Source organism: Lynx rufus, unplaced genomic scaffold, assembly GCF_022079265.1.
Source record: "Lynx rufus isolate CCGP_SWC_20201006 ecotype Redwood Valley unplaced genomic scaffold, mLynRuf1.p SCAF_7, whole genome shotgun sequence".
In the NCBI taxonomy this organism is placed as follows: domain Eukaryota; kingdom Metazoa; phylum Chordata; class Mammalia; order Carnivora; family Felidae; genus Lynx; species Lynx rufus.
Genome location: NW_025814889.1, coordinates 76448225 through 76550658, shown reverse-complemented (window position 1 = coordinate 76550658; position 102434 = coordinate 76448225). Strand labels below are relative to the sequence as shown.

Here is a 102434-nt window from a genome sequence, read left to right as displayed (position 1 = left end):
ACCCTGGTTCAAACCACTAACATCTCTCACCTGTACTATTGTATTAGCCTCTTAACTGGTCTCCCTGTCCATGCCTCTATTCAGTTTATTTTCTTTTTTTTTTAATGTTTACTTATTTTTGAGAGAGAGAGAGTGAACAGGAGAGGGGCAGAGAGAGGGAGGACAGAGGACCTGAAGCAGGCTCTATGTTGACAACAGTGAGCTTGATGTGGGGCTTGAACCCACAAATCACAAGATCATGACCTGAGCCGAAGTCAGACACTCAACTGACTGAGCCACCCAGGCACCCCATTCGGTTTTTTTTCAATGCAACAGCTATTATAATCCTGTTAAAACATAAGCTAGGGGGTGCCTGGGTGGCTCAGTCAGTTAAGTGTCCAACTCTTGATCTTGGCTAAGGTCATGATCTCACAGTTTATGAGATCCAGCCCTGTGTGAGTCTCTGAGCTGACAAGTGTGGATCCTGCTTGGGATTCTCTCTCTCCCTCTCTCTCTGCCCCTCCCCTGCTCATGCACACACACACTCTCTCTCTCTTTCAAAATAAATAAATATTTAAAAAACCCACATAAGTTAGATAATATTATTCCTTTGCTCAAAGTCCTCCAATAGCTATCTATCCTACTTTGAGAAAAAACAAAGTCATTATGGTAGCCTACAATGGCCTGCACAGTATGATTTCTGGTTACTTTCTGACCTCATCTTTTACTCCTCTTTCTTCTGCTCATTGCACTCCAGCCACACTGGACTCCTTGCTGTTCTTCTAACACATGAGGCATAGTAGGCATTTACCATCCTCTCTGTCTGGATCATTCTCCCAGATATCTACATGGCTTACTCCCTTACTTTCTTCAGATATTTCTCCAAATCCAAATGTCATCTTATTAATGAGGCCTTCTCTGACCATCCTATTTAAAATTTTAACCTTTCTTCCACCTCTATCCCTTTTTTTTAAAATTTTTTCAACGTTTTTTTATTTATTTTTGGGACAGAGAGAGACAGAGCATGAACGGGGGAGGGGCAGAGAGAGAGGGAGACACAGAATCAGAAACAGGCTCCAGGCTCCGAGCCATCAGCCCAGAGCCCGACGCGGGGCTCGAACTCACGGACCGCGAGATCGTGACCTGGCTGAAGTCGGACGCTTAACCGACTGCGCCACCCAGGCGCCCACCTCTATCCCTTTTTAGTTTTATTTTTATTAACACTGATCCCTAACACCTGTACATTTTACTTCTTTAGTTGTAAATTTCAAAAGGGCCAGATATATGTTCTTTTTGTTCACAGATATATCTTCAATGTATAAAACAGTATCTAATATATAATAAGCCTTTCAATCAAAATTTGTTGAATAAATAAATGAAAAGTCAAGGTGATAACTTCAGGCATGGTTGGATTCAGGTTTTCAGCATGTTACTAGAACTATGTCTCTGTCTCTTAGCTTTGCTTTCCCCAGCAGGCGTGAGGTGTGATGGGTGATGGCATGATGGCCACCAGCAGCTCCAGATTTACATTCTAACAATCCAGTAGCCCTAATGGAGAGTATCTTTTTCCTGACTGTTCCAGTGAAAGCCTTGGAAATGAGCCTTATATTCTGGGTTTGGGTCAAGTCTAAAACAGTCTCTGACGATAGGGCAAGAAAATACTGTGGTAAGGCCTGGGTCATAGGGCCCCTTGGAAAGGGGGTGAAGTTCAGCTCTATTTGGACTGAGAACAGGGGACTGAGGGTTCCCTAAGAATAAAGGGGGTGCTTATTACTTGAAGAGGAGGGATGGAAGCTAGGCTAGCAGAAACAACAAATGTCCATCACATCATCAGTGATGACCGATCAGCAGACCTGGCCCAGAATAGCATTCTTCTGCACCTCCCTTTTCATGTCCAGTCAGATCAACCTCTGAACTTTTGTAAGACTCTCTCCTCCTAAATGCCTTTTCACCTGTCTCTGTCAGTTAAGGTCTTCCTCATCCCTCAGTGCCCAGTTCAAATAAGAGTCCCTGGAGATAACTCTTAACAGATGTGGTCTCTCCGTGTCCTGAGCATTCTAATTGTTTTAGCATCCTACTTCTCTTGTAGTTAGCTTTACACACTATGCCCTGTATTTTACTTATTTGTATACTTTACGAGCTCCTTGCGGGAAAGGGCCGGGTGCATTTCCCGGATGTCCAAGCAGGCGCCTCACACCTTCAGCAGCCACTGTGATTCGATTCGTACCGGGGCCGCCAGGGCGCGCTAGGCGCCAGGCGCGAGGCCGCCGGGGGGCGGGAGGCGCTGCGATTGGCAGGTACGGCCGTCAATCAGGCGCGGGCGGGGCGGGGCGGGACGCCCGGGAGGCCTGTGGGCGGGAGGCGGGCCCTGCATGAATGGGGCGCGCGGCGCGCGGGCTGCAGTCAGCGCACGGGGGGGAAGCCGGAGTCTCAGCCGGGAGTGGGTGGGAGGAAGCGAGGGGGGGTGCAGGGAAGGGAAAGAGCGCGAGGGGGCGGGGAGGGGCAGCGGCAGGAGCGGCGCGCCGAGAGCGGCGAGGCGGCGGGTGTGAGCGAGAGCGGTGGCCGCCGTACGGGTAGCTTCGGTGCCGCTGTCCGCTGCGCTGCCTCCGCCCTCGCCGCGCGCCACCGCCTGCGGGACCCTGTGGAGCTCCCAGCGCCCCTCACGGGGCAGAGGAGTCGAGACTAGGGGAGCCGGCGCAGAGGGAGGAGCCGGGTCGGAGCTGCCGAGCCCAAGGCCCCCGGGCGTGGAGGTGGGGGGCTGAGGCCCCCGAGGGGGCCCCGCCGCGATGGGCAACCTGGAGAGCGCCGAGGGGGGCCCGGGCGAGCCGCCTTCAGTCTCGCTGCTGCCGCCGCCCGGCAAGATGCCGATGCCTGAGCCCTGTGAACTGGAAGAGAGGTTCGCCCTGGTGCTGGTGAGAGCTGAGCCCAGTCCCTTCCCCCTCTTACTGTCTCCGAGGTCCCAGCGCCCAGGGTAGGACTTTGCCCGGGTTCCCCCATCCGGCCCACCCCTTAAGGGGGGCGCTTCCGACAGACTCAGTGCCTTCTTGGCAACCTCTGAGCAGCCGCTGGCCGCCCGACAGCCCTGTCGGGGACCTCTCGACCGCGGCCTCAACCGCTGGACACTTCGGAGGAGGGGTCCTCAGCCTGGGACCTCCCCAGGATCCACGCTTCTCCCTCCTCCCAGTCCCCTTCTCTGCAACCCTCTCACTTCTCCCCACTTCCCCGACAGCCTTCCCGGGTCCCTGGAATTCTCACTTCTAAGTCTCTGGCTGGTGCGGGGGAATTCAGAAACTTGGGGCCGGCCCCTTCCTCAGCTTAAGTCAGGGTTCTCGGACTGGGGAGACTGCCTCTCGTTAACATGGAGGCTTTCCAGGGAGTGGGTCCCACTTCTAGCCTAGACCAGATGTTTGGGGAGAGCGGTGGGGGGGACGGAGAGGGGGCTGGGAGCTCTTGAAGGGGGTGGAATAAAGAGTGATGCCATTCTACTTATTTTCAGAATGGCCTGCAGGCATCCTGCAAAGTTATAGTGGATTTGCCTAAAAGGCTGAACATGTGGATAAGCCATTTCACCAGTGTATTTTTCCAATTGAAACAATACACAAACTATCCCGCCTCCCTTTTTTTCTCCTTCTTTTTATGTTAAGCCCTGGTGGCTGGTTTGTGTTCTTTGCCTGTGCTTCTTTTTAGGCTTTATGTAGGTTCCCCAAAGACCTGTGTAGATGAATTTTAAGCTGACTTTGGGAATCTCCTTTGGTGTGGGAATTGGACATTGATGTCAATGGCCCTGTGGATAGAGAGGATCTGAGCTGGTATCACTGAGATGGAGCCAGAAAATATGTTGGAGGTAAAAATGAAGTTTTGGAGAAAGAAAGTGAACTAGGTGACAGAACATTTGCTAGGAGAGGTAAACCTTTGAGAAACTTGGGGAAATAGTTCCCAGTTCCTCAAAGAACTCTCTAAAGGGGTTAATGCTGCTGTTATTGTTGGTATGGCCTGAAGGGCCGACTTTGCCTTTGCCCATGCGGAGGGAATAGTTGTGGACTTAGCAGCCTTATTGGATTACATCTGCCTTGGAATAGAGAGATTAGATCTGTTGGCATCAGTGGGACTGTCTAGAGATCCTGGCCTCTCCGATGGTGGAGAGCCTGACATTAGCCCACTGGCACCACAGCCAGCTTAGAGGCATTCCAAGGGGAAGTGGTGTTACTGGCACCTCTCGGCCCATCAGGTCTGCAGAGGGCCAGAGGGATCTGGGCCACACATCCTGTGGCCCTCTGCATTTCCCCCAGCTTCCTCAAGGGGTTGGGTGAGTCAGTGATTACTAATATGCTGTGGCCAACTCAGAGGCTGAGGAGGAGAGATTGAGATTTGGTGCCCTTGAGAACAAGAGCTCAACTGTTGGGAGAACGAGTGGGAGGGAATCTGTACTCCAGTGGGGGTGTGAAACCCCCCCAGTGAGCTGACAGGAGGTAGTTACAGAAGTTGGAGAGAAAGGGATGGTTTGAGGTGGACTGGGTGGGGAGCTGCCTTAGATAGGGGCTGCCAGGCTACCTGCCAGGTTGTAAGAGCTCAGAACCAGAGTCAGTCATGTCCTCACTGGAGCTTGGTTGACAAGTTTGTTTAGTTAGTTGGCAAATTGATGGCTTAATATCTACAAAATGCACATGGTGTCTTGATTACTAACCAGAGCACCCAAAGAGCACAGGTCAAGCCAGAGACAGGACCACCCACTTGCAAGTTATACTATCTGTATAAAGTTTTGATTTGTTTCGTCTTGGCTTTTGTTTTGGTCTTGTTTCTGTGTGCCTGAGCTGCTGCTGTTGGGGGGTTGGGACAGGGCAGGCCAGGGCTAGTTAGCTGTCTTATGGGAGGAGGGGATTTTACCTCACTTTTCCAACACAGGAAAATCATGCTTTCTTGGGAATTTGAGTTCTTCTCTGGGGGCACTTAGAGAACTCTCTTTCCTCTGCTTCTGAAACATGCCCTTTTTTAGTATCCTTCTTTCTACTATCCTACTGTTTGGGAACAGTACTGGCTGTTGGATACTTGAACCTAGAGCAAGCTCAGGTGTATTTCTTGAATAGTCAGGAGAAGCATATTGTAGTAGAAAAAGCAAGGGCTGTCTTAGTAACTGTCTTCACCTCTCTGAGCCTCATTTGTAAATTTTATAGATTTCCTTATCTAGAAAATGGGGTAATAATCTCTGTCCTGGTAGGTTTATGAGAATTAGATGAACCATGTATATAAGGCCCTTGGTACCCAGTAGGTACTCAATATAGATTAGCTTTTTTTTCTTGATTGTGAGTCAGACAAGTTGCTGCTTTCTTACTTTTTTCTTTCCCAGATTGTTAGCATCACTATGATTGATTTGGTTTATGAAAAAGCTATTTGGGAGTTTGTTGAAGTGTCTTGGTTAAGCATATGGATGGATTTTCAAATCAAGGTAGGCTGAAATACTGGCCTCTCCACAGTCTCTAGTTAGAAAAGTGTTTGGACTTAAGCAAGTTGCTTAATATCTTTGAGTCCCAGTTTCTTATAAATGGAGATAGTAAGAGTAATTGCCACATGAAGTTGCTCTGTGCATATAATGAAACGGGAAGTCAAGTACTTAGATAGCAGAGTCTGGCATCTACTATATGCTCAGTAAGTGGTAGCTTTTAAATTTGTAGCTCCCAGCAGTGACTCAGATCTGAGATCACTGGTATTCCCAAAAAGGATTTTAAGTTTAGAAATCTGATGAAACCAATTACCCTGTTCTGTGTAGCTAGACTCAGGATATGCCTTCTGCTGTCAGATGGAGGGCTTCCCCCAATTCCACTGTATCTGTGGAAACGTATCTGTGGAAACTCCCCCCTGAAAAGAACACTGGCTGGGAAAGTTGTATCATTGTGAGTCAAGACCACAGGCTCCCAGCTTTCTGGTGTAGACACATGATCTGACCCACAGCCTGTCAGCCGAGGTTGGAGAGCTCAAGGTCTGAGGCCATGAGGTGATTTGTTCAGGACATTGATGGCAAGAGTCCTAACCCAGCCCAGTGCCCTAATGCAAGGCTTCCCTACTGCTACGCTGGGATACTAATTCCCTTATCCCTGGGGGCAGCTGAGGTCCCTGATTGGTCACCTCTGATTGGGATTAGTTCTACCATTTATCCCATGTGCTGTACAAATAGTATTATTTTCTAGGTGTGCCCTAATATGAAAAATTGTTGTGAGTCTGTGTTATGCTGTTTCTTTGGGTTCCTTCCTTACCCACCCTGTCTGAGCAGCAGCTCCTATTGAGTACTGACAAGTTTAGGGATGCTGCAGCTATTGGAGCTTCTCTATTAATACCAGAATGAGAACCTATCTCTGGTCTGATAAAGCCATAGTCTGTGTTTTGGTCCCAACTAGATTACTACCCAAGCTCAGTTTCGCACAAATTAGTATTCTGGCCAGTACTGGCCTTTGCTTAGATAGAGACGGGAGGCAGGGGGCTTTAAGAGCTTTGGAAGGATAGCCGTCTGCCCTTGTGTTTGTACCCTCATTTTTCTCTTTGCTGACTTATTACAAACTTGAAACAGAGTCCGAAGGTTCTGACGCCAGAAAAAACCCTGGATATCTCTTAGGAGGAGGCTCTCAGGGCCTAAGGGTGGGGTTGTATGACAGAGCCTGTCCCTACCATGGGTCCTCCTCTCACATTTCCCTGGTGATGACTGATGGCTTGGGGTTTTGCTGTAAGTGTAGCATTGATGTGGGAGCTAAGCTAAGCTGGGTGCTAGTTGACTAAGAGGCTTTGAGGGCCTCCTTTGACACAGAAAGGGGCTGGGAAAAACTTGGACTAAATATCAAGTTCCAAATGGCCATGGTGGAAATTTTTTTCCCAGCCCTGGGGATTGTGGTGAATTAGTTCGGGCTAGAATAGGACATGGGGGAGGGAAAGGACCCTTGACAGCAGCTGGTCAGAGGAACCCCTTGCTCAGAGACCCCACTGAGAAGACCTTAGGAGCCTCATTCCCTTGACCTTCCCATATGACCCTGCCTTAGACTGGGAGAAGTGTGTGGGGTGGGGGCATAGGACTGATGGAGTGGACTTCTTGTCATTTGGGAATGTTTTCTTTGCTCAGAGGGAGTTTCAGCTTTTTTTTCTTTTTTCTCTTAAAGTAGTACTCATTCCCTGAGAAAGGTATGGGTGATTTAGAAAGGAGAAAAGATTAGAGATTTATATTGAAGAAAAACATCCACATTTTCTCTAGTTCCTTTACCAAATGGAGCCAATGCATTTTAAAACTTTTCATATTTTTCTCTACAGTGTTGTAATATTGCTGTGTATATATTTTTAATCCAGTCTGGGGTGGTGTTTTGTTTGTTTGTTTTGGGGGGGGGTTGGCTTTGTTATTTCACTAGTTTTCCCAAGCTAGTCATTGTAAACATTTTTAAATGCTTGTACAGTGGTGCCTCAAGTGAATGTACCATTGTGTACTTAACTGTTCTATTGTTGGACATTTAAGTTGTTTGCTTCTGTTTGCCATCATAAACAATGCTGTGATGAACATCTTGGTGTACAAAACCTTTTCAATATTTAGAGTTTTCCTTAGGATAGAAATCCAAAATTGAACTCACTAGGTGGTAGGATATAAAATTTTTCAGGTCCTAAATACATATTGCCAAATGTTTTTTAGAAAGGGAGTAATGCATGTGAGTATCCTCAAAGGGAGGGAGGAACATTGAGAAAAGCTTCTTTTCTCCTGATTATGACAATAAGACATGTTTGTTAAGCAAATTTAGAAGTTAAAAACATAACAAGTATAAACTGTGTAGAAAAGAATAAAGAAAAGAATTAAGGGGCACCTGAGTGGCTCAGTCGGTTAAGCGTCCAACTTCGGCTCAGGTCATCATCTCACAGTCTGTGAGTTCGGGCCCTGCGACAGGCTCTGTGCTGACAGCTCAGAGCCTGGAGCCTGCTTCAGATTCTGTGTCTCCCTCTCTCTCTGCCCCTCCCCCACTCACACTCTGTCTCTGTCTCTCAAAAATGAATAAATGTTAAAAAAAATTTTTTTTAATAAAAAAAATTAAAATCACCTGTAATCTCACTGTCTACTATTAACATTGTGATGTACTTATATATATTTTAACAATTGGGATTATACTATGAAAATTGTTTTGTAAACTGATTTTTATTTTACTATCTTAGGCATTTTCTCCTTTGTTTAAACATTCTTTAGTATTAATAATTTCATGGCTGGATAGTGTTCCATAGTACAGTACTTTCTTACTGCTTTATCTTATATTTCGCTTTTTTGCTACTATAAATAACACCGTGAAGACTATCCTGTGCATAAATATTTGTGTGCATCTCTGATTATTTAGGATAAATTGCTAGAAGTGTAATTATTGGGTCAAAGGGAATATGCTTTTTAAGGTCCTTTGAGAAATATGCTTCTAAAAAAGTTGTACTAGTTAGCTTTTTCACTGATAGCGTGCATCTCTCCCTTTCTTTGTAAGCTAAACATTACTGGATGGTTAATATTTTTAAAACTTTGCCAATTTCATTCATGAGAAATGGTGTCTTGTTTTACTTTGCATTTTTCTTTCAACGTTTCGTCATAAGTGTTTTGGCCATCTTTTTGTGACCTTTGCTCTCTGTTGGGGATTTATTACATATACATATTTCTATGTAATAAATGTATACATTTCCACATTTTTATTATATAACTTTTTCACATATGAAAGAGCATATTATGTAAGATTAAAATAATAAAAAAAATGGACACTGGTGTATCTACTGTGGAGTTCTTGGAATTGCTTCCTGTCCCTTAATTTCTTCTCCCTGCTATTTTATCTGGGACGAAGAAACCCTTAGCTCGGGACTTGTTGGGTCTGGTACAAGTCTGCAGCTGGGACGGTCCAGGTGGCAGGCACACCAGTGTTTCAGAGCTCTGTCTGTGGGGAAACAGCCGCTACAGCTGGTGAGAACAGGAACTGGTCATGGTGGAAATAGCTAATCTTCAGTGAAGTGAAAAAAGAAGCCAAGGTGGAAAGGAAATGAGACCACGGATCCTCCCCTGCCCCTGAGGTCGCCTGGGAAGGCTGGTTGGAGCCAGGGCCCTGGTTCTGTGGTCAAGACCAGAGTTCCGCCCCAGAACTGACTGCGGCGGGCCCCGGGGACAGCAGCACTGGCTGCCTGAAGTCGGTGTGTTAACTGGTCGGCCAGGCTGGTCACCTCTTTTCTGGGGAAGCATTTTTCCCAAGTCTGAGCTGAGCTGAAGCAGTGCCAGGGAAAGGCCGGGGGTTCATTCCAGTTCGGAAATGCACTTCAGAGAAGAGGAAGGACCTTTTCCTTTGAAGATAAGAGAGGGTGCTGTCTCCACACAGCCCTCCCACCCCCAGCTCTTTGCTGGGTACTTTAGGGCTCCCCCTTTGGATAGCACCAGTTGGGAATTTGAGGGGTTTTTGTCATCCATGAAGAAGTGTGTTGCAGAATAGAGATGAGATGAACAGCTAGAATTCCTGGGTTCCCAGTTCCAGTCTCTCTTTTGCCTCCCTCAGCAAAGCCACATCTTTGTATGTTGTTTTCCTTCCACAAGGGAGAATGAATCACCCAAGAAAGATGTGGAGCTGTCAAGCTGCCTCTCTGTCCTTGAGATACTCTGGTTTTCTTTCCCTCCCACCCTGCTCTCTACTCTTTTTATCTTTCAGAATCCTCCTCTTTCCAGATTCTCTCACCTTTTCTGTCTTTCATCCCCTCGCAACAAAGTTGTGGGTTGGGAGTTTCTGTGTGGGGTAGGAGAGGAACTGGATAGGGGTTTTTGGAAGTACCTTTCCCCTCACCCCCAGATTTACTAATTTGCATATTTCTCTCAGTTTATGAAGTACTCTGAGATCCTTAATGTGTTGCAAATAATGTTCAGCACCACAAAGGGCTGGCAGAATTATTTACATGATGAATTTTGCCAGTAGAGGAAGGGTTTAGGCTGTTTACAATGTGATGGCTCAGTTCTTGTCCTTATCTCTTCCTCCTATCCCCTCCTCATCTCTTAACACCTTCCCAACCCCATCCAGAGTTGGGCTGGTAGCCTTGCCTCTGGTTCCCTAGAAGCATTAACAGAGCTGGTATACTCTTTTTTCCCTACTTGCTCATCGACCCAAGTCTAGACTAGAGAATGCCATACCCTCCTCCAGTCGCCCAGTGCTTCTTGAAGTAGGAGCTAGGGATGAGCCTTGTGTTTGGTACTTCAGGAGATGGTTATCTTGTTTTAAGAACTGCTTACCTGAAGCTTAGAGTAGAGTTAGTTTCTGCTCAGTTTTTACAGGCTTCCTAGCAGGGAGCTGGGAAGCCAATCCCTAGATCTTCCCAAGTGTTTCTCATGAAACTTTTTAAAAAGCATCTATTCTGGGTGGAAGTAGCTGGTTTGAGACTTTTGCTGGCTCTTGCTGATTATTGGAAAGGAAAAGCATCAGTTTTGGAATCAGAAAACTTTTTGTTTTTCAAGTTTTTATTTAAATTCCAGTCACTTAACATACGGTGTGGAGTCAGAAGACATAGGTTCTGATCCCACTTTATTTATTTTTTAAATGTTTATTTATTTTGAGAGAGAGGGAGTGCACTTGCATGCATGCAGAGTGGGGGAGAGCAGAGAGAGAGAGACAGAGAGAATCCCAAGCAGTCAGCACTGTCAGCACAGAGCCTGACTCTGGGCTTGATCCCATGAACTGTGAGATCATGACCTGAGCCAAGATCAAGAGTTGGACGCTTAGCCAACTGAGTCACCCAGGCACCCCTCTGATCCTACTTTATAGCTTTTTTCCCTCAGCTGAATGACCTGAAGCTGAAAGCCTATAACATTTCTGAGCAAATTTCATTCTTTATGAAATGGGTAATGATAATACCTACCTTACAGGGTTTGATGGATATTTACAGTAGAAAACATAGTAAAAATACTCTGTAACCTATAACAGTTCTACCAGGAAATGTTTGTGTCATATACATTGCCCACTACACCAACTTCTGTTCCCAATAAATAAAAGTGGTTGTCAAGTGTGGGAGGTGTGATCCCAGAAGGGAGTTTTTGGAAACAAGTGGGGATATTTTGGTTATCACACTAACTGGGTGGTGCTATTGGCACTTAGTGCCTGAGGGTCAGGGATGGTAACTATCCTACAGTGTTTGGGTCAGTCAAGCACAGTAAAGAATGATCCTGTCCACATGCTGATAGCACCCCCACTGAGAATCGTCATCTACTAATCTGTACCTCCATTGCCTTGTGTCTCAGTTGGGGATGAAGCTTCAGGTGCAGCGAAAGTGAAGGCACAACCATAGTTTTTGGTACTTTCTTGATTTTCCCTGTTATGCTCTCAGGCAAGAAGTGGACTTCTTTTGTGACTTCTGTCTTTAGGTTTAAGGCCTGATTCCCTGATGCCCTCTGTGCTTTGGGCCCTACCCTAAAACTTACCAAGGAGCCATGTGGGGTATGCATACTCCACTGCTGACCTTTACCCACCCCAGATAGCTCCTTAAGCCAGGGTAAAAATTCTTTTAGGTTGGGAATATGTATGAGAGATCTTTCAGCAATGCTTCTGAATCTTTTGGGTAACAGGCCCTGTTTCGAATCTGATTAGACGTGTGACCCCTGGTTCTCCCTGCCCTAATGCATATGTGCACACACAATATTTTGGGGGGTTAAAGCTTATTCTTGGATCTGCTTAGGAATCTCTGGCTTTGAGCCTAGAGTAATGGGAAGGTAGAGCTGAGTGAGTACAAGATACAAGTACTCTTGATGTTTTGTAAGGAGAAGCCCTGGTTATCAGGTCAGATGAAATGACGTCTCTTGGTGGTGGTTCCAAACAAGAGAGCTTGATCAAACTTGGCTGACTCCCATTCAGAGGGAGATATTCTGGCCCCTGGACATTTTGACTTAATTTTGATTAAGGACACTGTGTGGTGGGGTCTGCCCTTTTGAGCTACACCCTCAACCTCCAGGAACATCTAGGTAGGGATGACAGGATGCACTTTGATAAACCAGGGGAACCAGTGGCATCCTTGCAGGGAGACCCAAAGGTTAGCTCATATCCTGTGTTTGGAGGTAGTGCCATATAGGCCTAAATTCTCTGGGAATATCCAAGCAGTCGGCTTCCCAGGGTGTGCCTGAGAGGGAACTGTGAACAACCAGTCTCTAGCAGTTAAATCCTCTTGCTTTCTACCTTACAACAGCTATTGCTACTGCTACTACTAAAAGACTTTTAAATGACCTGTATGTTTTTTGGCTGCTTGGAATATTTCATAGTAAAATCTCTGAAGAAAAATTCAGATCTTTTAGGGGCCTTATTATGAAAAAAAGTTTTTTTTTTAAGACAGCATTAAAAACATTTTCTTCTGGGTAGAGTCTCCCATCTCATCCTTATAGGAATAGATCAGTTTCTGGTTTCCACCAAATGCCTCAATTTAACTTGCATAGGTTAAGGAAAGAGAATTAACATTTGTTGGGTATATGCCACATGTTTTACATGCGTTATGTCAGTTAACTTGTCAACAACTCTGTGGGGCATTTATTTCACTTCTATTTTACAGGTGATGAAACCAAGGCTCAGAGCGGTTAACTAACCTGGAGAAGGTCTCTACTTAAATGTCATTTACTTGGGCCTTCAGCAAAAATTTTTAGTTAGTTTTTTTTTTTGTTGTTGTTCATGTTGAAAGGACTGCTAGAAATACAACTTTTAAAAAATGCTTAATCTTTGATTGTATACATAGATTTGTTTAATGCATAGAAACATGTCTGGAAGGATACAAATAGAGCTAAGAAGAGTGGTTATCTCTGGGATGGAAGGGGGAACCATATTGGAAGGAACAGGAAAGTCAAAGGGAATTTAATTTACCTTTATCTACAGTGTTTACATTTTTTACAAGGAGAATGTACTTATGTGTTACTTATGTAATTAAAAGTTCAAGGAAAGGAAAAAAAAATTCTTAATCTCACTAGAAGTCAAGAAAATGAACATTTAAAATATACACTTTTTATACTAATCATCTAGCGAAATTTTAGAGATTGATAATGTCTGTGGTTGTCTTTAATAGTACAATAATACACTATTAATGGTAGGGTAACTTAGTAGAGGCATTTTAGAGGGCATTTTATAGTGTCTATCAATTTCAAATGTGCATACCCTTTAACCAGGCCATCTTCTAGGAAACCATCCTACAGAACTGTTTACACATGTACATGAAGGTACATGTAAAGAATCCTCAGGGCTGCATTGTTTAACAGTAAAAAACTGGGAACAACCTAATGGTCTATTTTGTGGTCAAATCTGTTTCTCTTCCATTCACCTAGTTACTTAAGGCAAATGCTGGGAGTCATCCTTAATTTTTTCCTTCTCCCTTTCCCATACCCTATCAGCAAGCCCTGCTGATTCCATTTCTAAAAATATGGCTCAGATCTACCCATTCTCTCTATCTCTACTGCCACTGCCTCAGTCCAAGCAATATCAGCTCTTACTTGTATCATATCCAACCAACTGGCCTCCCAACTTCCCCTATTGCCCCTTTCTCCATCCCCCTATTCATTCTTCATAAAGCAGCCAAATTTAAAGTCTAAATCACATAGCATCTTTCCCCTGCTTAAAACCTTTAATGGCTTCCTTTTGTACAATAGAAAAAAAGCAAACTTCTGGCATTGGCCCTTAAGATTTGTACATTGTTTGGTCCTGCTGACCTCTTTGACCTCACTCACCCTCCTGTTTACCAAGCTCCATGTTAGCCTTCTTTCATTTCAGTACAAGCGCCTTTCTGTCTCAGGGCCTTTGCACAAGCTGTTTCCTCTTCTGGACTGCCTCTGGATCTCCAAATGACTTGATCCAGCGTATACTTCAGGTCTCAGTTAAAAAGCAAAAATACTGCCTATTAAAAAATAAAAAGCCACCTCTCAGAGAGGCTTCCTTCACTTATTATTCTCTATCTTAGCATCTTACTAATTTTTTGTATTTTTTTATTTTTAAATTATTTGTTGATTACTTTTTATTATCTATCTCCTGAGCCTGTTGACTCCATGAGGGTGGAGACTTTATGTATGCTTATCACTGTACAGCCAAATAACTGGCCCTGGGTAGGCACTCAGTAAATGGCTGTGGCTGATGGGAATCTCCAAGCTGTGTGTGTTTGTGTGTAAATATAATCATCTAAAAGAGCAATTAAAGAAGACTGTGTATAATGCTTTATAAGTCGCATATGTTTATATGTAAACATATAGAAAAAAGGCCTGGAAGAGTCAACACCAAACTGTCAATTGTGGTGACCCTTGGAGGGGAATGGATAGAGTTGGAGGCTGAACAGTGACTTATTTTTTATTCTGTAAGCTTTTGATTTGATTGAAAAAAAAATTTTTTTTATAATATGTACTTGTGCATTTATTCCTCCTCTGAGGCAAAAGGGGGAAAAATAGGGGAGGAGTACTCAACTTTTATTGCAAAGTAGAAAGCTCCTCTTTCTTATTCTCTGCACTAAGGCAAAAGAAGAGCGTAAGAGAAAGGACACCCGAGGGGTCAGCAACTGGCCGCATCCCATTCCCTGCCCTGTGCTGAGCTGGCACTAGTTTTTAGAGTAGAAAGAATCCAGGAGATGCTCTTCTGCCCTGAGGCTGTATTTTAAATTCTTTAATGCCATCATGATCTTGGTCCCTAGATGTAGCCAGCTTGTGTATTTTTAGCCTCTTTTATTTCTAGGACAGTGAAAGCTGCAGCTCCAGCCTTAGCAGAGCTGTAGCAGGTGAAATCAGCAAAGAGAATAAATGTGAGCCCTGGACTTCACTGCAGCTAAGTTTCTCAAAGTCAAGTCAGTTTAGCAGCCCTGACCCCCAGGGAAGCCACATTCTCTAGATTCTTGTCTCCCAGGAATACAGATAGCTAATCATTTTCATAGCTAACATTTCCTGAGTGCTGATGGGGTGCCAGGCACGGTGCAAAGCTCTCCACACATCATCTCATTTAGTCATCACAATTGTATGAAATAGTTATTATTATCTCCATTTTATAGATGAGGAAGCTGAGGACCAGGGAGGCTCACTTAGGATCACACAGTTAGTAAGTGATAAAGTCAGGATTTGAATCCAAGCAGTCTGACTCCAAGCCCATGTTCTAAACTATGGTTTTCTTCTCTTTCCAGAGTCAGCCCCTTGTCCTCAGTGCTGCTTTGGAGGGGATTGTGTAGATTAAGGCAGAATATAAGGGAAATTCCAGAACAAGTTTTCCTCTGCTAAGAGGTGTGGTGGGAAGATTTGGACTTGGGAATCAGCTAGACTTATCCCACCAGGACATGGGCTATTCAAGTGTTTGGTTTTGGTTTTCGTTTTTGGGGGGATTTTTGCTTTGTTTTTTACTCACTATGTGCCAGAGATATCATTGGGTATACGCTGGTGGTGAAAAAACAAGTATCACCTCTGCCTTCGTGGAATTTAGAGGGAAAGACAGATATTAAGCAAATAAATACTTAATTGCAAATTATGATAATGTGCTTAGAGGCAAAGAACAAGTCGTTAGGAGAGTGCATAACAAAGACTCCCCCTAAATGAAGGCCAAAAATGACGTTGGAAGTTTAGGAGAGATTTTCTGCTTTCATTTCATTTTTCTGCCTTTCTTGACTTACTAAGAAAATGTGTCTTGGGTGCCTGCTATAAACATAGCACTTTCCTGAGTACTTCAGAGAATTCCAAAGAAATAGAAGACAATGATCACTATCCAAGTTGGAGAGACAAAATATATACTTAGAACTGTACTTTGAATAAGTGTGTGTCATCAGATTGTCTACAAGACTCTTTGTGTACCTCAGTTGTCTTATCCATAACATGTGCATCTGGTCACATGCATTTGTGAAGGCCAAATGAGATCGTGAGGTGATGGGGTCACACAGTTACAAGTACAGAAGGATTGGAGAGTTAGGGAAGGATCGGTGTGGCAGAGGATTGCTAACCAGGCAGTACTCTAAGGACAGGGACTTCCAGTCAGGTCAAAAGGTGACAGGTGTGGATCAGGAGTTAGGAGGCTGTTCTAGGCCAGAGCAGATGGGAGGAGATTAAAGAGATTAAAGAGGAAGAATGAGGCAGCCATGTGAGGGGCAGCCAGGAGCTCTGCTGCTGGGACAGAGGAGCCTAGTTACAGACAGAGGCTGAGCTTGGATCAGGATGGATGATGGGCAGTTCACAGAGTTTTGTCAGAAGAGTCCCTGATTGGTGGAAAAGGCTGTGGAGGCCTTCTTGCCTAGGCTTTCAGTGGGGAATAGAGATTAGTTGGTAAGTGGTTCATAGCCATTCATGGGTTTGCTCTTTAAACTGAACAATTGAAATATAGGAGAAATGAATGGTGACTCAGTCCTTATAGGTTACAAAATCAGAATAATTTCATGTAACTATCACTGGATAGAGGATGATCCATATGTTACCCCTGAACTGCAGAAGTCCAAAAATTTAGAAGATTCCATTTCTAGTCACCAGGTTTTGGGCATTCTTTCCTTTGCCATATCTCTCTTACCTTCTTTTAGTATGAAATCTTATCTTGCACTAAAGAATTTATATTATTAACAATGTCTTGTTCACAGTAAGTGCTCAATAAATGTAGCTCATTGTATAGTAACAGTATCTAGTGTTTGTGAGCCGCTTTCTACCTCCTAGTGTTTTCTTGCACACTATTGGGGTGGAAGGTAGAAGGATGGTACCATACCCTCTTCCAGCTAGTCATCCAGGCCAGATGCCTGGGAGTCACTCTAGGCTACTGTTCCTCTCACCTTCTCTCCATATGTACTGCCAGGCCATAGTTGGTCCTCATCAGTTACCTGGTCTGTTGTAACAGATTCCTTAGTGGTCTCTCAACCCTAGTCTTGCAGACCTACCTGCCCTGACCCCTCACATAGCCATATGTAAAGACCTCAGGAAAGGGTTTTCTAGGAAGAGAGAACAATCTGTGCAAAACCAGAGAGTGGGAAACAGTTCTGCACAGTTGAGGACCTGCAGGAACATCAGATTGGTTTACAAGAATGCTGGAGAGAGGTGAGCAGGGCCTAGGTCACGGGGGACCTTGTCAGCCTTGATAAGGAGTCTGGATATCAATTGTAGAGGGAGTGACCTGATCTGCTTTATAATGTTAAGAGTTCACTATGGCTGTTGTGTGGAGAGTCCCGGAATCTGGCTCCCCTCTGGGCAGTGTGGTGGCCTGAGTGATACCAGGCTCCTCACTCGACTTTGCCCAGCAGAGTGATCATGCCCTCTGTCCTTTCAGGTTTGACTGGTGCCCAGTCCTCACTCCTATACCCGCCCTCAGGCCAGAAAGGGCAGTGCCTGTGCTAAGCTGGCCTCAGTGTTTGGCGTGCCTGCCAGTGGCCTGAGCCTATAATTTGGCGGGTTGGCTGGTTACAAAAATAAAAAGTGCGACCTATAACTAAAGCTGAGTGGATTCAGTAAAGAGGGAGCTTTTAATTTGCAGAGGTCCTGGGCTGTATTTAAGTGGAGGAGAAATGTGTCTCCTCCCTAGGAGCTGCTCCATTTTCTCCCTTTAGTACCTGCTCTGGGGAGGGTTGGGGTTTGGGGGTCTGAGGGGGTGAGCTGTGCAAAACTTTAGGGGGATATTTGGAAGGGATGTAAGTGTCCAACAGCAGGTTTGATGGGGCTTCCTGCAAAGTCAATATTATTCAGTCTTCTTATGTAGCCCACTGGGATAGAAGTAGAGTTTTTAAATGCTTTATTTGTTTATTCATTCATTCATTCATTCATTCAGTCAGTCATTCAACAAAGTTTATTGAGTGCTCTGTATCTTAGACACTAGGGATACCATAGTAAATGAGAGAGACAAACTTGCCTGGCAGAGTTCATGCTGTTGGGGTGAACAATAAACAAATGTATAGGTATGCAGTGTAATGTTAGGTAGCAGTAAGTGCCATGGAGAAAAAGAAGGTAAGAAGAGTTATAGGGGCAATATTTTAGATAAGGTGGCAAGGCACTTTTGGGGGATGAGGTATAAGAGAAAGTGAAGAGTCTACTTTCTGTAGACTCTGGATCCCAGCTCCTGAGGGAGTGTGTCTCAAGAAGGGGGCTCCCTCTGGCAGCACAGCGAGTCTGGACAAGGGTCAGATTAGCATTCATCTGGAGGCACAGTTGGTTCCTAGCCCCAGGTGGGTCCCTGTCAGAGCCTGTGGTCGTCTCTTTCCCCAATCCACTTGTCAGAGCGGTTCGCAGGGCTGGGCAGGGTCTTCACTGATTATAAATAGTTACTTGTCTTTCAAGGGCTCCTCAGGCCTGATTCTCAAGATTTCCTCAAGTCATTCTATGTGTTCTTAGCCAATGGAAGAATAAGAAATCTGACCTAGGAAACTGAAGGGAGTTCAGGGGTTCCTTTTGCCTACTCAGCCAGGCCTTTTGCAAGACCTTTTGGGCTCAATGAATCTGGATTTGAACCCTGGTTCTGCCAGTTATTATCTCTGTGACCTTGGGCCAGGGCCTTAACTTCCTTGAGCCTTAGTTTCTTTATATAATCAGGATAATAATACTTAACTTCTAGGGATTTTGTGAGGATTAAATAACATATGTAAAGGATCCAGGGCAGTGTCTGGGATACTGGGTGCTTAATAAATTTTAAGTAGAAATATTCTAAGACCACTAACCTCATAAAGTAAGGGATTTAGTATTAAGGAACCCAATAAGAATATTCAAGAAGTATGAATTATTGTTGATGGGTAGGGATTGGTTTTATGTACCTCAAGTGGTAAAATCACTGAACTGCCCACCACACGGTAGCCACCTTGCTTTACCACTTCACGACGTTGGCCTTGTCATGACCTATCCAAAGGCCTTAGGATCTCTAGGAACTGGCATGGCCCTTGACCTGCCCTTTAGCACATTTCATTTCTTATACAGCCATGGAAGGATCAGACTTTAAGAGCCTTCTGGACTGGGGCATTTAGCAAGGCCAGAACAGTTAGCATAAGCCTGCCCAGGTCCAGACGTGTGCTCCTGGGACAGTACTGAACCCTGGGGTGGTAGGGGCCACTCTTATGTGGGTTCATTTGTAGATTGGAGATCACATACTCCCCTCCCCTCAGTGGCAGCCTTAGAGTGAGGCCCATACAATGTTCTAGAATGGATGGATGAGAGCTAACTGGGGAAGAGTGTCTTTGTTTAAACCTTCTGTGTCCAGAATATGCTTGAGCCCCTTACTTTGGACAGGCTTCTCGTTTGTGGTTGTGGTTATTTTGTTTTTACTCACTGCTCAGCGGAATCAGCATCACACAAGCACTCATTATCCTCAGGCCCTGGCAGTCAGGGCACTTGGTGAATCCCTTGTAAAGTGCTCACGTCTGCAGATTATTTTCCAATGCATCTGGCATGAGTTCCAGAATGATGGTCCAATAGCAGCTATTACTCGCTCCCTTTGGGTTGGCTAATTACTGCTGGCATCATGGGTGACTAAGGAAGTAAGAATCTGTGCTTTTATGGAACAACTGGTCCTGGTGAGCTCCCAAGGCATTTACTTGTCATTTCCCGAGAATGTTCTTGTTAAAAGTTTTGAGCATAAGCTCAGGAGGTGTGAGGGGTAGCCAGCTAGACAGTGTCTAGTGGCATTTGGCTTCTCCATTGATTCTTTCCAAGAATTGTAAAGGAATCATCTAGGACCTGTTGCTGCAGATGCCCAGGGAAATATCAAGATGGTGTCATAACATTATAAAAATACTACCAGCTGCTTCTGATTGTCTTGGAAGCAAGAGGGCAGGCAGCTTAGTCCATCCTTATTCTGTGGCAAGGCAGGCAAAGATTCCCGTCAGTGCTCTGGAGGGCCTCTGAGGCTGTGAACTGAGAATGGCTAAGGTGTCATCATCCCTGCCCGGAGAGGGGAGAAGGACACAATGCTAGCCCTCAGAGATTTGCTGAGTGCAGCCTAGCCTTCATTCACTCAGTAAGCATTTATTGAGCACTTAAAATTATGTTAAGTGTTAAGAAAAGTAAAGATGACTAAGACCATGTCTGCCCCCAGGAGTTCAGTCTAGAGGGGGAGACAAACACACTAAACATATAATTGCAGTATACGGCTTGGGAAGTGCAATGGTATAGATAATGCAGGAGCATCTGGGGAGCACAGAGGAGAGGTGGGGCTCAGGGAATGCTGCCTGTGGGAGGAAATCTATGCTGGCTAAAGGGATAATTAGGAGTTGGAGAGAAGTGTAGGAGAGAAAGCATTCTAGGTAGAGGAGACAGCATGAACAGAGGCAGCATAGTGAGGCAGAGCAGATAGGTTGAGAATCCTCATGCAGCCACTTGAAGTCATTGAATTGTAAGGTGTCGGGCAGAGTGGTGGGAAAGAAGACAAGAGTCGTAAGGAGGTTTTGAATGCCGTGCGGAAGGGACTATACTTCCTACTTTTTGTACAGAGTGGCATGGTCAGATTTTGAGTTGTGGGTAGGTCAGTCTGGCAGCCATGGGTGGGAATCAGAATTGGAGGTGGGCCGCCGAGTGGGAGGCCTTGGTAGTGGAGTGATGGCTGTGGGTCTGAACCAGGGCTGGTATGTGTGATGGAGACCGTGGGACAGACTCGATAGATAGTTACCAAAATTAAATTTGGGGGACTTGGGGTGCCTGGGTGGCTCAGTTGGTTGAGTGTCTGACTCTTGATTTTGGCCCAGGTCATGATCTTAGGGTTGTGGGATCAAGCCCCAGGTCAGGCTCTGTGTTGGGCATGGTGCCTGCTTGAGATTCTCTCCCTCCCTCTCTCCCTACCCACCCCCCTGCAAATTGAGGGGACTTGACAATTGATTAGATTTGACATTGGGAAGATGGAGATGAGGGACAAGGGAGGAATTCAGGATGACACCAGGTTTCTAGCTTGCTAGGTTAGCTAGATGGAGGTTCCACTGGTTAAGAACATAGGAGAGAAAATAACATAGAAGGAAAAGTGATAAGGCCAGTGTGAGACACATGAAGTTGAAGAGCCTGTGGAAGTCCAGGTGGAATGTCTAATGGACTGTTGGATATTTAAAGCTGAAACTCAAAGGAGAAGTCTAGGATGGAAATAAGTATTTGACAGTCATCTGTGTCTACTGGTCAAGTAAAATTGGGCCTGAAACATTTTCATGCCTTTCTCTGTATCCCCACAGACAGCACAGCCCTTTAAGTGACTGGGAGGGACAACAACTAGGACGTGTTCACTATCACAAGGAGAGGACAGACCCGCTAGGAAGAGTGGTTAGTTGAAGGGGCCAAAAATAGAGATTTGTGGTAGAAATCAGACCTCAGGTTTGCACACTACAGGTTTAACCTGAGGAAGTCAGGAGACAATGGGGAAGTGATTTGAGATAAGGTGGAACACTAAAGTCAGCTTAGCAAAATCTCCAGAAAGTTAGAGGAATCACTCAGCAGGGTGCCTTAGTCAGTGACGCATTTGTGTCTCCCTGAATTCTGGTCCCAGCTTTCCTGTGAATCCCCTGGGTGACCGATGGTGTCTCGGTCTTATCTTTCAAAGGGGAGTGTGTGCAACTGCTTTAACCTAGAGAATTAAGAAACGTATAAATAGATATATTAACCTATACTGTTCCACTCTACATAGTCTCACTTTTATGTATTTAAAAAAATTGTTTTAAATTTATTTTTTAATGTTTATTAATTTTTGAGAGGTAGAGAGATGGACAGAACACAAGCAGGGGAGGGGCAGAGAGAGAGAGAGAGACACAGAATCTGAAGCAGGCTCCAGGCTCCAAGCTGTCAGCACAGAGCCCGATGCAGGTCTCGAACCCACAAGCCATGAGATCATGACCTGAGCCGAAATTGGATACTCAACTGACTGAGCACCCCGGTGCCCCCCACTTTTATGTATTATAAAGCTATGAAATTGTATTTTGAATGAGTGCTTAGAAGTTAACTCCTGGAGCTGCTCATCCCAGTTACTGTTTACAGAGCTCTTCTCCCGTGCCAGGCACCATGCAAAATCCTTTTCATTTATTCATTCATCCCTTCATTTAATTCTTATAAGAAGTAGATACTATAATCTACATTTTATAGGTGAAGAAACTTAGGTTCAAAGAAATTTAATAACTTTTCCACTGTCTCATAAAAAGTACCAGGATTCCATCTAGGTCATCCCCGATTTCAAAGCCCACGCTGTTATCTGTAGCACTCTGAGTGTTTATTTATTTTTTAAATGTTCATGTATATATTTAGAGAGGGGGAAAGGGGCAGAGAGAGAGAGGGAGAGAGATCCCAAGCAGGCTCTGTGCTGCCAGGGTAGATAGAGCCTGATGCGGAGCTTGATCCCACGAACCGTGAGGTCGTGATCTGAGCTGAAATCAAGAGTCGGATGCTTAACTGACCGAGCCACCCAGGTGCTCCAATAGCACTCTGAATGTTTTAAATGCCATTCATATATGAGGGAACTGTCACCACGTGGTATCCAAGAAGGCAGTTCCCTTGTCTCTTTGCGCTGTGTGGTCTCCTTCTTACTCTGAGACAGAAGTCTTGAACTTTAGGCGTCTGGCACACGTACCTTGTTTAGCTGGTTTTACCCCAGTCACGCTGGCCAGGGAAGCAGTGTTTAATAATCAACCAAAGCCAGTCAGACAAATCCAGGTGGACCTTCCCAAGTTAGAATGGAGATTTATATTTATTCATTTTTTTGGTAAAGAGATGGCAAGACATGGTAGAAAAAGCCATCCTGGCAAAAGTTATGTTGGAGGCCACATATCTGGATTGGAATCTGAGTTTTGCCATGTTCTGTGTGATCTTCAGCCAGTTGGTTTCAGCTTCTTAATTCTCTCACCAATTAAACAGGCATAACATTTACCTCCAGTGGTTATTGAAGGCGGTAAGGGAGATTATGTGAGAAAAGTGCCTGGCATGCAAGAGGTGCTCAGTAACATTCTCCTCCCCATCTGTGGCCCTGAGTGAATATGGCAGTTAGGATGCCAGACATCGCAAGAAGCAGAGAAGATTCAGGATCTCTTTGGGTCATGGGGTGGGAACTTTCAGAAGGCTTCTGAGAGATGTTGTGTTTTGTTTTTGTGTGTGTGTGTGTGTGTGTGTGTGTGTGTGTGTGTGTGTGTGTTTCCTAGCTGGACAGTCAAATGAGATGTAAAAAATCTGGGGCACTCAAAGGTGCAATTGGGGTGTGGGCACCTACGGCACCTCTGTCAAGCTCTGGCCTTAAAGGCATTAGGGGGACAATGTTGGGAAGACAGCTTCGATCAAGAGCATACCGGAGTCATTATTGTTTCTCCCCCCCGAAGCACTGAGGACAGACTCCCATTTGAGAGCAATTGAGAAAGCAAGGAGAGACAGAAGACTTGTAGTGCCTCTCCCCAGCTCATAGGACTTGTGACAGATGTGTGCCCTTGTTGGGCCTCAGTTTATCCTTCCATAAAGCAGGAGTCATGCCCCTCCCACATACAGTCTGGAAGTAGGAAGGGATTCATTAAGTTTTACGGTTTGGTAATAAGCTCCTGGATTTATAATGAGACTCCTGGAAAGCCGGAGCCGGGTCCGTCGCCAGTGTACTGGGTGAGATGGAGTGCTGCCCCCAGCTGGCCTCCGCTGTCCACGTGGGTGGCCCACAGTACCTATTAAACTTGTTCTGGGTGCCACACATTTTTGTTTAGGAAAAGCGTGTTCAAAGCAAAGTCCATGCCCTCATGGAGCTTACAATGTAGTTTGGGAAATAACACAGAATGTGAAAGGTGAATAACAATATGAGAGAGAAGTGGTTTTTCCATGACATCTTGTAGTTGAAGGATCTAGTACAGTACCTGGCCTAGGGTAGATGTTTATCAATTGCAATTTCCCCTTTCTTTGTAAATATGTAGGAGTTATCACAAAGGAACACATGTCTTCCAGTTGGCACAGTGTGTGATAACATAGAGGACACTAGAGTTGTTGAAGGTGTGACTGAATATGATTGTCAATAGGAGGTGAAGGGCAAAAAACCTCAAGGAAGTTCAGACGAAGGAGTGTGAAATCTGGGTGGTTTGGGGGAGGTTCCATGAGGAAGGTTGATTGTATTGACCCTGAAGGATGCGTACAATTTGAAAAGGCACAGAGAAGGGCTAATGTAATTCATTGTCTCATTGTGTGAGGTTACAAACTCAGGCTTTGGAGTCAGACCTGGGTCCAGATCCCAGCCCCACCACATACTTGCTCTGTGAACTGGGGCAAGTTCCACAGCCCTTCCAAGCCTTTGCTAACTCGCCTATAAAATGGGAATAATGCAGGGTGCCTGGGTGGCTCATTTGGTTGAGGGTTGACTCTTGGTTTTGGCTCAGGTCATGATTTCATGTTTCGTGAGCCTGCATCGGGCTCCGTGCTGACAGTGTGGAGCCTGCTTGGGATTCTCTCTCTCTCTCTCTCTCTCTCTCTTGCTCACTTGCTCTCTGCCCCTCCCCTGCTCGCTCTCCTCTCAATATATATATATATATTTTTTAATGGGAAAAATGCTAGTCCCAACTTCATAGAGTTGTTGTGAGACTTAAGTGAGATAATTCATATATAGTTCTTACCACAGTTCTGTGAATCAGTGTTAGCTTGTTATTAGCTTATTATTACTGTTTTCATTTTAATAGTAGTATCATTATTATCCTATTCATAGCCACCTACTTACCTTAGCTCCTAAGACCCTTTATGTTCTGGCTGTTCCCTGCCTACTGTAATTTCTTCCTATACACCATCATTTCATTATGGCAAATCACTTAGGGACTTCTGGACTTTTTATGATGTTTTGTGCTTCCAGGTCATGGAGATGCTGTTTCCTTGCCTAGAATATCACCATCTTCCCCTCTTTCATTGCCTTTTCCTGAGTCCTTCCTGCTTGATGTTTAAGACTAAATCCTGGGGCGCCTGGGTGGCGCAGTCGGTTAAGCGTCCGACTTCAGCCAGGTCACGATCTCGCAGTCTGTGAGTTCGAGCCCCGCGTCGGGCTCTGGGCTGATGGCTCAGAGCCTGGAGCCTGTTTCCGATTCTGTGTCTCCTTCTCTCTCTGCCCCTCCCCCATTCATGCTCTGTCTCTCTCTGTCCCAAAAATAAATAAACGTTGAAAAAAAAAAATTAAAAAAAAAAAAAAGACTAAATCCTGTAGGATCTCTTCCAGGAAACCTTCCTTGGTCACCCTCTCCAGTTAGGTGTTGCCTCCCTGGGCTCCTACAGCCCATGTGCAGCTTTTCACAGTAGTGCTGCCTACACTCACCCTCGTTTGCTTATCTACCTTGCCCTTTGGATGTAAACTTCCTGAATATAGGGATCCTGCCCTATTTATTTTTATATTCCCAGCTCCTAGCTTAGTGCTTGGCATATAGTTGTTTTCCAGCTAAATGTTGAATAAAAAACCCAAACAAACAAACCAACCAACAAACAAAAAACGTAACTAGCATTATATGTAACATTTACTATCTAGGTTCTGATTTAAATGCTTTACATATGTTAACTTATTTAATCATCATAGCAACCCTATGAAGTAGATACTATTTTTACCTCCATTTTATAGATGAGGAATCTGCATCTCATAGAGATTAAATTCTCTCAAGGCTACATAACTGGTAAGTGGTAGAACCAGGATTCATGCCAGGACAGTGTGGCTCATCATTCACTGCTTTAACCACGCTCTGAGGTTGTGATAGGATATTTATTGGATGTCCAAGAAAGGGTGAGGAGACATTAGCCATAAATCACAGCTCTATGAATACATTTTTAAAGGCATTAGTAAATGTGTGGAGACACTGTTGGGGTGGTGGTGGGTAACCTTCCCACTTTCACTTATGAAAGATTTGCTAGAAAAGATGGGATTTCACCTGTTCTTAATAGAAGAAGAGGCTTGGCTGACAGTTTGGAATGATCTCTCTAGGGTGTCATGGAGCAGAACACTTAAATCTAGGAAGAAGAGGAGTATATGTATGGGGAAATTGAAGTTGCCCAGTCTTTATAGAGCACCTACTACAGTGGTAAACAACCTGGTAGTGATCCCTCTGGTGGTAATCCCTGTGCTCAGGAGCCTGTGGTCTAGCAGGCTGTAAGAAGATGAGTCTAATTATAGAGAAAGGCAGGGAAATGACTCAGATTTATGACATGAACTGAAAGACAGAGTTTAAACTCAGCATGAGGAGTGGGAGCTTGCTGAGAGAGCTGCAGCATCTAAAGAAAGTGATTTGTGTTACAGTAGATAAGGCAGATTATAGGAGAGAGAACCTGGAAGTAGAAAGGGCAGTAGTGAGAAGTTGGATAATCCCCTCCAAAAATTACCAAGGGCCAAAAAAGAAGTTGGTGGTAGAGAGGTAGTAGCAGGATCAGTTACTTATTAAGCACCTGCACATGATTCAAAAAAGGAAAAGGCAGGGTGCCTGGGTGGCTCAGTTGGTTAAGCATCGGACTCTTGATCTCGGCTCAGGTCGTGATCTCATGGTCATGGGATGGGGCGCTGCACTGGGCTTTGCACTGAATGTGGAACCTGCTTGGAATTCTCTCTCTGGCTCTCCCTTGCTCATGCTCTCTCTCTCTTAAAATAAATAAATAAACATTTTAAAAAAAAAACAGAAAAGGAAAAGGCATAATGCCTACCCTCAAGAAATTCATGTTCTAGTTGTGAGTAGAGGAAACACACACATGAAAGACACTATATGGAACACATTTAATTTGTGCTGAGGTCCATGATATCAGTGACCAGGTATTTTCTTTCTTGTTGCTTCACCCATCTGGACTTCATTTCCAAGGTCACGTCATGGTCCAGAGTAGTTGTTGCAGTTCTAACCATTACCTCTGCATTTCAACCAGCTGGAAGCAGAAAGGAGAAAAGAAGAGTATGCTCCCTCCTTTTAATGACAGCTCTCAGAAATCATACACACTACTTCTGTTTATGTCCCACAGGTCACATAGCTATACCTAAATGCAAAGGAAGATGAGAAATATATCAATGCTGGGCTGCCAACTGCTCAACTGAAATTTGGAGATTCATTACTAAGGAACATGAGGAGAAGAAGTTGGGGCATAGCAAGCAGGTCTCTGCCATATCGTTTTTCACATATGATTATGCTTTGGAGCTCAGAAGAGGGGCTGATTATTTTAGGCTGGGTGGTCACGGAGCTGATGGATTTTGAGTCAGTAAGAGGTAGGGATTCAGGAGATTGGGGAAGCATCAGTTACAAGCAACTCCAACTATAAGCAAGAGTGGCTGTTCCAGAAGAGGACAAGGCTGGTCAGAGATGCCAGAGCCAACCCAGGCAGAATCCCACCTCTGAATCTCTTTCTTATTTTAAGATGTTAAGAGCAGCATGCCAAAGTTCAGGTTTTCTTCTGTGAATGATAAGAAGTGAGAGAAGATATCTTGTTTGAGAAGAGACATGGTTTATCTTATGTTGCTGAGAAGTTGAGAAATTTCATCCATGTGCAGGTTGGAGGAGAAGGAGGGCTGAAAGTAGGGATGCTAGCTGGAAGTTTATCCCAGAGGGTCAGGAGTAAACAATAAGGGCCTATCTGATGGTGATAGTGGGAATGGAAGGGAAGGTATGGATGAGAGGCCCTGGGAGGGATGTGCGTTGAGTCTCGGTAAGTAACAGGCTGTGGTCTGGGGAGAGAGAGGAAAATGCCCTTTGTGGGATGTAAGTATTGTGTCCTCTGAGAGGTAGCGCTGCCTATCAGGGCTCCCCAGGCAGGAGGGCAGAATATCATGAGGAGAAGGGGGCACCTTGGCTGTCCACAGGAAGAATGTGAGGCTCTCTGTCTCAAGCCTCCTTAGCTTTGGAAATCTAGCTGCCCCCAGCAGAATAGTTTCCATTCTGCGTAACTGGGGAGTGTGTGGGTCTGGCTAACCGCGAGGAGGGGCTGAGGAGCCAGCAGACAGATCAGGTTGCTGTGGCGGTAGCTTTTTAGCTAGGGCCTGGGGGCTCTGTTGGGAAGAGCTAACATGAGTTCCCCTATGTGAGCTTGTGTGCTCCTTGACCGAATAGGCCATAAGGGATGTCCTCAGCTGGCGTCTGGAGGCCAGGTTACCTGACATCAGGTGTGAGGCCAACAGTGTGGCAGAGGTGGAATTGGGGATTTGCTGGCATTCGGGATGTGGCCAACTTCCTTTGCCTTCCAGGGTCGAATCTAAAGGTCCTCCAGGGTTAGGAAGAGGCCTTGGGGGTACGGTTATATTGGGAAAAAGCTACCTCTTTGATTGATGCTGGCCTTTTAGGGCCTCTCCTTCCTCTGACTTCCCTGGTGTGAGTTGCAGAGCTCAGCCTGAGACATCTGGTGAACCCATCTCTTTTTCCTCCAGGCTGCCCAGGGACTTGGCCCATAACTGCTCAGCAAGTCATTTCTGGTTATAGAGTCATCAGTGACCACAGAAGCACGTTCTCCAGTCAGGGCTCCAAGCCTGTGAAAGCTGGCCTTCCCCTGGCAGCTCATCCCCAGAGCGATAGCTCCAAGGAAACAAAACCAGAAAGCTACCCAGTACAAACATTTAGTACCTACCCAGTACAAACATTTAGTCGAGGAGCACCTACTTTTCTGATGTCCTCTGTCGTGAGGTGCCCCAGCAAATTTCCCCTAAGTGTGATAGGGCAGCTGGGGCCTAGAGGAAGCCGTGTGTGGCTAGAGATGTGTTGCATGTCTGCAGCCTGAGCTCCCTGCAGGAGCTTGCAGCCCGAGGGCAATGAGGAACAGAGGCGAACTGCACTCCTGAGGCAGCACCAGGGCTGGAGGCCTAGAATGCACCTCTTCTTATCCTCGAATTCTCCCATGTGCAGGGGGCTGAGTGAAGCGTTCACCCCCACCTCTCCCTGCAGCCAAGTGTCCTGAATCCATCTTGTGATTGCTTTTCTGCCACAGGACACGGTTCTTCTCCCAGAACCCTTTACAGTTGACTCCATTTCATTCCAGGCTGTCTCAAGTGTTATCTCCATACCTGAGTTCTGGAAAGAGGATGGGAGGGAGGCAAGGAGAGCAGTCTCCCACTTGACAGCAAAACCAGGCTCAAGTTTGTTTGGTCCGTAAGGGCTGCAGTGAGACCTGGCCTCCTATCCGTTTGTTTCCTCCCCTGCACTACTCCCACCAGTTACGGGACTGGGGAAAAGTGAGGGGATGTAGAGGGGCTGCTCCGGACCTTCTTCCCTTTAGCTCTTGGATCTTTGATCAAACTCTGAGTTTTAGTTTGACTTTTTATTTCTTTTTGACAGGATTGTAGTTTGGGGGTGGGGAGTTTAGGAGGAGCTGTCCTGAAAGAAGATAAACAGTGACGCAGAGGCGGCAGCAGCAGCAGCGTAGGCAGTGGGTTGGGCCACCGGCCTGCCTGCCTGCCTGCCGTCTGGGCGGGCTGGGTGGAGGGCTCCCGCCCTGCACACTGGCCAGCTGGCTTGTGTTAAAGCGCTGGCTGAAAATAACTCTCATTGTCTGGGAGCTGCTACTGCGGCAGGGCTGGCTGTGGCCGCCAAGGGGGCTGAGGCGGCAGAGCTGGTACCTCCCACCTCCTTGGGCTCTTGCCCTTTGGGATCGATGCCCAGCTGGCCACAGCTGTGGCTGCTGCCCACCAGTAGAGATACGTGGAGGGCAGGCTGGGCCACTCCTAGTGCTCTGTCCTTTTGGCAGCTGGGGTTGGGCCTTTGTGCCTGGTGTTGCTTGCTTTGCTGTTGGCTTGGGCAGAGTTGTTGGTTTGTGAGAGAATGCAGGGCGGGAACACAGGGCGGGAACGCAGTGCTCCAGCTCCTCCTACAGCAGTCTCCTGGGCTCCCAAACCTCATGCCTCCTTACCATATTCTATCTCTGCCCATCTGTACAATGGGCTGATCTGTGGGTGCCTAAGAGGACTTGTTGGCAGCTGTGGCCAGGGGCTCAGCAGCATGTGGTGCCCAGGATAGTGCTTCACTTAATCTCTGGGGAAGTTCTAGATTCAGCTTCTCAGACTCCCCATCCTCCATGGGCTGAGCACGGGGACTGGGGCTACCATACTTGGGAGAAGTGTCAGCCATAAGGCACTTGGTGGGAGGTGGTTCTGAGAGGGAAAACACTGAGAAAACCAGCCCACATTCTATATTTGCTCAGAATAAACAGTCCCTACCTGCCTTCCCTAAAGACTCCAGAATCCCCTTCACAGGAAAATTTCAGACATCTCTCTTCATGCCTCTCAGAGGAGCTGGGCCAGCGTTCGTCTCTGTTCCTAAGATTTATCATGATTGACGGACCAACAGAAACAGGAGTTTTTGGTCCTTCCTATTTCTGTTTGTTGGGTTTTCCCCAGACCCGGCCCAAGGAGACTGACAGAGTCAGGGGTGAGTCCCAGAGCAAGACCCACACCTTCAAAGGAAACTCCAACCCCACCGGCATTTCCCTTCCCCAGCTATGGGAAGGAAATGAGGAGGGGCTAACTGGCTAGGGGTACAGAGCAGGAAAGGGAAGGGAACCTCTGTGACCAGAGCCCCCTCATTCCTCCTTGGCTTCACTGGGGCTGACAGGGGGTGGGTGGGGAGTCAGGAAGCCTTGCTGGAGGGACTGAGCCCTTGCTCTCACAGAACCCAGGAGGGGGTTAGGCACTGATCAGGGCTCTGTGCCTGACCTCAAACTGGCAGTCAACCAGACCAGCCCTGCCGGAGAAGCATCAGACCCACCCCTTTCTGCTGCTTCCCGTTATAGGTTTTTATTATTAGATTTCTGGCTGGTTGCTCTGATTTAGGAATTAGTCTCAGAGTTGCTTTCGGTGTGAGTTCATCTTCCTCTTCTCCTTCCATCTCTCTGGGGTCTCCCCCTCCCTCCTCAAGGATGTTGGTATATAATTGTCTCCTAGTCTTAGGGATGGGAGGGCTGAGAGGGTGGGGGTAGGTATAAAGGATTACTCTGTCCCAAGCGTTGAGAAGCAGTGCTGAAGGAGGGACAGAGGCAGAGACAGAGACGACCGAGAAGCCAAGAGGGGTCCTTGGGATGTTAGAACATTACACCGGATTCTCAAGAGGAAGGGGAACAAAACTGTTGAACACCCACAGTGTTCCAGACACATATGGACATAAAATATTTATCATTTAATCCTCAGAAAATCCTGTGAAGTAGTGAGATTATCTCTGTTTTATGGATGAGCTTTGAAGAGCCCAAAGTTGATCTTGGGCTCTCTGACTCCACAATTGGTGCCTCTGTTCCAAGACAGCTGCACCCCCTTTCTGTTCAGCAAGGGTTTCAGTGAGGAGTTAGCAAGAATTTAGCCTAGCTGCTGCCTTAAGAGAGCCCACAGTCTCTGTGGAACCACTGAACAAAAATGTCAAGGAAACACACCTTTGAGACCGGAACATGTCAGGTTTGTTCCCTGGCTATCCCCGGAACTCAGGAAGTTGTCCTTCCTCAAGACGTCAGAAGCCTGCTGGACTCACACACGTTATTGATTAGAGTCAGAAGCCCTAATGCCTTTGTCTGGCAAGGAGAGAAACCCATGGTGGGTGGCTCCCACCCCACAGCCAGGGACTGATTTCTTGTGGGAGTGCTGGAGGCTGAGGGAATTCCCCCACCCACTTCCTTCCCCATCACACTTGGGCCCCACAGAAGCAGAGAAACAGAGACAGCATCACTGTCTAGAAAGTGCCACACAAAGCTCTAGACTGGAGGCTGTGGGCCTGTGGTCACAGCTGATTCATGCTTTTGCCACCAGTGTCCATACTCCGGAAGGCCATCTCTCCTGGGCATCTAAAGTTTTACCAGGTCCCTGAGGTGCCTTTTCCAGGCTCTTAGGCTAGGGTTCCCAAAGGGGGTGACTTTGTTCCGTCTCCGAAGCCCTGGGGGCACCAGACATTTCCTCCCCAGTTCACCTGGGGAGGTGGGGATGCGCGAGGCCACAGCAGCTGATAGTGGGTGGCTGAGGAAGTTGGTGTAGACAGGATGTGATGTCTGCCACAGTAGCGGCAACCCCACCCCGCACCGCCTTCTCCACCAGTCACTTTCTTCCAGGGGAGACAACTATTTTCTATTTCCATGGCATAGACTTAGGAGAAACAGGCAGAAGACAATGAAGTGCTCAAGATGTGCACAGAACCAGAACCAGGCCTGAGGTCTGTTTCTGCTCTGGTCTCACTTAGGCTTAGCTAGCAGCAGCCTGGCTGTGGTTAAGAGGGAGACATTGGTCTGAGCTCACCTTCAACCTTTGGGTCTCTGTTCTGTTGTGGCCTCTTGCCCCTGTCCTCTTCTCCACACAGACATGCTGATATTGGCCATTAGCCTAGGAGTTGCAGAGAGAACATTCGGGATTGTATTTGCCCAGCCAGCCATCCCTACTGCATCAGCAGTAGGGGGATTTGATTAGCCCCTCTTTCCTGCAGGAGTTCAGGCAGACTAGCAGGGCAGCAGAAACCATGAGGAGGGGTATGATGGGTGATCCTCTTCCCCTTCTTTCTTCTCTCCCCTGCCCCATTTTGATATTCCTAAACACTGAGCAAAAATCCCAACCGTACTCCTTTTTTTTTTTTTTTTAATTTTTTTTTCAACGTTTATTTATTTTTGCGACAGAGAGAGACAGAGCATGAACGGGGGAGGGGCAGAGAGAGAGGGAGACACAGAATCGGAAACAGGCTCCAGGCTCTGAGCCATCAGCCCAGAGCCCGACGCGGGGCTCGAACTCCCGGACCGCGAGATCGTGACCTGGCTGAAGTCGGACGCTTAACCGACTGCGCCACCCAGGCGCCCCTCAACCGTACTCCTTTTTTGAAGTGTAGTGGAGCTGGGCCCATTACTCAGAACCAGGATGTCTTAACCTTAGGTTTACCATCCACTTACTCTCCACTAGGTGCCTATCATGGTATTAGACATTATCAGGGGTTGGAGACCATATGAATAGACACAGTCCTTTAGGGGTTAAGAGAGTGTATAACTAGTTTAATAGTATGTGTGTAGATAAATACATAATAGATAAATCTAACAGAAATAAATGATATTTAAGGTTTTTCTTTCAGTTTCTTAGAATATGGAGGGCCGACTCCCAGGATACTCCCACTCTTCTGGAATAATGCAGGGCCTATGTGACTCCCGAGGATCGTGGGTGCACACATTTTGTGTCCCCGGGGATGAGGATGTCAAGGAGTGGGCAGATGTAACCCAGTGGTCACGCTTGGGTGACCAGGGAGTTAGAGCTGAACTTGGAGCAGTAAGTAAGGGAGAGAAAGATGAGAGGAAGGCCTTTCAGGTGGCCTGCAGTGTGCTGAGGGAAGAAGTCAGATTTGTGGGAAGTCCTGTGGGTTATCAAACAGCCATGGTACTTCAGGTAAGAGATCATATTTGATTCAGGAATATGGGGTGGGGGGCAGGTGCAATGATCTGCCTTTAGAGGCAAGGGCTATGACCTGCAACAAAGGCAGCCACACTGGTTAGAAGAGAAGCTTGACTGGATGGGGGTAAAGGAGGGGAAGGTAGGACTGTTAGCCTGTGTGGGGATAGATCATGGGTGCCTTGGGCTTCCCTCACTCTTTATTCTTTCTTTATTCATTTAGCAAACAGTAGTGAGCAAAAGAAAATGACTCCTGGTCCCTTCCATAGTCTAGGTTAGAGTGTCTTTCAGTAAGGGGGTGGGACATTTTATTGTGTCTTAATTAATTGGAAGGTACGTCACAAGTAATTTGCTATTAATGATTAAAGTACTGAAATTTTGTAAATTATTTCCTTAGAAAAATTAGCAGTTATCTTCACGCTAAGGTCCTTCTCATGCATTTGTATCCCAGTATGGGGAAAAGGGGTAGACTCGTAGCATCTACACGGGCTGTGGCTGGTCCAGGATTCACCCTCAGTTATGCACCATGCAGGAAGGCCACCCATCCCTCAGGCTGAGGGGGAAAAGCAGATTGAAAGTTGCTGCCTTAGGGGCGCCTGAGTGGCTCAGTCAGTTGAGCATCTGACTCTTGATTTTGGCTCCGGTCATGATTTCACAGTTCGTGAGTTTGAGCCCCATGCTGTGCCCTGTGCTGACAGTGTGGAGCCTACTTGGGATTCTCTCTCTCCCTCTCTTTCTGTGCTTCCACCACTTGTGTTCTCTCTCTCAAAATAAATACATAAACATTAAAAAAAAAAAAAAAGAAATGTGTTGCTTTAGACAGGTGGCTTTCAAACTTTTTTGCCTTGTCCCATGTTAAGAAACACATGTTATGGCCTGACTTCTATGTGTGCATATGTATATGAAATTACTTAAGACATAAAAGAAACAAAAGTTTCATGAAACATTGCAGTTAATTCTGGTATCTTCTAGCCTATTCTATTTTAATCTGTTTTCATTTTAAAATAAAGTTAATCTCGGCTCACTAAATTGGAAAACATTGCTCAACCAAACTGAATTAAATATGAAGGGGAGGCAGATGGACTGCCCTGCCTCTCTGAGCCTTCCTTATCAGCCACAGAGTGTGAGGGTGAAGCTGGGGGGTCCAGGAGGGAAAAGGCATGCATGCTCCAGCCTTTCTCTTCTCTGGGTGCAGGGAGCTTTCAGCCCATTGACTCAGGTTCTCTCCTCAGAGCTCCATGAACCTGCCTCCTGACAAGGCCCGGCTCCTGCGGCAGTATGACAATGAGAAGAAGTGGGATCTGATCTGTGACCAGGTACGAGGTTTGGGGCAGGTCCAGAAGCAGGGGTTGTGTCTTGGGCTGGACAGGGCAGCAGGGCCAAAGGCACTGACCATAGCCCTGGGGTCCCTCGAGAAACTCTGGCCTGGGCTTCACCTCGGTTCATGCTCGCTTTCTGTTCCAAGAGGATGCTCCCAACAGAGACCGGGCTGGTAGGCCAAGTTCCTCTCTAACTCCTACAAAGAGCTGTCTTGATTTCTTCCTGATGGGCAGGAGCCTGAGGAAGTTTGTGTAAGTCTGGCTGTCTGTCTGTCTGCAGAGGAGTGGAGTAGTTTTCCCCACAGACCCTGTTTCTGCCTCTCCTCAGGATGAGGGCTCTGCCTGGCAGGGTAGACCGAAGGACCATTTCTTTCTCACTCTGCCCTAGACCTGCCTTTTCTCATTATTTACAGGCCTCTAGGAATGAGAAGACTCAGCCCCCTAGTCTTGATGTTCCCAAATCTCAGAACATGAGGATGGAAAGCTCCCCAACATGAATGGTGTTTCAAGCTGGAAGAGAACATAGAGATTATCAGAACCAAGAACCAACACCCATGGCCTGGTTCTTTCCCTTGCACACATTTGGAGACCACAGGCCATGAGGTTCTGAACTCAGATGGGCCTGTCTGCACAGCCAGGAGAGTCCGCTTTTACTTCCTTACCTCCTGGGGTATGAAAGCACCTGGTGCAGGATGTAGGCCACGTGCTTGCCCAGCACTTTGTCTTCAGCTTTGTCACAAATTTATTATTTCTTTTCAAGCACTGAGCAGAGTCATAATAGCTAACATTTATTAAGTACTTCTTGTGGACCGAGGACTTTACATATACTGAAGTATCTCGTTTAGTCCTCACAAAAACCCTCAAGGAAGGCACTGTTATGTTTTACGGATGAAGAACCCCAAGGCTCAGTACCTTGCCTGTCACTTGGAGCCAACTCCATCTGTGCTATTATTATGCTCCACTGTCTCCCAAATCATCGACCTCTGGTAGAATTATGCTTCAGAGAGCCTAGCCCAAGTCCCCTCCTCTCCAGGGAAGGCCCATTTCCATGTGTTCTGCATTAAGCGGAGCTGGTGAGCACGGTCAGCTTGGGGATTGCAGAACAGTAGCCGGTTGGTACTGAGTTTCTTTAATTGATAATGTCTCCAGTCTTTTTTAGGTCACATAATTTCAGCATTTCTCAAACCTTTCTTTTTTCTTTCATTTTGTGTTTAGTTTCTATTTCCTAACATTATGTTCTCCTGGACCCTCTGCAGCTCCTCCCCCCTCCCGTCCCCCACTAACTCTTCAGATATCTCAGTTGTGAAGGCCCTAACAGGACCAGAATGCTTAAGAGTTTTCCCTGAGTTTTCTCTTGGGTCAGATGCGGGGGTTGGGCCAAAATGGGGAGGGTATGGTCCTGTGCCCTGTGTGGAAGGGGATTGGGGGATGACCTCACCAAAAGCAGGCTTCAGCGTTTGAGGTTGCCTGAATTGTCAGGGCCCGGGGCCTGGGCAAGGAGCAGAAAGTGTGTTTGCAGCCCTGAATGTGTTAGTACTGTGACGCCAGTCTGGTCCCAAGTCTGGGTTTCAGGGCTGAGGAAGCTGCATTCTACAAGGCCTAGCTCCTCTCTCCGTGGCCCTCCTAATCCCAGCCCATCAGTTAGCTAGGCAGTGGGCACCGTTTCTCAATTGTATCTTTATTTTGGGTGCTATTCTCAGCTCTGTAATCCCCACATCTTATCAAGCAGCAGGCTCTTAAAATAATTTTCAGCATAGAAAAATATTTTAGGCTCAGAGATCACTAATTGGAGAAGGGGAAGATGGCAATAGATGGGAAGCACCTGAAAATAAGGAAGAGAACCTATGGTTTAGGTGATATTAAGGGCCAGGTGACGACTTTAGGAGGCTGGTCCCCTCACACTGGACACCATGAGTGTTCGACTTCCTCAGCGCTCTCCTCAGAACTCTGGGTGTCTGTGCACACACGTGTGTTTCCCTCACAGGAGCGGTTCCAGGTGAAGAATCCTCCCCACACTTACATCCAGAAACTCCAGAGCTTCTTGGACCCCAGCGTAACTCGGAAGGTGAAGTGTGAGGCAGGGAGGCCCCCCCCTTGCTGTCCCTTACACTCCTATGGGGTTTTGGGTGCAAACATTTTGACTCGGGGTGGGACATTTGCTTCTGAGCAATGGGACTTTGGTTGCTGGGTTTCGAGGCCATGGGTCCAGAGTGGCTGGCTAATAACAGAGGGAAGGCTTATAACCGCTCTCTTGTATCCCTTCCTTTTCCTTTTCTACCCCTTTTGTTTGTACTGCAAAGTTGGATTGGGGGCCTCCAATAGTGACAGGAAATTCCATGTTTACAGAAGTTCAGGAGGAGAGTTCAGGAGTCAACCAAAGTACTGAGGGAGCTGGAGATCTCACTTCGTACCAACCACATTGGGTGAGTCCGAATCGGCCATCAGGATCTGGTGTCTTCTGAGGATGGTTTGCCTGTTTACTTCCCTGCCATCAGGCACAGTTGCCCCTTGAATGGCTTTGGTTCCCCAGAGCTTCAGACTGTTCTTTTTCTGGCTTTTCTTCTTTTCAGCTCTGCCAGCTGCTGACTGATGCTGCTGGCAAGCTTGGGGCCTCTCCTGGGGTCTTCAGCCTGTGGCTTTGAGTAGAAGACATTCCCATAGCAGCTGAGACTAGAGTCTGCCTGTGGCCTGGGGCTGGGCCAAGGGAAGCCCAGAGAATGCTAGGAATGGGGGAGCATATTACATCGGGTAGCTGAGACCTCGTTCCTGGACTGTTTGGTGCCCAGAAGATTATTTTCTTGATTATGAGACAATCTTAGTTCATAAGCAGAAGAAGCTTCCTAGTGCACCAAGGAAGAAGATCTAAGGCAGTGGGGGCGAGGAGTTGAACGTTTTCTGTATCTGCAGACCCTGGTACTGCCAACCTATTGATGGGGCCCCTGGGAACTGCGTGAGTCTTGTTTTCTAGTTTCTGAGTGGGGAACCAGAACTTGCTAAACAGGCAGAAGGCTAATGCCTGAGGGACAATGAAAGGTGGCAGTGGTCTCAGTTGTATAAAACCATAACCAATCAGAGTATATGTAGTGAAAGTGAGAGAGAGAGAGAGAGAGAGAGAGTGAGAGAAAGGTGTGTGTGTGTGTGTGTGTGTGTGTGTGTGTGTGTGTGTGTACACAAAGGATAGTGAGGGATACCTGATGTTGGACTGCAGGCAGGGCTACAATCCTGATCGAAGGGCCTGGCACAAATGTTGAGAGTTTGCATGAGTGAGAAGTTGAGCCTGGGGTGGGGGTGGGGTGGCTGGGCAGGTGCCATCTCCAGGGTCCTGGGCTTCCTGAGAGCAGAGGTAGAATGAGCCAGATGACATCATCTGCATTTCCCCCTCTGTCCGCAACAGCCGCCCACTTGTTCACCCCAGGCTGAGTCTGCCTGGGGCTCTTATAGAGGCTACCTGTTTGTAGCCAGCTGCTGCAGCCATCACAGGGGAAATGGCACAGGAGAGAACAGGAAAGGGATAGTTCCTGGCCTCGGAGCTGTGCCTGGTGGCCAGAATTGGCTCCTACACCTCATCCACGAACCAGAATGAAAGCTGACATGCTAGGAAACTAAACCTCCGGCTTTATTTGGTAAATCCTCGCACAGGGAAAGAGTGACAAGGCCTCGTCAGCTACCCTGTGTGTGAAGGCAAGAGTGAAACAGATGGCAGCTCCTGATCCCACCTACCACCCTGCACCCTACCACAGGGCCTTCTCCTCCTCTCCCCTCCCCTCCCTCTCAGGCCCTCCTTTCTTTCATAGTAAGTCTAGCTGCATGAGGATGGGGGCCCGTTCTTCTCGGGACAGGGCCACAGAGCAGTGTGCGACACTCCCTTCTGCTCACCCCTTCTACCTGGTGCCTGCCTCTCTGGCCCCTGGCCAGGGGCCGGGGCCAGAGCAGCACGGTTCCCAGGCCTGGGGCCTCTTGGCAGTTGGCACACAAGTCAGAGGTCTGGACCTGGCCCTTGGTTCCCAGGGAAGAGCATAGTGTCTGGCATTTTAGGAGCTCCTGTTGTCTGTGGGGACGGGCCAGGCTGTGGTAATCATGTGGGGAGGGCCAGGCTCCTTCCTGGATTTCTGGGCAGGAAGAGTTTGTCAGGCTGTCAGGCTGGGGTGTGAATGCTCCAGGGCAGTGGGAGCCCAGGGCAAGGTGGGGAGAGGAGGATCCTGCTTCTGTCATAGCCTGATCAGCCCGAGGGCCTGCTGAAGCTGGGTGTGCAGGGGCAGCCCAATGGGAACTCAGGCCCTGGAGCGGGGCAGGCTGGGAAGTGGGATTCCAGAGCCTCACCAGCTCCTCCTCTCTCTGGTTTGTATTGGTTTCTCTCCCTTGCCGAAGTGCCCTTTAACCTCTCCTCAAAGTGTCAAGATCCCGAAAATAGCAGTGTAGACTCAGACAGGAAATGAGAAGGGGGTGGGGAGCTGGAGAGCAGACAGACAGGAAACGGGAGGCCTGTCGGCCCCCAGAGAGGAAGCTAACTTCAGGCAGCTCCGGTGTCAGTCAGCCTCAGCTGAGCCTGGTGCTCTGGCCCAGCCTCTCACTGTAACCCAGGGTGTGGCCAGCAAACATGGCGCTGGTGTTCCAGCTGTGGGGGAGACGTGGCCTTGCAGGGCTGTGGGGTACAGCTGGCCAGTAAAGAGCCCCAGACATCCAAGGGAACAGAACGCTCAGGAGAGTCAGGGTTTTGTCCTGAGAGTTTTATATCTCTCTGTGCTGTGGAATGAACCTGTCCTGTAACAGTGTTCCTGGGATCGGCTCTTGAATTTCCTTCCAGGGGTATCTTAGGCCAAGAGGCCTGAAGGCAGAAAGATGGAAATGCCTGGTCCATTGTCTTTAGGATCTTTGTTGTCCTCATTCCGGCCTCTCTGGCTGAAGGGGCCCGAGTCCTCAGTCTGGCTCTGAGTGGTCATAGCCATTCTAGAGTTACTTGAGTCCCTGACTATTCCCCCATCCTTTTCCTATTCTGCCAAACTCACCCTAACTAAACACAGAATCCCCACATATCTCTCTTTGCTCACTATGGTCCCAAATATCTTTCCTTGAACTTGGTGGAAGGCCCCTTTGGCCCACCATGTCTCTGTTCCAGATTTCTCTTTGACCCCTCCCGCCTGTCTTTTGACTGAGACTTCAGTCAAACTGGGGACCTGCGAGATGTTATTAGGCATAGCTCTGCACAGCGGCCTGTGGTAAATGCTCTTGATAAACCTCCCCACCTCCCCATAATTCTGCCAATAAACATCAAGCAGGGACAGTGCACCCAGTGTTGTGCTAGACCTCAAGGACACAGAAAATGATTGAGCCAGGTCCCTGGCCATTTAGGAGAGGATTCCTGAAAGCTTGTTTGGCTGACATGGTATTGAAAGGCCTTGTACCTTTCCCCATTCCTGGCTCCCCAACCTAGCAGAGGTCTAGGCCAGTGATGTGACCGTAGATGAGTCTGCCATGGGTTTTGAACTTCAGCATTTTCCCAGCCTGGTGCTAAGTTCCAGAGGATTCAGGAGTGGGTGTTGGTTCAGAGGCCCCTCCTCACCCTCGACTCACTTTAGCAGACCCCTCCACTATGTTTCCTTTATCTGCAGGTGGGTGCGAGAGTTTCTGAATGATGAGAACAAAGGCCTGGATGTGCTGGTGGATTACCTGTCCTTTGCCCAATGTTCTGTCATGTGAGTACCACCCTGGGGCCAGGGCTCAGGACCAACAAGGGAGGACACAGTCCCATTCTGATTTGCTTAGGAGGGGTGAGGTTGCAGTAGTGAAGATGGGAATGGAGATCCCAGGCCAAGACGAAGAGCCCAGGCAATGGTGTGGGAATGGACAGGCAGCCAAGGGGATGTCTGGGATCTGCAAAGAATGCCAGGTGGGGAACAGAAGGAGAGCGATACGGAAAGGGCACTCGGGATCAGAACTCAAAGGATCCAGACTCCAGGCTGAGAGCAGTCAAAGGAAACGTCCTGGATTCTGGGAGAGATGCCTGGTGGGATTCATTCCTTTGGAAAATTGTCTTTAAGATTCTCCTTTGGGTCTCCAAATGTGAGATGCGAGAGGGTTACTCCAGGTCATTGCTGAAGGGCCCTAGGAGCAGTGGACATGACCTTTGACCCAAACTAAAAATGAAGTATTCAGGAGGCTTTTTCAAGCAGGTTGGGGGTTGGAGGTAGCCCTAAGCGAATTGGTACAGATGAGAAGGCAGCATGAGGTGGTGAAGAAAACGAGGGCTTTCAAGTATGACAACCACAAAGCTGGTTGTGGGTCTCGGTTATGTCCTTTACTATCCATGTGACCTCAAGCATATTTACGTCCTCTTCTATAAAAGGAGATCCATGTTCCAGGGTTGTTGTAAGGTTTAGACGATAATGTGTGTAAAGCAGTTAGTGGTGTTTGGAACGTAGTAAGTCCATATTGCCCTGGCCACTTTAGTGTTAATTATGATTATTTAAGGCAGTGTAACCTACCATAATTACCTGAATATATGGAAAGAGGGATTATAGTGATCATTCATGTGATGACCAATAAATACTTCAGACTTCTACCCAAGACTTAAGTCAGCCCTTGGCTGACTAATCATCGCAGTTTGCCCAGGGCTTTTCCCAGTGTTAGCACCAAAAGTCCCGAGTCCTGGGAAACTCCTCAGTTCTGAGACTCGGTCCTAGCCTAGACTTTCACTTTTGTTGTTACTGTCCTTGCCCATGGCCATTCTCCTTTGTCTAGCAGATCTTCAGTCTTCTCTCTTTAGGGGTTTGAACTAATGCCTCTCCTAGGTTTGACCTGTCACTTTTTCCAGGTCACCCCCTGTTAAAATCAAGAGTGGCCTAGTCCTCATTCCCATTCCTGCAGAACTCATGCCTCATGATCCTCCTATCCCTTTAAAAACCACTCTTTTTATAGAAAGAAATGAAAAACATTTGCTGAAGTGATTTTTTTTTTAAATTCAGAGCTTTTATAGTAAAAAGATGTAGATCATTTTTCCAAATAAGCCTATCTCATTTGAAAAGCAATCAAATCCCAGCTGCTCAAAACCAAAATACACTGGATCCTCAGTATAGTAGTGTCCACAGCAGTGCCTTTGACTCTGTTTTTGAAAGAAAGATTCAGGGCAGAGGGAAGAGGGTAGAGGGGAAAGAAAGTGTGTTTTGAGAAGGGTTGAAAGGAAAAGAGTGAAGCCGGATAGAGTTTGGGTGAAGGCATTTATTTGTAAACTGCATGTACCAGTGCTAGGGAATACTATTATTGATTGAGGGAAGCCACTGCCAAGCCACTGGCAAATTTCCCTGTCAGGGAGACTCCTCTGATGTTTACTTGAGAGCCCATCGAACATCTGATCGTCAAGACTCTGCAGCCTGCTCTGGCCCCTTTGGAATATTCAGATATCTGCAGATATCATTTCTCATTACAGAAAGCCTTGGCCTCTGTGCCTTTGACCCTGGGGCTATGCATGTCTGAGCAGAAGGTTCCTTGGGGGAAGAGCCTGTAGGAGATGCTTGTTCAGTCCTTAATGACCTGCTTGGGGGAGGAGGACAGGAAAGAAGAGTGGGGCTTGTTTCTCAGATGTGGGGATTTGTAAAAGACAGTGCCCCATGGGTTTGTGACCTCAAGCTGCCCTCCTTGCCCTGGTCACACTCCCAAACTGCTGATGGTGATCACAGAAGTAGAAAGTGACAGAGAAACTGTCCCAACTCCTGTAGGCACTAAGGACCCCAGTCCACACCCTCGACCTGTGATTTCTTCCCCCAGGGAAGCTGAAGCCCAAGGAGCCTCTATACCAGAAAACCTAGAAGTCTCAAGTAGAACCACAGAAAACCCAGTCACTAAAAACCAGTGCTGGGATGGGACCATGGTACTCTTGAACATAGAGGACTGTCCCACTCTAGGTTGGCTGGGACCCCCATTCCCTTCCATTCAGACCTGCCCTCGTGAACCCAATTCAGAACCAACTGGGCCACTGCAGGGCACCCCTTTGGCCGCTGCCGCTTGCCAGCCAGCAAGACCTGCAGTTGACCTGTTCCCCACCACCCTTCCACAGGGCAGCTTCTCCATGGGGAGCCACAGCTTCTCTGGGATGCCCTGTCTAAGGCCAGGAGTGCAGAAAGACTGCCAGCTCCCTGGGTCCCTTTGGGCCCAGGAAGAGGTCACTCCTGGAGTTGCCCGGCCAGTGGGGAGCAGCAGCTCACCTGCGTCAGCCTTCCCATGTCCTCCGGCCCTCCTCCTGGTTGCTGCCTGTGCCTGCACTGCCCTTGTCCTGTGTTGGTGGCTCTCCTGACCAGAGTTGGGTCTCTGCTGCCCAACTCTGCTTGCTCTTCTTGCCCTGTTTGCTTTTCATTGCCCTAGAGGTCTAAGGGGGGGGAGGTGGGCTTGCCAGGGGGCTTAGCACTGAATTTCTCCTGTACGTGCGCTTGTGTGTCCTTTCCTGCTCCAGGTTTGACTTTGAGGGTCTGGAGAGTGGTGACGATGGCGCATTTGACAAGCTCCGGTCCTGGAGCAGGTCTATCGAGGACCTGCAGCCACCCAGCGCCCTGTCAGCCCCCTTCACCAACAGCCTCGCTCGCTCTGCGCGCCAGTCTGTGCTCCGGTATGTGTGCTCTCGCTCTGCCCGCCTGCCTCCCATCCTAGCCCCCAGTCCAGGTCGTGGGTGACAGCGGTGAGTGCTCATTGCTCCTCCCTCCACTCTTGCTTCCAGGCTCAGCTCTCTTGCCCTCTGCCTGCCAGTCTGTCTCTGGTCTGTCCTCTCTGTCTCCTTGATTCTGCCCAGCAATCTGTCCTGGGTAAGTACATCACCCTCGGCTGTGCCCACCCCATCTGGGGTTCCAGCTCTCCCCTCTCCGCACTCCCCTCCTAGGGGCCCCCTCCATTCCTCTTTTTCACTCTGCCCTTCCTCCCAGCCTCTTGGGCAAGACTGTCCCTCACCCAGCTCCCTGGTCTTCACTGGGTGATCAGTTCCTGCCCTCATGTCTGTTTCCCTCTGGCTCTGCTTTCTGCCCCATCAGCTGCTCCAAGACCAGCTCCCAACCAACCTACCTGCTGCTCACCTTCCCTTCACTTCTTCCTTTAGGACTTTTGTCTCCAAGGCTGCCTTGTGTTCATTTTTTTTGCAGTATTTTAACAGACTTCCTGCCCAGAGGCAGGTGGATAGACCGGATGACTTTTCAGAGCCCCTCCTACACAGGGAGGCTTTCCTTTGGGCCCTGTGGCCCTTTCTGTGGTCTCTGTCCCTCTCGTGGCCATGCTTTTCTCCTGGTCTCCTTTGGGTTTTGTCCTTCTGACTCTGCTCATCATTCTAGTCCTGCGTGAGCAGCCACCATTTGTGCTTCCTCTTTCTTTCATGAAACATCATTGGGGCAAAGCCAGATGTAGCCCCCAGCCCTCCTATTGCCTTTGGGGTCTGCTCTGCCCTTTCGGGACGTAGAAGTGGGATGGGAGCCAAGATGCTCCTGCCCCAGGGAATTTGTGGAAGATGCAGTGACTGGAAGGAGGAGGAGGGAAGGCAGGGATAAACGTCTCCCTGGATCCATCTGGAGGACTAGGAAAGCCTGCACATCTACTGTTGTACTTTGGAGGGCCCCTGGGCTCAGGATGGTTTGGGCACTGATTATAAAGCTGGGATCCTGGATATTTACTCACAAAGGCCTATTGCAGAGAGATGAAAACAGCTGAACACCCTGTCCCCTTCCTCCGTCCCCCACTCTCTAGGCCGTTGGGTCAAGGTCTCCTGTCCCCCTTTTGTGCTGCTGCTGTCGGGGTGATGGTGAGCACTCCTAGACCCTTCACTAGCAGCCCCCTCTTCCCCAGGTATAGCACTCTCCCTGGGCGCAGGGCCCTGAAGAACTCCCGCCTGGTGAGCCAGAAGGATGACGTCCACGTCTGTATCCTCTGTCTCAGAGCCATCATGAACTATCAGGTAAAGGGGCAGCACTAGCCTTGGATGCCCCGCCTGTTCTGCCTCATCTGCCAAACTAGAAGAGCTAGGAGGGCACCAGCTTGTAAAAGATGATTTTGAAAAAAAGAAAGAAAAAAAAGACACATTTGCTGGCAGGCCTATAGTCCAGGAGATCCAGCCGGGATATACCTTCCTCAGCATCAAGGTTTTCCTTCCTCTGTCCTTTCCCCTTGTTATAGTACGGATTCAACCTGGTCATGTCCCACCCCCATGCTGTCAATGAGATTGCACTCAGTCTCAACAACAAGAATCCAAGGTAAGTTCCTTCACTCCCCTTTCCTCCCACTGTGCCCAGGGCTCTGGAGATTTGGGCTCCACTTATCCCTTGTAAGTCCTGCCTGGCTTTGGAGTCCTGTGGCCCTGGTCAGTGCCTTGGTTCGGCTCCCTCACTTCAGCTTAAGGAGGAGTGTCCCTGGCTTCCCTCTGGTCTGCACAGCTTAGTGAGGGGCAAACTTCCTTCCTCTGCTTCCTTTCCAAAACCCACTCCCCTCACTTCTGAGGCTGTTTCCACTCTCTGAAGGGACTCACCTAGTTGTAGAAGTGAACTGTATGGTGGCTAGGGTGGGGAGCTAGGGTGTTAATTGTTTTTCTTCATCCCTTAGGACCAAAGCCCTTGTCTTGGAGCTCTTGGCAGCCGTGTGTTTGGTGCGGGGAGGTCACGAAATCATTCTTGCTGCCTTTGACAATTTCAAAGAGGTCAGTCTCCTGCATCTGTGTGTGTGTGTGTGTGTGTGTGTGTGTGTGTGTTTGTGTGTGTGTGTGTTTGGTGAGGAGGTGGGGAGCCAGGTAGGTAAGCACCCTTTCCTGTGATCTCACACATCCCGATGATTCTAACATCTTGTGCTTAGCTAAGTAGCCAGTCCCACTGCTTCTTTCTTTTCTTTTCTTTTTCTTTTCTTTCCTTTTCTCTTCTCTTTTCTTTTCTCTTTTTGATTCCTTCTCTTTTCTTTTCCTGTTCTTTTTTCTTTTCTTTTTTTTCTTTTCTTTTCCTTGTCTTTCCTTCTTTTCTTTTCTTTTTACCAAAAACAGAACTTCAGTCTTAGCAGATATTAGGGCAGGACAGCTCCTGAATGGCCAGCTAAAGATGCCCTCATTTGAGGGCTGTAGTCCAGCGGCCCTAACCTGGCCATGCATCAGGATACCTGAAGAGCTTGTTAAACTTACAGACCCCTGGGAGGCCTGAGTACCTGTGCTTTAATAGGCTTCCCAGGTGGCTTTGAGGTGGTGAACCCACCGGTAGAACCCAAGGTAGATGTGTTTGTGGTGGGAGGAGAAGACAAGCAAGGATCTTCCTGAGTTATTGGCTGTTATTGGTGAGGGGAGAGGAAGCTCCTACTTGGAATTCCCCCCGCCTCTGGCCCTGGCTGTGAAACTCTCATCTGCTTGAACGTAGGATTCCTCGACATCCAGTTGCAGCTGCTGGCCCCACCCCTTCCTCCTCTCTGGACCTTTTCCCTAGCATCCATTGTTCAAGCCAGGAAATAGCTCTTCCTCCTAGAAGCCAGAGGCTCAGAGGAGTCTCTGGACCCCTCTTAGCACAGGGCTTTCCTGCACCCTGCCTCTCCTGTGTCCCTACTCGGACTTCAGCCTTCTGCCTCAGCCATGGCCTCCAACCTTCCTCCTGCCTCCCTGCTTCCTTCAATAACTGACCAACAGTGTTTCTTCTTGGCCTACCCCAGAGGCACCTAAAGTCCTGATTAATGGCACAGGCTTTACTGGGTTCCCTCAGCAAGTTGATGTGGGGATCAGGGACCCCGGGCAGATGCCAGGTCCTGGGCTTTCTTCTGCCTGACGAGTTTGTTAAACTTACGGGCTTTCTTCTAAGTGTCCCAATGGCCCCTTGCATAGAAAGAGTTGTAGTTCAGCTTAGTCTGACTGACTAACCAGTCAGTCCCTCTGCCATGATGTTCCTGGGAGCCAGGGCTCAAGGGCTTAAGTTCTGCATGGGATAGATCTTTTCACTGAGAAAGTTTGTTTGTTCAGGTATGCAAGGAGCTGCACCGCTTTGAGAAGCTGATGGAGTATTTCCGGAATGAGGATAGCAACATCGACTTCATGGTGAGGAACTGGGCCTGGGTCAGGCACATGCCCAGCAGGTCCCATGCTCCTGGAGAACGAGGCCAGGCCAACAGCATATCTTGATATTCTGTGTTGAACCTAGAAGGATTCTCTCTACTCAGTAAATGCTCCTTGTCCACTCACCTATGCTAGAGAGCTTTTAGAAACGTCAGGGCAATGTCATTTTTGTGTCTTGGGTCTACCTCCTTTGCCCCCTTTTGTGGCCTTACCGTCTCTAATTTGGATCCATTCAGAGCAGCTTCGCTTTACCGGAGCTTTTCCTTTGGCTTTTCTTCCCTTCAGCCTGGGGTCTTTAGTTAAGTAGTGTTGTCTCAAGAAATACCTGCTGATGTACAAAGGAAACAAGTTGCATCTTCATTTCCATCTATTTCTTGTGTAATTTACTTGTCTTCATAAACTGAATATTAAGTTTGATATTTTTTTTTCCAACGTGTTTTTTTTTTTTTTTTAATTTTTGGGACAGAGAGAGACAGAGCATGAACGGGGGAGGGGCAGAGAGAGAGGGAGACACAGAATCGGAAACAGGCTCCAGGCTCCGAGCCATCAGCCCAGAGCCTGATGTGGGGCTCGAACTCACGGACCGTGAGATCATGACCTGGCTGAAGTCGGACGCTTAACAGACTGCGCCACCCAGGCGCCCCAAGCTTGATATTTTTAAGTTAAAATACTCATTATTCCCAGAAAGACTCAATTTTTTTATTCATTCCTTTTTTTTTTAAGTTCGTTTACTTATTTTACGAGAGAGAGAGTGTGCATGAGTGGGGGAGGGGCAGAAAGAGAGGGAGAGAGAGAATCCCAATGTGGGGCTCAATCTCACGAACTGTGAGATCACGACCTGAGCCAAAACCAAGAGTTGGGAGCTTAACTGACTGAGCCACGCAGGTGCCCCTATTCACTCCTTTTGATTATCCACCAGATGATACTGATTCTAACACCCTGGCTCTTCCGTCTCTCCTTTCCCTTCCTGCCTCTGACCCTCTGGGCTGCTTCTCCAGGTGGCATGCATGCAGTTTATCAACATCGTGGTGCACTCAGTAGAGGATATGAACTTCCGGGTCCACCTGCAGTATGAATTTACCAAGCTGGGGCTGGAGGAGTTCCTGCAGGTGAGCTGGGCCAGAGTCCTCACAGGTGAGGAGCTGGGGGGGCAGAGGACCAGCTTAGTCACATCACAAAGGGTTTTTTCTTTTACAAGAGCCTAGTCACGGATGCTCCTGGAACCCTGCCTGTCTTCTGAGGCCTGGGTCTCAGGCCCTCCTGCACAGGGCTCTCCAATTAGGCAGCTCCACTGGGTGAGAATGTGACATGGGTACAGAGGAACTCCTTGGGTCTTATGCTCTAGAAAGTGGTCATAGAGGGTGGTAAGGACTGAGTCTCTCTCAGGAGGCTCCCCCAACTACTACTCTCTCTGCTTTTTCCAGAAGTCAAGGCACACAGAGAGTGAGAAGCTGCAGGTGCAGATCCAGGCATACCTGGACAATGTGTTTGATGTGGGAGGTTTGTTGGAGGATGCTGAGACCAAGAACGTGGCCCTGGAGAAGGTGGAGGAGCTGGAAGAACATGTTTCCCATGTAAGTAGTCTTTTTTTGTTGCCAGGACCACTGTTGAGGGAGGGGAGAGGAAGGGGACATCTCAGTTCCAGGAATCTTGACCTGACCCGCTTGCCTCCAGATTGAGTCCCAGGGAAGCCTTGGAACCCAGCATGCTCTGACTCAGGCCCTGGATCATCCACAGATTCGAACACACACTGACCTCCAGGACTGGGCATGGGGTGGCCTCAGTCTTGAGAGAGTCAGATGTGGTCTATTTCAGGTGGTCTCAGACCCTGGGCCCATGGGAGTGATGTAGGGAAGCCACTGGGCCACGCTGCCTTAGGAGTAGAGGGGTACAGGGGTTGAGCCCAGGTCCTGAGATAAAAAAGTACCCAGGCTTTAGGGTCAGCACCAAATCTACCCTTCCCATCCTGTAGCTCACGGAGAAGCTTCTGGACCTAGAGAACGAGAACATGATGCGTGTGGCAGAGCTAGAGAAGCAGCTGCTGCAGCGGGAAAAGGAACTAGAGAGCATCAAGGTACCAAGTAATCTGGAGAAGGGAGTCTCTGACGGGTACTGGGTGCCAGGGCCTGGGGATCTGGCTTTTCTTTCTCTCTCCTTCTCCCTTCCTTCCTTCCTTTCTTTTTTCTTTCTTTTTGATATTTTTCCTATCAATTTATTTTTTATCTCTTTGCTCTTTCATATAGCTAGCTGCATCCTATTATATGAAGTGCATCTGACAATTGTAATTTTTTTAAATTATTTTTTTGATGTTTATTTATTTTTGAGATCGAAAGACAGAGTGCCAGCAGGGTGGGGCAGAGAGAGAGGGAGACACAGAATCTGAAGGAGGCTCCAGGCTCTGAGCTGTCAGCACAGAACCTGATGCGGGGCTTGAACTCACAAACTGTGAGATCATGACCTGAGCCGAAGTCGGACGCTCAACTGACTGAGCCACCCAGGCACCCCTGAAAATTGTGGTTTTTTTATTTGGCTTTTCTTTCTTGAGATTTTCATGTCTTTGAAAATCCAGATCTTGATTCACACTTGAGGCATTCACATGAGGGTGGGCTAATGATTTCACCCTAATTTTTAGTTGGAGAGGGAAACTGAATCCAAAGTGGTCAGGACACACACAGAGGAGGGTGGGAGCAGGTGGGGCCCTGCGTGATGAGAGGGCCGAGTAGCCCATGTGCTATCCACCAGGTATCCTAAGTCAGGAGACCAGAGGCTTCACATATTTAAGCGCTTCTCTGCCCCTCACTTCACCTGTTGTTATAAAGTCATGCCCCAACCTACCTTTTCTTCCAGAGGGATACAATTATATTGGTTCTACTGAGCTTGGTCAACATCTGCCAAGCCCCTGCTAAGAGTCCAAAGTGCCGTCCTGGGGAATGCGGAGGATACAGAGATGGCTAGGGCAGGCTGTTGTCCACAGGGGGCTGCCACCTGAGTGGTTCTACAAGGCCAAGTACAATGAGAGCAGTATTGAGGAACAGAGCACTGAGGGCAGTGTGGCAGGAGGCTAGAGGTGGGCCTGGGAGGTTTACATAGGAGCAGCTTCTGACCCAGGCCTTGAGGAACCAGCAAGATTAAGGCTGGGTCCGGGAGGAAGCGCACTGGAAGGTGCCAGCTGGGCCAACGGCTCTTCTGCTCATCTCTTGTTCTGTGGAACAGCCTCCCCAGCCCCCACCTGGGTTTCCGCTGCTCTCTGCCTCTGGGCACCCTCCCAGAGACCCTAGCTGAGAGACCTGGGTAGGGGCAATGACTGCTGCGTGTGCCTTCCACTTACGCTTTCCTTAATGGTGCTGTCTCCCGATAGGAGACTTACGAGAACACGAGCCACCAGGTACACACCCTGAGGCGGCTCATTAAAGAGAAGGAGGAGGCCTTCCAGCGCAGATGCCACTTAGAGCCCGGGGCCCGGGGCCTGGAGTCAGTGGGCAGTGAGGCCCTGGCCCGGGTAGGCCCTGCAGAGCTGAGTGAGGGCATGCTGCCCTCCGACCTGGACCTCCTGGCTCCAGCCCCACCACCCGAGGAGTCCCTGCCTCTGCCTCCACCGCCAGCTCCTCCCCTGCCCCCTCCACCACCCCCATTACCAGGTGAGGAGAACCCTAGGAGTCCTGAAGGGCAGCCTCATCTTGGGGCCAGACCAAAACCTGGGCCCACAGTGCCTCCCTTAGGGAGAAGCCGGGGATGTGGGTAGAAGGACGTGAAGTCAAGTGGGGGAGGGTTGAGGGAGGGCAAGAATCTGAGGGAGGCTCAAGTTACTGGGCAGGGGGTGTCCAAGGGTGGACGTGGGTCTGTTTTAAGGATTATGAAGGTGCTGCTCCTGATTCCTCTGTGGAAAGCCGAAGAGAGGGCTTAGACCAGAGCAGAAGACAGGGAGCCAGAGGCTAGTGAGACCTGCCCTACCAGAGTTAGGACCCCTGGGAGCCGGAGGGGCAGGGAGTTCACGCATCCTCTTTCCCCAAGAGGCTTTGAAGACGGGTTGGGGAGCACTGGGGAGGGCGTCTCTAAAGAGGCTTTTGGACCATGGGTCACTGTGGCATTTGTTTTCCCCCAGACAAGTGTCCCCCAGCCCCACCTCTCCCTGGTGCTGCTCCCTCTGTGGTGTTGACAGTAGGCCTGTCAGGTGAGTGTCCCCAGGACTCTGGGCAGGGCTAGTGGGATGGAGAGAGAGTGTCCTTGGCCCCAGCCTCACTGAACCTCCTTCCAAATTAGCCATTCGTATCAAGAAACCTATCAAGACCAAGTTCCGGCTGCCTGTCTTCAACTGGACAGCACTGAAACCCAATCAGATCAGCGGCACTGTCTTCAGTGAACTTGATGACGAGAAGATCTTGGAGGTAGCAGGGCCTGGAGCCCTCAGGGGTGGGGTTGAGGGCTGGGGACTAGATCGTGCTGTTAGCCAGATCTCCTGGCCTTGGAAACCCCCTTAGAATCAGGCCTCCGTGAACCAGAGCTGAATGGACACTGGGCGTGCTGCCAGGGGCCCTTTAGTAGAATGAGGTGACCGCATTGTCCCTTCTTGTCCACTCCTGCCAGGATCTGGACCTGGACAAATTTGAAGAACTGTTCAAGACGAAAGCCCAGGGCCCTGCCCTTGATCTCATCTGCTCTAAGAACAAGACAGCGCAAAAGGCCGCCAGCAAGGTGACCCTGTTGGAAGCCAATCGTGCCAAGAACCTAGCCATCACCCTACGCAAGGCTGGCCGCTCAGCCGAGGAGATCTGCAGGGCCATCCACACGTGAGGCTCCCACTGACCTCGTCCTGGTCCCCAGCCAGTTGGCAATCCAGTTCTCCACCTACTATCCTGGCTTTCCCTGGATTCTAGGGCTTCGACAGATGTGTCTCCCATCTTTCAGTCATTCACTGGCTTGGCCAGAACTTAGTGTATTTGTGCTGTGTGCCAGGCACCATGTGAGGTGCTGGGCATTCAGCGCAAACCTTCACTCAAGTTGCTGCCAGTCTAGGCAGAACAGTTCAGTAGCGTGGGTGATAACCACCTAGGTGGCAGAGGTACAGGCAGCTTTGGGGGAACAGGGCAGGCCAGGTAGCTGAGCTTGGTGATTCAGGAAGGCTTCCCAGAGGAGGTGAGGAAGTATATGAAGTCCATTTCAGTGCCTGGAGGGAGAAGCTTGGTGCCCTAGGTACTGAAAATTCACCATGACTTCAGCATAGGAGGGGAGTTGAAGAGACAGGGTAGAGACAGGTGGGCAGAAGTCTTGCAGGCTGAGCCTCATAAGCCACACTCAGGTATTAAGATTTCTCCCTAAGGGTAGAGGGAGGGCGCTGAGGGGTTTTAAATCAGGCCATGGACTATTCACCTAGGATGTTACTCACGCTCTGATAGATGAGGCAATAGGCCCTCTAGGCCTCTGGCTGCATCCTGCTCACCGACCCCACCGGCAGTCCCTCTAGGAGCTGGAGAAAAAAAGGGATGATGGGTAATGGGCAAATGCAAGACCTGAACTAAACTCCTTCCTCCTGCACAGGTTTGACCTACAGACCCTACCAGTGGACTTCGTGGAGTGCCTGATGCGCTTCCTGCCCACAGAGGCTGAGGTGAAGCTTCTGAGGCAATACGAGCGGGAGCGGCAGCCCCTGGAGGAGCTGGCGGCCGAGGACCGCTTCATGCTGCTCTTCAGCAAGGTGGAGCGGCTAACCCAGAGGATGGCTGGCATGGCCTTCCTGGGCAACTTCCAAGACAACCTGCAGATGCTCACGCCGGTATATCCTCTGGCCCAGTCGGGGTCATCTGCGGCTACCCCTCCACCTGCCAGTCCCCTCCCGTGCCCTGTCAGTCCGTCCCTGCCAGCCCCTCTCAGACTTTGCCTACCCCCCCCCCCACCCCCCGGCCTAGGCTCACGCAGCTCTTCATCTTCCTTCCAGCAACTCAATGCCATCATTGCAGCCTCTGCCTCTGTCAAGTCCTCACAGAAGCTGAAGCAGATGTTGGAGGTGAGGAGAGGTTGTGGATGCAGGCACCGGTGGGCCTGGGGCCTGGGTGGAGGAAGGAGCCCGCAGGCCATGGCCTGACTTCCTCTCATGCATCTTTTGGATAGATCATACTTGCACTAGGGAACTACATGAACAGCAGCAAGCGAGGAGCTGTGTACGGCTTCAAGCTCCAGAGCTTGGATCTGGTAAGATGGTGGGGACAACCCAGGGCCAGGAAGCCTGAGGAGCCATGGTGCTCAGCCCTCTCTCACCACCCCCTGCCCCCCTCTCAGCTGCTGGATACCAAGTCCACTGACAGGAAGATGACACTGCTGCATTTCATCGCATTGACGGTGAAGGAGAAGTACCCAGACCTGGCCAACTTCTGGCATGAGCTACACTTTGTGGAGAAGGCTGCAGCAGGTAAGGGGAGCTTGGCCCAGCGAGCCTGCTCTCATGTCTAGGCCAGGACAATCCCAGGAAGCTTAGGAGAGGGAACGCTTGGGTCCTTCGTTTCTGGCCTTTGTTACCTCCCTTCTGGCCACTTCAAAGCTTTCCGCTGGGGCCATGGGTAGGGGCCACCCCCGAGGGAGCCTTCCTGCAGGCACCCGCCTAGCCCAGCCTTTCCCATTTGGGTGCCATGGGAGTAGGCAGAGGAAGGCAGAGGTGGCTCTTCATTCCCAGCTCCCTCGTGCTGGCCCTGGAGACTGCATTTTCTCCATTTATAGAAAAACTATAAAGCCCCACAGACATAAGGCAGCTGTCATTTCTGCCCCACTCATGAAAACTGAGGTGGGCTTGAGGCAGCTCCATCTTGGAGACCAGCAGTCTCTCTGGCTTGCTTTCCTGTGCTGCCTTGCTCTTTGGGGTCATGAGCTCATAGCCCCATTCCTTTTCCTTGCCTGTGAGAGCCCTGGTAGCTGGGTGTGCCCTTCTAACCTGGAAGCAGAGGCAGGAGAACCTGCTTGCTGCAGGGTGTAGGGTGGGGGTCGGGGGGTTGCGTGCACAGAGTTCTGTGTAGCCCTGGGCTGGGAGATGGGCATGTTGGCCCCTGGGTAGGCCTCAGCCCAGGCTCTGGTGACCACAGTGTCCCTGGAGAACGTGCTGCTAGATGTGAAGGAGCTGGGCCGTGGCATGGAGCTGATTCGGCGGGAGTGCAGCATACATGACAACAGTGTCCTTCGGAACTTCCTCAGCACCAACGAAGGCAAACTGGACAAGCTCCAGCGTGATGCCAAGACGGCTGAGGTGGGCAAAAGGTGGAGGCGGGTGGGAGCGGCCAGGGCCGAGGCACTGTGTCCCTCCAGGTGAACTTTGTTCTGGTTCTTGAACCAAAGAACTTTTACCACACAGTTGGGTGTCTGTATGTGGTGGAGAAGAGGCATGGCAGAGGCCGGGGTGCGGGGGCAGACAGCTGCCCCTGGGGACATATTCTAAGGAGCTTTGGGAGCCCTGAGTTCTCTTCCATCCCACAGGGCTGGGGGATGCTGGTTTTCCTCCTCTGGCCCTGAGCACTGCTTTCTGTGAGCCTCCTGTCCCCAGCGGGGAGCCGGGCTTCTCCTCTGCCAGGCTGATCCCTGCTGTCCACCCCTTCCCCAGGAGGCCTACAATGCAGTTGTGCGCTACTTCGGTGAGAGTCCCAAGACCACACCCCCTTCTGTATTCTTCCCGGTATTTGTCCGATTCATTCGTTCTTACAAGGTGAGCGGAAGAAAGGCTTTTAAAAAGGAGTTTGGCTGCAAGAAAACTGGTAGGGGGAGGGAAGGCTGGGATCCAAGTCCTCGGAGTCCTGGGAGGGAGCGATGGAAGCTGGCCACAGGCCTCTCAGCTGTGAACGGGTGGGCAGGGTGGGGGCCCAGGCCCTTCCTGTCATTGTTCAGGGCAGGAAGTGCCCCTCCAGAGGGTGGCCACCTGGGGTTGCTGGCCCCACTGCCACCCATTCTCCACCCTCGGTGTCAGCCCCTCCCCTCACAGCCTGTGTGAGCCTCACCACCACCCCCCAACCCCCCATGGTTCTTAGGAAGCAGAACAAGAGAACGAAGCTAGAAAGAAGCAGGAGGAGGTAATGCGGGAGAAGCAGCTGGCTCAGGAAGCCAAGAAACTGGATGCCAAGGTGGGTGGGACCAAGAGCTGGGGCCTGGAGAGCAGAGCAAAGGATTAGGAGGGGGTGGGGAGAGAGCTTGAGAGGTGGAAAACTGGAGCCCAGAGACCACCCAGAGGGTGTGAGGCTGAAGTCTGAAGGGATGGGGAGAGGGGCTTTGGGAGGGATTCCTAGGCAATGATGAGGAGTGGGCTGCTGTACACAAATCAAGGGCATCTTCAGGCTGCATCTAGGGGCAGGAACCAGCCCCATGGTAGGTTAGTGATGACTCCCTTCCCCTTCAAATGCTTGGCCCTAGACCCCCTCCCAGCGGAACAAGTGGCAACAGCAGGAGCTAATTGCAGAGTTGAGGAGGCGCCAGGCCAAGGAGCATCGGCCTGTTTACGAAGGGAAGGACGGTACCATTGAAGACATCATTACAGGTGGGGCCCTTGTCCTTCCCTTGGGTCTGGCCACTAGGCCCAGCTCCCAGACTCCAACCCTACCCTTTTGGGCCCTCCTCCCATCCCATCCCCATGAGGCCTGACCACTGTGTCTCTTTCCTGGGCCGCAGTGCTGAAGAGTGTCCCTTTCACGGCCCGTACTGCCAAGCGGGGCTCACGCTTCTTCTGCGATGCAGCCCACCATGATGAGTCAAACTGTTAACCCCCAAGGCTGGGGCCCTTGACAGGTACTGGGCACCGCAGCTGTCCCCTCTGCATGCCCACCTCCCAGGACTCCTGCTGGGCCCACAGGCACCTCCTCCCCTGCATGACTTGGAACCATCCTCTGGCAGCCTCATGGTGATGGGGGCACATACTTCTCTACTTGCATGCCCCATGCTCTGAGAACCATGGCTTATCCCTTGCATGTGCCCTCAGGGAAGTATTCTCTCCCCGACTAATGCTGTCCTGGCTTCTACTAAGACCCAAGGGGCAGGGAGTTTCCAGAGCAGGCAGGACCAGGCCACCACCTCTCATTGCTGAGGCTCCATTCCTGGGCCCTGGTATCCTTTGTGACCTGTGCCTCTCCATCCCCATCATAAAAGCTCTGGCAGTAGCTTCTGCCCAGGGCATATCAGATGTCCCTTGATCTGTTCCCCGATATTTGGTCTACCTGGGGTCTCTCCCCAGCTTCTGGCTATTGTTGAGTCTACTTTGTTTCTACCACTGCCCAGTGGCCTCTAGTCACCCCCACCTGGTCCTCTGAAAATGCAGAGCCCCAGCAGTGTCTCTGACCATCCTCTCTACCTTCCTTTAAGCTTCTCCCTCATCGGCCTCATGGCTGGCTCTTCTTTGGCCCTGCCTGTGGGGCTGCTCCTGAAGGGACTGTTCCTACAGACGGCGGGCCTGGCCCAGCCTCCCTGCCTGTTCACAGGCCTTCCTTTTCCCCACAGGCCTCCACCGCCAGCCCATCGTCGTTCGCCACCAAGCCAGGAGTGCCGCACCACCCAACGGCCCCCCTCGGGCTCCAGGCCCCCACTAAGGCCCTCTTGGTGGCAGAAGCACTTCAACTCCCAGAGTCCTGCAAGTCCAACCCGTGGACCTGGAGCCCTGGAATTGGCTGAGGGTGCAGCAGAGAGCTATGCTGCTTTCAACCCAGCGTCTACCCCAGCGCTCAGAGCTGCGCGTGCCTGATGTCAGGGGCACTGGGCCTGACACTCCCCTGGTGCCTCTAGTACTGCACTTTGCCCCCAGGGTCTTCTTTTCCTAAAAGGTCACCAATGGTCAGCTCAGGGCTGGGAAAAATCATTTCCAGCCTTAGCCGATACAGGGGCCCCTAGGCCAGAAGGACAAAAGGAGAACGCGACTATTCCTTCTGTTTTTCCCCTTCCATTTTGCAGCTCTGTGGTCAGCTGTGGTCTGGAAGTATCCACACTTAGGGAGCTCCAGTACCCTTCCAGTCACAGATCATATTTTACCAGGAGCAAGGCCCACCTAAGCCTGGGCCCCACCCAGCTGTGCCCTGGTGATAAGGGTAGAGGAGAGATGCCATGCCACGCTTACTGCCCTTGGCCCTTTCCACTCTAGGCTGACTCTGTTCTTGTCGAGGTGGGCAGAAGGGTAGAGGTTTTCCCAGCCCCAACCCCAGGATAGCTAGAGAAAGGGTGTGATATCAGCATCCTCACTTCCTTTCCATAGCAAGGGTTTTTTTTTTGTTTTTTGGGGTTTTTTTTTTGGTTTTTTTTTGTTTTTTTTTTGGCAGGGGACAGGGGGCATGGTGGTCTTAGCTATTTTCTCAGTCTCCTGCCAGTTTCTTCTCAGCCCCTGGAGGGGAATACAGGGAGCCACTTCTTTTTGTACATGTACCACCTCCCTTCTCCCGTGTACATAAATCCCAGACCTTCTTTCTCAACAAAGGCTTGAAGCACCAGGCCTGCCTCTGTCTCCTTTTTCTGAGTGTGGGGGACTAGGGTGGCCATTTGGCCTGACCTGAACCATGGAGATAGAAAGGAGGCTGCATGGAGATGCCCCCTGCTTGGGGGAGGTGAGGGCAAAAGCTTGGGGAAGGGGAACCGGGCTGGGTGGGCTCCAACCACACAAAGGGAGGCTGGCCTGTCATGAGACACTAGTGCTCTCTGCTGGCCACACGTGCACCTGCCCAGTACCCAGCCTACCCTGCAATATATGGAAAAGATAAAAGAGCCACTGTCCATGTTATAAATATTATTTAAAAAACAAAAACAAAACAAAACAAAACACACATACACTGGGTCCCGGGGCTGAAGGAAGGAGTGGTAGAGCCCGAGGGCCCGGGCAGGCAGGAGCAGGTACTGGTGCTAGAGGGTAAGGACCCCACCTGTCACCAACCTGTCATTCTTCCCTAGAGGCCCCTTCTCACATTTCTCTACTGGCACCACCCACCCCACACGGCATACCAATCTCTGGTCTGGGGCTGAGGGCAAGGACTGCACTAGTTGCCCGGGAAGTGGAGGACCCTTAAACACCACAAGCAACCTCGGGAGGTGCCAACAATGGTGTGTTGGGGGTGGGGTTACTTGAGGAAGAGTGGGCACAGACCAGACTAAGAAAGGAGTCTAGTGCAGATGGTGAGGGTGACCTAGGATCCACAGCCTCACACAGACCCGAGGCCGAGCAGCTCGTCGGGTCACTGGTGGTCATCCAGCTGCTGCAGGAGTGTCCGCCGCCGTCTTTCCAGCTCACCCTCGCTCAGCTCACTTTCCGACGTGTCCCAGCCCGTCTGGTGGAGCAAGGGCACAGCTCACCCACAGCCTCCCCCGAGGGCCACGGAGGTCTGGAGAGAGTGCTGACTGGGTTGGGGTCAGGTGCCTGCCTCTCACCTTCTCCTTCTTGATTCCAAAACCTGGGGAGCGGTTGGGGAGTTCTGCCCGCCGGAGCTCCCTGTCCTTGTCCTGTTCTGGTTCTTTCTCATCACTCTCCTTGCCAGCTTTCTCCTCAGGGTCTGTCTCGCTCTCAGGACTGTTCTGTAAGAGCCCAGAGCCCGCCTGCTCAGTTCCTGTGAAGGACAGCCCGGGAGGCGGCTGAAGAGCTCTCTCAACATGGCAGGGCCCTGGGTTGAAGTCCCTTCTCTACGCACCGACTTGTGTCTTCTCTTCTTAGTTTTCTTTTTTGGTTTCTTGGCTTTCCGAAGGCCATGATCTGGAGATAGAAAATGCCCAGTAAGTCTCACAGGAGGAGGGAGGGTTCATCCCTTTCTCTGCCATAGACCTCATTCTTTAGACAGGGAGCTATCTGAGGAAGTCTCTCAGTCCAGTTTTCCCTCCTTCTCCCAGTTCCTGCCTGGGCAGGGATGGGACATTCTTCCTACTCGGTCCACTCCACCTCCAACCTCAGAGCACTGGCTGGGCTCCCCAGGGGCCTTCTCTCATCTGAGTCAACTCTCCAGCTCTCAACTGCTTACCTGATCCAAGGAGAAGGCGAGAAGATGGGGAACCCCGTCCTCCAAGGGCAGCACCCCCACTTTCAACCGAATCAAGTGAGGAAGAGGGCTCAGAGCCTGACTCTGAGGGGTTCCGCCTTCTCCGTTTGGGGGGTCGGAGAGACGGCGGGGGCAACTCCTCCTCTTCCGACTCAGAACCCTGGGCAGATCAGCAGATACATGTCAGGGCACAGGTTCTCTGGCCTCCAGAAGCCCTCAAGTCTAGGAACTGGGGACACAGAGGTGGATCCAGGGCCAAAGGAATTTTCAAATCTCACTCGAGGGGGAGGTGATGTAGGGAAAAAACAAGAAACGTGGTTCCTATTTCCCTAAGACAGTCCAGCCTCCCTCCACGTCCCTTCGGCCCACCAACTCACTGATGGTGAATGGGAACGCTTTCGATGGTGCTTCTTGCCCTTTCTGCCATGTTTTCGGCCTTTGGTGTGGAGGTGCTGGCATTCAGTCTGGTAGAGGCAGAAGGAGCGGTGAAGGCGGCACCAGGGTTAGCCCCAGGAAGGACCCTGCACCCTAAAATCTGATTTTGCCTCCTCCTCTCAGGCTAGGGCCTCAGGCTTCTCCAGGACACTGTCAGACCTCCCCTGGTTGTTCAGGGAAAGGAAAGCCCCAGGGGAAGGAGGAGGCCACTGGAGTCTCTGTTGAGCTGGACTGGGTGTTCATAATAAGCCTTGGACAGGGGCAGGGGGCCAGAAGCTCTGCCTCACCTCCAGTACCTGCAGGAACTCCCGGAAGAGCCGGATCCGCTCCGACTCCAGGGTGATCTGCTCAAAGGCTGAGTCGCACACAAAGCGCTCACGGACCTTGAACGGGAGAGCACTGCTGATCAGACCAGCCCCGGCACGGCACGGACACCGCCATGAGCACAGGGCAGGGCTGGGGCAGAGGAAGGAAGGGAGCCGAAGCTGGCCGCGAGCTGTGCTATGACTGGGGTGGGCCCCCAGTGGTGGAGAAGCACCGCTGCCCTCAGGACTGAGGGGGTGGTGTTTGGTGCCAGGCTACAGCCCTGACCTCTTCCCAGGCAGTGCCCAGCTCCAGAGCAGGCACGGCCTGCCTCAGCATGCTTCGGAAGGCAGCTTCCCTGCGCCGCATCCTTCGCGCCTCCTCCTTCTCCCGCTCTCTCTCCCGTGCCTCTGCTTTCTCCAGCAGCTGAGGGCAGAAAGGACGTAGAACTGGGTCACCCAGGAGGGTGGGTGCCCAGGCCCCACTCAAGCACACCATAGGTCGAGGGAAGCTGGGGTCTGAGCTCCTGTAGCCATCCCCTGAACAGGGGGTACGGTCACATGGGGGCAGTGAATGAGAAGGAATGGAACGAGACAAAGGGATGAGTTTGAGAATGGAGCCCTGGCTACAGCCCCGCCCTGCCCGGCCCCTCACACTATTGAAGGTCAGCTTGATGTTGCCTGCGTCCAGCGCAGCAGCCCTCTTGTCAAAGCTTATGACGTGGGCGAAGTCCTCAAAGGCTGTGTTCACCTCCACGCAGAAGCCCCGGTCCTGTGGGCACAGTGGCACATGAAGCAGGGGCCAACACGGGCCTGAAGCCTGAAGCTGGCCTCCAGGGCTGGCAGAGGGTCAGACTACAGAATGCTCTAGAAGTCCCCCAGCCTCCAGAAGAGACCCGCAGGACTCAGATGCACTTCTGAAACCAAGCTGTCCAAGTTCTCACCATCTGATGATTAAGCCTCCCATGCCTACCCTTGGTTTGGATGTCCCAGGGAGCTGGACAGGGGCGGGGGGAGGGGGGGGGCGTTGGGTCACATGGGGAGGGGGAACAGGGTGTGTGTGTGCCATGTCTGCTGACTGATGCCTGGGTTTCTCACAATTAATTCTTTGTTCCTTGGGCCTAAGGCCAGGCCCCAGGGGGGCCCTCCGGCCGCTCAGTAACTTCCTTGAACTCTCAGTCAACACCTGCTGGCCCCATCCTCTGGCTCAGTTCTGGAGTGCTTACTATGTGCCAGGTACCATTCACTTCGCATACGTTATCACTTTTAATCCTCAGTATCGAAATTTAAGCATAGGTCCTGGCCTCCTAATTTTATGTGGAAGGAGAAACCAAGGTTTAGAGAAACTAGAGCGCTTGTCCACAGTCTCACAGCTAGTATGTGGCTGACAGAGAACTCCACCCCAAGTCCTTCTGACACCAAAGCCCACAGATTAAAGCACCACACCCACACAGACCCCTCAGTCCACGGGGGAAAGAGAGGCCATCGGGTGTGCATCTCCAGAACACTACTAAAAATACCTTCCCTTCTTGAAGCACCCTGGGCCAGGCTCAGGGCTTCACATCTCTGCCTCCCAACACCTTAATAAAGCAGAAGCTTAGGAAAGTTATCTCACTTGGCCCATGTCAACCTGGTGAAAAGCGGAGCCACTGGAGTTGGAGTCGGCTGGGGCACCAGCCCAGTTCCCTCCCCTTCCTTCCACACCGCACTCACTTGCTCTGGCTTTCGTGTCCATGCACAGCACGCTTTTCTTTTCTCTAAGTTCTTATTTGAATTCCAGTTAGTTCACATGCAGTGTTGTATTCGTTTTCAGGTGTACAGTATAGAGAGCATGCTCTTGTTTATTCCGAGGGCACTTCCTCAACCCATGCTCCAGCCCTTCTTAAACACACCAGTCTCTCTCTCAGGGAAATGAAAGCTCTGATCTCACCTCTCCACTGGCTCCTTCCATCAAGCTCATACCTCGCTTAACCGGGAACATCCTGTCCACCCTGCTCTGCCCTTCCTCAAGCTAACGACCTCTGCTTCTTTCCCTTTGACTCAAAATCTTTAAACGCAGCACAAAAGGAAATGAATACACATTTACTGGGCCTACTATAAGCAAGACACTTACAAATACTACCACTTCTCACAACTGTGCACAGAAATTATCTCTATTTTGCCGATGAAGAAACTGAGGCTCAGACATTCTATAACTTGCAGAGATCTCAACCAGTAAACAGGCAGGAGTCACCTGACCCTAAGGTCTGTGCCGTACCTACTACTCTACCCTCTTCACAGACACTACTTTCCTAAATGTGCTCATGTCCTCCTCATAGCCAACTCCAAGGGCCCCTTCTCAGTCCTCATTTGACTGATCAGTCCTTGCACCTCTGCTGCTCACTTCAACATTGTCTTCCTGTCTCTGACCTCTTTTAGTGCCTCTCTTGCATGTGGTGTTCCCCTGAGAATAGCATTTAGTCTTTTCAATCTACACCGTCTCTAGCAATCTCAACCCCTACCTCCCTCCTGATTTCAGACCCGTAATTGACCGGATATTTTATAGAAACTTCAAATTAAGCAGATCCCAAGAGGGTTCATTTCCTGTGAGCTACCCCCCCTCCCCACCCCTACTCCCATGGATGTCCCAGGCCCAAATCTTCTGGCTTCCAGCTGTTCCAAGTCCAAGGCTCTTTGCATTATCCTATTGGGTGAGAGGTGCCCTCCCAGTCTGCAGGGCTGGTGGATGGCCATAGAGACTCCTGGGCTCCTCAGCCTTCCATAGGCAGGAGCTCAAAAAGGGGCAACAGAAAGGGGAACTATCTAAAGCAGCTTCTTTCTCAGGAGATGTGGCCAGACAGGACTCAGCGAGGACCAGATTCCTACAGGCCTGTCAGCAAAGACCAGTCACTCCGTGGCTAAAATGTAAGCATCCAATAAAATTTAGCTCTCCCGAGATTAAATATTTATACTTTACATGATAATCCTATTTAAAATACAGTATTTGCTTTATTCCTCCCTGCCCCAGGTTACTTTTGAGACTAATTCCCCAAATGGAATTTCTATTTTCTCCAGCCTCTCTCTGTCCATCCTACTTCCGAGTGACTTTAACCTACTGATTTTAAACTTCCTTTTTTTTTCAACAGCAGAAACATTTTTTTCAACAAAAATCTTACGTAGAACCTCAATATATAAAAGAGAAGCTGCTGTACTTAGAAACAGTAGGAGCATAAAGTCCCTCCCCTCACTCAGCTCCCCTTCCCTGTCCCAAGGTGCCCCCAAGGAAACTCAGGGGGTCTCAGAAACACAGCTGGAGCACTACAGCTCTCCCTCATCTGTTTTCCCTGTGGAGCTTTAGCTTGTCTCCCACCTAGATTACCTCCGGACTAGTCTCCCTGCCACCTCCTACACCTCTAACCCTGCCTCCAGAGTCCCATGCTGCTCTAACCTTTCTACCAAAGGGCTCCAACAGCAGGGGAGAGAAGGCTGGGGTGAGTCAGAAGAGGATGGCTCGAGCTCAAGATGTGTTTAAACCACTTGCCACTAGGACTTTCAGTGTCCCAAAGCTTCAAATACTGTCTTATCACCATCAATCCCTAAGGACACAAGCACTGAGTCTGAGAGGTACTACTCTACACTCACCCGGTGGCTCTTCCAGGACATCATCTGACCCTGGCTCCCTGTAACTTATAAGATAAAAATCCAACTTTCTTATTTTAGCGTTCAAGGCATTTTATACATAGGGCTCTACTTCCAAACTGGGGTGTGTGGTTCCAGAGAAACAGAGGAAGCCACAAGACCATATGGTATGTCTTACCTAATGGTAAGTAACTTTAAAACATTAAGTTTATATTAAAGAGAGAAATAATGTGGCATTAAGATGCAACACCTGAATCTGTAAAGCAAAACACTGAATTTCAAAGAAATGTGTGTGCAGTGGGACATTCCTAGCTTTGGTCTCAGACCCTTTTCACCCCAGGTACCAAGTTATTCCCCTCGGTAATTAGGTGTATGTTGGTGGAAAACTCCCCCATTTTTTAGATGAGGAAACTGAGGCTGAGGAAGGTTAAAGAGCCTGCTGCAGGTCACACAACTAACAAGTGTCAGTTAAGCTAGACCTGTGCCCCAAGTAGTCTGCCTCCACGGTGCTGCTCCTAACTGCCGGGCATACTGCCTCCCCAGTGCATTTGCATGTTCTTGACTTCCACAAAGAAATATGCTTTCCTTAGGTTTTCTCCTTCTGAAACAAAAGGCTCTCTTGTAGTGTCTCTATCACTTCTCAACCTTTGATGGACACAGACATTGAGAACCCTCTCTCCAGTGTCAGACAAGCAATGTGCATGCAGAGCAGTAAATGGCAGCTGAACTCGCTGCCACGCCAGGGAGGTGATAAGGAGTGACAACGATAAGGATGACATGCATGGCGTCTCAGCCTGGGTCCACTGAATGCCTTGCAAAACCAGCCAGTGCTGCCAGATAATCCACATTTTGTTTTTTTGAGAGAGAGCGCGTGAGCTGGGGGCCGAGGGGCAGAGGGAGAGAGAATCTTAAGCAGGCTCCACACTCAGTGCACAGCCGATGCAGGGCTCAATCCCACAACCCTAGGATCGTGACCTCGGCCGAAATCAAGAGTCGGGTGCTTAACTGAGACCCCCAGGTGCCCCAATAATCCATATTTTTAAAAGAACTGAAGACTCAGATTTTTATGTGCAACCTCCCGGTTTTAAAATATTAGCAACAAATTTGAAAGTTTTCTAAAATACCGTACAGGCCAGAAGGAACACATCTGTGAGCTACCAGTTTATGATCAGCTGTGCCATGGCCTAACGTGCCGTGGCCTCTCCACTCCCTTGCCTCTGCTCCTGTAATATCCTATGCCCAGGACCTCCATCCTTCTCCACCTACTTGTTCTTAAACGTATAGTTCAAATGTCAATTCTTTGGGTTCCTGTCTCTGTAATAGCGCTTGCCCCTCTGTGTAATAGGTGTCATGTCTATCTTCTATGAGATAGGAAGGCCATGAGCTCCTTCTAGATAGAAATTGTACTTTACTTATTTCTGTGTCCCCAACGCACAGTAAGGGATCATAGTAGATATCTGCTGAACTGAGCTGCAATGCTCCTACAAAACAGGACTTATCAGGAAGTCCTGTCCAGAGAGTGTGCCCTGCACCCAGCTTGCATCCACCCACAACCCCAGGCCTCCCTCACCTTAAGAATGTCCTTAATGATCTTCTTCTCATCATGGAATCGTGCCTTCAACTCCTCCACATAGAACTTGAACAAGTCCAGAGGGGTGGAGCCTGCGGGGGAGGGAGGGAGGGGGGCCTGGCGGGCGGCAGCTTCCCAAGGCCTGGGGGTGGGGTCGAGGACAGGACGAGGGAGTGGGGGTGCAGACAGGCTGGCAGGGCAGGAAGCCAGGCTAGAGAAGGGGGAGCCTGGCTGCCTTACCCGGCTGGCCCAGCATGTTGGCAAAGCGGACATCAGTGCTGACCGCTGGGTACAGCTCCATCCAGGTGGACATGGAGTGCAGCTGCCCTGTCTCATGCAGCTCATCCAGGAAGGTCTGAGCAGAGAGAGGCCAGTTACAGGGAGAGTGAGACAGGGAGAGAGGCAGAACCAAAGACACGAGGAAGAGAGGAGATGGTAGGGAGAGGTAGGAACAATCCAGATTGAGGAAATGCAGGCAAAGGAGGCAGAGATGAGGAGATACAGATGGAGAGGCAGACAGCAATGCAAATGCAGAGAATGTAAATACAGACAGGAATGAACTAAAACTTGAGCAGAAGCTGGGCTAGAAGGCAGAGAAATAGAAACTTGTCTGGAGCATGTTCTTCCTGTAGTTTTTGCTTTCAGCTTCCCAAAGTGATACATCTCAGTAACCCGCCACCACCACCGCCACCTCCAAGCTGGGGGACAAGCTAGCTATGCCTATCTGGCTCCCTACCAAAAGGAAATGAACTTGGCTGAGTTGCCAAGCTATGCCTTTAGGGTGCTCTCTGCTGGCAGTTTCTGGGTGGTGCATACATCTAGTCTCTCTAGAGGAGCAAGGCCCAGAGTTGAGGGGACACAGCAGGAGCAGAACTGCAGGCACAGAGAGGCCTCGTGGAGGTGGGACAGGACGAGACACAGATGAAACAGTGGGCCTAGCTGAGAGGAGGCAGGGCATGGGCAAAGAGGTTATGGTCCAGAGCAGAGCAGAGTTCCAATCTAGTGGGCAACAAAGATACCTGGAAGGCCTCCCGGTTCTTGCGTTGCTGACGCCGCTCCCGAAGGCGGGCCCGCTCCCGCTCCTCCTCCTCCTCCCTCTCCAAAGCTCGGATGTGCTCCTCAAAGCAGATCAGTGCATCTTCCTTGTCCATGTCTAAGTGCGGGGGGGAGAGGCTCAGCCTGTACCGCACTAGTGGGACACCCTCACAGACCCCAGCACCCCCAGTGTTCAAGGATGCTGCCTTGGTAGATGCCAAGGTCACCCAGGGTGGTGGGCAAGAGGGCCAGAGGGCTATGTGGGAGAGCTGCTGGAATGGTGGTTCTGGGGGAGGGTTCATTCATGTAGTAGAAAAAAATTAGCATGTATTCAGCTCTTGTGAATTCAGTTACTGGAAGTAATCATATGAAACCAGTAATCTCAGGATCTGAGGTTTTCTACAACTGGGAATCAGTCAGACTCTGATGCAAGTTCAGAAGATAAATTTCTGATATTACCAGTGATTACAGGCCAACAACAGCTCACTGTAACACACGTGACCAGTTAAGGCCCACAGTGCCATGACAATTTAAGACCATATTCACATGAGTTATAAAAATCATCTCCTGGTCTTCTGACACTTATCCTAGAGCTCTTCCTCCAAGGACATACAATGTCTAGGTCAACAGTGGACACCAGAGGGGAGGAGGGAGTGACCCAGCATTCTCCATCTCCAGTCTGGAGAGTGGGGTCCCAGGTCTGTGAGGAAAGGGGAAGAGACAGGCAGGAACGGAGACCCGGGCTTACTCTGCAGCTGGTGGTCCTGAGCAAAGCTGGGGTTATCCATGAGGTACTGCTGGGCCTGGGACCATGTGGTTTGGAAGTTGACACTACTCATCCCATCCAGGATGCTCTTCAGGGCCTGGATGTTGCGGCGCCGGAGCTGCTTGGCCTGTTCCTGGGGAGCCACAGTGTCAGGGTCAGGGTAAGGTAGGATAGGTCGGAGCTACTCAAGTGGGCCTGGACAGAGGAGCATTCAGGGAAGGCAGGTAGCTAGGGAACCTAGGAGGGCCAGACTCCAGACTTTCATGCTCCCAGAAAGGGGAAGGGGCACAGGTTACAGACCAACCCCTCATAGATGCTTTCTTGCCCTCCCGTACCCAGGCTATAGGCCCAGACCAGAAACAGGGAGATGTGCAAGTGCCATACCAGCTTCTGAGTAAGGAGCTGGGACCCTGGGACAGTGGAGAAATGAATGGCCAGGGTCCATAAGGATGCAAAGACATGAACAATCTAAAGTGAGACAGGCTAATGGATCCAGCCAGTGACTGTTACCTTCTCCTTCTTGGCCAGGAAGAAGAGGACATCATCATAAACCTCTTTTCGATCCCTCTCAGGGACCACAGCCCATACCTCCAGCTCCCCAAAGGTCTGTTCTGCCCGCCTGTGGAGTATATGGCCCATGGGTAGGTAAGCAGGGAACAGAGACCCTGGGCCCGCATGTTCTCAGGGTTCCCAGGCCCCACCCCAGCCAGGCCCCCTGACCGGTAGCGGGTGGTAGAGGTCATGCGTTCGTGCTGCTCCAGGAAATGCTGCAAGGTCTGCTTGGCCTCCTTGGCCCTTAGCCGGGCCTCTTCCTTCTCCTCCTTCTCCCGCTGCGCCTTGTAGGCATTGAATGCCTGCTTTTTCTCACTCAGTTTGGGCAAGGCACTGGGGTGGAAGAGGGTGGGAGTGGGATGGGGACAGGGGAGTCAGCCTGAACCACCCTGCACAGCCACCAAGCAGGGTCATGGCAGACAGATCTGAGTGAGGGGTCCATGCATGGGCACAGCAGGCTGCAAGGAGGCAAAATGGGTCTCTGGGATGAGGGGAGGGGTGGGAGGCAGTCAGGGGAAGACTGGGCTCCAAGACACCGCTAACACTGGGCCCTTTTGCTCAAGGTGCAGTCAGGCCTCCACCCTTTCCAGCCCCCTCACCCCAATTAATTCAGTTCCAATCAATTCAATTCAACAAGCATTTATTGAATATCTCATATCAGATACCTTTCCCCTCCTCCTCCAGGAGGCCCTCCAGCTTCTTTTCCCTACACCCTTGCCCTTCTATCGCTCTCCTGAGGGGGCCTGAGTATTGAGCTGGGCTTCTCAGGGAGGCCCTAGCCCAGCTGCTCTCACAAACATGGTCTGGAGGGCCTGGCTCCCTCTGCCCAGGCCTACCTGTAACGGGGGTCGGTGACCACCATCTTCATGGCCTGTTCCCACGAGGCGTTGGAGGGGACAGCCTAGAATGGAGCAGGCAGGGGTCACGGGGCCTGCCCACCTCCAGCCCCCTCCAGGCCTACCCTGGGAGCCCCACCCCCGCACCTTGTCCCTCAGCAGCTCCTTGAAGGCCTGCTTTGCTTTCTCCCGGTTGCTCCAACTGAGGCCAGACCTCTCTGGTTCTGGCTTTGATTCCTCTTCCTCCTGCTGCGGTGGCTGATGCTGTCCAGCAGCACTGGGGGGCAAAGGGGACTCAGCCACAGCCATCTCCCAGTCCCCACAGTTTCAGTGCCCTATGCGATCAGCAGCATACCACCCTCTCCTGGCTCCCCAGAGCAGCCCTTTTCTGCCCTTCAGAGGCCAAGCCCAGATCTTCACACCCTTCCCAAGAGGCCTGGCAGAATTCAAGGGTTGAACTAGGTTGGGAGCTCGAGGCCAGTATCTGGAATGTCTCAGGGGGCAGCCCTCACCTGCTGGGGCCCTCCTCCGGCTGCTGCAGAAACCCTTGCTCCACAGGCTGGGCAGCCTCTGACATATCGCAATCTTCACTGCCACCTGGCTCAGGCTCTAGAAGGCCCAGAGGCATAGGGGTGGGGCCGGGCGGCACAGGTGGGGGCTCAGGCTGGGGCTGAGGTGGCTGCGGCTGCTGCTTCCTACAGATGAGCCAGAAGGGCAGTGTCCACAAGTAGAGCAGAGACAGGGAGAGTCAGACCAGCTGGTCTCTATCCTGCGAAGGACTGGGGCCAGAGCAGACCACTCCACAAGGAGACTGACAGCTGGCTCTTCCACGGAGCAGGGACCATGGAGAGAGGGTTCACTCCCACCCCTCGGGTGGCCCCCAAATTTGGACGGATAGGTGGGCAAGTCACTCACCCTGCAGCCTCTTGTTGGACTAGAGCTGCAATGGGAAAAGATAACGTGGTCACAGGGTGGCAAGTGCCACCCCCCAGAACCACAGCCCAGGCCCACCCCCTCCTCACCCTCCAGGTCATCCAGGTCCTTGGGCCGGGTCCAGCGAGACTCCTTACTCTGGTTGTTATAGTAGTAAGGTTTGCCCGTGTCTGACTTGTACTCTTTCCAGGGACACTGAGACAGCAGCAACTGCAAGAGGATGGGCAGAGGACATCAGTGGACTGGGCATGCCCTCTAGCCACAATTGGGGGAGCTAAGGGGATCCAGTGAATAGAGGACGTAGGAGTTTTTAGTTACCACCTGGCCTGGCACAACATGGGGGAAGGTAGATTTCCTGAGATCCTAGGGAGGTTGGGGGGTGGTTAGGGATCTTGGGATCAGAGGAACCATGTGTATGGTTAAAGACTCAGGGGAAGCCAAGAACTTGGAGGGGTCAGGGCAGCTGAAAGGAAGGGCCAGAAAGCCCCGCTCAGGACCTCTGCCTTGGACTTGAGCACGCTGGGCTTCTCCCACACGGACTGCTTGTCGTCAGCATTGTAGTAGTAGATGCGCCCATCAGGGGCCACATGCTCACTCCACAGGGCCCTCTGGGGAGGGGGGGGGGCACAGAATGGTGGTCAAGGCTCCTTTCCCAAAGCTTCTCCTCCTCACCCCAAAGATTTAACCATCAGCCCCCCAACTTTCAGCCTTTCAACCCAGAGACCCCTGAGCTGGAAGAACTCACCGGAGGGCCTGTCCCAGCCACAGCAGCTAGAAAAGAAGCCAAAGGAAACATTAAGTCCTTGCTCCAATCCCCATCTTATCCCACCTATTCCTCCCTTACTCCAACCCCAATAAATATCCCCTGGTCCCATCAACATCCCAGGCCCCCTGGCATCCCAACAGGCATGATCCAGGGTGGGCTCTAGTCCATGTTCCCCTCTCCCCTGTACCCCCCAACCTCCGAGCCTGGGGTGAGCAGACCCCCAGAAGACTCACAGCTGGCTGTGTCCGCACCCGGAGCCGTCTGCCGAAGAAAGAGGAGGGGGAAGGGTTGGGGCCAAGCCCAGTGGCCCCCAGGACCCAGGCCATGGGGGATGAAGAAGCAGGCCAGGCCAGGATCCATGTGTCCTGCTCCCAGGGACCTCTGCTCCCTAATAGGCATCCCCCACCCTCTGGGGCCGTGGCTCTAGGACCCTAAGGGGAACTGCATAGCAGCTCTGTTGTCTTCCTCAGGTGACAGTATTTTGTTGAGTCAACCTCTGAGACCCCTCTTCCATAGTGGATGCCAAATGCCACATCCTACCCAGACTCTACTATACTGAGCAATGGCACAAGAAGGTACGGTGAGATCCCCAGGTGCCGTTTCTTCCTTCAGAGACAAAGAAGATGTGAAGAGGGGACTGTATTCGAGTGTCCACAGTGCTAGCTCTGCGACAGTAGTGTCAGCCATGAATGTGTTCCTTAAGGAAGCTGGGCACGGCGAGAAGTAACAAGAGAGAATGTACATGCCGCTGGGGATGAGCGAGAAACTAGAAGAGCAGAGTACATGGCTGGAGAGGAGGACTTGAGTGTGGGGAGTGCTGCCAGGACCAGGGTGGATCCGATGAGAAGAGGGAAAGAATGGAGGCCATATCCCTGTACTTCAAATCAGACCCACAGGGCTGCAGTGTGGCTGCTTCCTGCTGGTCCCCAGTGCTTACCGCTGCGGTGACAGGCACCGCTGGCATCAGCATTCCTGGCATCATGGGAGGTACCATTCCTGGTATCTAGGGATACAAAGAAGACAAAAACCAGCTACCAAGGTGAGGGCAGGCACAGGCTAGGCAGGCTCCTGAGAGATCCCATTTGGGGCCATGACCTTCACATGGGCACTCCCTCAGACAATCCCCGGCTTCTGGGCTCTCGGCCTAGCCGAAGAATGTTCTCCAGTCATTCAGCAGACAAATCCTCATGGGCCTAGCCAAAGCTCCCTCTCTTTTCCCCTTACTTTCTGAAGTCCAGATGCCCACTCTAACCCCTACCCCCAGCTAGGCTCACAGGTTTTCTGAGGCACTGGTGAGGAGAGAGGATTGATTACCTGTGTGAGTGGTGGTGGCGCCCCCATTGGTGGAAGCATTGGGGGCATGATGCCAGGTGGCATTGGGGGGATGGCTGGCGGTCTCTGACTCATGGGAGGTAGTCCCATCGGAGGAAAGGGTGGGGGGATTCCTGGAGGGGGCATCTGAAAATGAGGAAAGGAATGGATACTGAGCAGAGAAGGCACTGCCTTGACCTATCAGGGAATATCGACTTGTCTCCCACCCTTCTTGACCCTCCACCCCAGCTCTGAGGCAATTTCAAGGCTTTAGTTTGAGAAGCACAAAGCACGAAACTGCCTGCTCCTCACCACTGAGAAAGACTGATAACTGGGGGGGAGGGGGAGAGGGTCTTCTGGGTCTAACAAGCAAGCACACAACTTCTTCAGAGGTAGGGAAGGGAGAGGGAAAAGGGAAGTGTAACTGCCGCCAGACCGTGGCTGGAAGGCTCCACCTCCTCGCCAATTCTCCCCAAAGAGGCCTCTCAGAGTAAGGGCCATAAGGCAGGACTCCAGGTACCCAAATCCCCCAGTCCCCTGCCTCCCATCCCTTTTTCTCCAACTCTGTGTCCACCAGCCGCTATTTCAGTCTGCCTTCTGTGGCGTATTGAAAGAACAGAGATAAGGAGTAGTGAAAGAGAAAGGCAGCCCTGCCACGCCCTCACACTAACAGGGTCTTTTCCCTTCCACTTCTCCTACCCCAGCCCCACTGCATCCCAAGGACAAAAAGACAAAGGGGGAGCTGTCAGCTTTATGGACTGGATGCTTAACAGCAGCTCATCCCACCCCAATGCCCAAGCAACACCACCCCTTTACCAAGGGCAGCAGAGGGGGCATTACACAAAACCGTGCTGGCGAGGCAGCAGCGCTAGGGACTGGGGAGCTGAGGGTTGCAGGCTGGAAAAGCCAAGCCCAGGGAAAGACATGAAACTTACGAAGGGTGGTGGCATCATGGGGGGCCCCGGTGGGAAGGGGGCAGGCGCTGCTGGGGGCCGGGGACCAGAATCGGGAACCGACTGTTGAGGGAGAGAAAAGTCATAGGACCCAGGATGGGCAAAGAGATGGGCTTTTGCAGAAGGGAAGCAGAGCGGTGAGGATGAAAAAGGAGCACAAAGTTCAGAGAAAGGGTCTCCTGGCCCAGTTTCCTGCCCATGCCCAGCTCTGAGCCCTGGCTAGGTCTACTCTCTTCCACCAGCCAAGAGCCAGCGGGCCATGCCCCTTCAATAGTCATCTTTAGGGGCACCTGGGTGGCTCAGTCAGTTAAGCATCCGACTTCAGCTCAGGTCATGATCTCACAGCTCGTGAGTTCAAGCCCCGCATCAGACTCTGTGCTGACAGCTCAGAGCCTGGAGCCTGCTTCAGATTCTGTGTCTCCCTCTCTCTCTGCCCCTCCCCTGCTCATGCTCTGTCTCTCAAAAATAAATAAACGTTAAAAAAAAAAACTTTTAAAAAAAGTCATCTTTATTTTGCCAAAGCCACAGAAAAGATGGAGGCAGCTGTACCACAGGCACAGACTAGCTCTTCCCAAGGCTTTTCATCCATTCTCCCGTCTGTGGGCAAAGGCTGAGCCTCCCTCAAACCTTCAGCAGAGGCCTCTCATTCCCAAAGTATCCCGGGAGGAAGTGACCTCTTTTCCCATTCCCCTACCTGAATTCACCCAGTTAGATTCAAACCCAAAGCCCTGTGAACAGTCACTATGCCTTCATAAGCACTAGCCTCCTCTCTTCACTGCCAGCCTCCCACAACTGGCCTCATCTTTAGTCACTCGCTCACTCTGAGACCTCCCACTCCCAGTCACCCCCTCCTCTTTAGCTCTACTCCCCCTCCCCTATAGATCCCAAACCCATCTCCTGTGGCTGATACTCTGAACAGCCTAGGTTTCCCTGTCCTACACCTACTGGCTGCCACATCCCATCCTTCAGTGGTTGGCTTAAATATCACTTGCTCTAAAAAGACTTCCTGACTATTTAAAGCAGATCCCTTCCAATTTATTCTGATTCCCTTCTAAGTTTCTTGGTGTGTATAACAGTTTTGTAATTATTATTATTATCCCCTTATTAAAGTATAATAACATTCCATGAGAACAGGGATCATGTCTGACTTGTTGAAAGCTGGACTCCTGGTACCTGATAGTGTCTGGCACATAATGGGTACTCAATAAATATTGAATGAATGTAAGACAGAACAAATGAAGGAACAAACACCCCTAATTCTGAAAATTCATTCTATAAACATAGCCCCACATGGCCAAAATTACGTATGTGTTTCCATTCCATATTATTTGTAAAAACAGACTGGAATCAGCCCAAATATCCATCACTAGGTAACTATGAAATTATACGCAAACATACAATGGAATACTATATAGTCATAAAAAATGAAGATGCTCATTATCTTGATAGGAGCAATCTCTAAATACGTTAATAAGTGGGGAAAAAAAGCAAAGTACAGCAAAGTTGGATCATTTGTATGAAAACTGGAGAGAAAAGATGACATACAAGAAATCAGTAGAAGGGGGACAGAAGTGGGAAGGGAAATTTCTCACTGTATGTATACCCTTTGTAACCATGTGATTATACCCCCTATTCAAATATATATATATATATATTTTTTTTTTTTTCAAGTGAACTGAGGCTTGGAGATGCAGCCAACAGCCCTGCCCTTCCTCCTTTTTGCTTGAAGGTTAGAAGGTGTCAGGGAGGAAGGAGTTCTATGGAAAGGTGGTAGCTGGCTGAAGAGGAGACACCTCACTGCTGCCCAATTTCCCTACTTACCCAATGACCCCTATACCAAGAAGGCTCAGCATTTAAAGATGTTTTTTAATCTCTACCTCTAGCAATATCTGTCCTTCCTTTTTCCACTCATCTTGTCCTAAGGAGAAAAGGGCATAAGCCAAACTATTCCAACTTGAATCACCTCTTTCAGTGTTCACCTACTCTGGCCCTGTATTCAGACCTGCTCCTGCTCGCGACTGTCCTTAGCGTGAAAAATCAGAAACTAATCAATATGGGAGGAAATCCATTTCTCTGTGCCACACTGGCCCTGGGAGGTCTGACCTCCCAGATGCTGCATAACCATCTTTGGGCCCTCCTAGGCTCGAGTTGCCCATCTGAGATTGGCACCACCAACCATACAGTTGTCTAAGATAGAAACCAGTGAGTCATTCTCCACACCTCCCTCTTCCTTGTCACTATGTCATGGAGTCCTGCTAATTGTGCCTCATACACATTTCTTGAATCCATCCACTTCTTTCCATTTCCTCCTCCACCCTACCACCCCTTTTTTTCATCCAACCTCCTGTAGTAGTCTCCTCACATCCGCTCCAATCAGCAGCCATAACAAGCTCATCAAAATGCACCTCAGACCACGTTACTCCCTGCTTAAAATTCTTTGACGGCTCTCACTGTTCTCAGGGTGGAGACCAAAACCCCTACCCAAGGCCTGGAAGGCTGTGGGAGGTTTGCTGTGCCAGCCTCATCCACGCTGAGCTCCTGGGTTTGTGCTCCATCTGGCCACCCTCACCTCCTCTCAGTTCTCCCATGTCAGGCATGCATCTTTGCCAGGCACAACTTCCTGCCAACCCCATACACCTAGCCTGCAGGTCTCACATCTGTCAATCACCGCCTCCTCAGGAAAGGCTCCCTCCCAACCCAGTGGACCAGGCTAGTCAGAGCCCTCTTTTACATGTTCGTGTACCATGTACCCTCCCCCTTTAGCAATTACCCACTGGAATTTTACAGTTTTTTGCACAATGCTGATTGTAGGATTATTTTAGGTGGCACTAATAAAATCCAAATGCTGACACTTAAATTATGATACTTCATCGATTTTAAGATGTTATCTGTGGGGTGCCTGGGTGCCTCAGTCAGTTAAGGGTCCGACTCTTGATTTTGGCTCAGGTCATGATCTCATGGCAGGAGATCAAGCCCCATGTTGGATTCGGCACTGGGTGTGGAGCCCGCTTAAGGTTAAGACTCTCTCTCTCCCCCTCTCCCTCTCTCTTTGCCCCTCCCATACGCAGGCACACACGTAGTCTCTCAAAAAAAAATTAATAAAAAAGATGTATTTTGACAAGAAATGTTAAAATGTGAGTCTCAGAATCAATGAAATTATCTGCTGCCTCCACTAGACCTTAAACTTTAAGGGGCAGGGACTTTGCCTGTTTTTGCTCACTCTGATATCCTATCCCCACTGTATTTTCCTCACTGTCCCTGACTGGCACACAGTAGGTGTTTATGTTTGCTGACTGAATGGTCTTGGCAGGTCCCACAAAACACAGCCACTGGTAAGGCATGGTAGTTACTCAGGAACACAGAATGGCAGATCTGGAGGGTATTCTGGCAACCACCCAAGGTAGTCTCCTTTCTCAGATGAGAAAACTAAGGGGAATTATCAGTCCCATACCCCGCCTGTCAGGGACAGAGCCAGGACTGGATCCAACCTGCCCTCCAGTCCTATCTTCCGGGCACAGCCCTTGCCACAGGAAACAGGTCTGTTTTTTTCACTCTAGCATATTCCCCACTCCCCCTGTGGTTAAATCAGCAAGGATCCAACATTTCCTTGAGGACTAGTGATGACTCCCTATTGCTCACCCCACAGAATCCTACCTAACATTCAAAGCCTTTCAACAACGCTCTTCCACTCTTCTTGGTTCAGCCTGACTCCATGGCTGCCCTCCTCTTTGCACAGCAATTGTTAGGTTACGCCATGTGTTCCTCTTATTCCACGGTCTCTGTTCAAGATGATCCAATCTTCACCCCCTTCAGATTACCTTTATGATTATCCTCCACACATATACACACTCCTACCTACTTGCGTCCCCTCAGGATAAATGCTGCACTACTTGGCACCAATGACCTGCTACTCTGTGGACGTTTGCTGGGTGTTTCCCACGGGACTGCCCATCTCCCTATTCAGGAGATTTCTCTATATTCAGGGATTATGTTTTCTCCTTTTAAGCCTCCTCTTGAGTGTCTAGTCAGGGCCCTGCATACAAAGTACTGTGATCAAATGCAGGCTCATCCTTCACCTTATTAGATTTTTGCATACTGGAATATCCTAAACAGGCAAATGTGTGCATGTGTGTGCATATGCTCAGGTACATTTGTATAAATTCCCTGGGTAAAGGCAGCCTGTGATGAGAGGGACAGAGGTTGGCAGAGGCTGTCTGTATGGCTGGGGAAAGGGAACTGGAATCAAATACTAGCATGGGAAAATCTAAATAATAGAAAAATGAACTGTATATGACCATCTTTAACTTGGTATATGTGCTGCCGAAGCGAGCACTGACCATCTTTAACTTGGAATGGAGACCCCTGGCCGGGATCCAGATGCTGGACTGTTTTGGACAGTTCCCGCAGAGGACAGAGCAATGGAATGAACATAAATTACCATGGAAATTCCAAAGCCCTCCCTTTCTGAGCTTCCCCTGTGCAATGTGTACACTTTCTTTCCTGAAACACCCCTGCCCCTATCTCACTCAGTGCCTGTACAACTTTGGGTCTTATTACACTTTGGGGTGAGACTCTGAAGTAACTCGTGTGAGAGAGGGATATAGGAAATGGGGCTAAGAGATCGAGATCCTGTGTCTTCCTGGAACAAAAACAGATTTGTGGGCTGGAGAGATATGATGAAGAGACAATTGATCATCTGATCATCATATGTTCACCTGGGCCAGTGGAATCACCCCCCCCCCCACCTCAAGGTGCAATCAATTCTCAGACTTCACATCTAAGGGGCATCTCAGAACTAAAGATTCAGAAGAAAGAATAAAAAGAGAAAAGAGCAAGAATGGAGAGACAGAAGGAAGAGCATGGAAAGAGGGATTAATATCATCTAACAACTAATATTTATTGAGTGCTTATTACGAGCCAGATACCATGCCAAATACTCATTTAATCCTTGCAACCATCTAAGAGGTTATTATTATCCCCATTTTATAAATAAAGAAACTGAGGTTCAGAGAGATTAAGTAACTTGACCGAGGTTCTAAGAGATTAAGTGGCAGAGGCAGGTTTGGAATCCAAGCAGTCTGACCCCAAAGCCTGTGCTTTCAACTACTCCACCGAGCTGCCTCCCAGCAAGGATGGTGGTGCCACAGCTATTTCTTACAAACGGATTCTCCTGTTTTCTTTTCACCCCAGTTCACACACAATCCTGAAGGTTGGCCTGGTCTGACTCACTCCCTAACGGGATTTGTGTTGGAAAACGAAAGCTGGAAGGCACACCTCTCAGAAAGAGTAGCTATCATCAAAAAGAAAAATGCCATGGAGGCTGAGACCAGCTGACTACCCCGCAGTCTACCTGCCTCAGCTGCCCCAAACAGCACGGGCCCCTCCCTGTTTTCAAGACCATCCTAGTCCCCACTCCTCTATACCAGCCTTAGCATTTCCTACTCCCCAAAGAGACTGGCTGTCTCACTAGAAAACACCTTCCACTGCTTCTCTCTGATCTGCCATCCCCTCAGGATGAAGACCTCATTCTGGTCTTCATTTTCTTGGGTTAGGTCTCAACCTCCTCTGTGACTTCCAGAGTTCTTCCGTCTCTCCAATAGGATTCCAGAGGCGCTGCCTAGCCTGCTCCAGCCCTGCTCGCTTTGTGCCTACCATCCCCCCACATCCCAGGGGATTTTCTGCAGCCCCAGCTGAAGGCCTCGCCTCCATCTTCAGCCTTCTTTCCCTTGCTTCCCCACATCCTAGAACCCGTTCTCCTGAACTCTTCCCTCAAGAACCACCCCATTTTGAAGCTGGAAAAGATCTGGGGTATCATTCTCATGCATTTTCCTTGTTGCTTTTTTAAAAACCGATGGGAAATCTGAGGCCCAAAGAAAGGTAGTGACTTGCCCAAGGTCACACAGAGTTGTTACACAGTTTGTTGATGGCAGAGTCAGGGTTGGGACCAAGGGTCCTCTGCTTTCTCGTTTCTTGGACTATCCAGCACTGGATGGGGGCGGAAGCCTCTCTTTCCTCAGGAGACAATGCCCCCTCCTCATCTCAGGAGACAATGAGGGGGAAACGAAAGAGAGGGGGGTCTCCAAGTGGTCTTACGGGGTATCCTGGCCTCCAGAGGAAACAAGCACTGGGTCTGGGGAGGGGCGTGTTGCACGCCAAATATCCCAGGAGGGGAAAGTGTGGCCCCAGCTTTCCCCTTATTCCTCGGTTCCCACATTCCCACCCCCTCTCCGACCTTTCTCCAGAAACCCACCCTTCACTTCTTCCCTTCCCCCTCCTCACCCAGTACCGCAACTCACGTTTCACTCAACCCCCCTCTCCCCTCACCCCGCCATCCTCCATCATGGCCTCCCCGCCCCTTCTCCCCCAAATCCCTACTCCCCTCCCCCTCCCGGGCTCCCTTTCCTAACCCCTCATGCCCCTCGCCCTCCCCCGGGGTCCCGGGTACCCCCGGCGGCCTCCCCGCCCCCCCGGCCCTGGCCCGAGCCGCCGGGGGCGCTGTGGGACCGCCCCGGGCCCCTCCACCCCCGCGCGGGGACGTTACCATGCCAGAGCCTCCGAGCAGCTGGGCCGGCTCGGCCCACCCGCCAGTAAAAGCCGCTCTGATTGGTCGGGCCGCAGCCGGGAAGGCGGGGCCAATGGGGGGTCGCACCCCTTGGTGGCCGGGGCTCCGGTCGCGCCCGCGGACCAGCCGGCCCTGCACCGGCCCGGAGCGCCCGGCCCGGCCCCGCCCCCGGCACGGAGAGCCTGGCCCCGCCCCCGCGCCGCCAGGTCCGGGGGCCGCCCACGGGGGGCGGGGCGCGGGGCGCGCCTGCTCCGGGCTCTGACTGGCGGCTCCAGCCGCCCAAGTTCGGCTGCTCCGGAAGCCAGAGCGCGCGTCCCGGGCCAGCTCCGCGCGCGCCGGCAACTCTCCTGCCTTCTTGCCCTTCCCGCTCGGCCGCCTCCAGACCTGGGCGCGTCGCTTCCCGGCGTTAGCCGTTCGGCTGGCGCGTCCGTCCCGCACGGGCGCTCGGAGCGGCTGGATCCCGTGCGCTCGCTCCCAGGACCTGGGGGCTGGACCGACGTATTCATTCTGACTGTAGGGGTATCTTTGCACCTCACAAAAAAGTTTTTTTTATTCGTTGAGTACTTGTGTTTAGCACTTTTAAATTCATTCGTTGGGTAAGTATTTGTTGAGCATCTGTTATGTGCCAGGAACTGTTCTGGGCACTGGGCAAATGGCAGTTTAAAAAAAAAAGAGCAAACAGATCCGCTGAAATTCCTGCCCTCGTACGTGCTTCTCACGTGAGCCTGAACTTTTAAAGATTTGGTTCCCACCGAGCGATGAAAGGAGAGGGGGGCAATCATTTATAGGCGTTAAAGATGTGAGCTAAATACTGTGTTGCCCACGCGGATAAGGGAGTTACAACCCAAAGCTATTTAGTGAATATGCAGAAGGTCTCAGGGCTACTAACTGACAGGGCTCCTGCCCGAAAGGGAGATGCACCTTCTCTCCAAAGCCTAGATAGAGATGCTTCCATTTTCCTTTATTTGTCACACTTTGCTGAGCCTGTGCTCTGTACTTGGTGCTGTGCTAGGTGCTGGTGATTCAAAACTCTGAGCCGGGTCCCTGCTTGCAAGGGGCTTAGAGTCTACCGGGGAGAGGTAGAATACACTACCAACAGGAAGCAGAATTCCTAAATTAAAGGAGACAAATAGGAGGAAAGGAAGAAGGATTCATGGCGGGGGGGGGGGGGGGGGGTCATTGTAGAGAGGAACTTCATTGGGGGCCTAGTCCTGTGGTTTTCAAACCTTATTACTAAGACCTCTGTGCATAGCAGAAGTGGTCAGAGTTTCCATAAACTTATCAATCACATTTTATTTTAATTTTTTTTCTTTTTTTTAAATTAGGTATTTCTTAGAATACGTAGGCATCTATTTTAAAGGATCAAATAATTGTATGAGATTTGTTCATAAAAACCGCAGAGCCCTGCCTCCATCATCTCTCTCTGCCCGGAGGCAGCCATTTTTAGCTCTTTTAAGCTGTTTCTTTTGGCATTACCTTCATTACCCTGGCCCTCCTTCAGCTGCATCCCTCCCAGGGTGAGGAGTCCAAGGGGACATGCCTATCCAAAGCCCACTTACCCCCTTATAGGCCATATTCTGAATATCTGGAACCCTGGATTTCCCTGCCCAGCTTACTTCCTTGCTGATGATGTAGGCATCCCTAGTCCTGAAGGGTAGCCAAGGGTCAGTTACTTGAGCAAGAAGCAAGAGAGGCATGAGCACAAGCTGAGGTCTCCACGGGATCCCGTGTGAGGCTCTCTCAATGTAGGACAGAGGCAAGGGCAGAGGAAAAGAGTGAGGCAAGAGCTAGGGGCTGGGGGCTGCTGTTTTTTAGACTAGAACTCTGAGAATTCCAAAAATTCTAATTTAGAACATGTCTTTCCAGGTCCTTATGAAAGTACATTGGTAAAGTTAGGCATTTAAAAAAAAATTGTTTTAATGTTTATTTACTTTTTGGGAGAGAGAGAGCGTGAGCACGAGCTGGGGGGGGGGTGGCACAGAGAGAGGGAGACACAGAATCTGAAGCAGGCTCTAGGCTCTGAGCTGTCAGCACAGAGCCTGATGGCAGGGCTCGAACCCAGAAACCGTGAGATCATGACCTGAGCCAAAGTTGAACGTTTAACTGACTGAGCCACCCAGGTGCCCCCTAGAAGGTATTTTATTTAACAGTTTGTTAGCTTAATATGTAACATTAAAATATTTGAGTAATGTTCCCATTTGTACTCTTGTCCCAGCTCCCGCAAATAATAGAGGCAGATTGGAGGATTTAACTTTTTTCCCTTCAGATCTCCTCCCCTGCCCACTGATACCTCATTCTCCTCTCCCATCTGTCAAATTTAATTCAATAATTTTTGTTAGTTCAGTTTTCACCATACTGACTTCATATGCTACTTAGAGTTGAGTCATATAAAACACTTTGATTACTCTTCCTCTCTTGAACAACTTTTGATTTTTCCTGGGATTAATAATTATCTTGTTTTTTTCATTTGTTTATGTTTTCTTTTCTTTCTTTCTTTCTTTTTTTTTTTTTTTTTGAGAGAGAGAGAGAACATGTGAGCAGGGGAGAGGGGGAGAGAGAAAGAGAGAGAGAGAGGGAGAATCCCCAGCAGACTCCACACTCAGGGTGGAGACCAACGTGGGGCTTGATCCCACAACTATGAGATCATGACCTGAGCTGAAATCAAGAGTCAGTTGCTCAACTGCCTGGGCCACCCAGGCACCACTCATTTATTTATGTTTTCTATGTATTTATCACAAACTCTGCCCCCAAATCCTCACCTAGTTGCCTAAATCTCTTCTCAGACTATGTAAACACAGCAGAAATTCTATCAGCTTCATCTTCTTGAAGATATCTCTGCAGAGTCTTCTGACCTGCTCCAATCTGAGTGTTTATCATCAACCCTTGCTACACAGTGGGCAACCTGGCATCTCCTCTGTCATCTTCTTGGCCTTGTCTTTAAACTTTAAATATATTTTATCTGTTCTTAAAACAGTTTAAAAATATATACACTCACATGTCCTACGTGTTAAATTTTGGAGTTCATCAAAACAGCCTTGTTGAATTTGAATGATTTTATAACACCAAGATATCATGAAATTGAATCTATAGATGTACTCTAGTAAGATTTGCTTTTATCTGTTTTAGACAGTGAGGTCCTACAAAAGGCTTTGCTTGGAAAAGGAGGTTGATTAAAAAAAAATTTTTTTTTGAAGTTTATTTATTTTGAGAGAGCAAGCGGGGTAGGGTCAAAGAGAGAGGGGTGAGAGAGAATCTCAAGCAGGCTCCACACTGTCAGCACAGAGCCCGATGCAGGGCTCCAACTCATGAGCTGCCAGATCATGACCTGAGCTGAAATCAAGAGTCAGACGCTTAACAGACTGAGCCACCCAGGTGCCCCAGTTGGCTGTTTTTTAAAATAAAAAAAGTTTGCAAACATCTTTCCTGGACTAGTGATCACCTAAGTGTGGCTCTTAAACTATGGTGAAGGTGTTGCTGCTGGCTACAGAGCTGCACGGGAGAGGAACTTGGAAGAGGGGGCATCCTAGTGGGAATGAAAGTAGGGAAGACTCGTCATCTGAGAGAAGAGGAAGATTTATTTCCTCACACCCTCCAGTTCCCTCCTGACTAACTTCTAGCCCTTTTTACTACTGTCTGCCTACAGTCCCTCCACAAGTCTTGGGCATTAGAAAACATGACATTTTAAAAAATCAGCTTTATGAGGTATAATTTACATATAACAAAACTCACCAATTTGAAGTGTACAATACAGTAAATTTTCACACACGTACACAGTCATGTAACCACCACCATAATCCCAACATAAAACATTTCCTTCACTCAGAAACTTTCTTTGTGCCCCTTTGCATTCAATCTCTTCCCCCTTGTCTGGCTCCTGACCTCTCCTGATCTGGTATTTGTCACTATAGTTTTGTCTTTCTAGAATTTCGTATAAATGCAATCACAGTTTGTAGTAGTTTGTGTCTGCCTCTTTTCACTTAATACAGTGCTTCTGTGATCATCCATGTGGCTGCCTCTATCAGTAATTCATTCCTTTTCAATGTGAACTAGTATATTTCACTGCATAGGCAGACTACAATTTGTCCTTTCACAAGTTGGTAGCCATTTAGGTTGTTTGCAGGTTTACGCTTTAACAAATAGAGCTGCTTATGAATATTTGTGTATAGGTCTTTGTGGACATATGTTTTAACTTCTCTTGGGTAAATACTTAGGAGTGGGATTGGTGGATTGTATGGTAATGTGTATTTAACTTTTTAAATAACTGCCAAACTGTTTTCCAAAGAAGCTGTACCATTTTTCATTTTTCACCAGCAATATACAAGGGTTTCATTTTCTCAACATCCTCCTCAACACCTGGTATCGTCATACTTTTTATTATCTGGCTCATCCTTCTCAGATTTTACATCTGGTTCTGGTTTTAACTTGCATTTCCCTAACAACTGATGATATTGAGAATCTTCGCATATTTGTAACACCATTGTACATCTTAGCTAGTGACATGTCTACTTAAATCTTCTACCTGTTTTAAAAACTGGCATGTTCTTCTTCTTGTAATTATTGAGTTGTAGTGATTTTTTTATATATCCTGGGTACAAGTCTTTTATCAAATATATGTTTTGCAAATAATTTTTTTTCTAGTCAGTGGCTTCCATTTTATTTTCTCTTACGTCCATGTGTGTGGTGTATATTGGATATTTTTCTTGTAACATTTTTGTCTGGTTTTGGTAGCAATATAATGCTAACCTCAAAAAAATGATTTGAAGGGCTCCTGGGTGGCTTAGTGGGTTAAATATTCAACTCTAGATTTCAGCTCAGGTCATGATCTCACGGTTCGTGGGTTCGAGCCCTGCCTCGGTCTCTGCACTGACAGCAAGGAGCCTGCTTGGGATTTTCTCTCTTTCCCTTTCTCTCTGCCCCTCCCCAATGAGTGCGCATGCTCTCACTCTCCCTCTTGATAAATAAATAAACTAAAAAAAAATGAGAAGTGTTCCCTACTGTTCAGTTTTCTGGAAGCAGTTTTATAAAATTGTATTTTTATTCCCCTTGGCAAAAATTAAGCCATCCGGGGCTGGATTTTTCTGCAAGGGAAAGGTCTTTAATTACAAATCCAATTTCTTTGGTAGATACAGGGTTTTTCAGGTTTTTTATTCTTTTATGAACTTTGATAGGTTACATCTTACAAGGATTTGTCCATTTCATTCAACTTACCAACTTCCTTTCCATGAAGTTCTTTCATAATACTCATTATTCCCACGTAGAGTCTGTAGTGATGTCCCCTCTCTTATTCCTGTTATTGGTAACTGGTGTCCTTTTCTTTTTCCTGGTACAATCTGGTTAGCGTTTTATCTGTTTTATTAATATTTCAAAGAGCCAAGTTTTGGTTGCATTGATTTTTCTCCGTTTTTGTTTGTTTGTTTTCCATTTTATTGATTTCTACTCTTATCCTTATTATTTCCTTCCACTTATTTTGGGTTTCTCTTTTCTTCCTTTTCTAGTTTCACCCTCTAAGCACTGCTTTAGCAGCATCTCACAAATTTTGATTTTGATTTACCAAATTTTGTCATGTCATTTTCACTCAGTTCACAATATTTCATAATTTTCCTTGTGATTTCTTTTTTACTCATGTTGTTTAATTTACAAACATTTGGGAATTTTCTCAATTACTCATTTATAGTTTAATTCCATTGTGGTCAGAAAATATATTTTGTATGATTCTAATTTTTATAAATTTATTGATACTTGTTTTAAGGCCCAGATTATTGTTCCATATGCATTTGGAAATAACACGTGTCCTGCTGTTGTTGGATGGTGTGTTCTATAAATGTCAATTTAGTCAAGTTGGTTGATAGCATTTTTCAAAACCTCTTTATCTTTATTTATTGTTTTCTACTTCTACCAGATCCTACAAGAGAAATGTTGAAATCTCTAACTATAATTGTAGATTTGTCCATTTCTCCTTTCACTTCTATTTTTTTGCTTCATATATTTTGAAACTCTGTCATTAGATGCATGTACATCTAGGATTATATCCCCCTTTATTAATTGTCACCTTTATCGTTATGGAATGTCCCTCCCTTTTTATCTTTGCTAATATTTCTTTTTTTATGTTTGTTTTTGAGGGAGAATGAACAGAGTGAAGGAGAGGTAGAGAGAGAGGGAGACAGAGGATCTAAAGCAGGCTTTGTGCTGACAGCAGAGAGCCCAGTGTGGGGCTGGAACTCACGAACCACAAGATCATGACCTGAGCCAAAGTCGGATGCTTAACCGTCTGAGCCACGCAGGTGCCCCACTAATATTTCTTATTCTAGACTCTGATATTAATATAGCCACTCCAACTTTCTTTTTGATTAGTATTAGCATGCTTTACCTCTTTCCATCCTTTTACTTTTAACCTATGTATGTTTTTTTATTTAAGCGTGTGTTTTTTTTTTAAACATTTATTTATTTTTGAGAGAGAGACAGAATGTGAGCAGGGGAGGGGCAGAGAGAGAGAGAGAGAGAGGGAGACACAGAATCCAAAGCAGGCTTCAGGCTCTGAGCCGGCAGCTCAGAGCCCGACATGGGGCTCAAACTCACCAACTGTGAGATCATGACCTGAGCCGAAGTCGAACACTCAACCTACTGAGCCACCCAGGCGCCCCAGTTTCCTTCCTTTTTTTAAGTTTATTTTGAGAGAGAGAGAGAGAGGACGTGTGCACGAGCAGGGGAGGGGCAGAGAGAGAGGGAGAGCAAGAGAATCCCAAGCAGGCTCCGCACTGCCAGCAAGGAGCCGGATGCAGGGCTGAACTCATGAATGGTGAGATCATGACCTGAGCCCAAATCAAGGGTCCAACACCTAACCAACTGAGCCACCCCAGTGCCCCTAAAGTGTGTTTCCTATAGTTAGCACATAATTGAGTCTTGGGGTTTTCTTAATTGAACCTTATAATCTCTATCTTTTAATTGGCTTGTTTGGGTCATTTATATGTAATCTAATTATCAGTATGATTGGGTTTAAAAGAAAGAAGGAGAAAGGGGAAAGAAAAGAAAGGACCTCAGATTGGGAATCAGGAAATCAGAGTAAAGTCCTGACTCTGTACTTCTCAGCTCTGTAACTTTAGGTAAATCTCTTAAGTCCTCTGAGCCTTAGCTGACTCATACATGAATAAGTTGTTTGTAAATTACAACATGCTCTGAAATCATAAGGGATTAAAGGGCTATCCAGTTCAAGATGTATAGATAGAAAGGTATCCGTAAACCAGGGTATGAGTGCCTCAAAGACAAAACTAGATCTCCTTCATTTATGTATTTATAGCATCTAGGACCAGGCTTGGCATGTAGAATGTTACCAATAAGTGTTTGTTAAGTGAAAGAGGCAATAAAAGAATTAACTTTAAATATATGAATGAAGGATGGTATATGAAAGATGGGTGTCAGGTGACAAGTTATTAAGTGGCCATGGCACTGCTAAGAACTGAACTTACAATATTTAATTCCTTATCTGTTAAATGGGGATAATTAAAAAAAAATTTTTTTAATGGTTATTTTTTGGGAGAGAAAGAAAGAGAGAAAGAGTGTGAGCAAGGGAGGGACAGAGAGAAAGGGAGACACAGAATCTGAAGCAGGCTCCAGGCTCTGAGCTGTCAGCAGAGAGGGCTTGAACTCATGAACCATGAGATCATGACCTGAGCCAAAGTCGGATGCTCAACCAACTGAGCCACCCAAGCGCCCCTAAATGGGAATACTTTTAAATAGCATGGAAGAAAAATTTGCAGTATATGTACCTGTTCTTACATATGTGTTCATTCAGCAAGTGTTTATTAAGTGCCTACTGTGTGCCAGGCTTGGTTCTAGGTCCTGGGCATATAGCAATGTCCATTTTAAACATTTGTTTTTAAAAGCCATCTTGCAATAATGGTCACCTTCAGTAAGTAAAAGTGCAGATTGACCCTTGACCCCTGGTGCAAATGCAAACGTATTATCGTTAGTTATTGACTGGCTTTAATTTTTAAAAACTTCTCTTTGGGTAAAGAACATTTTCTAATTGCTTTTTCTTATTTTTAGCCATTAATATTTAGTTTGGTAGAAGAACATTTAATTACTTAAAGCAACAGGTCAACTTAATGTATATTAGCGATGGATAAAAAGCTAGATAGCCAAGCAGATAGATGACAAGGAGCCATTCTTCTAATCTAACTGATGATGTCACCGGAGAAAAGGTCAGTTGGAACCTGATGTCTGGCAGTTACAGGGAGCTGTGGCTAGGCAGGGTACTCAGGAACTGCCCTGGAGCCCTTAACCCCAAAGCAGCCAGTATCACGTGTCCAGGTCTGTGTACCAGAGACACAGGACATCTTTGCGACTGACCGGGTGATCCAAAATGGAGAAAAACAGGCCCCTACAGTTGGTGACCCCTGCGTCGGTCAAAGCCATCATCTCAAGGATTGAGGCTGCCCAGCTAACACGGGCTCAGGAGGTAACACCTGAGATAAGGGGGTCACCCTTCTATTGGGATCTGATGTGGAGACTGAGAACTGATCCCAGATTGGGACAAGATTCCAGCTCTGGGCCCTCAGGATTCCTGGCATCTTCAACAGGCTGGATTTGCAAACAGATTAATTCAAAATTCCAACTCTTTGACTTGGCCTCTGCAGGGCCGGCTGGAATCGAACCAGCCCTCTGAGGCAGGGCTGGGCACAGGAAGGGAACAGCCCATAAGGAAGCCCTAGGATGGTCCTACCACTATGTGGTAGGTCTTAGCAGGGCAAGAGGAAGGGCCCAGAGTTCTTGATTGAGGTCTGTTCAGGGCAACCTGTCAGAATCCTTCAAGCCAAGCCCTAGAAGCTTATAGAGAAATAGCCAAAGGCTGAAATCACCCTGCCCATGAGCCTCTAGTACCTTTGATCCTAAAGGTTTCTTAGGGCCTCATTTTTCCAGTCTGTTGCCTCTGGATCCTTGTGAGATGTCCAGAAGTCCCTAGAAAATTTTGAAATTCTGAAGGAATTGTTTGCCCTGGATATTTAGTATTCTTTCCCTTCCTGACTTGGTCTTAATCATCAAAGTGACATTAATAAGAGCTAACACTTATTTTATGTGCCAGGCACTGTCTTAAGAGCTTTACAAATATTAGTTCACTTAATCTTTAGAAGAAACTCTGTGACATTGATATATAATGATCCCCACTTTAGAAGTAAGAACGCTAGAGCCCCAATAGGTGAACTGACTTGTCTGAGATCACACTACCAGAACCTGGTATCTGGCTTTAGAGTTCACACCCCTAAACACTACAATCTGCTGCCTCCCATATAGGGTATTTCTTCCCAGCTCTCAGACATCTTGGACAACGTCAACTGTGTCATCAACAGCTTCCAGGAAGAATTAGGATATGATTTAAAAGAAAAGGCAAAACCTGACCAGATGGAGCAAAAGGGCAAGAACAGATTCATCTTACTGGAGAAAATTGCCTCCTTCTCTAAAGATGCTAATACTAAAGAGAAGCACTTGTATGAAATTCTCCGCTGGCTGGGTGACTGGGGTGAGTTTGCAGACTGGCTGCCTGAGGGCGGGCCGCTTCCCCACTGACTTGGTCCCACACTGGCTCTTGGCTCCTCCTTTCCCCACCCCAGGTCAACTCTCACTGGGAGGAAGAAGCAGGGCAGTTGGTGGGTTGCCAAGGGAGCAAAAGACACACTCCAGTGAGATATTCCCTTGCTTCTGTCACGGCAATCATCTCCACTCACCAGAGGGGCAAACATGTAATAGTCCAAAACCTAGTAGATTGTGACATTAGCTGCATGTATGATGAAGCCTGTCATAGGTCCATTCTGACATCTCATCTATCAGCAGGGTGGAAACTAAATTCAAATCCATGCTAGCTATATTTTTAAATTTTCCATACTTATTGAGATGTAATTGACAAATAACATTGTGTAACTTTAGAGTGTACAATGTGATGATTTGATGCATGTATATGTTATGAAATGATTATCACAATAAGGTTAATTAACACATCTGTCACCTTACAAGTTACCCCCCCTCTTTTTTTTTCTGGTGAAGACATTTAAGATCTACTCTCTTAGCAAATTCCAAGTATACAATACAGTATTGTTAGTATAGACACCACATTGTGTATTAGATCCCCAGAACATTTTAATTTTATAACTGAAACTTTGTACCCTTTGGCCAATAGCTCTCCATTTCCCCCACCCCCCCCCCCCCAGCCCTTGGCAACCACTGTACTCTCTGTTTCTGTGAATTCAACTTTGTGTGTGTGTGTGTGTGTGTGTGTGTGTGTGTGTGTGTGTGTCTGTGTTCAGCTTTTTAGATTCCACATATAAGTGAGATCATACAGTGTTTGTTTTTCTGCATCTGACTTATTCCACTTGGCATAATACCCTCAAGGTATATCCCCTTGGTCACAAATGGCAGGATTTCCTTCTTTATTGTGATTTACTAATATTTCATTGTATATACCACATTTTCTTTAACCATTCCTCCACTGACTGACACTTAGCGTGTTTCCACATCTTGGCTTTTGTGAATGATGCTCCAATGAACATGGCCATGTAGATATCTCTTGGAGACAGTGATTCCATTCCCTTTGGATATATACCCAGAAGTGGGATTGCTGTATCATATCACAATTGTATTTTTAATTTTTAGAAGAACCTTCATACTGTTTTCCAAAATGGTTGTACCAATTTATATTCCCACCAGAAGTGCACAGGGGTCCCCTTTACTCCGTGTTCTCATCAACACTTTTTATCTCTTGTCTTTTTCATAATAGCCATCCTATCAGGAATAAGGTAATATCTCATTGTGGTTTTAATTTGTGTTTCCCTGACAACTAGTGATGTTGATCTCCATTACCTGTTGGCTATTTGTACGTCTTCTTTAAAAAACAGATCCTTTGTCTTTTTTTTTTTTTTTTTGCACATACGTATTTAATCACCGTGTTGAAAAGAATTGTAAATATAATCTGGCTTAACGTCCTTAATGTTACAAATGAGAAAATTAAAAATAACAAAATAAGTGCTTCCAAATTGGTGTCATTTTAAATTCATCATCTCTAATGTTAGTGTGCCCTCAAAATATCTCAGGATATTTGTTTTAGTATTTGTCTGGTGCTGTCGGCCCCTGCCTCCTGCTCTCACTCTCTTCAGTGCCACTGACCGTTGTCACATTGACTGAACTTCCTTTCCAACTTCAGGAGACACCACACCCTTGTGGTTAAAATTACTGGCTGTGGAGGAGAGGTGTCTGTCTCCACCATTTAGTAGATGCGTAAAGTCAGGCAAATCATTTAATTTTTCTGGGCTGTCCTTTCCTCATCACTGGGGAGTTGGTCCTGCCCCAGCCAGGCCCACACTGACAGGTGTTTGGAAAAGTGCAGCGACCATGGACACATTTATCAGCACAGTGGGGGACACACATTTGCCTGCTTTCCTAAACTCCAGGGCGATGCTGAGATTTGCACCTTTCATAGGTTTCTCCCCAAGTCGATAGGCTGTCTGATAACTGATTCTGTGCCGTGTACATTTAAACCAGTTCAAAATGTGTCATAGCTAGCACAGTAAATTTGATCAAAGGGATGTGGATATGACTCTTGCACAGTTACAACTAGCTACAAAGTAGCTACAATTAGACAGTTAAATTGCTGTCACTTGTCATGGGACCACTTTCTGGAAGCTGTGTACTTGCATCAAGAAGGAAAAGATCTCTGAGACCAGGCCAGCTTCCTTTTGTCTTTATCACATCTTGTGTGGCCTTTGCCCATTTTTTAAATTGGATTGTTTGTTTTGTTTTGTTTCATTTGCTATTGAGTTGTATGAACTTCTTATTTTGGATATTAACCCTTTATCAGGTATACAGTTTGCAGATATTTTCTCCCATTCTGTAGATTGCCTTTTCATTTTATTGATCCTTTCTTTTACTGTGCAGAAACTATTTAGTTTGATATAGTCCCACTGGTTCATGTTTGCTTCTGTTACCTTTGCTTTTAGTGTCGTACCCAAAAAATCATTGCCAAGACCAATGTCAAGAAGCTTTTTCCCTATGTCTTCTTCTAGGAGTTTTATGGTTTCAGGTCTTACGTTTAAGTCTTTAATCCATTTTGAGTTAATTTTTGTGAGTGGTGTGAGATAGGGGTCCTATTGAAATAGTCTTTCGCATGTGTATGTCCAGGTTGACCAATATCACTGTGAAGAGCCATCCTTTACCCACTGTGTATTCTTGGCTCCCTTGTCAAATACTAATTGTCCATATATGCATAGGTTTATTTCTGGGTTCTCGATTCTGCTCCATTTGTCTACGTATCTGTTTTTATGCCGATATCATATTGTTTTGATTATTATAGCTATGTAATATAGTTTGAAATTGGGTAGTATGATGCCTCCAGCTTTGTTCTTTGTCTCAAGATTGCTCTGGCTATTTGGGGCCTTTTGTGGTTCTATATGAATTTTAGGATTTTTTTTTCTGGTTTTTTTTTTTCTGTGAAAAATGCCATTGGGATTTTGATAGAGATTTCATTGAATCTGTACATGGCTCTAAATGGTAGTATGGACATTTTAAACAATATTGATTCTTCCAATCCACGAAGGTGGAATATCTTTCCATTTATATGTGTCTTCAGTTTCTTCCATCAATGTCTTATAGCTTCCAGTGTAAAGATCCTTCCCTGGTTAAATTTATTGCTAAGTATATTATTGTTTTTGATGCTGTTGTAAATGGGACTGTTTTCTTTCTTTTTCAGATAGTTTATCGTTAGTTTATAGAAATGCAACTGATTTTTGTATGTTGATTTTGTATCCTGCAACTTTACTGAATTTGTTTATTAGCTCTAACAGTTTTTTGATGGACCACACCGGGTGTTTTATAGAAGAATCCATGGGTGATATTCATAGTACTTAATGACCCTTACTGCATGGGCCAAACAACCCTGATGCCAGCTGTAAACAACTGGTATAGCCATTTGAGTGTGGACCAACTATACCCAGTCCTGGACCAGGTGCTGCCCCTGTTAACATCACTGTTGCGCCATCGTGAGACCTTAGGCTGCTATGGGGTTGGGTGGACGCCGCAGTGTTGGAGTGAGATGGTATAGGGATGTGCCCTACCCCCTTCACCCTGCCCTGCCTCCAAGGAGCTCATAGTTCTATGATCCTTCAGCTGCCCCCAAGAACTAAGTAGGCTTTTCACTCCAGTTAATTCATTTAATTGTCCAGATACCAAACTAGGCAATGGGGATAGAGCAATAACAAGGCAGACACATCCCTAGCCTTATAGTTAAACAACAATACTGTTTAACGTCTATTGTACGTTTTTGACACAGCAGGCTTCACGGTAATCATTTCACGTGCATTATCTCATTTAATCCCCACCCAACCCTTTTACAGGCATGGATGCTGAGGCTCAGAGAAGTAAGTGATTTACCCAACATCATACAGTTATTAAGAGGTGAAACTAATCCAACCTCAAAGCTTCCTGCTGGAACCCCTGTGCTATAGGACTACTTGGGGCTCCCTAGAGGACAGATTGCACTCAGTCTGCATCTCCCACTCCCTCTCTAGGTGACAGTCTGACCTATGAGCTCAGGAACAGGAAGTGTAAGGAGGAAGAGGAAGCCCTGGATGAATGGATTGAGGTGATGGAGAAGGTATTACCTCTCTCTCTCATTGCCACCAAAGGAGGCATCGAATCTCTCACTTCCCTTTGTTCCACTCTCATTGAAGGACAAAAGCAAAGGACACAAAGTAGGTTCCAGGAACACCTGGGAGGGGGGGTTGAATGGGGTGGATGCCATCTCAGGAAAAGAGGTCACATGCCAGCACCTGTGGGGTCTTTCTGACTCTCCTCCATAACAAAAGCCTTATCTGAGATGGAGAGGCAATAGCGAAGGGTTGGGGTGTTTAACCCAAGCTGAGCACTGAGCAGTTCTAAGCAATCCCTTGGGGCTAGAGGGAGGGGTAATGGGGAGACAGGTCCCTGTTGGTACTCTCTGGAGCTGTAGCCTCATGCAGGTCCTGAGAATCAAGGCTAGTAGGCCAAAAAGGCTAGAATTTGTAGCTACAGCCCAAAGAACATCTTTTTCTTACTCCTAGCTGTAGAGCCTAGAAGTCTGGCGAGACTCAGCCAGATGCCCTTCCAGGATCTTCTTAATTGTGGCTGCTCCAGGAATGGTCAGTCAACAACATAGTTCAACCTTGAAATTTTACTCCTGTCAACACTAGAAGGAACCTGAGATTATCTAACTCCTCCTACGCTTTGTAGATGAGAACATTAAATCTCAGAGAAGAGAAAGGACTATAAAACAAAACAAAACAAAACAAAGCAAAAATCTGTGGTAAAACCAGACCCCACGCTTAGGTTTTCTGGCTTTTTAATCTTACTCAAGAATATGGGCTTCACAGTCAGATGGACCTGAGGTTGAATCCCATGTGCCAATTTCTGACTGTGTGACTTTGGACAAGTTACTTGATCTTTCTGAACCTCACTTTCCTCATATACAAAATGAGGAGCACCCGCCCACTTGCAGGGTTCCACTGGGTGTAAGTCATCTGGCACCATGCTTAGAACATGCTCAGAGCTTAATAAACAATATGTCACTTTTGTGTTTCACCATTGACTCTCAAGGCCAGACTCCTTATCAATCAAGCAAGATTGATAGTTGGGGAGGGATGAAGCAGGGAAAGGTGGATAAGGAGATAATCTCTCCTACAATCCTTACCATGTTATATCTTGAAGTATAGTAATTTGTATATATTTCATAGCTAGATTATAAACTCCTGGATGGCAAAGACTGTGTCTTATTAGTTTCTTTTTAGGGATTAGTTATTGAACACTTACTAGATACCTGGGACTGTGCTTGCCGCTAAACATGCATAATCTAGTGAAATCTTACAAGTAGATGCTTTGGTTGGTTATCCCCATTTTTTAGAAACAGAGGCACTAAGAAGTTAGGAAACTTGCCTAAAGCAAGTGGTAAGGATGGGATTCAAGTCTAAGTTATCTGATTCCAGAATTCAAGCTCTGAACCATATGACCTCTCTGACAATATTAGCTAAATGCTAGTTTGACTTCAATGCCATTTAATTTCCATATCCCTTTAGCTCCTCACCCAAAGGTAGCCCGTGTTTTTTCTGTTAGTGATGTTCACTGAATGGGCAGATGAATGGATGGTCCAAGATAATCACTCCAGCAGCTCTACATATGGTAGATCAAGGGGCTACAACTGTAATCGTGATCCAGCCCTGAGGAGCTGAGGTCTATGAACGGGTTTGAACATAGTGCACAGTCTGTGTTTATGTGCATTTTTCTGGGGAGAAGGTCCCCTGCTTTCATTGAACTACCAAAGGAGTTCATGACCCCCAAGATGGGAAATGACATTAGTCATTTAAAAACCCAACATATGAACAGTTGCAGAACCATGTGATAAATTCTCTACACAGTCTAATGGTAACAGGAAAGGGAAACAAAACTTCTCAGGTGACCTGGAGTCTAAGTGCCAGGTAGGTTTCCAGAGTTTGGATAGTTGGCAATAGATAGCCAAACGTGGATATTGAGTCTGGGAAGTAGCATGATTAGAAAAGTGACTTTACTCCAGGGAAATACATGAGATCAGAAGTACACTGAATTAGGGGCACCTGGGTGGCTCAGTCGGTCAAGTGTCCGACTTCGGCTCAGGTCATGATCTCGCAGTCCGTGAGTTCGAGCCCTACGTCGGGCTCTGTGCTGACAGCTCGGAGCCTGGAGTTTGCTTCAGATTCTGTGTCTCCCTCTCTCTCTGTCTCTCCCTTGCTTGCACTCTGTTTCTCTCTCTCTCTCTCTCTCAAAAATAAATAAACAATAAATTTTTTTTAATATTTAAAAAAAAGAGGTACACTGAATTGAACTGAACTGAATTGAATAGTTTCAGGCCCATGGGCCCTGCAGGTGCTATGGAGCTGGCTCACCCTGACAGGTAAGCTCTGAGCAAGCTCTGAGCCTGGCAGAGATCTCTCCTGACAACATCTCCCCTGGTCTCACCTGTTGCCTCAGCTCCTTATTCTTGCCAAAGGCGTAAGAGAGTTGGATGGGAATTTGGCCAGGCAGGGTGTGCAGAATCAGTATAATTGTTGGGGCTCACGGGAGCTTGTTGCCTTTGTTCTGTCTCTCCTAGTATCCAAACACACCTTCTGGCAAGGCTGGTGGGAACAGAGACCCCCAAAATCTGCATCCTACCCTCAGCCACTGAGCCCAGAACAGATGCTCCAGGACAGTCATGCTACCTGCACGAAGGTCTCTGAGGTGAAGTCCATGCTGCAGGAGCTCCTGGACTCCACCATGTTCAACCAGGGGGAGGTCAGAGCCATCAGGTACATGTCTGCCATGGTAGAGAACCTCAACAAGGCCTTGACCCTCCAGCACAAAGAGAACAGAAGCCTGGAGACCAAATACAGGAACCTGAAAATAGAGATGACCAAAGAACTTAGCACCCAGAGGCTATACTTCCAGAATTCCCTCCAAGTTCTCCAGAGCAAGAGGGATGCCCTGCTAAAGCAAGTGGAAATTCTAGGGGGGAAATACCATGACCTTCTCCTGATAAAGCATGCCTTAGAGTTCCAGCTAGAGAAGGCTCAGTCTGCTAGAGATCAAGCAGAAGAACCGGCCAAGATCTTGGTTGACTCCCTGGGGCCCCCTGAGAAAGAGACCCTCCCAGAGAAAGAAACAGTCATGAAGGAAACTCAGCAGGAACCCAAGAAGGAGCAGTTGTTTTCACCACTCTCCCCAGGTCCCATGGCCACAGCCTGGGACAGCGGTGCCAGGCCTTCAACATCTCAGCCACTCTCCACCATGACCATGTATTCGAGGATTGCGGATGTGTACAGCACCAAGGACACCGAACATCTTCAGCCCATGATGCTGTCCTCGGCGGATCACAGGTCTCCTAAGATATGGGAAAGACTGGTGGCAGAAAGCCCAGGCCACTTCTTTCACCAAGTGAAAGACCAAAAGGATGTCCAGGAAGCATCCCAGGAGAAGGAAGGACTCCAAATTAAGCCCCACTTGAGGATGCAGCTGTCCCCAGAGAGCTCCAGGAAGGTAGCCTTGGAGAGCAAGGCGGAGCACTGGGAAGAAGAGCTCCGCTGGGAGAGGCAGAGGCAGCAGTGGCTGGAGGAGGAGGAGATGTGGCTGCAGCGTCAGAAGAAGTGGGCCCTGCTGGAGCAGGAACACCGGGAGAAGCTGCAACAGTGGAAGGTGGAGGAGGCGGCGAGGGAGCAGTGGCAGAGGTCGAGCCAGCAAGAAAAGGAGCAAGGGGGCCCATGGAGGGAGCCAGAGCCTCCAGGGGAGGGCACAGACAGGGTGCTCTTCATGACCACCAGGCAGTGGAGGGACTTGGAGAAGGCATCGCTGGCACCTCCCTCAAGCCGGGCCCAGTCTGCTCACCAAGGCAGGAAGCACTTTCCCAGGTCCCCTAATACCCAGCAGCCTGCCCCCAGAAACCAGAGGAGCACGAGTTCAGCCAAGTCTACCCAGAAACCATGGACCTGCCAGGTTCCCACGAAGCCCAAGAAATCGGCCTCCTTTCCTGTCACGGGGACGTCCATCCAAAAGGTGTCCCGGCCTCCTTTGCGTATCTCCTCAGTAACTCTCAAGGGGAAAGTATACCTCATGGATGTGGAGGCACAGAGGAAGAATCTGCAGCTCCTGAGCGAGGAGGCTGACCTGGGGCTGCCCCACTACCTACGCACCAAGGCGCTGGATCTCACCACCACCACCATGGAGCTGAACGTGCTTCGGCTGCAGTGTCTGTGCCATAAGTACATCCGCTACAGACACTTCCAGAGCCTCCGGTAGGTACTCCCTGACACCCACGCCAACTGCAGTGTGTGGGCAGAGACAAAACCCAAAGGGAGAGGAGGAGCACGCAGCAAATGGGAATGGAGACTCACCCCAGACCTGGACAAGGTCCCCTGAGGGAGGGGGCTGGCAAAGGATGTCTGACCTTGGGCCTGGGGTGACCCTGGAGGTGTGGGAGGTTGGGCATTTACACATACACATTGCTCTTTCCCTAGTGGGTTTTTCCTCTGAGGCCACTTCCTTATTTCTTCCTCTCTTCCTATTTCATTGTCCCTAATGCACCTGATATGTTCCCCTGCTGGCCTTATTCTCTCTTTCTGTTTCCAGCCTGGCCCCAAGGCTCCTCACCTGCCACCACCTCCCACCTCTCTGCTCCCTGCTTTTGTGACTCTCAGCAACCTCTGTTTCCCTCCTTGCTGTCAGGAATTACAAACGCAGAGTCAACGTTGGTTACGAGACTTGGGGAACAGGCCCTTTCACCCACTAACTCCCTTACCCCATTTCCCAGACAAGAAGTGACCAACCACATACAAGTTATGCAAGAAACTGAGACTACCTACAAGACCCAGAACCTCTACATCTACCTGGAAAACATTGACCGCCTGCAGAATCTCTGGCTGCAGGCCTGGACAGACAAGCAGAAGGACCTGGAGGAGAAGCGCCGAGAGTGCCTGAGCAGCATGGTGACCATGTTCCCCAAGGTGGGCCTCCCTCATTGGGGGTCAGCACAGCTGGAAGGGATGTGAGCTGGTGGGGTGTAACTGGGGGCAGGGTAGCGGACAGGAAATAAGAGGGCAGGTTAGAGACTCTGAGCCAGGAAGAGGCAAAGGCTGGAGGCTCAAGCATAAGGAAGGGCAGCTTTCTGATTTTTTATATGGGGAGAGTGGGAAAGAGAGGGGCCCTCAAACAGAACTGTAAAAGAAAGACTCTTCTGGAGAGAGAAGGCAGCTGGATCCTGTAGTCCCAACTTTATGCTCAAGTTCTCCCCCCCCCCCCCCACGGGACCCTCTGCCCTGTTCCTGTGTGTTCTAGTTCCTCTACTGACTTAGTCACAGCTGTCCTTTTTACCCACATGCTGGGATCTCACTTTGCCTCTCTCTGTGGATGGTTCCTTTGCTTTCTAGATGCCAGGTCTCCTCTGATCACTTCCTGACCAAGGTTCCTGCCAGGTAAAATCAGTGAAACCCTGGTTGTCTGAAAACGTCTTTACGTAGTACCTTCACTCTTTTTTTCTTTTATGTTTATTTTTTTATTTTTGAGAGAGAGAGGGAGAGAGAACATGTGCACATGAGTGGGAGAGGGGTCAGAGAGAAAGGGAGACACAGAATCTGAAGCAGGCTCCAGGCTCTGGGCTGTCAGCACAGAGGCTCGAACCCATGAACCACGAGATCATGACCTGAGCTGAAGTCAGATGCTTAACCAACTGAGCCACCTAGGTGCCCCTAGTACCTTCTTAATTGACAGTTGGCCTGGATATGGAAGTCTAGGTTAGAATGCATTTTCCCTCTCATTTTTGACAGCACTTCTCATTGCCTTCTGGGTTTTGGTGTTGCTGTTGACAGTACAAAGTCACTCTGAGGCCTGATCTGTGGGTCTGCACTGTTTTTACTCTCTGAGGGCTAGATTCAGTTTCCCCTGCTAGCAGGGTCAGAGAAGTAGCAAGTGCTGACATGGTCCACAGAGGACTAGCTGACCTCCCAGGGAATTAGAAAATCATAGCATTGGCTCAGAATCCATGGGGAATCCCCCCAAGTCTGGGGGAAGCCGTGTGCTGAGGGACTTAGTGTAAGTGCCTGTGTCAGGCAGTTGGAGAAGCCTTGGTCATGGGGCCATCTCCCAACTCAGTTTCCTATCACTTTGTACTAGTCCCAATCATCTCCTGTAGGTATCTTCACTTGTTAAGTTGTAGGTGTCTTGACCTGTTAACAACGGACTATATGACAATTCTTTGGGTGGCTAGAAGGGTTTCCCTAGCTCCTTACCCAGTGCCAGGGCAGAGGCTGGATACAAAAATACCCAGAGCATTCTAGGCACAATTTGGCCTCATGTTGTGAATCCTGAGTGCTCTCTCGAGTTCCAGCTGCTCTGGCTTCCTTTACATTTTTCTTGCTGTTTTGCTCATTGTCCAGATTCTCCACAACAAAGGAGAAAACAGGAACTAACCTAGCAAATAATAATTCAAGGAATTTTTAGGAAATTTGATACTTGGGGGTTCTAGGGCTCTCTGATTGGAGGCATTCCCTGGGCCTTACCTTCTCTTCTTAGCCCTGAGTCAGGCTATGCCTCCTTCTGCTCTAGAGAGGGGATAAATTCCTGTCTCCTTGATGCCTCTCTGCTGGTGTCCCTAGCTCCAGCTGGAGTGGAACGTTCGTCTGCACATCCCTGTGGTCACCTCCACAAAGCCGAGGAAAAACAAGCCACCCACATCCTCTCTCCGGCACACGCACTCATGTGGCCCCTCCTGCAGGCAGCCTCCTGGGCACTTTCCATGCAAGCACTGGAAATGTGAGCCCCTGTGCATGGCTCGGTAGGTGCAGGGAAGCAGGTAGGCAGCCAGCTGGATGGGTGGGGAGATAGAGCAAGCTGGGGTGGCCAGACTGGGGAGACTGGGAGCTTGGTGAAGGCATAGGCAGGCAGAGTTCACCTCATGAGTTGTAAGATGCCTGCCTTCTCAGCTGCCTTGCTCAGTTCTAGCCATTGGCCCAGATGGATGGGCTCAGGAGCCAGCCCGATCCAGATAGGTTTCACATTGCAACTGAAAGACTCTGAGGACCCACATCTGAGAGCCTACAACCATTTCTGCCCTGAACATTGTTGGTCCAGCACCTGCCATTAGCCTCTCCATATAAATAAGCCTGATCCTTCCCACCGTGTGACCCCACCACCCAGGCTCAGAAAGAGATACCATGAGCCTCTGGGAAGTCAAGAAGACCCACATCCTCACCTAGTATGGCCCAGTGCAGAGCAGCCCCGAGGCATGTGCCTAGAAGAACAGAGGCTATCCCAGCACCCCTTCAGCAGCTCCTCAGCCAAAGGAGCCCCAGGGAGGTGAGGCTTAGAGTTAAGGGGAAGAGAGGTGACAGGATGGTGATAACAACTATTTGAGAGGGAAAGAAAACAAGTCCTGACGTTTTGGGCCTTATGGCTTTGGAGAGCTTGTTGTTTCTCAGTCTCCCTCTGTGTGTCTAACCCTTTATCTCTTTCTACACTTTCAACCTCCACACCCCAGACAACAGGATAACCAGATAGAAGCCATCTGGAAGACTGATGTGGCCTCCTCCAGTCACCCAATAGAAAAGAAGACTCCCCCCGGCCTGCCCTGGGACCAGCTAGGGGGGTGCCCAGACATTCCCCGGCTATTGACCTTGGATGTGCATTCCTCCTACCACAAAAGCTTGAGGTCCCTCAAGGCCCGGTAAGGTACAAGGTTGGATAGTTAATCTGGATTTGGAGAAACCTTCCCACCAAGGTCAGGGGCCAGAGTACACACTGACTCTGTCCAACCACCCAAGAGATCTCTTTCCAGACATTCATAACAACCTCATTTATTGTACCACATCAGACAGAGAGATGCTTACCTGCCTCATTGGCCATCAGCTTGGGTCCCCATGCCACCATTCTAGTTTTCTCAGAGGACTTTATGTAGTGTCTCAGAAGATCGCTACGCAAGTTTTTTGAGCTGCATGTGAGTTTGTTGTTTTTTGAGCTGCATGTGAGTTGCTCAGGATGTGAATCTTGTCCTAGGCCTGAAGGTTGTTCTCAAGGAGAGCCAGGTAGAGGAATGGAGAGATGAAGGAGACCAAGAATCACGTGATGAACCTGAGACTCAGGCCTGGGCCTGTGTTTGGCATTCTCATTTCTTTACTGCCTTGGAGAATAGTTCGCAGGAACAGCAGCTGAGAGGAAGAGGCAGGACTCAGTAGGCCAACAAGAGGCTATTCCAGTTAGGAAAGTTCTGTTGAAGACTTAAGGCTCTTTCAAGGAGCGTTTTTAGATTTTTGCAGCAATCCCTGCTGCCTCTTATGGCCCTGGCCCTGCCCCAATTAAAGATCTCTGACAGGGAGAGGGTACTGATGGCTGCCAGTCTAGATCTAACCAGAATTAAGGCTGTAAGATGCTGGTGCTGCCCCGTCCTCCAGACAGTGACTTAGGTGAGACAGGGTGGCATGGTAGCATCAAAGAAGGCTGGTCCTTGGCTCTGCTTCTGCTCTGAAGTGGTCTGAGAGTCCCAGCTGGTACATAGATACCTGGTTTTCAGTTCCTGGAGAATTGCTAAGAGGTGTGTGTGCATCTGTGTGTGTGTATGTGTGTGTGGTGTTGAGCTGGATAAAGCAAACAAAATTGATTGAGAGCAACCAAAACAACACTGTGGCAGAACTCAGTAACCAGAGGTCAACTGGGGCCCCGCCCCACTAAGATTTGGCTAAACTTGCCCAAGGTCCCCTACAGTAGATCTCTCGTCCCCGAGCTCCTCCTCTCTCTGCATCCCAGCTAGTGCCTGGGCTTTGCTTGGCATCTGTTTGAATCTGAGGCCCCAACCCTTTTGTTCTTCCCCACACATAATATGGGTACATAAATATCGAGAATACGCACTCCACTCAACCCCAAGCCTTTCATGATATTAGTATCTTTTTGAAAATTTAAGAGGATGTTGGGGAAAGGGATTCAGAATGAAAAGCACCAAACAACAGCGTCTTTCTTCCCCTCTCTCTCTGGCATAACATGCAAAACTCAAAAACTCCTTCCTGTCTCATGCAGAGCTGTTCCACCCACACCCAGGCCTCCACTGGGATCTCAGCTTCAGGCTTAAGCACTTATCAAAATATTGTTCCCAACAAAGACAGCTTCCCCTTTCTAGGGGAATTTAGGTGAATACAATTTTCTTCCCCCCCGCCCCGCCCCCCGCTTTTTTTTTTTTTAACTCCATACAAGTTCATTCAGTTTATCATACTATCAGGTGTAGAGACAAAACCCTGTTTCATCTGTCTTCTTGATCCGCATCCCAGGTTGGCACTGCCTACCTGCGTGTCAGGCTGGTCCTGGATGGTTCAGTGTGGGAGCTCGCCATGTTGTCTTGGGACCCCGTTGTCATAACGTGGGAATCTGCCACTCTCTGATGAAAGTTCTCTGCCGCTGTCCAGGCTCCTGCTGCCTCAGGGATGGTGGCCATCCTGCTCTCTTTGTGAGTGCTCCGTGCATGTGGCCTCTGGAGACATACTCTGTTTCCATTCCCAGAGTGTACCTTCTCTTTGACCGCCTGCCCCTACCTCATCACAGATGCTCACATCCACCTGCTGTGTGGTCTCAGGTCACTCACTTCTTTGTGATCCTGCCAGCCTCACCAGCTCCCCTGGCCCAGGTCACACCACCATCTGGTTTCCTAACTAGGACCAACTACATGCTGCCTGCCTGGAATGGACAGCCTGTCTCATCTATAGGCCACTGGGTGGCCTCTCAGAATATGGGGAAGGGCTATTCATCTTCTCTCTATGGTTTGGGACACTAGAAAGGCCATGTCCCTCAAAAGCCAGGAGACCCCCTTCTGCAAGAGCTTTCTCTGCTTTGTCTTACAAGCATCTCCTCTGGGCTCTGACAGGTAAGACAGCTGTGTGCCTGCATATACCAAACACTGTCTGCAGTTGGAGAAGGATCTTAATCCTGACTCTAACTGCCCGGCCCTCTGTTGCTCACGGCCTATTCCTGCACAGCTAACATACACGGTGATTCACATGCATGGCCAAGATGCAGTGAGCACAGACTCGCACAGATCTCCAACATGCTGCAGACAGAGGAGAGAGCTTATTAAAACTTGGTTTCTGGGAAGGAGATTAGACGGGAGTGGAGAGGAAGGAACATGGATAGGAAGGAGCAGGGAAGAATGAAGGGAGGGAAGAGGAAATTTTCTGTGATATGAGACAAGAGGCAGGTCACAAGAAGAGAAGCAGAGCCCCTGGGATGTGACAGGGAGGTTATGTTAAGCAGTTCCGCATCCAGGTCAAGTCCGGATGCAGCTCTGGACTGTCTCCCAGAGCTGACTAGGGAAGCTCTTGGGTGGGCCAGGTGGGCACACACATCCTGGGGCCTTGTCTCAGCTGCTCTCCAACCCATAATTGAATTAACTCTTTCAGTGTCTTGGCAACCAAAAGAAACGAATCCCGGGAAGCCCCAGATGAGTCAGCTGAGCTTGTTTGTAAAAAGTCAAATGAGTCTTTCCCTGGAACCGTAAAGCCAGAAGGATCAAGACAGTCTCAGTCCCCACTCCATCCATTAGTCAGTGATTCTCAAACTTCAGGGTGACTGAAAATCACATGGGAACTTGTTTCAAATGCAGGTTCCCAGCTAGTGTTTTTAAACAAACATCCTGGGCATTGCTAAATAGTCCTAGAACTTTGAGAAACACCACTTCCCTCCTTCAGTCCCCAAACTGTACATTTTTAATAAAATAGAGGTGTGTTTCTTTTTAAAACTTTTTGTGTTGTTGCTGAAACCCACACTGAACTC

The 102434-nt window shown here is 48.9% G+C and overlaps 3 protein-coding genes across 5 annotated transcripts; 2 read left to right on the top strand and 1 right to left on the bottom strand.

Annotated features, from left to right (window-relative positions):
• Positions 1–2510: 2510 nt before the first annotated feature.
• On the top strand, positions 2511–56950 carry FMNL3 (formin like 3). Of its 3 annotated transcripts, none has more exons than XM_047066259.1 (26): positions 2511–2891; positions 34394–34477; positions 36465–36545; positions 36827–36903; positions 40090–40173; positions 42924–43076; positions 44294–44402; positions 44621–44697; positions 45044–45137; positions 46425–46499; positions 47516–47626; positions 47942–48091; positions 48490–48591; positions 49876–50155; positions 50620–50688; positions 50778–50902; positions 51102–51304; positions 52053–52287; positions 52450–52518; positions 52623–52703; positions 52791–52920; positions 53585–53745; positions 54097–54198; positions 54518–54610; positions 54897–55020; positions 55974–56950. In XM_047066259.1, the coding sequence occupies exons 1-26, from the start codon at positions 2766–2768 to the stop codon at positions 56060–56062; spliced, it is 3084 nt and encodes a 1027-aa protein (XP_046922215.1). In that variant the 5' UTR covers positions 2511–2765; the 3' UTR covers positions 56063–56950. The 3 variants fall into 3 exon arrangements, with proteins under 3 accessions (XP_046922215.1, XP_046922217.1, XP_046922216.1); XM_047066261.1 differs by lacking the exon at positions 55974–56950 and adding an exon at positions 55152–55253; XM_047066260.1 differs by lacking the exon at positions 42924–43076.
• A 278-nt stretch (positions 56951–57228) lies between these two features.
• Positions 57229–71612, bottom strand: PRPF40B (pre-mRNA processing factor 40 homolog B). The gene is made up of 25 exons (XM_047066262.1): positions 71537–71612; positions 70605–70748; positions 70228–70293; positions 69524–69551; positions 69270–69295; positions 69022–69132; positions 68614–68734; positions 68507–68531; positions 68104–68286; positions 67739–67868; positions 67592–67656; positions 66924–67088; positions 66714–66822; positions 66186–66336; positions 65422–65555; positions 64643–64757; positions 64403–64494; positions 59870–59986; positions 59504–59641; positions 59200–59295; positions 58855–58941; positions 58460–58637; positions 58136–58197; positions 57879–58022; positions 57229–57778 (listed from the first exon to the last, which is right to left on the bottom strand). The coding sequence occupies exons 1-25, from the start codon at positions 71552–71554 to the stop codon at positions 57686–57688; spliced, it is 2598 nt and encodes an 865-aa protein (XP_046922218.1). The 5' UTR covers positions 71555–71612; the 3' UTR covers positions 57229–57685.
• Positions 71613–86475: 14863 nt separating this feature from the next.
• Positions 86476–102230, top strand: FAM186B (family with sequence similarity 186 member B). The gene is made up of 8 exons (XM_047065158.1): positions 86476–86571; positions 87405–87630; positions 91664–91846; positions 94252–95926; positions 96442–96634; positions 98282–98460; positions 99163–99348; positions 102062–102230. The coding sequence occupies exons 1-8, from the start codon at positions 86476–86478 to the stop codon at positions 102228–102230; spliced, it is 2907 nt and encodes a 968-aa protein (XP_046921114.1).
• Positions 102231–102434: the final 204 nt, after the last annotated feature.

What these genes read in the sequence shown, in the direction of transcription:
- PRPF40B (XM_047066262.1), bottom strand. An exon ending in CAACATGCTGGGCCAGCCGG is followed by an intron (nt 64,495 to 64,642) that starts GTAAGGCAGCCA and finishes CCTCCCCCGCAG; the next exon opens with GCTCCACCCCTCTGGACTTG. An exon ending in TCAAGCTGACCTTCAATAGT is followed by an intron (nt 59,642 to 59,869) that starts GTGAGGGGCCGG and finishes TTCTGCCCTCAG; the next exon opens with CTGCTGGAGAAAGCAGAGGC.
- FAM186B (XM_047065158.1), top strand. Translation starts at nt 86,476, where the DNA reads ATGGAGAAAAACAGGCCCCTACAGTTGGTGACCCCTGCGTCGGTCAAA. An exon ending in CCGCTGGCTGGGTGACTGGG is followed by an intron (nt 87,631 to 91,663) that starts GTGAGTTTGCAG and finishes CTCCCTCTCTAG; the next exon opens with GTGACAGTCTGACCTATGAG. An exon ending in AGACACTTCCAGAGCCTCCG is followed by an intron (nt 95,927 to 96,441) that starts GTAGGTACTCCC and finishes CCCATTTCCCAG; the next exon opens with ACAAGAAGTGACCAACCACA.
- FMNL3 (XM_047066261.1), top strand. Translation starts at nt 2,766, where the DNA reads ATGGGCAACCTGGAGAGCGCCGAGGGGGGCCCGGGCGAGCCGCCTTCA. An exon ending in CTTCGTACCAACCACATTGG is followed by an intron (nt 36,904 to 40,089) that starts GTGAGTCCGAAT and finishes CTTTATCTGCAG; the next exon opens with GTGGGTGCGAGAGTTTCTGA. An exon ending in TCCACCACCCCCATTACCAG is followed by an intron (nt 50,156 to 50,619) that starts GTGAGGAGAACC and finishes GTTTTCCCCCAG; the next exon opens with ACAAGTGTCCCCCAGCCCCA.